Source organism: Vanellus vanellus (genome assembly GCF_965231255.1).
Source record: "Vanellus vanellus genome assembly, chromosome: 7".
Lineage (NCBI taxonomy): Eukaryota > Metazoa > Chordata > Aves > Charadriiformes > Charadriidae > Vanellus > Vanellus vanellus.
In genome coordinates, this window is record NC_138912.1 from 29,233,548 (window position 1) to 29,377,726 (window position 144,179).

Consider the following 144,179-nt stretch of genomic DNA (forward strand, 5'->3'; position numbering starts at 1 on the left):
CTATGTCCCTACAGACACTTAGTGAGCTGTGATCGCTTCCTAAGTAGAGCCTGCTGCCTGCCAACCAAGCGTGCCCCGTTTGGAGCTGAGGGGCTGACCTGAAGAGCTTGACTACTGTTTTGTAAATAAGATATATACCAATTGAATTAGACAGCACAGTCCAAGTGAGAGGATGGTGGAGCACCGAGAGCTGTTTTAGTTAACTGCAGTGTGTGTGTGTGTGTGTTTTGCCTTCTTTTTCTGCCCTTCCCCTGCGAAGTATCTCTCTACAGTGCTTGGCTTTTGGGATACTCGTTGCTTGCAAGCCTGTGTACCATCTTTTCTCAGATGAGCTCTCTCCAGGAAGCTTGACTTTTTTCTGTTTGGTTTACTTTACTAGCTTTCACTCAGAATTGTTTTAATGGTGGGTTTCATTCCCCATTTGAAAAATTATGATGAGACTTGCCAGCTCTTTGATGTATCTGGCTTTTTGTGAGTGTATTAATAGCAATAAACGTCAAGTATGTAATGTTCTAGTTTGGGTTGCATCCATGTCTATTACTACAGAGGTATTAAAATTAAAACAAGTCTAAACTTAAAGTTGACAAACTTGTATACCTCAGACCTTTGTAAAGTAGGTCAAAATTTCGAATATCTACTATCAACTTGAAGAAAAATTGGAGTGATGCTCTTTCTACCCAGCTTCCCAAATCTCTGATAAATTCTGCTGAACCATGAAGGCATTACAGTCTCCAGTGTAATCGTGTGTACAACAGCTGTAGCACAGAACACAAAGGGATAGACCTGAAGTAATCTTGCTGGGAAGGATTGCCACGCCACCAGGCAAAAATAATCACTGCTGTGACTTCTTCTGAAGGGCAAGTAATGTTGCAGGGTACAGAATTAACCTTGGGAGAGTAGAGTAATGACAGATTGCTTTATTGTCTGCATCCCTGGACTTCAAATACTACTGTCTCTGGGTTAGTGTCTGTCCCTTTTCTTTTCCTCTTGTCAGTGCTATCTATGTTTGGGATTGTTGGATTTCTGTGGGGGTCTGAGGAGTAACAGATTTGAATTTTGGGGGGGGGGGAAAAAAAGACAAAAACCCCACAGCTATCTGATGACACTCCTGCCACTGTAAATCATCATTGCACATTTAAAATCTCAAGTTGGCATCGCTTCACTTACAGCTATATTACTGACAGCGTGATAAGACATCTCTTCTCATTAATTGGTTTGTAGCTCTTCTGCTGCATTTAATTTCTTTAAGATGAAGTTTTAATCTAACTATTTCATTCCTATTTTGCTATACAGACCTCAAGTTTTTCGGTTTTTATTGTTTGTTTGTTTGTTTGTGTTTTTTTAATTATGGCAGTGCCTCGTAGAAATATGAGTCTTGAACCAGTACAGAGAAGATGACAAACACGCAAAGTCAGTCCATGCTCTAAAACACTTCATAGTCTGATTTACTGATACTACTGCTGTGTGGAAAAGGAAGGTCTGGAAAAACATATACTCATTCTTGCTCTATGTGATAGTTTGTAATGGAATAGCAGCTTCAGGGAAATGATCGTTCTGATCCAGCTGCAGATTGTGCTGTTGAGGAGCTCGATTTTAGCCCTTAGAGGGAGCCACAGACTTGACTATGGAAATGGAGGAGAAACGGGAGGTTTTGTTACATCCATCTGTGATAGAGGAGGTGGGGAGGGGAAGGTTCTCAATTGGTTTAGTTTTTTCTAGTTTTTAATTGACAGCAATGTGCAAATTAGACACAAGATGGTTTGTTATGGTGAGTGCCCTAATGTATTTGCTTTTCTAGTGACAGATTTGTGGGGTTTAGAACACCTCAAACAAATGTTAATCTTACCTTTCCCCTTTCACGTTTTCAGCTCCCACCCACGCTATTCAATTCCAGATTCCACTGTTCTCCTTTTGATGCTGACACAGCAGGTCTTGATAAATTCAGATGCTGTACACTGCTTCCACTTAGAAAATGAAAAATATGAAAAAAGGCACAAACCACAAAAAAAAATTATTAAGGCTACGGAGTTCACAGTCTGGAAAACATAAGATTGCCACATTTTCTGTTTATTGGTTTTTTTTCTCAATTGTATCCCTTTAAGGAGACAGGTGCATTACCTCCCCCTCCCCCCCCCCCCCCCCCCCCCTTCCCTGTAATATGCAGGTTGTAGGAGAATATTTTTATGTAAATGACATGGCTAAAGTAGGTTATATGGCTGTGACACAAAATCCAAATGAAAATGCTGTTCTGCTGGCTCAGCATTCATAAGCATTACCAGTGAGCTATTTGGTTCAGGGAAAGGAGGATGCACATGCTAGGAAGAAAATGGTATGAGGAGATTTGCAAGCCTTGGCCAATTAAGCATGCCCCCTTTTCTTGAAAATGAAATGAACATGTTTTTCTGTGCCTCTTCCTCTCCCTCCCTCCCCCTTGCCCAGCAGATGAATTCTAGTGGCAGAGCTGAGGACTGCTTTGCCAGAAAGGTGCTATACCAGAGATGGGACAGAGTGTGTCTAGTTCCAGAAGATACTGTTAAAGATTAAAGGAAACTCCAAATTTAAATTTTAAAGAGCTCTGAGCTCCTTGCAGAGACTGCTACTAATTAGAGCATCAAGTTGTGTGGCAGTTATTGTAAGGTAATGACTGCCAACAAAGAACTGCATTAATAGTAATCTTTTGTGAATATGCTGTTGAGTTGTAATGGCTTTCTGTAGTGATTTTAGCTTAGCTTGGACTGTTGAACTAGGGGTGACCAAGATGGAAGAGCAATGGTGAGGTCGTTGTCCTTCTAACCTATTCAGAATACTTCCCAGGAAGGCTGGGGAGATGAGGAATAGCTGCAATCAGGAAGTGGGCACCCTCACTTCAAATTTCCCTGCTCTTCTGAGTCATTAATTCATCCATATCTTAATCAAGTCTGGGAAAGGAAGGGAAGAGAGAGAATTTTTATTTTGCAACAAAAAGTTTTATTTTATGTTTTGTCTGAGTTATCTCCTGTTCCTCAGTTTTCTGATTCTGGGTTGACTGGAACTGTGAAGCTCGTCCATCATAAAATATGAGCTAATCCTAGAAGCAGCAAGAGTTTTTAAAGTAGGTTACAGGTTTCTTCAAGGTTGCCTTTTGAGTTTTGGACTTCGTAGCTTTCCAAATTTTCTGAGAAATCAGGAGAGTTCGTGCTAATTTCTTTCTGATGGTTCAGACTGTTCATTTAGAATATTTATGGAAAGGTGAACTGTAATGAGAATCGGTACTAAGTTGAAAATCCAGTCTTGGATTTGCATAGGATACCACTGGAGACATTTCATATACAGACAACAGGTTCACTGGGATAGCCCAGACAGAAGCAGCCCTTTTATCTGCTTAATAGGACCATGTCTTCAATGAAGAGAAAAATCATTTTCTAGTAGACAGACACTTCCTCTCCTTCTGACAGGATAGATTTAGAATTGTAAATTCTGTTCTCACTTACACAAGGAAATCTGTGGTCTCTCATTTTTTCACTTTAACTATGGTGAGTGTTTTCTTTGATTTTTTTTTTTTTTTTTTTTTTGACTGTCAGACATTTATCGTATCAGAATCTGTTAATTTTTACCTGAGATCATTCTAGATATTGTCATTCATAGAGGAATAGGGCGTTTAGCTTTCTCTTAGTGAAGAGGGTGAGCAGGAAGCAAAACTGCACAGATGCCTGTGTCTTGCTGGTCACCCTGACCCCCTGTGTGTTATAGGAGTGGGCTGTGAAAACGGTCTACTTTTAAAGATCACTAAAGGCCAGATATGTTTAGCCTGGAGAAAAGGAGGCTCAAGGGAGACCTTATCACTCTCTACAACTACGTGAAAGGAGGTTACCGCCTTGTTGATTGTTGGTTTAGTGGTGGTTTTGGCAGTGTTAGGTTGATGGTTGGACTTGATGATCTTAAAGGTCCCTTCCAACCTAGATGATTCTATGAGGAGGGCATTAATATCTAAAATGGAGCCTCCCACAGGAAGACAAGTGATACAGAAAGGAAATGTTTTTACACAAATATTCTTTCATTGTGCATAGTGGGTCACAGCTAGGAAGGCTCGTACGTTTGGACTGCCAGCTGAGGAAACTGGCTTCTCAAGAAGCTTCATCATGGTGGGCAGGAAAGCAAGTGGAGAGGCTTGGAAATAAACTGGACTGGAAAAAGAATGAGGGGGAGAATTTTCCTGCAGTCTGTCTTCCCCATGATGGTTATACAAAGATGCAGATGACTATATTTTGCATAGTCAGTTTTTTTGTTCTTTGCAGTGTGTTTGGGGTCATTCTGCCTGTATCAGAGAGGTCATTTAATTGTTTTCTATTTGTTCTTCGTGAGTATTTATTCAGAGAGGAGAAATGTGATTCTGAAAAGATTTGTGTCAGATGCAGAAGAGATTTGAGATACTGGAATGGTGGTTAGTGACTACATTTCTTTGCCTGAGATATTTATTGCTCCTTTGCACTTCTAGTCCAATGAGGGTATATGGAAGGTGGACCTGCTGTCAAATTCTTTCATATCCTGCAAGGTGCTTAGCATAGATGGGCTGGGTGTTGCCAGGTCCTGCTGAAGGAGCTTTAGCTCCTGATGAAGCCAACAAGCTAGGCCTAGTTTGGGTCAAATACCTCATAGGCCCAAAATATTCGAAGCTTGTATTTCTGGGATCATCCACATTAGTCTTTTCTGATAAGTGGAACATCAGATGGTTTCTCAAGCATGCCTAGCATTTACTTACATGACTGAGGTTCTCTATACGTTTGGGATCTGCAGCTAGGTAGCCATCTCTCTCCTTCCATTCACTCCATTCTCAAATTGTTATCAAATCAAATGTTAATTAGTAAAGGAAAGGAAGGGACTGGCGAAAACACTTAATTCTTCCCATTGGTCCTCTTGGATTTTCCACCCCATAAAGAAACGTAAGTCTTAAAACAAACTTAGCTACCAGTGAAAGCAGAGGGAGAGTTGATGAAAACTTTCACCCGTGTGAGAGCTCGAAGACCAAATGTTCTGAGGCAGAATGACAAGAAACTGATGGCAGACTTTATGATGTATCTTTCTACTTTTCTTGGATGTTGGCTTATGTCAGATAGAGTATTTCTTTATCTTCCTTATTTCCCCTTTGCATTTGCCTAATTTTTTGGGGGGGCTTGCTGTGATCCAAAGAAGAAAAGCTACAACAGAGGAAGTTGATCAGATTCATTGCTGTGATTAGATGATAACACTTCCACATGTGACTTTTTTTTGAAAAAAAAAAAAAAAAAAAAAAATCCCACAGATTAATTCCACTTGATCATTTTGTTACCATTCTCAACATTCTCAAATATTTTCGGTGAATAATCTTCAGGCAACGGGTTGTTTGCAAAATACTCATTTCGTCTCCATGCTCTCACTGGTTTTGTTGTGTGATTGCTCATTGAACATTACCAGTAGTTGCCTGAAAATTTGTTTGTATGCTGTCTTGTATCTCTATCCTGAGCTACTTCTACAGCTAAATGCAGTTCGGAATTGTTTTTTCTTATCATGCTTAAATGCACATAATCCTTGATGAAGAGTTTGTTCTTTGTGCTGTGATAGCTTCTGTGATCAGGATTTGATTTCTGTTCTGTGAAGTCAAGTAAAATAAAATAAGAAAGATGACAAACGTGTAGAATAGTAAAACTGCTTGCCCTGAAGCCTTTGCAAAGGCGAGTCTTTTTCAATTAGTGCCAAAATGTGGAGCCACAGCTCTAATGTAATTGAATAAAAGCAGAGAAACAAAGGCCAACCTCCCTGGCTCTCCCTCTGCTATACCTGACCAAATAAAACAGAAGAAAGCAGCAGTAACAAAGTCTTTCTTACCCTAGGTTTTTTCTTGCCAAAGTGTATTTCTTAAAAAATAATAATAATAAAAAAAGCATTTAATTTTAGGAGACAAAATCTGTACATAAGAGATCCTGAATTGCAAATTAGCATGCATGTGAACTGAATTCTGTAAAGCCCAAAGATGATGGATTCTGAAATTTTTTTCAGCTGAAGGCATCATTCGAGTATAATCTTTGGATACATGCTTCTAGGTGATGCAGTATCTTCTCTTGAATTTTAGTTTAAATCGGATGTATTTTCTGCCTAACTTAAGATGATAGTATTTTGCTTACCATAAAATAATGTTACATGAATAGATGCATTAACAGTATAGGGTTTAGAATACGAGTATCACGGCAGTCATAGAAGAGTTTGACAGATCTATAAAGCAGATTTCTTGTGAGGAAATGCAGATCTGCTTTTGCTCTTCATTCTTGTGTAAACATCATGTAGTGGGATGTGGCTCAGCCTGCAGATGTGATCTGTGTTTTGTTATGACTCAGGGTGGCCACATCTTGATTCTCCTCAGAAGGTGGCCCCCTTCCCACAAAGTGCCACCGCTCCCCAGAAGAGCTGGGTCCCTGCCCCGTGAAAGCTGGCTCAGGAATCCAGAGGGGTTGTTTTTTGGTGTGTTGGTTTGGGGTTTTTTTACATAATTAAGTGGCTGTTCACCCTGCTGCTAAAATAATATTATTTTACTAAATTGGGTAAAATTCTGTTAAATAGTGCAAAAGCCACAATTTGCTTGAAGAGCAACATTGTAACTTTCTCCAGTCATAAAGTGGGAAAGGAATTAACAGCAGGACTTGCATAGTCCTCATGAACTGCTGAGAACTTACTCTTCTTTAATTAATATTAATTTACTATTTATAAAGTGATAACAAGATGCTTCTGGCTTTTGTTACATCTGCTTTTAATTTTAAAAGCATTTTAATCAGTTTGCTGCATGACAATATTTGTCATCACCAGGTAAATAGGTCCTCTAATATGACCTACCCTGTTGAGACTAGTGAACAGGCTGGGCTGGGAAATAACATGCAAACTCGTTTCTCCTCTCTTATCGGAAGAGATCGGTTCCCAAAGTGACATAGATATTGTTGGTGTAGGTGATACCTTTAACCAGGACATCACTTTAAACCCCTGGGCAACACTTACAGCCTTGGGAATATATTGCTGCTGAACGGAACCACTTGAGCTGAAAGTCTGAGACTTTATCTGCATTGAATTTCCTTCTGCTCAGAGGACCAAAGCTGATGAGTTCAGTCAAGAATCCCTTATTTTTACTGGCTTGCAGTCAGGAGCCCTGAAGTGACTTTTTTTTTTTTCTCCTGGGCTTTTAATTTTTTTTTTCTTAATCTTTGTCTGTTCCTCCCCCTTCCTTTCACTTGACACCTGTCCCTACCTTTGGAGGATGAGATAAGCAGAGAACTCCATCCCTGTAAGCCTGTAAGAGACGTAGGAGCAGAATATGCCTGCACGAAGAGAACCAGAGCAAGAATCAAACCTCTCCTGGGCAGGCAGGCGTGGGAGAGCTCCTTTGCTGCAGGTTGCTTTCTGGAGTGCTGTCGGTGGGGTTTTGTCACTGTAGTGAGTATAAAAAACAATTTTTTGTTTTGTTGGTTGGTTTTTTCTTTTGGAGTCGTCATGCTGCAGCAAATTTTGCGTGATATGTATATTGACCCTGAGCTCCTGGCAGAGCTGAATGAAGAGCAAAAGCAGATCTTGTTCTACAAAATGAGAGAAGAACAGCTGAGGCGCTGGAAGGAGAGGGAAGAAAAAGCACGGATGGAGGAGACCCTGCTGAGAAAGACAGCGAGGCGCAAACAGAGTAAGATTTGTGACCTCCTCCTGTACTTAAGAGCTGGGGATGGTGGGCATGCAACTGGCTATGGTGAAGCATGTGTCTGGAAGATTACAAGGAAGGGCACCAGCTGTGCCCACGGGCAAAAAGATGGTCTGGGGCTGCAAAAGCACCAAGTTCCTGCTTCATGTTTCTCAAGGCTAGTTCTTTCTCCAGGGGAATAGTGTAGAGCGGGAGTAAGGGGAATTGTTTTGAAGTTCCTCTTTCAGTCAGGAGTCACTGCTCCTATTCTCTCTGTGGTAACAGATATACCATGACTAAGTTTCCCCTCCACTCCTAAGGCTTTTTTCTTCACCTACCATCCCCACCCCTTCCCCTCAGTCACGCTAAAGGCAGTCTTGCCTGTGCTGTTGAGGTTTCTTGACTTGGCATTTTAAATGGTTTGAAGTGGCTGGAGTAGGAGATAAATTAATGAATTGAACTTGTTATGAAGGGATGTTTGTGAATAAGATGTGAGATGAGAACAGCCATACCATATGAGACTACATTTCCAGCTGTTCTAGTAAACACTTTCCAAAAGATTATGTCTAGCAAATAGGAATAGTGGGGCGAGCATGTGGAAAAAAAAAACAAACAAACAACAACAAAAAAAAAAAAACCAAAAAAAACCCCAACAAACAACCAACCACCAAAGAAACAAACAACCCCTCACCGAAAACCAAAAAAAAAAAAAACCCACAAAAAAAACCCCAAACAAAAAAAAAAAAACAACAACCAAAACTAAAAAGAGAAAAAAAGAAATCAGAAATGGTTGTCATGCAATATGTAGTTAAACTGAAGCTCCTTCCACAGCTTGTTATGGTGTTCTGGATGCTAAATGTGTCTGTTGCCTTAAAAAGCAAATAAGCAAAATCATGGAAGAAAACACCAAAAAAGAACTTCTTCAAATGTCATTTCCAAGTGTCTGGTCTTGGGTCCAAGTAGTTTGGAATAAACAGAAATACTTATTTCCTTGCTCTCTTCTCTGAACCAGTGGCTTCCAACTCTTTCCCCATTCACAGGATGAAGTTGTTAGGCTGATGCAAGATAGAAAAAAATTTTGTCTTGGAAATGTAGTTGCATTGATTCCTCACTCAACAGGAAATGTCACAGAGATATGTCAAACACTCATTTCCTTGTGAAATACCAAAGATCTTATTCTGTCTTTACATCTATCAAAACTTGAATATTCAAAATTTCTAATAATTTTGGGTTGCTGATTTTGAGAAAGCACTCTAAGAGCTAAGCGACTCTGAAGTTAGTGTTAAGAATGTTGCTCTTCTTAACACACCCATGGTAGAAAGCTTTGCTTGGAGCACCTCAGTACGGATAAATTATTAGATTCAATTGTCGGACTTCTTAAAATGTTTAGAGCCTCTGAACCCTACAAAGTGCCCATTAAATAGTTAACTATTCAAAGACTATTACTAAAGAAATGTGTTTCAAAGCAAAACTAGTTTCTGAGACTCACTTCAAGCAAAGGCCTTTATGAAATGACTCTAGAGTAAGTTACAATGGTAGCCTTAAATTAAAGGGGGAATGTTCAGAACAGCCGAATCAGCTGTAATAGGAGTTTAAAAAGGCGACACTGGAAAACCTCGTTCTGTTTAATTTCTGTTTTCTTCATGTTAGTGTTACTGCGAAGGGCCCTCTCCTAAGAGGGATGGTGTCAAAATAGCTTCTCTTGTACAGCACAAAAACCTTGTTCGTTATGATTGATTTGTAGCTGAGAAAAAAATTAAAAATGCAGTTCAGCTCCACATAACAAAAAAACATTGTATCATTGAGATAATATGTATTATGCTCATTCGTTGAGGAAGACAGGTGCAGAAAAACCTAACTGCAAAAATATTTGTGATGATTTGTCACAGTGTTGACACCTAAATTTCCATATATAAATTATACATTAAACCTGCTCAGCTTCCTACTAGAGGAGACCATTTTCTGGGTAATTAATTTTCTGATTTATAAGAATAAGAGAAAGGAGAGCAGCAGAGTGACCTATAGATTATATTTGCTCTGACAAAAGTATTCGCAAATACACATGGAGTTAAGTTTCATGATAGCCCATTTCCATTTTACCTTCTTAAATTACCAGTTTAAGGTATTCCTTAGGTTTGACATGTGCCCACTGTTAGAAACTTTCTACTTCCTTCAGAACTGTACTAAAGAACTGATCTTACCGATCTTTTTGTAGAGAGAACCATTGGAATTAGATTTGCAAGTCAGGCATTTGGTTCCACTGAAAATATATATTTGGACTTCCATGAACTGATGTGGGCCAGAGTTGCAAAAGATAACTTCCATCATTCAGGCATGACGGTCATTAACTATACAGATATTTGTAACTGATTTCTGCTGTACAGCTGCATGATATGGTGGTAAATGTTCTCATAGTGGAGTTAGTTTCTTGTTTAAAAAAATAAAAAAAAAAGTGAAAAAAGTAAACCAGAAATTATGGCTGTAAGATAGGAATTGCTGTGCAATATTTTTGCCTATATGACATAATGGGTCAGAGTAGATGACTGTAATAATCATTTCTTATCTTAAAATATGTGATTTTTTTTTTTTTTTTAAAGACATTTGGCATCAACGTTTTTTGGACCTTGAAGCTGCTTAGTTTTCAGTTTCCATTGATGTATAAGGGAATTTGCAAACATTCTTCCCCTGCTACACAGCGTAAAACTGGGGGAATTTTTATTCCTGTTTAAAATTACTGGCTACCAGGAAATACAGAGCTACCACAACTACATGTTCTTTATTCCTTTGAAACTGAGGGATTTGAGCAGTTTCATCTGCAAGGTTTTGTTTTTAACTCTAATGCATGACACAGGTTTTAAGTTTATGTTATTTTGTTGAAGCCAAGAGTTACTCTGGCTTTATAGAGATCGTTGTAGCCTGACATATAGTAGAAAACAGAGGTGAGATTTTAATTGTGCTGGGTTTCTGAAATTTTCTTGTTGACAGAAAAATGTATGTGGTGTTTGTGAATACAACATAACATTTGCATAACATTTTTTACTCATTTAATCAGAATTATCTTCATAGGACTACCTTTCAAATCCTTCTGTTTTCCTCATAGTTTGAATAGCTACATGTGAAAACTTTGCCCCATCTCTTTGGGATGAGATAGGGTGAGATAGAACAAAAGGAATTAACGACAATGGGCACTTCTCTAATTAAAAATGCTCCTAATAGTGCTTGGGCTTGATCTGGAGTTGTATACCTCAATTGGTAAAATTCTCCATCAATTTAAGAGTCTACCTGCAACAGTACATATGAGCCCAGCAGCATAGCAAAAAGGGTGGATTTTTTGAAACAGGGCAGTGATAGTGAATCCAATTTTGATTCTCTACAGACTTGAGGATGAAGGGTTCTTGTGCAAGGTGTAGAAGTGTTGTTTTACAGAAACCACAAGTACAGAGTTGTCATATACGGGTCAGATTGACCTTATGCTAGAGTTAGAATCAACAGCAGGTTTAGGAAATGCTCATCAGTGTGATCATTTTTTAATTGTGTGGAAACTCACTAGTGAAGACCCAAACTCTACAGTGATTTTTATAGGAGCACCATGGAATGCAGATTGTCCATAAATGTCCTATTCAGTACTATGAAATTTACTTCCTAGAAAACAATAGCAAGGCCAAACCATGAAATAAGATGTAAGTTGTTGAGAGTGTTTAGCAAGCCAAATAGTGTAACAGTCTATGTGTAATTAGTCTTATTCTTTTCTAAAGAAAATAATATTAGTCACCTTCAGTAAATGCTAAATTATGCCTGCTTTTCCATATGAATTGTTTGGTTTCATGTGTCTTGAGGAAAGGTTAAAATTGAAATTTCTATCAGAATGAGTCAATGTTAAAGAAATTATTTCACTTTGAGTGTGAATGAAATGCTTTCAGATTATTCAACAGTTTTCATTTCCTTTCCTTTTTAAAAACACAGATCAACGTCTAAAAGGGAGCAACGTATAAACATCACTTCACAATTAAATACTTCCTTTAGAAGACATTGAATAAACTGTTCCCATGTTTTTGCTGTTTGTACCTAGCCTACATTTGCCCACAAATAGTAGTAGAATTTGAGCATCATTTGAGTCCTGCCAGAACTGCAGCGTTTAGCGAATTTATTCAAGGTAAAAAAAGTATTTCATAGCTTTAATTAAATCACGACTGCTGGCTTGTACTGAAATAGCTTCACAAGTGAGTTGAATTCTTGGAGGTCCGTATCCAGTTCACTTACAAATTACTGCTGGGCAGATCTTTCAGGAACGTATTTTCATTGTAGCAAAATGGGTTGCCTTTTCTCATTGTACTAAAACCACTAAGGGAAGTCTCCTCAAAATTTCAGGATCCCTTTGGGATTTGCTGAGAGTTGACTGACAGGCAGCTTTGCAATTTGCAAAGAAACATATTTATTTGATTAGGCAGGAACCCTTTAACCAGTATAGCCGAGTTGGGAGTAAGCAAAGGACGCTGCCAATTTGGATTTTGACTCCGGTGCGGTGTCCAGAGCTGTCAGCGTACTCAAAATGAGATCTCAAAAACTATTGAGCGTTAGGTAGCTGAAGGACAGCCATGTGGGAGGGAAGACAGTGCTGGTCTGCTGCTGCTTATTCTGATGTTTATTTATTGTGAACTGCAGCTCATGATGTTCAGACAGGAGCTATTTGTAAACACTCCTATTTACCTGTCTTTAACAAGAGTCACTGGGAGAATATTAGGTAGGCTTATCACAGCGTGGCTAGAAAATAATTTCTTTATCTAAATGGCATTTGTGTTGGAAAATCATTAGGGAATAGATGAAGCTATTTGGAAGCAAGTATTTAAAATATCAGAGGTGGATGGTTGGAAGATACATCAGTGTCACATATGAAGGCCAGTGAGTGGGTGTGTGTTCCAGTGTGTGTATGAAGGGTGAGTGGGTGTAAATGCTGTGACATTTTTTTCTATGTTTTTGAACTCGGAAATGTATTCCTCATTTATACTAAGGCCTCTACACACCCTGGTAATGCTATGCTAAGATTTTGTTGCCTACAGAGGCGTGCTCCTGGCAGTGTTCATTGTCTCTTTCTCTCTATCATTGGATATGGGGCTAGCTAGAGACATCAGACGAGTATTTCTGAAATTTCTGGCTGTGTGTGGTCTTGAATTCTGGAGAGCAGTGTCTTTTCTATCCAATTCAGATACAACTGAAAAAGTAACAGGAGAACATTAGTGAGAACGTTAGAATAATTTTTATTAGGGGACCGAGCCAACTAATTTGAAGTACTTGGAAAAGTTTTGATGCAACATTCACCACATGTATAGCAGCTTGTGATACGAATCAGTTTTCTTAGTACTGTATACCTTGGGGCCAGAATCAGCTGCTCAGAACTTGTGCTCAGTGTGGCTGTTTACCGAGGTACAGTTAAACAGCAGCTTCTAAACTGTCTGTTCACTTCTCTGAACCTGGGGCTAGAAAGAGACCCCCAACCACCATATGACCTAAATATCTTCCAGATGGAACAAATCCAGAGGGACTTCTCTGCCTTCCTAGGATTAGCCCTAAATCTGTACTTTTTAGTCTCCTATCCTGCCCTGCAGCTGACTTCTGTGTTTTGCAGAAAAGTAAGAACAGAATATTGCTGGTACCTGGGCCTTGTTACACTGGAGGTTTCTCTTGCACGCGTGTGGCCCTCAGCGTTCCTGATGGCTGCAGCATCTGGCATCAGCCGCTTTCCGAGAGAGGCTGCCGGGTTAATTGAGCCACTGGCACTGAGAGCATTCCTGCGTTTCTCTGCGGCATTGTGTTCCTCAGCCTGTCTGGACACAGTGGTGTTAGATGGGCTTTCTTGGACATACCAGTGCTCCGGTAATGATATGAGGTTGTGACCGTCTGCAAGCTCATGAATACTTGATATGGAAAGAGAGCAGTACTGTGGCCACGGGGAGAATGGGATTCGCCCAAGCTAATTCAGTATTTCCTTGTTGATTTTGCCAGTTTTTAGCATAAACGAGTAAAACATCCAAGGACAGAGGCACCAGGTTTTGATAGCAGGATTTGGAAGACATGGGAAAACTCAATGTATTCAAGCCAGCAGTGGATTTAGCCAGATGCTGATGGTGGATTATTAATCTTCAAGTTCACTTGTGTGCCGTATTGTTAGAAAAATCTCACTGTAGTGGTATAGTTCTCCCTGCTTTTGTGCTCTTGTGTGCCTGATAAAAGGAATCAGTGCAAACCTGTCACACTGCATCAAGTACGGGGCTCTGGTGGAGAAAGTGATCCGTAGTTCCTCTGCTCATTCTGTGACAGAGAGACCTTATCCTTCTGCTTTGAGTTTCCAGCAGAACCTGAAGCAGCCGTGCAGACTTGTTTTTGTTTATTCTCCAGCAATGGGAAAACCTGGACGCTTTGTAATGGCTCTGTGTGAGAAACCGAGCCCTGTATGTAGCTTTTACTCTTTACAAGAGACAGCTGGGGTCAGGAATCAGAAATTAGTGTTATGTGCTTGACCTTTTTTTTTTTTTTTATGAAGAAAAAAAAAATCAAATGAGTGATACTGGTGTGAATGATTTTACACCTTCGACTTTGATCTGATGTGTACCTTCATTTTTATACTGTTTACAGTGAAATGGTCATTAAAACGGACAGAGGAGACTACCTCTAGATTGTACACAGAGTTAGAACAGTGTCTTTAAGAATGAGTTCTGAATGTTATCTCCCAGTTGAAAGTGGGCGAATTACAAAATTGTTAGGTGTAACAGCATGCCTCGGCCTGGGAGCCAAGAAAATATCTAGGGCGTACTAAATAGAGGCCACATAAACACTACTTTGTTTCTGTGTTTCTTTTTTTGTTGTTCTTTTTTTTTTTTTACAATAGGCATACCTATATATACATATTGCATATATACATACCGTGCGATAATGCAAACCTTCCTACCTTTGAGAGTTATGTACAGTTATCTTTGCTACATTTGTTAATTACCATAGTCTTATTTGAGTATAACTCGTTCCTCCCTTAATGTTTGCTCTATTGCAGTCACTCTTCCTTTATTTGATCCTGCAGGGGTATATTGCAGCATAATTATTTCCATGGTAACAGGCTCTAATTCCATAAACAGAAGATTGAGTTTGTTATATGATCAGGAAGCAGCTGGAGAGCTATGAAGGCTGATTTTTTTTTCAGCAATGCTGAGATCCTCAACCCTTATTGATATATTAATGTAAATCAGCTGAATTTCTTTCTCCCTTTGCAAATCCTCCTTTAAAGAGAAAGGCGTGCAACACAGTGTAGAAATTGGAGACTGTGAACTGAAGTGTTGGGGGGATGCTTGAGAAGTTCAGAATTTTTCCCTATTTTCTTGTTGTTTTAAGAATTGAAGTGACTGGGTTTTTTGAATGTATTCTTGAAAGAGACTTGTACATGGTCCTATAATCATTGGCAGGAACAGACCACAGATCTTCAGGTTATTTTGGGATTATGTTATTTTCATTTCCTTCTTCATTACCACCTAATTATTCTATATGTATTTTAATGGATTTACAGCAGTTAATGTTTGGAAAAGTGTATTCTGTCCTTTGAACAGTCTCTCAGAAACATTCACAGTAATTTCCTAGGTTTTGTCCTTAGAAACAAGTGAAATTGTGTGCGGTTTTGTGTTTCTAGTTTAAAAAACAAACAAACAAACAAGAAACAAACTTGATCTGAATAAGCTCAAGAAACTAAGAACAGCCTAAAGTTTGCATTCTCATTTTCATCCTGATCAGTGTGCTTCTAAAACGTGTCCTGCAGCTAAGGAAACTCTGGATGGAACCTCATCTACCCTACAAACTATCAAGCTTCTAGTTTAAAGAAGTCATAAAAATAATTTGCTCAGAAAGCCAAGGGTAAAATCTCATGTAGAACACATTGTGCTTAGACCAAAGTATACCAGATATCTAAACTCCAAAAGAACAAAAAAAACCCAAACCCATCCCTACAAAAACACCCAACTCCACAAGCTACAATTTATCTCTGAATGACAAAAGTAGATGAGGCTGATCAGCTTGATGTCAGCAGTGAATGCTCATGCAGCCTGTTTCAAATGCAGGATAAGTTTCAGGAGCCTGAGAGAGTAAAAAGAAAAAAAAGGAATGGTTTCTAAAGAGAGAGTTAAAGGATATTTGTATTACCACAAAGCGTTCCAGCCAGTGAGGAAGGAGAGTTCATGGCTGTTGCAGAGGTCTTTAGCTTCCAAGCAGGAGAACTATGGTAGGAAGTCCAACCTCAGAGAAACAAGACTGCTCATGGAAATAGCAGACTCCTTTGAGAAAGTTTAAGCAGAATTTGAATGCCATTCCATGTTTCTGAGATTATAACTCAGTGTGTCCTGGTTTGAGATACAACAGGACCAATTTTGTTCAGGAACTTTGCTTCTTAGCTGGGCCCTTCTAACTAGTGAAATTAACAGGGTATTGTGCGGACACTGTTCACTCAGAGTGATAAGACCAATTGTTTATAGCTGATGCCCAGGCATGGTACGCAGAGAGGCTCTTGCTCATACTTACTGCTCTAACACCCAAGGCCAGTGAACTTTGTTACTTGCCCCGTTGGAGGGTCGAAAGTGGAAAAGCGTAGAGGGGTCCCATCTGTGGAGAGGAGCGGACAGAATAGGTGACCCAAAACTGACCAACAGGGTATTCCATCCCATCTGCCTCATGCTCAGTATAAAGCTGAGGGATCAAAGAAACAGCCTCTTTCTCCAATGGCTGGCGTCCGCAGAGGACTCTGTTTGTCTACCTTTGATCCCAATCCTGAACCCAGATCCGTAATCCAGTTCCTGTCTGTCACTGAGTCCAGTCTGGGACTTTCCTAGTGCCAGCCGGTGATGTGATCAACATCCTGGGAGCTTGATACGGTTTTGTATATATTTCATTATTTTCTTTTTATTTTATTATTAATATTTCATTAAAGTAGTTTAGTTCCTTCTAAACTCATTAAGTCTTTCTCTTTTTGCAGAGAGATAGGCGGGAGCATCTGTCTATCACCCAGTGGCCAGTTTGACACAAACCATGACACAGTGATCTTCTGATTTTCTGAATTTACACTTGACAGAGCCTGTAATATTCCCTATGACAGAAAAGCAGTCGGGGTTGCTTGGTGCTCTCATTTTGCTGGACTAAGCAGGCAGACTGTGGCTAAGTGGCAGCACAGCTGGGAGACTTGACACCAAATCAGGCCTCTAATGGTCCTTGGAGTAAATGGTCCCTTGTAAACACTGGAGATGGCTCACAAATGGGAATTGTCAGGGATGCTTTAACACAGTGACGAACAAGCTTGGAGGAAGCTGACTCCAATAGTATTCCATTTGTTCTGATTACTGTTATTTTTAAAGCACTTTTAATTAGAAACGTGCATGAAAATGAAGCCAGATATAACCCAAAACTGTCATTAAAAAAACAAAAACAAACCGCCAAACCCAAACAACCACCCCCCAGACCCAATCTGTGGTTCAGGTCCTCTGTGCCAATTAGCAGAAGCAACGAAAGGCCCACTTCTCCTGTGTGTAACTCCGTTTGTTTTAAGCCTGAGTCACAGTGTGGGAGCGTGAGCTGACTGGAACTGTAGCCTGATTTAGCTGGAGCATTGCGTGCAGCCAGGATTCCCCCTCCCATGCACCTTCAGGTGCTGCTTTCTCCCTCTCCCAAGGTGGCTGGCAGTTCCTGTTTTTTGGTAGTACTCAGCCGTGGCAGCAGTGATGCCGTGCCCACACCAGGGACTTCCTGAGGGTGGCACAAAGGCCAAGGGCAGCCTGTGGTGCCGAACAACCCAACTCATGGTTGCACTCCAGCGCTCTGTGTGTATGAGATTAGTAGTGCTGCTGATAAAGACTAATAAGGTGAGATTTAGGCTCTGTTGCTCTCTAGGGCATGGTTTTATACTTTCATCGCTGTTACAGAATTGAATGCATAAATACAAACAAATAGAGACCGTGATCTGGTATTATTTTTGATTGTGTGTGTTTGTATAAGCTAATTGGTGTTGCTCTTGGTTCAGGCTGTAGGTTTGCAAGAACATTTTCACTGATCCTGTTGTGCTGCAAATTTGGGATACCTGAGTTTGCATTTGTCTGGAGTAAGGAGCAATATCCAGAAACCGGTTTACTGGTCTCAAAGCAGCGTAAATACAGGTTTAGTGGAACTCCATGCGAGATACTAATTCATGGAGGAGCTACAGATGAAAAGAACTGCAAGAATTAATGTTGCCTTCTTGCGGTGCTACAGAGTACTTTTAGACAAAATGTGGTAGATTATTACAGCTGATAAGTTGTTGGTCTGAAGAGCAGAGATGGAGAAGACTAGGTAAATTATTCAGTACGTTTTCCTGATAAAGCAGTGTTTGTTTCTAAACCAATTTCATATCTACTGCCCAATCCAGACTAATTTTGATGTCCACTGCTTCCTAATAGTAATTATTTGCAGCCTGCCACAGGCTCTCCAGGGAAAGAAAAGTACTTTTGTGGTCAAGGCACAAGACTGGGACTTGGGAGATTTAATTTTTATTTCCTGACTCTGCATTAGGCTTTGTGCCTGGGCTCAGAAGCTTGCTTCTGAACAGGAAACGTGAGGTACCTTTACCTCTTTCTCACCTGGACTTCCAATTTATTTAGTCAGGACCTGTCTCTTCCTTTTAGGTTTCGTTGACTTTTTCTGGTTTTGTTTTGGGGTTTTGCTTCTGTTTCATTTAGAAATAAAGTGTGTTAACGAAATATTTTATTTTGCAGAAAAAATGTAATACTTGAGAGGTATCTTAAAGCAGAAATTATTTTATTATAATAAGCCCTCAGTAGTGGCAATTCTCTGCTTGCAAAGCAGACAAAATTGGTTTCCTAAAAATATTAACGAAAATAATTTTTTGTACTTTCAGCGCAGATCTTGCAACTGGTTCTACAGTTTAAAAGTGCAAGCCCAGTACCGTTAGTTTAGAAGAGCTGACATTGACCACTATGAACCTGATTCTGCAGGCTGCAAAGGCTTTTTGTATGTCAGGAATTCTGTTTTCACAGTGTCAGACTTTCTCCCTGAGCTGCTTATTTCTCTTCTTGCACACTCATGTTTGAATGTTATTCTGTGCTAAGGAACAACCATGTTTTATGATCAGATTGTACAGTGAAGGCCATCTCCAATTTTATGGGAGTGTAGGTTTAAGGGAAGATTTGCATGGGAGCCATTTCTTGAAGTAAAATAGAAAGGGTGGTTGGATGTGAAAAGACCTTCTCTTGTTCTAAAGAAAAAGCTGAATAAAGGCATATATGCTCAAGTTGAATTGTTTTAAAATTGCACATGTGGAGATCTGTCTGTTTAGTGCCAAAGCTTAAAATTGCCAGGTTGTTTGATATTGCTGTTATTTTTCAACTTGAACTATGGATGCATCTACAGTAGTATACTGTACTGTAGTATACAGTAGTTAGTGCTGAACCAACAATATGTTATACTGAGGTTTTCAAAAGAGTTTAAACATATACTGTGTATAACTTTAGAAGAGTGATCCATTGTTTTAAAGGGAAGAAAGAGAACAATTTCTCAAGACAGGTCTCCAAATGAACTATTTTTTTTAATGGGGCTGAGTAGTAATGGGTAAGTTGTGGTTCTGAGAAATATTAATAACTCTTTGGCACAAAAAACCTGGAAAGAAGCAAAGATAAAATTTGCCTGCTTACCTGAAAAGGTTTTTTTAAATTCTCTTTCCATCTGGTAAGCCCATCAATGAGCAGAAGTAGCGAAGTTGTCTCAGAACAGTAGAAGTACTTGTTCTCTACCAATTATGATACAAATAAATTAACACGAGGTATGTTGTTTACACTGTTTTCTTTAAAGTACTAAATAAAGGGGAATAACTAGATTATCCAGATTCCTCCCTGGAAAGAGAACATGGGCCACTTTGAAAACAAAAGCTACATTGGTAATGTGGGATCAGTACTCCTGGGAAATCATTCCATACTGCTCAAGATACTTTACCATGAAATGCAATAGGTGAAAACCTTGTGGACAAATATTGATAAGGCCAGTCAGTTCTCGGCAGACGGTGTTCAAATGCTGCATCCAAAAAATACAACATAAATGTTTTGCTGACAGGAACGCAGAAATGCACAGAATAGGAACAACAATAAAATGCATTCACATTAATAACCTGAGACATAATTTGATAGACTGTGAAAGAGCAAATGCTTTTGAGAGTTATTGAAGGAAAACATTATTAGCTTAAATTTCCACCTCCCCCCCCTTTAAGTCACTACCATTAGGCCAACACTGGGAATTCGTATAAATCACATTTTCAAATTTGATATAGAATATTAGCTTTCCTTGAGAGACCTGATCTGTTAGTTGCCTTCAGTTCAGATTGTCAACACTTGCGAGTGTGGGTTGACACTGGCACTGCCTGCTGTCAACAGCCCCGTTTCATTCCCTCCTGCGGTTTTCTCTCTTCAGTCTGGGATGTCAAAAACACTTTATTGATTGTGCATCGGGAAACTTAATCTGGTTAAATGGATACTGTCCTACTGCAGAACAACAGGTAGTTGAAGGTGAGAGTAGCTAAGCGGATGCTAGAAGAGAAAGATGTAGAAAGACAGGAAGCAAAGCCATTCAAATAGGACCCGGTTTCTTTTCACTCTTATGGGAGCATCACAGAAAAACTAAGTAGGAAAATAGCAAACTGTCCATTTCTTTACATTTTCAAATGAGACAGGATACCTTTTAGAAACTATGTGGCCACACGCAATTTACTAACCTCAGTATTTGGGTAAGAGGGTGAAATCTACTGGACTGCAGTATACAGGAAGCGAGATGAGCTGCTGAGCCTTTGTGGCCTTTCTAGTCTGCGTTCTTCAAAATAAATCCATTGTCCAGCTTGGCAACGGTCTCTGTGGTGGAATCTCCTTTTGTGAATAATAGTTTCAACAGATTTGCAAGAAATAAAACATAAAAATGGATGCGTGAGGTGTTTCTACCAATTCCTTATAATGAACCTCTAAAATGAGTAAAATATCTGAGTTATACATTTAAAAGCAGAAAGAAAAGACGAAACCGCACTAAGTCAGGTAGTGTATGTGATGATGAAAATGTATTCAGATAGGATCTAGTCTAGTGCTGTCTGTAGTCAGCAGGAATGCTATAGTTGAATCTTGGACGTGAAGGTTCACCAAAAGTAGTCTCTTTCGTGAGACGACAAGAGCACACAGGCTTTTTTAGTGGTTTTAAAATCACTCTGGCAACACAGTAACTGTAGATTTTTGCATGGTGTCTTTCATGAAAACTGAACCAGAAACTTAATCCCTTTCAACTGCCTACCTGAACAGAAAAGCTTCTGCAGTGTTGAGTGGTGTGCTTGGAGTACGCAGGCTTTCTGAAACTCCTCCTTCGCACAGTGGGAGCAGGAAAGTCCTGGATTTTTTTGCAGGGGTTCCAATGAAGTCTCTGTATGCTCGACACTTGATGCATTGCTAGTACCATAATTTCATTGGCTGCAGTTGTCACTCCATCTCTTTTTCCATCCTCTTCGTTCATCCCATGCTGAGTAAAGCAAGAAAATATAACGATTGAAAAGGGATCATAATACCTAAATTCTGGGAAATGCATGTCAGAATTAATAATTCCTTATTTTTGTGGGACCGTAAGTCTTTAAAGATTGTGTGATCTGGAATGTATAAACCCTTTTTTTCCCCAGCATGGTAGATGGATTAAATCTGAAGGTTTCATCCGACTTCTTAGTAATGTTTTATTCTGAATTGTGAATTGTAAGTGTAGTGCTTCTAAATTGCAGATTTCCCATCTTTTCATCTATCTTTACCTAAGAATTTGACCCAGTATTTATATTTTTTGTTTCTTCTTGGTGGCTCTTGCAGGTAACGGCAAACATGTGCAGTGGCTACGTGGGAAGGATGGTGAGGTCTGGGTCTGGGTGATGGGAGAAGCCCCAGGTGACAAGCCGTATGAACAGATATCAGAGGAGCTAATAGCAGAGCGAGCCAGGCAACAAGCGCAGAAGGAGGCAGAAGAACTATGGTGAGGATTTAAGAATCTGAATTCAGGGTCCACTTGACATAATGGGAGACATGGCCTTGTAGAAAGGTGGCAGGTAATGGTGGGTGAAATTGGTAAGTATGTTTTGTGAACATTTGCTTTCACTTGTTTCGGCTATTTTTCAGCACATGAAAAATGTAATTTTATTTTTATTGAGTAGTGAAAACCAAAGATGCGTTCTCACAAAAAAAAAAAAAAGTGAAGCAAATGTTTTTCTTTGGGGGAGTTTTGCTAAACCATTAACCAGTTTTTAAATAAATAAAACCGAAACAATCTGGTTTTGAGATGATTGAATTAGAAGCATTTGTTGTATCACACATATATATGCCCATAATGGAGATTTGGTGCATAAAATCCTTTTTGAAATTGTTTTTATTTGCATATTGCTTGTATTAATTCTTATCCCAGCAGTTCAGAAACTGATTATACAAGTGCCATTGCTGGTGTTTCCAGCAGGGCCTCTTCCAGCTTTGGGAGAGATTCAAAAGTGTTTTGATGCTTGATATTGCTGGGAAGCAGGCCACCTGCCTCCTGTACTTCCTTTTGTAGTGCAGCACTGAAAAGTGGCAGTTTAAATATCAGATTATTCTACGTTATTCCTTTTCATATGAGATTCTTCTTGGTTATAGTGATTGCATATTTAAGCAGGGATTAAAAGCTTCAACCTGCGCTCTGTGTTCCCTTTACATTGTCAGTACTGATAAACAACCTAGTGTGAGAATTAGGCAGACGGTTGCATTGATATTTGAGAGACAATGAATTCCCGGTCATGCTTTGCTAGACTGACAGAAAAATCTATTTTTTCAGCCCGGGAAGGAAAAATATAGGGTATGTCTCAAAGACATCTAAGAAGTACTTCTCTAATTTAGAATGTGCTATTTTAATTAGTCATTTATCAAAAATGGAAAATGTCTGCTTTCTGGATAGTTTCCTCAAATCTGATTTGTAGTAGGTCTTTTGTTAAATACATTTTAATTCTTTCCTTGTATATTTCCATGAAATCTTATGCTAATTATTTGTTGCAACCAGAGAGCAATTATTGATACTCAATTTAAAAAAAAAAAAATCAGTGTCTTAAATTATTTTTATTTTCAAATTTTTTTTATAAAGGAGACAGAAGGAGGCTGAAATTACAAAGAAATTCCGGGATGCTATGGCTCAAGAAAAAGCCAGAATAGTGGCAGAAAAATGGAAGATAGAAATAGAAGATCGGAAAGCTGCCAAATTGGAGGAGGAAAAAATTCAGGAGGAACTGAAGGTTTGCATAGAATAATCTAGCTTTTTAAATAGTGTTTTTATATAGATTCAAAGTTCTTGTCACCTTCAGTGCATGTTTATTAATAAGCTTTAAAACCCAGAGTTGTAATTTTTCATCCTGGAATATACAAATAGCTTCATGGTGTTCACCAGAACAGCTGGGTGAGCGATGTGAAAAAATTACATATCTCATTCAAAAGTGTCAGGACAATCAAACTGGTTATTCAGCTCACACATTAACAGAATTGTTCAGTCAGCTGTGCTGAGTGAATCATACTGGGGGAAAAAATGTACATTGTGAAATGTCTCATTTTAAGTTAGTTTGCTTGAACATATTTTGTGTATTTTGGATGAGTTGTTCGCATATTTAACTTGAAAATTCTGTCACTACTTTCTTTAAGATAATGAGGGGTGGATCCTTCTTCTCAACACATGGGAAAAGTCCAGTTGGCTTTGCTGGGAGAAGTTCATTTGCCTGATGTTTGACTTCATCGTGAATTTTCTCTGAGCTCAGTTATAGTATTTTAATGTTTGTTTGAAATAATGTGTTTTTTTTTTCACATTCTCTGGTTGAAAATAACAATTTGAAAACTAAACAGGAAAAGAAGGCCTCTGTCTGCTCTTTTCACATTATTTACTAAAGCCAAAAATTTGTTTAGAAATGAGAAAACAAAATATAATTGGTTTAGCGTGCAGGGAAATTATCAGTCTTCTGAGTCCGGGATGTGCAGTCTGGGACTGTAGCAAAATATGACTTGTAGGAGATCTGCATCCAGTAACTTCCATCTACATGCCTCTCCCCTGCTGACAGCTTGATATGTCATTTTTCCCTTCCTGGGATGGTGATTAAAGGTGTGGAAAGCGCAAATAGACTACCCCCATGTCCCTCTGTGATGGGAGGAATGCTGAAAATCTCAGTGTTAAATTTATGTGGTTTGGTTACAAGCTAGAGTCAGCAAGTTGTCATTCCCTAAACAGTGGGACTGGGGTTTGGGGGTGGTTATGTAGCACAAAGCAAGGGCGGTTCCTGTAGCCTTCTCTGCATAAAGTTGCTGATTTACCTTCGCACAACTAATTTGAATTCATAGGAGAGAACAGGGCCTTTGAAATTTGATGTCGATGAGTGATGAAACTATACCTTTCAAGTACATTTGTTAATGTATGAATAATGAGCAGAGCAACTAATTAAACACCGCTTTCCAGAAAGCAAAGCCCTCTTGAACAAAGACTGATACTGGCCTGTTCACTTACATCTCTGTGGTTGATTTACAGTGCCCTTGGTGGGGTAAATGTCCACAAGCTCGCTATTATTCTTCTGTTTCAAATAGACTTTTTCAAAAAGCAGAGTGAGCAACTTGTGAGACTTTTAGTGGCAAGCAGTTATTTTCTATTAAGGAAAACTAGTCTTTCAGTTGTGGATACAATTTAAAAGGAATGGCACCAAATTCTGCTCATTTTCCTGATGATGGAAAGGTAATGTCACCATGATCTGTGTTCCCACTGTTTCTCGGGAAGTGAGCAGGTATCCTCCATCCAACTGTGTGACTGGTAGGAGCAAGAATTGCACTGCTGTCAGTGGGATGAGAATTTGGTTCAGTTTCTACTTTGAATTTCAAATACTAACCTTTGGCCAGTATTTCTTTAGCCCTATTCATAAAGTTGCCAACATCTTTATTTTACCAAAGAAGAAGAAACCCTTTTTTTCCCCCTATGGTTTCCTTTAAATCACTAAAAATCCATTAAACATTTGGAGAGAATATTTGGAGAAAAAAAAAAAAAAAATTAAACAAATGGAGCAAAATTTCTAAGACAAGACTCAGCAGAAATAAACACTTTGGCTTCAAAAATGAGTTTGGAAACCCGATATTATGCAGTGGTTATTTTTTAAACACCCCTTTATTGAGTGTGCTCCTGGCATTTGCTGTATTAATGCAACATAGTGTAATTACACTTCCAGCCCTGGGTCTTCAATTAGGTCTATAATTTGAGATCTATTAGGAGGGACTTGGACTAACATCGGGTTCCAACAGCAGAGATCCAAATGATTGATCGCTGGTACTATTACACCACACCTTTGCTACTCAGAAAAGCAGCTTATCTATTACTTTGTTTTGGAAGAGCAGATCTCATACGTAGTGCTGTAGAACTACTTAAAAACAGTCAAGACATTTCAAAGACGAGTAGGTCTCACAGGCTAATATGGGGGAGTTGTTAACTTCTCTGTCCACTGGCTTATTTAAGCCCACTTGGCTTTCCTTCTCCTTCCCATTTTACTCCTTTTCTAGCTACTCATGTGCAGTGGAAGAAGTAGATGAAATATTTACAAGCTGAATGAGTGGAAAGATACCTAGACAGGAAAACAGGAAAGTTACGTTTCTGGCATCTGCCTCCAAGTACAAAAAGTGAATAGAACTAAGGTGTTGGGAAAAAGATGAATTAATGAACCTACTCTTGTATGACTACAGTCATTGAAATCACAATGAAATGTACCTTTCATGAATGATTCAAGGTGTGGAATGAGATGCAGATCAGTTAGCAAGCCCACTTTAACAGGTTTAAAATATTTAATGCATTGGTAATCATCCTTCTGTGATGATGACCAGACTGCGTTTAAAACGGTCTCCCAAACTGGGTTATGGAAGGTTCAGTCTCTACTAATTCTTCATCCTCCTGAAGCATTTTGACTTGGGAGATTGAAACTCTGTTCTTTCTGCTGATGTGTTTAATTTCTAACCATATTGTATCACAAACACTCTTAAAACGCTTTTATTCTTGACTTATCATGGGACTTTAGGGCTGTCTGCACTAGATAAATGATATCTAACATATCAAAGTGAACGATGATCCCTGTTTCCTTTCCAACACTATTAGAAAAGTATTGCTGTCCTCAGTGTTTCTTAAGCAGAAATGCCTTTAATTTATGAGGCTAGAATGTAAATGTTGACTGCTCTATTTTTGCAGTTTAAAGACAGCTATTCTTTTATGCACCTATTGCAAAGGACAAATAAGAGAGACAATTACTATCATTAATCTTTTTGCTAATTCACAAAGGCTATGAGATCATAGGCATAATTTCCTACTGTTATCAGTTGCTGTCATTAAGAGTCTTGAACAATGTGCAGAGCTAGGGCAAATGAAAGGTATGAGTGTCAGCCAGCCGGGGCGGGTGGTATCCTTCAGCTACACTTAGAAATAACAGAGAGAGACTCTCTCAGCTTGCTCTTCATGTGCTCTATGTAAAGCAAGAGAATGTTAATAGTAAAGTACTATCTGTATGACAGCATCAGATATCTGCCAAATTTAATACCATAAGCACAGTTGACAGTAAAGCTAAATTGCTTCCTAAAATTTCCTTGGGAGATGAAAGGTTTGTTAAGGAAAAGCCGCATATAAACCTTTATGCACATTGTTTTTCTTCATCAAAAAATATTTAGTAGAAGCTTTAATGAGGGTGGCACTTAAGGAGAAATAATCCTTATTCTCGTGATAGGCAACAAGACAGTAACAGTGCATTATAATTTCGTTCCACAATTTTATTTTTTTGGATGCAAGTTGATTACCTTTAATTCCAGTTGGGATTGTGGTGAGTGAAGTGAGCTTTTTTAAGATGTAGATTCAAGAGTTTCTATGTCCTGGCTGTTTCCATTATCATCAAAGACAGCAGGTTTAGAATTAAGCTTCAGAGAAGAACAGAATAATAACTGCTTCAATTCAGGAAACCTCTAATAAAGGCAACTCATGCTTAATAGAAAGAACACGCTTCAGTCCTGTTGACTTAGATGGGCTTTCAACATGTCTGAGTGCTTTACTGTGCCCAAAAGTGCTGTGGACCTGATTCTTCAGACGATTGCTGCCAGGTGTAGCGTTTAGGAATACAGTAAAATGTCACCATCGCCACTTACAGTACTGTGGGCTTCTTAGGATGTAACAGTGAGCATTCTGTCCTGATGGCAAAACCCCTCTTGTCTCCAAGTAAACATCGAGCACTTGAGTGGGCCTGTTATCTCTAAGTGCAGATAAGCTATAAGTTCAACTCTGTGCTTTGCTGTGCCAAGAAAACACTAAACTCTTTCCCAAGGACAGCATATATAGAATCCAGGAATATGACAACAGCTTCTTGATGGAATTGAACACCCAGTTCATTCTGAAAATGCCTCAGCTGGGTCCATTCAATCACAATTACAATAATTCAGTAATACTTTTTTTTTTTTTTCTCTTGTGTGACCTCAGTTCAGAAATTCTTCTTTTTCTATGTAGTTGTCTCTTTAACAATGTAGAAGTGAGGCAGCTGTTAGTTTCTGCTGGGAATCCGGTCTTTAGGGTTTTCTATCCTACTTGTGAGGAACTGTGATATTAATTTTGAAGAAAAATCTTTTCCCCAGTGACATCAGTAACGATTGTGCTGCTGGATCACTAGTACGAAGTAGCAAAGCTCTCATATTTTCCATGGCTGTAAATGGGAAAATCTGAGCCACTAATAAGGATAGTTTACATATCAGGATTCAAGCTGTGAAGAGTCCCTAAGATCCAGAGACAAACTCTTAGTAGATTGTCATTGGATGTCTATGGCAAGTTCCCCCAGCAGAGTCTGCTCCAGCATGTGCAGTAAATCTTCAGATCTCTTCCAGTCAGGAATAGTCCTTTGCTTTGCTTTCTGCCTCATCTAAAAGAGGGTCTTTGTGAACCGGAGTATGTTGTTACCTCCCTATATGAGCCATGTGTGAGTAGCACGTCCTGGAGCATATCCATCACAGAAACATAACTTCCTCTGTGTAAAGCATGACTGCATTTCGTATATTTGTCTCCATGCAAATACACGCACAGTGAAGTGCTGCAAACCCTGTGTTCCTTTTGAGACACCAGTAGTAAAGAAGAAAATAACGTGTCTCTGCAAGCACTTGCGTTTCTGAGGCAAGTGAGAGAATTTTCTCAGATAAAGGTAGGGAAGGAGTTGGACGTATTTCTGCTGATACTCACTCACAGCTCTGTTGGAAACTGTTGGGTGAGTTTGTGGAGAACACTGATCTCTGAATTCAGCCTGCTGTGTCAGCCTTGCTGAGAACAGGCTGTCCTGGAGCCGGGGACCCCGGGATTTTTGGATTCCTTTCTTTGTAGCAGGGAGTCCTAAGGGTTCAGATCTGAGGTGGAGCTGTGCTCTCAGATCTGCAGCAGGTAGCCTGAATGTCTGCCCTGGCTCCGGGGTGATTGCTGAGGGATGTCAGGAGATTCACAGCAGCTGTAATGCAGCTGACTAGCTGCAGCTCTCGGGGCCACCAGAGACGCTTCCTGCCAGCCTGAAGCATTGAGGCAATCCCAGGCATCCCATGCTTCGGAGAGGACTGTTGTAACAAATACATCTTGTAGGTTTTGCCCTGAGCAGGATGGCAGTCATTCAGCTGCCCTGCATCCCCTAAGACTCCCCAGAGAGGCCCCAGGAGCCATGGGAGCCAGAAGCTCAGTTTTCCATTGTAAAAAAAATAAATTGCTGTATTTTGGCTTTTCCCCGGTGCATCCTTTTAAATCAGTCTGCAGCAAAAATAAATGCTGACCTAGTCTCTCTCATCTGCATTGGACTGAAACATTAGAAGCTAACCATTGCTGATATTAAATATTATTTAGAGCTGGCTGTAGTAAAACTATCAAAGACTGTAAGGCACGCATTTACAGTAACAAGTAACAAGTTTGTGGTAAATGCTCAACTGCCAGAGGCTAGATAAGATCATTTAGCATGTTCAAATTCTCCAGTGGAGTTAAAGCTGGAGAGGATTACTGCTGCCTATTGAATTGCCAGTGCAGTTTGTCGCAGCAGGTCAGTATTTCTTGGCAATTTGCAACTGCGTACTGAATTGTCACCTTCCTAATTATTCTGGAAGAGCTGAAAGGGTCACGGCACACAATACAGCCTCTCTCAACTGTCAGGCAGAAGATGATGTTTGTAGATTATTATAGCTCTTCACTCTCAGCTCTGATGTGCAGGATTGGGTTCACAGGGAGAAGCAGATAAACTCGTTGCTGTATTCTTCCAGTGGAGTAAATGTGAAAAGTTCAAATGTTGGTCATTTTAAATACAAACATACCTTTTACTTGTACTTGACAAAAGGATGACTTTTCTTCCCTGTGTCATACTACCAAGGGTTATTTCTCCTCATACACCTTTAAGGAGTTGCACAATATACTTGCACATGCATTTATGTGCTGATTTGGATAAAAAGAATTTTAAATTTTGCTTCCTTTGGAAATGAAAATGATATGAAAAAGTTTTGTGAATTCAGAATCAAGTGCCACCATGGAGGTGGTGGTGGTTGTTGTTTCTTCTTTGACTTAAATCTCCTTCTCAATTTAAAAAAAAAAAAAAAAAGGAATTTTCTTTGTAGGCATTACTGCTTTCCATTGAGAACTCAAACTCTACCTGAGTTCTGATTTGTTTTTTTTTCCTGTTTCGTTCTTTTTAGACACTTTCATCTTTTTACTACAAATGCTTCAGCAATAGTTACATTAAAAAACCCAAACTTGTGACAAAACTCTCGTGTGATTCAGGGAAACTGCTGTGAGATTGATTTTTTTTTTTTTTTTTTTGATTTTTTTTTTATTTGTATTTCTCTTCCCATATTAAGTTTACTTTGTGGTTTGACATATTGAATAGAAAACATTTTGATAACCCAGGATTACCCCTGTGTCTGTCCATCTTCCTGAAAAGATAGCCTAGATGTATTGGATTTTTTTAGGTAGTGAAGCTAAGTGAATAAATATTCTCCTCAGAAGAATAAAGTATAGCTGATTGCATACTTTTTCCAAGAAGAGAATAAAGCCATTTACTAGCAACTGAAACATACAATCCCTAATTCTAAGGGGTATATAAAAAGATAATTTATATTTTAATTATTTTTTTTCCTTCTGAAGAAGCCGCTGGGCTTTGAAATCAGTGTTTCCTAAAAGCATTGACTTTTCAAAAATAATGAACTGTCCACTCCACTAATCTTTTTAGGACTCGGGGGAGAACAATGTGAGGATGATGTTAGAAATAATCAAAGATACTAGCATTAAAATATAAAAAAAAGGCTTTTCTTTCTCAGAAGTAATAAGAGCAACCTAATTTATTGTTCATCATGCGTGTTATGGAACTATTACTCTCTACACAGGTACATCACTATTAATACCCAATATTTCAGGTCTTTTGATTTGTTGTATTATCAAGAAGACAGATCCTCTGCTGGTGTAGAGTGGTGGAGCTCAGCTGTGCTAAATGTAGATATGTTGATTTATGTTACTTAGCAAAATGGAAAAGTGGTTGAATTCTTTCAAAGGGTGGAGATTTGCAGTTGTTCCCTTTTCCCACTCTGAAGATGGTGTTGCTTGTCACTGCTCAATTGCTTTCTTCTTTTCAGTCTTTTTGAATTGTCAGTGGATGAAAGCATTTAGAGCCATGTCAGTTGGCTGACTATTCCCAAGCAAACCATCCCTGTGAAACTCAAGACACCTGTCCTTGTTTATTCACACATGGATTTACACTGTTATTTCCATATTCATGCAAATATAACATGTCATTCTACCTTAAACACGCTGTTATGATCCGTAACCAGAACAAGAAACGGTCCAGACTCCTCCTGCTTCTAGCCCTCATGGAGCTTCTAGAGGTTGCAAACAGCAATGTTGTTTGCTTTGGAAAGCTGTCTTCTGAAAAGAATTAGAGTTGTCTTCCTTTAACTCCAGATTTGTGGCTAACAACAGATAGCTTTTGCAGAGCTAGAGAGGACTGGGGGTGTGGGGAGGAGGAGAGAAAAATAAGCCTTTCCTTCCCTATGGTGGACCAAAGTTTTCTTCTGTTTCCCAGACAGACGTTCCAGATACATGTTTCACCATTGGGAAAATGTGCATGAGCCCCTCTTAGGGGCATTTTTTGGACGTTCATATTGCTATATTTGGGCTGCTTTTGGTATTTGTGCCCTGGCAGGTGTTACGACAGGACAGACAGCCTTCAAATGAATATTTTTCCAATGTATTATAAAACTCAAACTATTTACTGTAGGGAAGTGTTAATCAATTAATATTTACTTGTACTAAATTAATATGGCTTTTGGATAGCTCAACCCCTTTCGGCTTAAAAAGAGGCTGAATTATAATAAATATTTATACATAGTGTGAATTTTCATGTAAGTCGCATCTTCAATCACTGAACAGGAAGAACCTACATATAAAAAAATTAAGTATGCAAGTTACTTTTTGCAGGATTATGGGAAACATCATGAAAGCTCTGGTTTGCATCTCCTGAACCCACATACTGAGTTCAGAGAATAATACTTCTGACCTTTAACAAATAAAAGTTATTTAAGGAGGACAGCAGGATCTCCCCAAACCTCCTAATGTAAAAAGCAGAGTTCCACCAGATTTTATTCAACTGGATGTCAGTTGCTTCACAATCCACTTTGGGCTTCCCTTATTTATAGTTTAGCTAATTAGGTTAGTAATTCAGGGTGATTTTGCTCAGTGACTTATAACAAAATTCTTATCCGTAAGTTTGCTACTCCAAAGCGTATAGTGTTGGTTCCATTATAAAATTAAATAAAAAACCTGTTCTTATTCTAATTAAAATTATTTCAATAATATGAATAACATTTCATGAAGTTCAGTTTTGGTTTTGGGGGGTGGGGTGTCAATTGAACAATGAATTACATCTGCTTCTTTGCTACCTAAGGAAATTGGGAAAACTTATTAGAAAACAGATACAGATTCCTATTTCTGCAGTAATCAAGCTCCTGTGTTATTGACAGTATGAAGAAGGCCAGATGCAGAGGCAGTCTTCATCACACTTCCATCTCCTTTAAGGTCTTCTTGCAAGGGAACTTTTTTGTATGTTCCTTTTAACTACATTTTGCAAAGTGACTGCTGTGTGCTGAAGGATCTGGCTCATCTTTCAGAATGTAATGATCTTGGTATTTGGAAAACATCATTCTCTGTGTTGGTTATGACGACACGTGGTGACAGTTGCTAAACTAAGAACACCAGGATATCAGTTACTGAATTCTACAGATTCTGTAGATGATGTGTATACTGCTTGAGTGACAGTGAAGTCTCCAATGGGAATACATGTGGACTTAAAATGAGCACTGCTTATGGATTGTAGGATAGCCCAGGCTTTTGGTACCATGTGATAAAACATGTTTTTCATACAGATTTCAGGTCTTAGATACTTACTTTTCTTTATTCCTGTGATACCTGTGCATCTCAAAACATACCTTCCTCAGAAATTCCTAAGAGGTAGGAAACTTCTATTAGCGGGTTGTGATAGGTGAGAAACCTGAGGTTTGAAGAGACAGTAATTTGTCCAAGGTAATGTAGCTACTCTGTGGGAGGAAGCAACTGAAGCAGTGTCCTAACTTTTGGCACATTCGTCCTCTTTGGTCACCTCTGTTTTACTTCATTTTGCCTAGAAAAGAGAAGAAGAGGAAAGACAAAAGGGTGAAGAGCAAATAAGGCAGCAGGAAGAAATCCGAGCAAAAGAGTTGTATCTGAGCCTCAAGCAAGCTCAACAGCACAGTCAACACAGTGACGATGATCAGGAGTGGGAAGAACAGTGTGAGTAAAATTACCTTCATGGGATTAATATATTTCCAGAAGCAAATAAAAGGAGACTTGTAGAATGGAAAAAGGTGTTGCCAAAAATGTCCTCTACCTAGAGCAATGCAAAATCCTGTATTATTTTGCAGGAAGTTGCCAGTTTGACAAACAGAAGTTACTGTGAGTTTACCAATTTCACGTTTCTTTCTGAATAAGAATCTGTGGCAATGCCTTACAGAAATTTTTTTGTGTACAGTGACTGGAGATCATTCATTCGTCCAGCGAAGGGCAACTAAGATGATTAAGGGCTTGGAGCATCTCCCGTATGAGGAAAGGCTGAGAGAGCTGGGACTCTTTAGCCTGGAGAAGAGAAGGCTGAGGGGAGACCTTATCATGGTGTACAAGTATCTAAAGGGTGGGTTGAAGGAGGATGGAGCCAGGCTCTTTTCAATGGTTCCCAGTGACAGGACGAGGGGCAATGGGCACAAGTTAGAACATAGGAAGTTCCGTTCAAATACACGGAAACACTTCGTTACGGTGAGGGTGACAGAGCACTGGCACAGGCTGCCCAGGGAGGTTGCGGAGTCCCCTTCTCTGGAGATTTTCAAGACCCGCCTGGATGCAGTCCTGAGTAACGTGCTCTGGGCAATCCTGCTTTAGCAGGGGAGTTGGACTAGATGATCTCTAGAGGTCCCTTCCAACTCTGAAAATTCCGTGATTCCATGATTCATTTTTGTCTAATGTAATTAACAGTTTTGGCTTAGTCATAATAATTCTGGACACAGTTATTTCGACAGCTTGTCCTCAACTATTTTACAAGAAGTAAAATCTGTCTTCATCTGTATTTTAATTACTTCCATATGGTGATGGGGTCAACCTATGACATCAGCACTGCAACTCATTTCATTTCAAAAGATTACAGTAACTAATACTTTTTGTTGCCCTGAAAAAAATCCTTATGATGATGATCTCACTCTATGGAGGTGCTGTTCCTTTTTAGCCACCCTGAAATTCTTTATTAATATAATTGTGATTAATTTAAAAATACATTAGTGATTTTTAAAAGCCTATAAGGAACAGAAAAAATGTATTATTTTATATATGTATACATACTGTTGGTAAGTAAAGGTCCACATTATGAGTAAATAAGACTTAATAGGTTGTTGTGAATAAAATGTACGTCTACTCCATCTGGACTCTATTTTGTAGTTAGCTTTAGAAGTAGGAGATTTTTTTGCATTAAGAATTGTGCATTTTTGTTTGGGGAAGAATATTTTATTTGCCACATCTATACAGATTTGATTACTCTGCAGAAAAAGGAAATGTAATGATTGGAAAGTTTTAGCTCATGTGGGGTTATTGTATTAATTATATATAGCACAAAGGTTAATCAACTAATACTGAAAATGGGGTTTTAGGGAACTGATCATCAGTATGTGTTGCATGAAATACCTCAAGAAGCAGGAAAAAAATATTGCTGTAGTGTTACTTATTTCCTGACAGAAGTAAAAGAAATGTTTCAAAATATGCGATGAGTTTATTTTATGGTTTTAGTCATCAGTTCAGGAGTTCCTGAAGACTAATTGCTGAAGCCCTATTGCCTGGGATTGATGTGATAGTGAATCATTCTGTACGACATGAATTAAATCTATATAAGATACACTGGTGCAATTTCCAAGCTCATAGCTGGCTACAGTCATTTTTGATCAATAAAACCTCTGTATAATACACTGTCAAAGAAGAGAAGGTAATTATTTCCTGAAGAATTATCTAAATCCAGGTGCACATGTTTACTATTTTTTTGTATTTGGGGTGTTTAAGAGCAGAATGAGTTGGGGGGGGGAAAAATACCCCTTTAGTTTTGTAGAAAATGAGGCATGTTCAATTAGCATCAGCTGGCAACCTAGCATAGAGCACGGTATTATGTACTTCAGCATTTCTTTGATGGTAGAGAAGGAAAGAAAATTCAATGGCAAACATGTTATAAAAAAAAATAATCCAGCTTATCTTTATACTGAAATTGTCAATAAAACAAAATACTAGAAACATTACTAAAACCGGCTATCGTTTTCTTACTATTGCATTGAAGAAGTAACTGAGGTTTTAAATTGTTGTCTCAGTTTTCTCAAGGTACGCTGGTTGTACAGGGACTGATATCAGAAACACAACAGATGAATTATGCGAGAAGGCAGAGAGGAAAGGAACAAGCTATGAAAGGTTTTGAACATGATTTTTGTAATGGCATTCTTGGTCTGTCAAAACACTTTCGACTGCATCATATGCTGATGGATTTAATCTACCACCAATATTTTTTCTTGTGTAACCTTTGGAGAACTCTGTATGCTCTGAAGGAATTCTGCCACCTTCAGCCCGTGTGCCTCGATCCCGATAGACCTGTCTGCTTGTGGTCAGAAGGGCGACCGACTGCAGCTCACGTAATTTCAAGCTATCTAGCCTGGTCATCAATAATAGTGCTGCTGTGGCAAAATTAACGCTCAGCACCTTCTAGCTGGCGGCACCACAGTTGGGTTTTGCAGCCTACTATAAATTCCGTGCTGCCAGAGTTTATGCTGTTATCAGTAATTGATTTAGCATTAAGCTAACAGCAGACTAATGAGTAGAGTGTATCACATCCTTGTTTATCCTCTTATGCTTATCTCAGTGTCTCAATTTATCCCAGTTGGTTTGAGGGCTTAGAACTGTGTTCCATTAGCAAATGGGTGTGACGACTTAAGATATGAACATGCGGTGTTTAATGCCTTATCTGAAACCAGTTCTTGGCTGGTTTAAACTATGCCATCAGACTTTGCATTGAGCTTCCTAAGGAATGGTAACACCAGAACCTCCAGCAGACAGGCAATAACAAATATTTGGAAGTGGGAACATCTGAAATTGCTACGGAATGAACTAGTACCTCAAGTTCACCAGATTTTTCGTTTTTGATTTCAGTTTCAGATTTTTTTTTTTTCCTGTTTATGGTAATCCTTTCATTTTGTCTTCAAGTATTCTTTTGGGATGCCGAGAGGAAATTCAGTCAAGTTTGGCAAAGCTATCCACTTGTCATCTTTTCCAAGCAATAAAGAAATGCATGAATGCATAAGAGAATTACAAGCAGATGTAATATTAACATCTTTTGTCTCTACACACCTGCAATGGAAACCATATTGCTCATCAGGAACAAGGCCAGGCTCCTTTGTGTCTTACCTCCTTGAAGTCAGCCCTTTATATTCAGCCGTGCTGGGGGGTCAGTACTGAAGAGGAACAGCAGCGCTAGAGCAGCTATTGTGGAGAGCAAATGTAGTAATGATATTGATGACACTACTAATTTATTTAGTAGATGGAATTTAGAATGTGATGAGGATTCATCTCTCCTCATCACATTATCCCTCAGCTGTTTATTGCCAAGGCAATAAGCGAAGTGTTGCTAATATTAGTTTCTGTTGTTCGGTTCAGTTTGCTTCTGCTGTTTGCCTGGTTGTGCCAAATATCAATAAAAGCCCATAGAACTGCTGTGTTAATTGAAATACATAATTTTAGTGCTTTTTAATATACTAAATAGCAAATGTAGAATAGCTTGAGAAATCAGTACTAAAAGGAAAAAAATGGTGGTGTTAGAGCAATTATAACTTTGATTTCGTATAATGGATATATGTTGGGATATATTAGAGGGCAGTTGTGAGTTAATATGTGGAGCCAGTATATTGTTTGGCAGATGAGAAGACGAATAGTGGAAAAGACTGATTCAAAGTGTCCACTGTTCAAAGAAAGCTCTTATTGTTTGAAACTGAGAACTAGGGCTAAGCTTGGATAGAGGAGTCTATATATTCTGATGAGTTTTGGACCTTTCCACGGGCTCTTCCATTTTGTAGGTTTCTAGTGTATTCAATAAACAATACCCTATATCATTCTCTTAAGTGTGACCTTTGTGAAAGCAGAGAAGGAATCTGCAAAGCATAATAGGAAAAACTGTAGCATAAAAGTTCATCTGACTGAATATTGCAAAAAGCATTCTGTTAGTACGCTTGCGAACCTCTGCGAACTGCATCAGGCAACGAAGTGCTCAGATACCATCTGACCAGCTGTACTCATCTTCAGACAAAAATTACTCCAGTAAAAATGTAAATAGAGTTGAGTGACTTGGTCTGTTCTTATGCCTTTCCCCAGGCACCCACCTTTGGTCTATGTTGGAAGGCTGACTCATTATAGATTATTTTATATTGTTATATTTTTATGTTCTTCTACAAACTATGTCTATGAATTTGTTTTTGTCTGAATTTTAAAGGAATTTATGTTTGTTTGGTATTTATCTTCTACAGAAATTCAAGTGAGGGAGTTTACTGGCAGGAGCATTTGATAAAATGCTGAATTTTAAAGCGAGTAGTCCCCAGTTCAGCTATGTATCAACTAAGCAAGTATTCAACCTTAAGTATGTGCTCAGAGTGCATTATTGAATAGGGATGGGATTATTCACATGCTTTCAGAAAAGAAGATTGCTGAACTGGAGCCATATTGCAGAGTATTTGTGGGAAGTTATTTTCCAATTAGGAAACGGAAAAACACTGTGTGATTTGTATGTGCACTCAGAAAATTTGAAGATTGAATTTTATCTATTAAGTAGTCATTTCGAATTGCTCATAAACAAGCTTCCAAGAATTATTAACAAGGGTAAAGCTGAAACAAAATAATTAAAAAATGAGGATGCATATTCATGGCACACGGGTTTTTTTCTGCTTTCACATAGCTCTGACTGTAACTCACAGCTCTTCAAAAGCACAAAATAGATTATACAAAAGGAAGACTTCCTAGTCATAATTCGCAAATTATGTGGTCACTTTCGGCTGCAGTACAGCATGAGTTAATCCTCATCTGTAACAAAAGATTTGGTATAGAACTTTGCCAGGACTGCTAATAGGGATTTCCCAATCCTAAGTAAAAATATAAATGGCAGTCTTGCGTTTTCACTGAAAAGCCAACTTAGGTTAGCATAGAGGAATAACAGATTCTCGTAAACTGTTCAAGGCAAACAAGGCAAACTCAAATTGAGACCTGAAGGATCTTAAGAGCTATTGCATACACAAGCTTTCTGGTTTCTTCTTTGTTGTTAGAGTATGTTCACGCTACAGGTCATGTAGACTTGTCCAAGCTGGCTTTAAACTACTTATTTCTAGTAATGATAACCATGTAATCATGACAGCATAGGCTTCAGTCTGAATATTTTTACCAGTTTTCCAGGAGGGTTGGGTAACACATTTTTGGCCTGTTTTACTGTAGATCCAATCATATTGGTACCTAACCTATATACACAGCTCAGGCATTTCTACTCAAGTTACAGTGCCATCAGGACAGAAGTGTGCTTAATTTTACAAGAGCTGAAGGAGGAGGAGGTACCTGGTGTTGGTACCACCAACACCTGAAAAGGAAACTGGTAGTGGAGCTGGACTCATGGGACCTGGCTGGACTGTTGATTTCCTGTGAGTTTGACAAATCAATCAAATTCCTCATTTACCAGTCTTGTCAGTCCTGACATTATTCCATAATATAAAAGGAAGATGAAGAAAATGTAGATTATTATTTGTAATAATTCTTAATGCTAGATAGATGGACCTATGGCGATGATTCAGAGATTTTAACGACAGAAGACCTCATTCAGATATCTAATCTCCCTACTGAAAATACTGACTATTGAATTTATTGCTTTACACAGGGGTCATGTCAGAAGTACGTTTACTGTAAAAGCCAGTCAAGAAAAGTAATCTGTTCCTACTTAAGGTAGTAGTAGAAGTACTGACAACTTTTGCTTTCTTATTGTGTGAAAGGCTATGATGTGTCCTGAAATACAACAAGGAGTGCAGAATTTGTGGCTTCTTCAGTCTTAGAATATTTGTGCTAGACTTGATCCAGATACCAATTTCTAGCATCAATTTCTAGTGAGATGGTTGAGTCAGAGAGAAATATGAATATTCACTAAATTCTATTGCAAGAAAAACCTGCTACAGAAATATGTCCAGATTTACCTTCAGACTTTGAGTGATTTTCTCAAGATATATATATTTGTGGGAGGTGTTGGTATGGGAGGACGGTTCATGTGAAACACATCATCTTGTTTAGAGCGTAGTGGAGAACTTTTTGTAGATTCCTGACTGCAATGACTGGATGAATCTTTATCCACAATACTATTTCCAGTCACCAAAACCAGTGATAGATACCAGTGACTTTGATTATTTACCCGATACAAAGTCCCTTGACCAGATCCACAGTAGGAGCTGTGCTAGACAACTCCTAAAGATAGAGGAATGTGAGGAAAGAGAGAGAGGTTTTCTGGGAATAACTATAAGGGATGGGATAGGGAGAAAATCGGGACTCCAGTAACAAAGATTAAGAGCCCCTATGTGTCCCTATGGTCATTGATACAATTCTTCAGATAAAACTTATTCAATAAAAATTCTTCATAATGTGAGATGCCTATATATGTATATATATTAAAAAAATCTATATGCATGCGTTTAGATATGTATGGCATGTGGCCTTTCCTATCCCAACATATATACAGACACATATATGGGTATGTACATATATGTAAACACATATACATATATATGTATGGATTGGGAAGGCTGCATTTCATACATACTTTCCAAAAGTTTTCTTAATGTTGATATTTGGCAGTTGCAAACTGTGCTATTTCTCCCCATTGTGTTGTGATAAGAAATACTAAAATTTAATACTGTTTGGGGAAATGTAGTCCAGCTCACTAGCTTCTGATAGTATAGATTTATTAGCTAGCAAAAATACAGTGGGAATATCTGTTGAAAAGAGTGTCTATTGCTGAGAAAGGTGGGGCATGAAGATCCCTTGCCTTTTTCATTACCAGGCAGCCTATATGTCAGTAGAAAAGAAGCCCAGAAAGCTCCAGGCAGTCTGCCCTCAATCTGTATACTGTGATTGTGACAAACAATGACTGGTTTCTAAATGTCTTGCCAAGCTGCATTGCACTCATCTTCCTTGCTGTCTCTCATGTTGTTGCAAACACAAAGTCTGCATTTAAAGCAACTGTTACTGAGTGGCTTTAGAAAGGATAAATCACAGAAATTTTGTAACTAATATATCTAAGCCATTAAAATAGCATATTTACATGACATTATCTACCCTTAAAAGTAATGACCTGTGAGATAAATAAGTGAAACCCGTTACTCATGTTTTCTGTCCTGTACAGTTGCTTGTTACTGTCTTTATCTAAAACTACAGGGTATATAGTTAAGTGAAACAGCAATCCTGCCAGTCGTATGCATATGAAGCATCTATGACTCTCTTGATGAGCTTTTAGTCCTGTATACCTCTCTACCTATGACAATGTGATATAATTCCAAGCTTAAAGGTCTTTTCTCTTTCCCCTCATTTGCCCAAGGGTTTTATTTTGTTTCATTTTGCTTTGAGTGCTTTTATTTCTTGATTCCATTAAACCTTTTCATAATTTGGACAAATCCATTTATACTTCTGCTTGCTTTAAATCAGGAGTGTAAACCAGAGGCATGCAAATAGCCTAATGAAACGCAGCTGTCTGGTATTGTCATGTATTCCTAGTCACAGGTACAATCACAGTGGAGCAAGAAAGCGTGTGCGCTTTATGAATTGGGTACGATCTAAGCCAGGATAGTCATGGCAGGATTGATAATTGCTACTGGAGGCAATGGCTTGCTTCTTTAATATGTGCTTCACTGGATGTTAAAGTTTCTTTTGTACTGGAATAATTTGCCTGCCTGAAGTTATTTGTGTCTCAAAAAAATCATCAAAATGGGGCTTGAGGCACCAGAAAAGAGCTGATAGATGACGAGTGTGTGCAGTACAATTCTCGGTGCATTTAAGTTACACCATTTTGAACACAGGATTGTTAGTACATTTGTTTTAAAATTAAGACGTTTTAGTGAAAGATACCTGTAATGGCCAGAGCAGCAGTCTCATTTCAGGTTATGGAAATATATAACTCGTGAGACAACTCCATCCATAGCATCAGCACACCCTTTCCAATGGCTATTAATTTCTCCAGTGTTACTGAAACCATTTTTTAGACTGCAGTTTTCGAGGCAGAGACTTCTGTGACTAAGTACCATAACAAAGATAGCACGTGCCTTTCAGAAAGAAAGCAACATTAACAACAAAAAGCATGTCCTACATGTTAGTTTATATAGCTGTAAATTTTGGGAGTAGCTGCTGCAATTCTAGTTATGTGCATGGATGCAAAGAATCCTGTGAAACATAGGCTTTATTTTAAGTGGTAGTTTACATTCTTTCTTGAAGCATAAAACTTGGTGCACTGCCAGTGGAAAAGATGTCCCGAAACAGAATTTCTCTTATTACAGCCAAAGCAAGTGTCAGATGTAATCGCAGCATGTAGAGGCTCAGGTATTGCCAGTAGTGATCAGATCATTGATAGCTCAAGCCTTGCCTGCTGCTTCTAGTGGTGGGCCTGTATTTGAAACATCAGGGAAGTCATTCAGTTAGCCATTGCTTTGGTAGTGCATTGTAATTTGAAGATTCTTAAAATCAGCTCATTTAAGGAATAAAGATAGTAAGTGGTTCTATAAGGAAAGGGGTAAATGGCTGTTTGTATTTCTAAAGTCTCTCCTCCCCACCTTTCCCATTCATTCTACCCAGTGCGCCGCTCCAAAGCTGCAGATGAGGAAAGGAGCCACAAAGCGCGCAGGGCCCGGGATGAATACCGACGACAATCCTTGCGTGCCATCCAGAAGGGAAGAGTGGCTGGCCTGAGTAATTTGTTCCAGGGTACAAGCCTGAATAATGATCAGGAGATAAAACTGAACAACAACAGTGCAAGTCCTTTGCTGTCTCTCTCGGCGGCATCCAGGTTGGTTTGTACAGGAGTGCCTTTGAAATAGTCTTCTGTTGAATTGTTCCCTCTCCAATCCCCACCATTTCAACAAGCTCTTCTTCTGTTGCTGGAAGTTCTCAGAGTCTTGCTCTTTCACTATGACCAGAAAAAGAATGCTTAAAGAGAAATGAAACCAGGTTGAATACTTAATATAAACTAAATGCCATTTATTTTTTCAGACAAATTTCTTAGAGTTCACGGAGAGAGAGATGGGTCCTTCAAAAGTCAGTATGAGATTAGTATGCAAGGCTGTGATACGGAGAAGTCAAATGGACAAATTTTTAGGCAAGTCTTAAGCCTCAAGCCTAAGACTGCCTGCTGCTTAACAGCTCTTTGAAACATTTTACAGAGAGCTGTCATACTCCTAATTTTCAGGGATTTAAGGTTTTTTTTCAGGTGAAATAAAGTGTCTTTGATGGTTATTAATCTTTCATCTGAATATTTAGGGAGCTCAATGAATTGCAGAAGAGTAAAAGAATCCAAACTGGTAGATGGATGCTGGGAAGTTGACTAGTCACTCTAGTCTTTTCCTGGTTATATCTTACACCATTTATTTGGCTTCATGTGGTGATAAAGGCAATGTCATCACTGGCAGGTTGATAGCATGAAATGCTAAATAAATAAATAAATAATCCCAATAACCAATATCCAAGCTCAGAAAGGAAAGAATCCCATTATGCTGTTTTTCTTTACCAGTCAGTGTAGCACCAGAGAGAATCAGTCCCTCATTGTTTGGAAGTGTGTTCTGCTTTGACATGTTCTTTGCTCTACTGTGGTGAGACACAGAAACTCTCCGGTAACAGCTGCCAAAACTCCCAGTTGGAGTAGGAATCAGAATTCTGCTGTCAGAGAGAGCAGGATCTTTAAAGTTACCATCAAATCAACTTGTCAAAGGGATTCTCATTGTTTTTCCAAACTGCTTAAAGTCTTCAAATTGAAGTTATAAAAACACTAGTAAAAATGGCAGATTTGGAAAAAGATGGTCCATAACTTTGACCTGAAGTTCTGAGCTTCTGAGGTGAGGTTATTTACTATAGAATTTGGTGGTGCTAGATGGAATCCTTTTCAAAAAGGACAGGGAAAAAAGCTGCAAAAGATTCTGATAATTATCCAGCTCATGTTCAGTACTACTTATCTGTTTCTAAGCTATGCCTATACTTCAAAAAACAGGCAGTATTTATTTTTCTTATTTCTTAAGAACAACTCCTCTTTGTTGGTGTCTGTGATACGATTGTGAAGGTATCAAGAAAAATAAAAGTTGCTTTAAACATGTGGTTTAATAGTGAATATACATAAATGTATATAATTCAACTTCTCACACCTAACAGTGTTATGGTAAATCAGGAGCAGATGTGTATCTAAAATATTACTTTGCCAGTGGGCCGGGTGGTCAAGGAGGAGATGCACAGTATGTTGTTATTTACCACTAGTGTGAGAAAGATTTTTTTTTTTGCCTCAAGGGAATGTGGGTTCAGTGTTACGTCTCTAAGTTTTTCAGCATGAAACATAGCTCCCTTAAATTTTACCTTGCCTTGCTTTTCCTTTTAAAAGTCGCATGAAAATAGTGCTCTTTTATTTTTACTATATATTTTTACTATAATTTGTATATAGTTTAGAAAGTTTCTATTCAATCTTTTTCCTACTGTGTGTCTTATTTTGCTCAGTCTTCTCTTCCTAATGAAACTCTTTTGCCCGCTTAGTCACTTTTATACTTTTGCCTACTGTGGGTTTTTTATTTTTACTTCACTGGTTGTATTTCTTTCTTCCTGACCCTACTGGACAAGCTCGACCACAGCAGTGGTATAGCAACTGCAATTTTGAGATTTGGCCCAGAGCAGAAAAAAATATGGATTTGACAAGTTTTTCAAAACTAAACTGAATTAGAGACAAATTAGTTAAGAAGCAAGAATGGACTGTACAGCCCTGGAATTCAAAGCGTTTCTTGTTTCTTTACAGGAAATATTAAAAAATAGAAATAAGCAACGCACGTAGTTTGTTTTTTTTTAATGTGTGTCTATAGCTGAATTCTCACTTTCTCCCCTCACTCATGGTTGTATCTTCAAATCTTATGGTGAATATTGGTCAGATCTACTCACACATGTTTATGTAATTTAGCAATAACTATTACATTCACCGTGGGCTTCATCACTCGATATCAACAGAATCAATCACTAGTTTTAGTAATGGTAAGACAAGCTGAAAGGAGGACTCAGTTGCATATCATCAAGCTTTAATTCCTTTTTAAAGAGCACCTTGCTGTCTTGAATTGCGGAACCTTGATTGATTTTGAGGGTTTTTGATTTTCTCGCAAATTAGTTTAACGCTGTCTGGTGACTTCTGAGCTGACGTCCTAATTTTAGACTAGAAATACATATTAACTGGCAACTCCACGGCAGGTGGAGTAGGAAAGCTAGAAGTTTGTAGCCAGCTACTGTATTGGGCACTGTGAAGTGTATGTCTTGCCAAATGAAAGTGAAATTACAGTACAATTAGACATACCCACACTAGCCTTCACCCTATTTATCTGAAGAAGAAGAGTGATGAAGATTTGGTAATTTGTGCTAACAGTTTGAGTACCCAGAAACCCATGGGATTTCAAATTGTACAGAAACCCATTGTAAATCCTCCCTTTTATTACTGTTACCAGAGTAAATGACACTAAGTGCTTAACTGGAATGTAGTCATGCTTTCATTTGATATAATAGATACCTTAGTCTTTATTTGGGGTAGCTAGGTGGATTTTCCACATATTTTACCTGATTTCTCTCCTACTAGCTCAAATAATCTAAAATGCATAGAAAGTAGTAGAAACATTAAGGGGACGCTGGCAGGTAAAGAATGCAAAGGGAACATAAGAGTTTAAACAAAACGTTCCCTCAATCGCGCTCAATGGTTTGGATACAGAACCTATTATAGCTGATTCTGGTTTGGAATTTCTTGCCAGTGAAAAGGAGTATACTCTAAGCAAAAAAAATAAACTTTGCTTCTCAATATGTACATAGGAATAAAAATGAGGTGGAAAAGGAAAGCTGACTGAAGTGTCCCTTGCATCTTTTGTGGTAAATTGTTCCTCAATTTAAGTTCTGTGCTTAAGAAAATGTTTAAGGTTCCATTGCAAATCTAAAATCAAAATGCTCTGGTTTCCATAAAAACTCAAAATAATTTAAACAAATTTTAAAAAAGGTTAAAATTGTTCAATGAGCTCTACTGAACAACAGTTGTATGGAACATTTTGTAGCTGTACTTTTTGTAAATATATACAAAATGAGATTAATATTTATATTGTCCCTTGCTTTGATACACTGCTAATTTTCTGTATGACTCTTTTCTGTAATCACTTGCCTTTCAATGCAGTAACATCTGGGAGCGTCCTTCTAGACCCTTTTCCCGAGATGTCATCATTCGCTGGTTCAAAGAAGAGCAGATCCCTCGACGTGCTGGGTTTGAGAGGAACACCAACAGGATTGCTCAATGGTTTCATGGTAATACACCGATCTTTCATTTCTTATATGTAGACGTGTAAGCATACACACAGGAAATAAATCTTGCCAGCCTTCATCACAAAAAGGAATATCTACTGACATTGTGAAACCTAGTGCCTGTTAAAACAAGATTTTTGCATCATTCCTATTACTAGTATATGATTTTCCTGTTTTTTTTTTTCTAATTAAGTAGACTAATTTGTGACTCATATCCCCAAAGCTTTTTCAGGAATATTTTGGCCAAAATATACTTGCTGTAAAATAGCAAGCCACGCAGGAGGAATGAGACCAAGATAGGGTGAGGAGGACTCCAAAATAAACTGTAAATACTGTAGTAATATGGTATGTGGATGACTGATATTCAAGTTTTTGGTTTACCTGATGTGCAAGAAGGACTTGAACTCACACCTGTTTAATCCCTGTTGTACTTTCTAAACCAGGGTAGCATTTTTTCTTTCTCGCTGCTTTCTTTTGCAAACAAAATCTATCAAAAGATCTTGGTTTTTCTTAGAAAGACTTGGGAGTGTATGATTTCAGGCAGTTTTCATGAAACGAGGAAAACCAATTCCTGTTCAGATCTGTAATTTGTTGTCGTATCTGCTGGCATTCCTACCATCTCTGAGGCTTTTGCTCTGTATAGTATTTGCTATGCAGCTGAATCTTTGATATCAAATTTACAGGTAAGATGTCTTATTTGCATAGGTATTATCAATGATCTTTATATTTGTTATCCTTAAACATGAAAAAAAAAAAAAGATTTCTGGCTTAATAGCTGACATAATTGAGGGACTGGAAAGACTTTAAAGTTAAATCTCAATATTTTTTCTTTGCTGCTTTTAGTGAGTCTGGTATTTCTTTGTTCAAAGCACTAAGCTGACCCTGATCCTATTTTCATGATTCTGTAAGCATAATATGAAGACGTGTGGGCGTTCTAAACTGAACCAGGCAAGAAAGATTTCTGAACAAGTTTAGTGTGTCATGTATTTCAGATTTCTTTTTATGATATGGAAATCCTTATGTGTTAAAAGACATCAGCAAGCTGCTATACTTATTGGCTTAATTAGTCGAAGACACTGAAGCCAGTCATAAATAGCTTGTAAATGCTACTCACTTCCATTTCTTATGAACAAAGATGCAGACAGGGCTTTTTGTTCTCCTACAAAAGACATTTGGTGTGGTTTCTTTGTGAGAGACAAACTGATTACAATTTCATCTGTGGTCATTTTTCAAAAGTATTTTCAACTGTGATCTTTCTGTGTGGTCCAATAGTAAATGTTTTCTCTGCTTGGGGGAAGGTCACATCCACATAAATTGACATGAGTAGGTATGAACATAATTCACGCCTTCAGTTAAGGCAGCATCTGAGCTTAAGCTAATACCTGTGCAGTCTTTCTACTAACTTCAGTGGCTTTTGGATTGACCTGTTAATCACTGCAAGAATTGAGAATTCATGATCTTTAGTTTCTCAGATCATGCCATTCGTATCTTAAGAAAATGTAACTATCCAATGACATTTATAAAAGTGAGCAAAGTACCTCTTTGTCCTCCTCCCTCTCAAGGAGCCTGACAAAGATAATTGAGAGAGATTCCCAGCACAAAGCTCAGTGATGTTCTTCGCAGAGATGCACATGAATGCTGCTTTGGTACCTATTTTCTGGGTTAGCTGTTTTACCTTCTGCAGCTCTGGTCAGATTTGTCGTAATCCTTAGTGAACAATTCAGCTGCCGTGTAACTCTTCTGGAGCGGTGGAAGCTAAACATCAGGTTGTTACAGATGCAGTAGTCAATGTTTTGCAGCGTTATGTAGTGTTTATGTTACATTTTGTAATGTAGACAAACTTTAAGGAAAAAGAAACAAACAAAAAGCCCAGCGCAAAATGTTAGAAAGTATTGACATACTTTGACTTCTTTTTTTCAGGGAAAAAAGAAACCCTCTTCATTGAATTGTCCTCCAATTTGGAGGCAGGGGGAGGTGGGGTGGGGAAGGCACCCAAAAAGTTTTTGATCCAGCCAAATATCTTTTTCCTATTCTTTATGAACTTCTTATTAAGCATATGGCTTCTATAAGAAACTGGCAATACAAATGAAAGCTATTCTGCAAAGCCCAGAATTATGGCTAACCACTTGAGCCAATGGGGCAATAACATCATCAGCATTTGGACAGGTGGACGTTTCTGTGGAAAGAACTGCTGCCCATTATTTAATGTTGTCCAGTATTGTGATGACAGGTTCTTAAAACCTCAAGTATCTCTCAAAACAGGTATAATCAGGTCCTTCACATCCTTGAACAACTTCTGTATTTTCTTATATTCAGGTTTTAGGCCATAAAATGGGAGGATAATATTCTGTCTCATGTTAAGGGCTTTTTGAATGCAATGCACTAAAAGATCTTTTACAGCAGTACTGAAAAAGTAGATATTAGTTTGTTACAGAATTACATGTTTTTGGTGAGGTCAACAGACCTTTGCTTACCTGCTCACTGCCAGGTTGTTCAGCATTTTAGCTAAAGTTAAGCATTAGCCGATTCACTGTCTTCAAATTGTACTATGGACATATGATTTTTTAATTATACAGAGGTGAAGGTTTGAGACAGATGTGTTTGGCTAAAAAAATGAAGTCCAAATAATAATGCAAAAATGTCTTTACCCTCATATATTTGACATATTTCCCACATTATTAAGTCATCAAACTGATCTGAATTCTGTTTTAAAATATATATTGTCTGGGGCATTTTCATGGTATGTGAAACAAGGTAACATATGGCATACTTAATATAGCTAAAGTTTTCCTTTTGTATTCATTTGAAGAATCACTACAAATTAGTGATTTAAAGATTTAGTTTAATTTGGAGTTGTAAAATCTGTAGTAAAGAAAAGTCTTTTCAAATTTGAGCATTTCATTCCTTACTCACAAAAAGTTATTTCTTAAACAAATATCAGCTTCAACTTTGTCCATCTCTATCTCTCTCTTGAAATTATCATCACTTATCTGAACTTCACTAATATGTTTTTAGCTCATTTTGAGTAGGTTTTACTGTTTTCTTGATTAAAAAAAAAACATGTTAAAGATATGTTCAGCTGAATTTTGGATTCTATTATTTTTGCTATGTTTGAATAATAGACCCTTGCCCAAAACTAGATCACTTACCCCTTCCATATAGGATGATCTTTTTTTAAGTTTCTAAAGAAAAAAAAGTTATTTTTAAATATGTATTTTGAAATGTTATTTATAACTTGAAACCATCTTTAATCCCTTCAGAAACCATAAAATTAATATGATCTTTACTTCATTTGGATTGGGAAGCAATGAATCTCGTTTTTGTGGCTTATGCTCACTTAGTGGCTACAGTGCAATGGTGCACCGCTCTCTGCCAACATAAAGGAGAATCAGCGTAAGTGATTAAAGTGTCACTGAGACTATCTTGAGTTATCAGGTAATTGGTGTCTATATCTTTTGTACAAAAACCAGCTCTTTCGTATTATTTAAAAGTTATTATTTAAAACTATGCCTTCGATTTTTTACGATGAAAACTAAGAAATTGGTCTAAATTTAGTTAAAGGTAAATTCTGATCATTTTGATAACCAGTAAGTTAATAATCATATTCTGATTTCTTACCTGCTAATTGATGAATATAGGCAGATGAATCTGACTTACAATGGCATCCTAATGTTGTATCAAGACGTATGAAACTTTTTTGTAAATCTGAACGTGCTTTGCCAAGATCTCGGTTGCTGGTACACTATGAAAGCTGGGAAGTAATTTGGTGTTTTGGATGGGAGGTCTGTCTCTCAAAAGGGCTAGAAAGGGAGACACGCTCATTGTTTTGGCCAAGTTTAGCTTTGAGCTGGAATTTTCTTTTCAAACCTCTGTGCAACCCATGCCAAGTAAAGGGAAAGTTACCAGCCTTCCCTATATGTTGAAGAGTTTTGCCAAACTCTATCACAGACATTAGCAAACTGTAGTTTCCAGTTTACTGCAGAATTCCATATGGCAACAAAACTAGAGGCCTCTTCCTCCCATAAGTATTTAAAAAAGGATGCTGGTGGCTGAAACAGATAGTATTTCCATTTGTTTGCTCTGTCTTTCATCTGTCTTTTAACCCGTCTCTTTTGCTTGAAATTTGTTTCAGCATTTTTCTTTCCATACCCACTGCTTTGCCAGCTGTTATTTTTGATATTTTTCATATTTTTTTAACTTCAGGTGTTAGACTTTTTGCTCTCACATATTCTGTTCTGCATTTGGTCATCTTCCATTCAGAACATAGGAGAGTGTTGCTGTTTGCAGAGGGGGCTGATCTCCAAATAATTCCCCAGCTTTAGCTGAGACCAACATTTTATGATTGTTGATGTTATTTATCCATGATAATAAAAGGGATCTCAGATGTACAGTAAGTATACTACAGTATAACAAAACGTGGAATTTATTCATTGCCTGTCTGTGAGGTGTCTGTATGCATGTTTGCTAAGCGTCTACTGTAGTGCTATCAGATCTCTACTTGCTTGAAAGGAAAGTTCAGAGGCTGATATCACAGATCTGGAAACATGAGGTAGTTGCCCTAAAGGTTGTACCTTTAAAAGGTAATTGCAGTAGCATGGGTCCTATTGTGGAGAACTATTTTATCAAGGGAAGTCAAGGGTGGTGGTGCAGTTGCTGGCTAAGGGAGGGGCAAGCTGTGAAGAAGCGGATCAGAGCAAGTTGATGGATGGATGGAAAAATGCTGAAAGAAGCAGAAGCTGAGTAATCCCTGAGGTCAGGGGAGCGAGGGAAGACAATTTTCAGCTTAACAGGATCGTGTTGCAAATGTTTATAGATCAAGGTTTAATTTTGGATGGCTAATATTGTTTTCAGGAAGAAACTTGTTTTCAAGAGGAAAATCTAGCAGACCTAAATAGTGACAATGGTTCTGCAAATCAGATGCTCTCAGTAAAGGATTCAAGACTTACTATTTCTGAAAGTCTACTAATTTTGAGTCCTTGAACAGCAGCGGCAACACTGGGCACATTGGTATAGATGAACTGTGGGAAAAATAGCTTATAAAATATAGCTTGTATTATAATATTTTCTAAGGGTCACAGAAAAGGCAGTGGTTTGGTTTGAAAAACATCTAACAGTGAATGCAGTTTGCTGCTTTGAACGTAAAAGTACACTTTTTCTTCTGCTGTTGCATTCATTGAATGATTGGAAGGTTCATGTGAGGAAGATGTAAAACAAGTGCTTGTAAAACCTGCAGAAGTGCAGCCTTCTTGATATTAATGATCTATTTTATAATTCACTCCTTTATTATTATCTAGCTTTTACGTCTGTTTGAGAAAGTGTACAGACAGATTCTCTGCTTAAGTAAACTGAGTCCCAGGGGTCTGGGATTTTTTTTCCCTTCTTGAATTGCTGTCGATGAGTTACTTTATTGGGAAAGAGGGTCAAGATCCTGTTAAAAATCTCCTGAATTCATTGAGAGCTTTTCCACCGTCTTCCACAGGCCTTGAAAGATGCATCCAAAAAATAGCTGTATGCAAAGCTCTGTATGTAAAACATTCTGTGATTAGGAAACGTCTAGAATGGAATCAGAGAAATCAGCACTTCAAATATCTGTAGACTTTTTAGCCTGTGACTGCTGTAGAGATACACCCAAGTCAACACAGGCTGACAGTTATTGCCACCTTGATGATTTTGTGTAAAACGAGTAATGCCACAGTCATTTAGTATTATTAGTCATCATTCCTAATCTGTGTGGATTTCTCCAAAAATGTTGTTAGGAGTGAATGCTACCTTTGCTGGGAATCTTGGCGGGAAGAACAGAAACGAACAAGTTTGGACACCAAATTACACTCTCGTCATATAACCCTACATTAGAAAATGGGTTGAGGCATACTGTTAGGCCCGAGTGGGGAGGCGTGCACTGCTGTCACCCCTGTTGTCCCTATTCTGTGGTTAAACAGAGCGCATTATTTTCCAAGGCTGCTTAGTCCTGTGCTTTTCATCACTGCTGAATTCAGGCACCGAGATGAATGATATTCATATGACAATGGTTACGTGGGAAGAATGAGAGCCTTCTGTTGTGTTATCTAAAGGGGTTAATAAACACTGTATGAGACAAGTCAGGCTGGAAAATATGTCTGGCATTTGAAGGACTGATGATGGGCTCACTCTGGTTTTGCACTACGGCATTTAAATAGTAATAATACTGTAATTTTACTTTACTTTGAAATAATTATAAAGCAGTAATGTTTATAACCTACGCATACAGGTTTTATTGGGGCACTATACAAGAACCAGTTTGTCCTTGCAGGTTTATATATATTCTCTGTATGGGTAGATTCACACATAGTTTTTAGACCCATGATAATCGGTTTACTTGCTGTGAGATAAAACACTATTTTTTATATTTCCAGAACATATTCCTATCAATCAAACATCTACTGGATGTTCTGATAGTACTTTTCAAAGCTAGTACAGTATTTGGAGTTAAGCACTTAGATCCCATGGTAGATTCTGGTACTTGATTATGGATGTCTCAAGTCAGAACCATAACTACATGACAAAACCCAAATACTTCATCAGCTCTAGTTCAGTTCTCAGCTTCTTCCTTAAGAAATGAGAGGTGTTTTGCTGTTTTCTAAGAAATAAGATGATCCTTCCTATACTGAGTCATTCCGCTTAGGTCATAATGACTGTTTCAGTCTGTTAGTTCTTTTGAAGGCTTTGGAATTGTTTTTCTAGTGCCATTACAGTTCCAAAGTGTCTACACAGACAGGTTATTAGCAAACAAAATAAATGTTTTAGACTCATGGCTCCCCTTGGAAGGGAGCAAAGTATCAAACTGAGGTAATGTGAGCTGTAACATGCTGCAAGGAGAAAGGAAGCACAAAAGAACAGCAGGGAAATTGTAGAATGAGGCAATTGAATAATTAATGTAAATAGGCTAATTGCTAATGTGAAATGAGCTTTCTTATTCTTTTACAATACATTGTCCTTCTTGACTGCTTTTTAACTGGAAGCTATATTCTAAGGATTAGGTGTGTTCTAAAGATAGAAGGCAGCAATTTTTCTGAATAGGTATTGCAGACACTAAAAATAAGAGGTAATAAAGAGCATTTAACCACAAAGGGAAAACAAGTTTGATGAAGTCTTAACGGTTTCATGGATACAAACAGGTCAGGTGCGGTGCCCATACAGGGCACTGCTAGTCAAAGATTTATTTTTTCTAGGAAAAAAAAAAAGTCCTTTCAATTCAAGTTTGTGCCAGACAATTCTTTGTATTTGTGAAGAATATGCACCAGCTTTTTCATAGAGTTTACTTCCAGGTGAATTTACTAATCCCTTAATGAAAAAAACTTCAATATTGAAAATAAAATTGCTTTACATTCTGAAGACTCCTTGCCCTCTTTATTTAAAACACTAAGATTTTTCTTCTCCATGTGCTACTATTAGAGCATTGCATAATGAGCAATTACAATTTCATTTAGTAAGCCATTGTGGTAGCTTAATGTACTTATCTGTAATTTTACATGACAGTTCTGTGTTCTGTCTCCTTATTGAACTGGGCTGTGTGTGAGGCTATTTCTCTATTACTGTGGCTCCTGCAGTCAGCCTTTATGTCATTACATAAAACAAAAAGGAGAGGTGTTCCTGAATGGAAAGCTCTGCTGTTAGTGTTTGGAAACAAAGAATCCTTTCTAAAAGCCAAGTTACAGCATGAGTTATTTGGAACAAATCTTATATAAAGACTTAAAACTAACCAATTTTAAAGAAAATAAGCAATGTTAGAGTCAAGCAAAAATCCCTGACAGCGACAAAGATTGCTTATGCTAAGACTGGAAGAAATTATGATGATTCTTTATAGTAACCAAAGCGAATGCAGAAGGCCTTGTTCATCTGTCCAGCAGCCTGAATCTGAGCTGTGGTTCCCTTTTACATATACTGTAGTCTGTTCCTTGCATGCTGGATCATGCTTTCTCCTTGCAGTGTCAATTGTATATGTGTTAATTGGTTAGTTTATCCACGCACAAGGTGCGCTTAGGTGTCAGGCGCTACTATCACAAGACATTCAGCTCCTACTGCATATCTTTAAATGCTGTATCTGCATGTTTCCTGATCACCCCCTCTAGCATACCGCAGGTGTCCTGTGTAGAACCTTGTTAGTCTTGGATGAATTGCTGATACCCTGCTTATTGTTTATCCATATCTAACTCTTTATCAGCAATGCCTCCAGCTCTTGTTCCTTTGCCTTACACTTACAATAACATGCTTTCTGCTTTACAGGCTTCCATATATTTTCTTCAGCTTCTGCTAGACTAAGTTGTATTTATTATTTTATCTGCAGTAGTTTCTGTTCAAAGTACAGCAAATACTTGCAGACCCAAGGTCAGAAAGTTTTACTGCTTTCCCAGCAGATGGCCTTCTTATGGGTCCTTCCGTCTTGCTATGCAAAGTATCAAAACCGCAGTCCTATTGATCCAGCCTCAAGGCAAAAGATTACAAGGTACTAGTTCCACAGCTCCTTTGAAACAATGCTATTTTCCTGCTAAGCAAACACAACGCTCTCAAGCAGGGTATTAGCAGCTATGGTGTGCAGTCGTGCAGGGGGAAACGCATGTGACTGCACAAAATTAGGTTGCTGGTTCAGCTTAATTTCAGTTCACCCAGGTAGGAGCAGATCGTGACACTTAAACTGCTTTTACCACAGGAGATAAACAGTAGGAGATGATACAAAACCAAAGAGATTTATGTGACTCTGTAGGCAACTCATCTGTATGTGCAACTTCACTATGTGATGCTGGCATGGAGGCAGAATGAGGTGGAGTGTGGGAAACATACGTTGGCCCTTCCCCTGAAAAAGAGAGTGACAGATCCTCTTCTTCCTTCTTGGATTTCAGAAAGGGCGGTTCTTCTGGCCGCCTTCTTCTCCTGACCTTTCAGTGAATGGGACTGTGAAATCACACACTCATGAATCTTTTTAAGAGGTAAAACTCCAAAAGAGCTATGCAGATTAGCATGCTGATTATCATGGCTCTGACTGGATCGTACCCTACTTCTCTATCCGAGATTAGCATCTGTAATATAATACACAATAGTTCTTAATCCATGATAGGGAGGACTTGGATCTAAATTATATGTAATTCCAGGGAACATTTTGCCACTGCTGTTACCACTGCCTCTCGCAATTAAACACAGCATGGATCTTTCATGAGAGCATGTGGCTATTGTAAATTCATTCCAGTATGCTTGACAAAAAGAATCTTTTGTACTTGAAGTGAGCTGCGAACATTTATAGATATTTTAGTTCAAGAGAGAAGAAAGTAATAGTTCATTAGTCGTGGGACAGCTCTCTCTCCTATTTTCTCTCTTAACCATGCCACCGTTTACAGGATGGGGATGGAAGCTTTGAGAGCGAACTGGTAACAACAAACGATTCTGCACACTTGCTGTCTGTGTCCAGTTCCTCTTATTATGTAAACTGGAATAGTTCCATTGATGAAATTAAGCATAAATGAAAGACACATCAATTCCAGACTTTGTATTTGAAATTAAGTAAAAAATTCTGCTTGCTTCTGTTTGTAACTTAAGAACCTCAGATGAAGTTGGTCCCTCCATTGAAGCCATTTCTGCTTACTGAATAGTGGCTTCAAACACCTAATTCGGATTATCCTGCTGTGAGTTTGATCTTAGCTGCTAGCTCGCTCACCTTAATTCCAGTGCTGGTAGGAAATGAGGCTATTTAGTGGCTGGTTTTTAGTGACTTAACTGAGAACTGGGTCAAACCCCAGAGGATGTCCAGAACTGGATCACTGTAAGAACAGCACGTGGTTATTATACTGCTGATCATTAGGTGCAAAGTTTTTACTATCCCAATGTTATTCTTACTTGACTTTCAACGATGCTTCAGTGTCTGGTTCACTTTATTGAGTGATTAAAGGTAACTCTTTCCCCTGAGGAACAGTACGCTAAATCAATATGCAAGAATGTTGCAAGCAGCTAGAAACCACTGTAATTAACAAAGTTAGCTTAAAGTTCCCAAATCTAGCCAAATGTGTGAGAAGAAAAGTTAATAATCAATATTATCCCTAGATTTATTTTTCTTTGAGCTGGAAAAAGAAGTGTAGTTTTTTAAGAACTTAAAGAAAATACCCCAATCAAAATGCCTTGTAGAAATCTGTCTGGTACTGCTATTTTAATTTGAATATGTGAAAATACTCCAGATATAGCAAGATTTAAATTTGTATCCCTTTTAGTGATAAAAGTTCTAACGATTACTTGATTAAAAAACATGTATAAAGCTTTCTTCTAAGCCCAGTGATGTCATCTGCAAGATTCTGACAGATGTAAATAGATTTCAGATTTGACTGCTAATGTACCTAAAAAATGTATGCATTCCTAAACTTTACACAAATGGAATATATTTAAGGCAAAAACATTTTCCTTCACCTATGAAAAAAGCATGAAAAGCAAAGAACACAGTGTATTTTCTGCTTAGTTATCTGTTGTAACAGCAGCTGTAAAATTTGAATTCCAGGGCTCCATGTTAACTGTGACTTTTATTTTTCTCGTTCTATTGAGTGAGCTCTGCTGACACTGTGATTTACTATTACGGTTGTTGTTTAGGTTTATGGAAAATGTATCTTGACAGCTTCTTCAACACCTATAAGATTATAGTGTTCTAGGTAAGCTGTAAGATACCTGTCCTTTTGAAGACCATCATGGGCTCATGCATGTATTTGTATACATGTAAACTTTTCATACTTTTTGGATCTGTTAATTTCATTGTAAAAAGGAGAAGGGTTGATTGGTTATTTTTGAGTGTGGGGTGTATTTTTGTTAATAACCAAGGGGGGGAGGGTATTATTTAAAAACAAATTGAGAATGCATTCAGCTGCTTTTTTTCTGCCTAATTTACAATCAAGAACATTATCATTAAAACCTGCTGAAAAGTTTTCATACCTTATACTCACAAATTGTTGTGGTGATTGCAGAGCCAGTTGTGCTGTATGATTGCCATTATCAGCTGATATCTACTCAGTGTGTACTCACTATGAGCCAATTTGGCTGTAAACCATGGGCCAAATTTATAACAATAGTCAAGGTTCCTCCTGAAATTTAATAGTTTCCTGCCAGGAGCACACAGCAACCCCCAGCTAAGTTATAAGGTACAAGAAAACGTAGCATGGAAAGAGAGAAGCTGGAGCTTACTGCACCCTAGTGATGATGCCTTTCAGGTCGCTACCCACCTGCATGAGCCTTGGTCTGCCTTCCTAGGGCTGACGTAGAATGCACCCCAGAATCAAAAAGTCAACTCTTATTACACATGGAGCTGGAGGTCGAACTAGAAGTTTAATGAGACTTGTTGGATGCAATGAAGAATCAAAATCTAACTTCCATATACTCAGGTAAAAAGCAAATTAAAACTAAAATAGCATGGGTACATCAATACAAATCAGTATCAATATAAAAAGGCCAGTGAAAAACATTAGCAACTCTAGCAAATTTAGCAGCTTGTCAGAGGCTGTAATGTGATATTTTGTTTACTACCATGTAACTCAATTAACTTCTAGACATTTCAGTGTCCATTCATTGGGCGAATGCTCTTACAGTGAGACGACTAAATTAATGAAGTTGTATTCATAATGCATTCCCAGTGTACTGAATGACAAATCAATACTAGCATAAAATAGAGCCATTTAAACTAGCAATGTATCAGGAAGACTCCTGAAGAAATCTCTGAACATTCCTAATGTTCAAAAACATGATCAACATAGATATCACCACTCTGTTGTTAACCAGTAGACTTATGAAACCTTTCCCACACAGCTGTGCATTTTGTATTACACTATTCAAGGTGTTTGTTCACAGAAATTTGACATTTGCATAAAACTGACTAAGTATGGATATATGTGGAGAGATTTGGTTTTCTGTTTACATATAAGCAGATTTTGAATATCTACTAGCCCTTACTCATGTCAAAATCTTACTTCTCTTTCACAGTGGTAATTGTGAAGCTTATTTGTTTTAGGTAGAACTGAAAATTAATTGTCTTTATGGAATGTAATTTAAGTATTTATTTAGTATCTTTTTCTGCTGCAGAGATGCATCATATAGAAAACTATGCAAATTCATAGAAGTGACATCTGCTAGTCTAAAGCCCATCCAGTTGTCTTCCTTTTTATGTCACTAGCATGATCATTCTTCTTCAGATGTTCTTAAAATGTGCTTTCATTCAATACATCTCATTTTTTTTTTTTTAAGCTTTATTCTAAATAGGATTAGGGTATATTTCCTAGTTGCCTGAAGCCGTAATCTATATTTTTGATTGCTTTATTGCACCCAAATAAAATATGTCAACCCACTAATAAAGACAGCAAGTTCAGTTTCTAAGTCCAAATTTGAAGTGTTGGGCTTGATGTTAATTCACCAAAATTGTGAAAAACTTACGCATGTACTGAAGATATTCTTAAACATACTTTGTCTTTGTAATGAAGAAATTATACTGCTTTTATACGAGACATACTGATGAGCTTTATGGCAATGTGGAGAAGGAAAGAATGCCCGAGAATGACCTTTTTTTTTTTTTTTTTTTTTTTTTTTTTTTTTTTTTTTCCCTGGGGATGATCTTGACCAAGTGGCACTGCTCATTTTCTCTGAGTTTTACCATTGAAAATTGTAGGGTTTTTATAATTTAGCTCATGACTGAATGTGCTGGTTTTCCCTCCTGGGTTTTTTGTGTGGTTCTTGGAGATGCTCTGATAAAGGCATAAGTACCCATAAAATGTGGTGATATGAAAATGTGGCTGCTTTGCTTTTGTTTGTCTTTTTGTAGTCAATCTCTGCATCTTGCAGCCTTCAGTGCAATTAACTCATGATTTAAGAATCTTCTTGTTCACTTTGCTGCTTCTCACTTGACTTGATGAATTTTGCCAGTAGCTTCCTATTATCTAAGTAATTTGTTCCTTTTCATTTTGTAAATCCAGTGGCTGTGCTTCATAGGTATTTATAGCTTTGGCAATAGTGGCACAGGAAAACTGCACTAGAACTTAATGTTGGTGTCTTACTTCTTTTGATATGGAAATCATAACATATTACAATTCTTAGTGATTTATTTCTATTATTATTAGAAAGCTTTTTGGCAGCTGGTTGTCTCAGTCCAGTCTGTGTGGACAAGGGCCCGATTTTTTAATTTCTCTGTATTTTCTGTACTCAGTTACATGATAGGAAAATGGGTATAATGGGTCACAAAACTTCCCCAGAATAAATGACCGCACAACATACAAGGCAAAAGCAAATCAAGCCATAATTGTTCTGCCAGAGTTTATGTTGATTTATTACATCACTTATGCAGTATAATGCCATAGTCACAGCCTAGACATTAAGAATTTCATGGGCACTGAATTAAATCCCCTGTTTTCCTCTAGAAGTGGTATATTTATGATAAGCATGCAAACGATGGGGTAACCACAGTGGGTTGTTTTAATGGACATGCATTATTATCTCTGTTCTATACATCCTTAAATGTGGCCATGTTTTTAGAAGAGGGGCTGGTAACACAAAGGATCCAGTCTGTGCTTGCAGACAGAAATGATTTGTTTGCCTAAGCATCCATGGACTCACAATTTGAAAGCATCAAAAATGATTTACATATCAATACTTTAAGTGAAACCATATATAATTGTTTTTAGCATATGGTGTTTTTCTTATGTCAAATTATTTGAGGACAGGAAAAAGCCTCTTACTCCTTAAGAAACATCAATATATTAAAAAGTGTAGTACAGAAGCAGAGCCTGGTGCTAAAATAAATATAATGTATATTTTTAGCATTTAATTTTTTAAAGACTGCTTATGGAATCACATGTTTTGTAAAGTATTCCACGCTTCAGTCAGTAATGCTTATTTCGGAGCTAGTAAAATATGCATGCTGTTTTAAAGGATTGCATAGTTTGTCCTTCTAGGTAGAAGTTTTGTGCTTGACTTGTCTGTCTTGTTGAGATTTAATACCTGTTGATTTGCAAGTACAAGTATTTGTCCAGGCATTGGTTTTAAAAGAGAATCCTGGTGGTTAAATGTACATATATAGTTGAGTGAAAGGAGAAGTGGCAAGTTGATAAAAATCCAGTTTGTGCCTAAACTGAGAAGCAATCTGAAGAAAGATGGAAACAGTAAAATAAAATGACGGAAGTTCTACTATGGAACTTAATTACTCTGGAGATGTTTTCTGACATCTTCGTGCAAAGCCTAATGAGGAAAAGACATTATTTTTACTGAGATAATAACACACTGTTAACAACAGGGCACAAATATTTTAGGTTACTTGTTGTTTTCACACTTTAAAAAAAAAAAAAAAAAGCTGTGAACTGAAGCCGTACTTTGGTGGTTTGTTTTATGTATTTCTGTGAACATATCAAAAAATAATTTTGTGGAGTATTCAAACCCCTTAATTAGTCTGATTTAGGATATCCTGAATTTATGCTCAGTGTTGAGTGTTTTGGTGTTAGTTGTGTGTTTTTGTGATGACTCTCCTGTTCTGGAAATACCATGAAAGTATTTGAAACAATTTTGTCAGTTTTGAAACAAAAAACCTTTCCTTTTGAATGGGAAACTTTTGCTTTGAAAATGTGGTTAATTTATAATTTTAAAAAGACAAAAGTATTTAAAATACTACAATGAAGCCTTCCCTCTGACTAGATCCAAAATTTATATGGATCATCAATTTGAATTTTTTTTCTATCAATGAAATTTTATATCTGTCAGGTGATGGGATGTCCATTCTTTTGTCTGTTCTAACAACTGTAAGTGTTGAAATCACATTTTAAAAGAAGAACTTAAATTGAATAGCTGGCTACTGCAGTAGTAAGCCTGGTGTCATTTATAAACACTATCTTTGCTATAAGTCATGGAAATAGAACTGAAGTATGCTTCCATAAACTCTAATAGACACTTTTTCACTATTTGGATGATGGGAGAAGTTTTTTTTCAAAAGCGTTCTCTGAGACTGACGGTAGTTTTAACGCTTATGATTTTTCATACTCATTTTCCACTTGCAGAAAGTGGGAAATGGTAACATTTACACACACTAAATGAGCGGGTGTGTAGACTTTTAAGTTCCAAATGCAGCTTGCATGGCAAATCAGAGAAGTTGCACTCAATTCTGATTCTAATGCCTTCAGCATTTAGTGTCCAGTGATTGATGGTTTTGAATTGCAAATAATTTCTACTTTTATATGAACATTTCTTTAAATTCTTTTGTAAGCCTTGGATTCAAGAAAGAATTCTCAGTTTCTGCGTGTTCAGAACTGTATCTCTCGACTTTCCTTGAGCAACTACCCATCAGCCAGTAACGGGCTCTTTGAAACCGTGTCTCTGCAGGAATGTCATCCCAGCCAAGGCTATTTAGTAGTAGTGCTATTCCATGCACTATTCTTGTCTTTTGTCAGTGTGTTCCCCCAGGAGCATAATCTGGCAGTGTTGCCTTAGAATGGGTTGTAAAAGCCAGGGAGGGGCTACAAAGAGACTACATTTAACTAATTCTTCTACTTTGTCTTTTTACTGAAATCTAAACCAGACAAAAATCTCACTGTGGACTTTATTTTGTTTTCTGAAGTTGGTTTGGTAAAAGCTCAGTCTTCCATGTTTGTTCATGTCCATGCTGCCCTCAGAAGTATATAGGAGGAACAAGGATTTATGATGGCTGGAGTTATGAGAACATGAACAGATCTGAGGAGGGCTTTTTCTCTCTCATCCTCTCCTATCACAGACCAGCTTTCTAATATTTTTCGTTGATTTAGATCTCATTTGCATATCAGAAGATTTTCTCTCTCATTTTCAAATTCAGCAAACTTTGAGGATTTAAATAAGAAGTAACAAGGTGAGTAATATAAACAAGTGAAGTGGTTAAGAAGTGCTTGCAAATGATGCTAGAATTTCCCTTTCTTTTTCCTCTGTTGCTTGCAATACCAAGACTGAACAAATGCGAATATTTTGTCTTCTTGGAGAAAGGATGGTGAATACTGGCCTCTAACCTTCTAAAAAACTGCCAGGCTTTTCAATTTTCACACAAAACACAATATCAGTGGCTATTGTACCAGAACAGATGTGTTTCTCTTTGCTGGACCAGGATCAGAGCTTAAATCAGCCTTTTTGTTCTACCGTGTTTTTGTATTACACCACTGTACTTTTTCTAGCCCTGTCAGGCTGCGCTACTGAGGTATTTCTGTGTGCTTTACTAATTAAGCAAACTTTAATGTTTCAGACGATACAGTAAGGTCTTAGTATCTACTTTGCATATGTCATATCACGTACCTATCACTAAAGTTTATTGATAGTCTGTATAGTTGGCTTTTTCATACATAATAGAAATAAAAATTCAATTCCATCGGTATTGTTAGGAGTGAACACCTCCTACAGGAATAATTTGTAATAAATTTCTCTATTTGGATTATTGTACTGATATTTTCTCAAAGCATGTTTCTTTATTACTTGGAGTTTGCAGACATCCTCATGAATACACTTATTTTCCATGCTCTATTTATAACATCATCTAGGATGCTTATATAGGAAGTATGTACTGATTTATTTATTAAAAAAAAAAAAACCAAAACCAAAAACAAACCACTTTCTTATTTTCCAGTCACCCTATCAGTAACAAAAAAAAACATCATTATCACGAATATTTGTACTGATTGTGTAACGCATCCTCTTAGGATACCTGGAACCTCCTTGATGTTGCTCGTCCATTAACTTTACTAGAACATAGAGACTTCCAACTTGAGTCAGTGAAAACAATACAAAAATAAATACTATTGCCCCTAAACACACAGAGAAGTAGTTTGAGAAACCACTGAAAATAAAATGGTTAACTCCCATTTTTTTTAAAAGAGCTTCTTTTCAGAAGCTGTTCAGATGAAAAGCGAAAACTCACAAAAATTAAATGGTAATAGCAGAGGTTTAATGCAGGAATTTCAGGTCAGAAGAGCCCTTTTCTAAAGAAAAAAAAATCCAGAAATGCATATGTGAGAGAAAACGTTAAAGGTCTTTTGTTCTACTTTTTCTTCTCTGATAGGTGACAATTAATAATGTACAAAGAGAAGAGAGTGTTTGAAATCTTTGTTTTCCTCCTGGCTAATGCATTCTATAGGCTGATCTGAAAGGAAGGAAAGAAACCAACACCATGCTTTGAGGAGACATTAACAGAAAAATTTATAGCTCTATTATACCGGTGGTGTATTCAGGCAAGTAATGCAAACGCCTATCTTTTTTATGTGCTGCACTGCTTGTTAGCGAATATGGTGTAAATATTGTGACAGTGAGTATAAAGGGTTTTTACAGTATTTGATAGTTTGGATATAGAATGAACTTTAAAGGAGACAATTAAGGGGTATATTTTCTGCAGAGCGCATAGGGAATTAACTGTGAGCCACACTGGCAACAATGGATGTAGCACATCTGACTTTCTGTAAACCTGAATAAAAATACCCATTATAACTACATTACTCGTTTAGATAAGATTTTTCGAAGATTCCCTGGGGAGCAAGGCACCCATTTTCTTCAGAATTTCAGTAGGTTTTTAATTGCTTTAAGGAATCTCAGCCTTAGGAAATTAAGAAAGCTTCTGAGGTCTGAGTTTTCTTTTTTTTTTTTTTTTTTTTTTTTTTAAAAAAAACGGTTTATCCTGACAGAACAGAGATGAATCCATGTTACTTAAAATAAAAAAAAAGAAGAAAAAACAAAAGAAAAACCTCTAAAAACCAGGCCTATATATTTTTATATAAGATACTTTTCCTTGGTGAATTTCTTCTGTGTATAGAGGCTCAAGATATTCCTATGCACCACATAAGTCTTGAAGGAGAGCTTGTTTAGGGTATGGTGCATTATCAGTATGTCTCATCCTTGCCTGAAGGGATCTCCTGCCATCAGAAAAACATTATTCCTCTGGACCTTGGTTTTCTATACATATCTGTATGTAGCCCAGTGCATACCTTCCATACTGAACAAGGCCCACTGGGGAGATAGCCAAGATTCACTGATCTATTGTTTCCAAATTCTGCATATATCTTAAATGTACCAGGATGGTTACAAAAGAGAGGAAAGGTGAAGACTGGGTAACAGAGTCCTGCTCACCTTTCAACAGCACAGATTTATCTCTATTTAGGTATGCTACTGCATGCATTGCTCCTGAGCTTGCGCAGAAGAAAAGGTGGTGAAATGTTTCTCCAGAGGCTCCCTAACAAGTGTCACTTCACTTTGCCTATGTAGCTCAGAGAGGAGGCCAGCCCCGTACTATCCACTGAGCACTCAGATAACCTGTGACATGACCAATGTATTTCAAATGTGCATTTTACCTGTTAATTTCTAAATACATCCCCACTTTGCATCCCATTGCAGTTCTATGCAGAGTTTTACTTCTACATTAGGTTTTGCTTTTTGTGACCTATTGCACGTTGTTTCTCTATTATCAGCACAGAGGCCTATAGCCTCTTACTTAGTAACATTTATGGATACTTACTGGGACTTAAATCAGATTACCAACATGCAGCACACCATGAAATATTTGCATTCTCACCAGCTGTAAGCAGGAAAAGCATTTCATAGGAACTCTGCACCCCTTGGCTCTTGGGCTCTTGCCATGACACTTGTGGCCAGGTTTTGAAAAAAAAACCCACAACAGTCCTTGTGCTGTGGTGGATTTTTTTAGTTGTTGTTTTTGTTTGTTTTTATTTAAAAAAAAACAAACAACTTTCCATTTATTTTGATGCCTAAATGGGAACAGAACTCCTTTGAAGATCTAGTCCCATGTGAGTTTATCCTGCATTAACAGCAGATGGTGAATAGCTTCAACAGCTTTGTTCCTATTACCAGCCGTCTTTGATTTACTCCCTTGCTTTGCTTTTCAGTCTTTATTGCTTCTATTCTGAAATAGCAGAGGCAGAGCTTTTGTTATCTCTCAGCCATAGCTTTTCTCACACAATACTACTGATCTCTTCTTTCACTATTTGTTTTGTTGCACTATCTAAAAAAAGTATTGTGACTAAAAGGAAGGAGAAGTCGAGGATGAAACCTTTTTAATAGAGTATCACACTGTAAGATCCTATTGCTCCAAATATTTGTGCGTGCTACTCCTGCTGTAAATGCCAGAGAAATTACAAGGTATGACCTAGATATGTTCATTTTCCTTTGGCTATTTCAGTTGCGGATCAGTCCATAAACCACTATAACTGATAACAGTGTTCTTTAAATTGTACATGACATGGGTAGTCTCAAGGATAACATAGAGAATTCAGTCTAGACATCATAGTTTTGTAGATTAATTGTGTCCTTCCCAACGAACACCCGTAAGTATGTTCAGTCAGCTTACGAGTCCACATATAGACTTGCACCTGTGGGAAAGAATTGAAAAAGTCAACCTGAGGAAACTATTGCTTTGAGCAACGTAGCGACTGTTTTTCCTTAACAGCATAAACTATAGCTGCTCTAGTTCTTGCACTGCAGGGGAGCCATCACTTCATCTTCCCTGCTCTTATGCTTTTGATCTTTCCGAGTGGTTGAAGGAGCTGGATTTTTTACTTTCTCCAAGACTAGAGTTGGTTGCTAGTGTCATGCATTCAAACATTTCTTTCAAGCCTTTAGCGTCGCATCTTATTATGGGAACTAAAATAAAAAGGTCAGATTTATTCTAAACCTTAGGTCCTCAGCTTCCGTTTTCATCTTAGCTGGTGTTTATTCTTCCTGTGTATCTTTGCTGTGGGCTCTGAAATCTATGATCCCCTCTATGAGGTTCATAGGCTAGTGTGCTTACAAGCTGCTCTAACACTTCCTGGCAGTAGTTTGTTAATGCTGGCATGCTAACGCAGGCTGTCAGCTCTTCCTAAACCACGCTGGCTGCAGCTGGATTAATGCCTTCTGAATTTCTCTTTACTTTTCTGATGATTTCTTTTAAAACTGATCACCTTTATTCATATTTCGGTACCAAGGAGGTTGGGTCTTTACTTCCAACTACGTGATTTTTATTATTATAATGATGTAGGCAGAAAAACCTATGACATATTTTCCTCTCCTCAAACCAGAACTTTTCGGTTTTGGTTAAAAATACCCAAGACCCTAAAAGCGATTCTATATAGATTTATTTTCAGGCTTTTATAACAGTTTCTTATGAAATTTGTTTCAGCATTTTTTGCAAGGTGAGGTGTAATCCAACTTTTGACTCTCAAATCAGTCTCAGAGGAAAGGAATTTTGAAATTTTTGGAAAACCTGCTTGTTTATTTGCCTTTGGGAGATCATTTTATTCCAAATGGTATAATTATAGTAGTATGTCTGTCTAGCTCAGTTTTTCAGTTCCAAAAAATGGGAGTCATTGGCTGGTGCTTAGAAAACTAATCCTTCTAACCCTTGTGCCATTTTATCACTATTCTTCAAATTACTGTTTAGATCTGCCTGTATAATTAGACAAATATAGTCCTTTGCATTATTCGGGAGTTATCTGCTAATTCCTCGTAATTCCTTGTGTTTACTCATTTATTTATTGTTTACACTTGCTCTAGGTGTAATGTATCTGTATGACCTTTAGCATGTGAATTATTCATGTAATGATAGCCAAGAATATTTGTATTCACATGGGCTCTGATCTAATCCCACTGAAAACAAAAGAGATATTGGTATTGGCTTCTCCGTGTTTTGGATCCTGCTCCTAATTTTCATTGGTGACCTAAATCATACACTTCCCTCGTTAGATGCCTTAAGTCGTATAAACAGGATGAGTCTCTTTCCTCTTCATTGATTACCTGTGAATATTCATAATTGTTCAACAAATCAATTTTGCATTAAATAGAAGGCTTTTCATAATGGTCATGAAAGCACTTGTGGCATGAATGGTCTCATTAATATTTATTCACACCAGTATTTGTGACGCTTTTGCTCCGTGAGTAAAACCTCATGCACTGGAGTGTTTGAGATCAAGCTAATGAAAAAATATGAAAAGAGAAAACATCAGCTAAGCAAATAGCTTCTGTTGCAGAAGGATAAATGAAGACTTCTGGGCTGTGTTTGTGACTGCTGTCCCTCTAATCTTAGTCAACCTCTTGACATATATAAATGCATGTATGTATATTAAAAATATATTGGCCATTAAAGACCAAATTATCTTTACATATTGACGTTGTTATTACATGTGGTATGTTAGACCATTGGTAGATTACAACAATGGACGTGATGTAACTTTATTTGTATAATAAAAGAAATAATTTTAGACTTCTAATATACAGTCTTGCCTTGTTGGCAAAGTTTGTCAGCTTTTCTACTTTGGATTCATGCTTGTTATGGCATTCTTTTAGCAAATATTTATGTATTTCATCTCCTGAGTTTCACTCAAGGATGTATGTAGGACAGTGCCAAGAGAAGAGTGGGAAGCTGAAGTGTCATTACATAATATTTCAGAATAGCATTTTCTGCTATTGAGGCTGCTGTAAACTTGGAAGGCAGCATCAAGATTTCTTAGCTGTGCCCACTAAATTCATAAAGGACTCTCCAGTTCTCATGTGAGCTTAATATACTGTAAAAGTTAGGATGTTCTCTTTCTTTTTTTGAAAGATTGATGGCAGTAAAAAGAACATAATTACAAGAAAAATGTTAAGACTTGCCTATCATTGTAATTGCCATTACAGGCACTGTATTTAAAAATGAAACTGTTAATTAGGAACATGTCAGTTGATGAAAAGTGCTATGATTTGAAATAACTGCCTTCCAAAATGTTATTCTCTTGCTGAGACACCAGTGTTAATATATATAAGCGTTGCAAAACTAGAATGTTTAAAGTGGACATGTAGATGCATGCAGTGAATTTGGGGGGACAGGGGGCTAAAACTCAAGCCAGCTGATAGGATTTCCATGCTTTCAAGAGGAGTTAGTTACACCTTTGATTCTCTCCCAGTCAAAACCCTACTGCTCTCACAGTTTTTTATAGACAACAGCAGTTTGTATACTCTGAGAGAAATTATTTGGTGTGACAGGTAGAAGGTGTGAGTTTCAGTGGGGTAGCTAACTGCTGTCCAAATACACTATTTTGTGTTTGGACACATGATGAGTTAAAATGATGATATTGATGATAGATTGATTAATTGTGAGGTATTTATTTAAATTACTGATTTGCAAAGTTGTGCTTGCATGAAAGAATTACTGCTTTTGGCATAGTGCTGCTTTACACCAAGCAAAGATGTTGCCTTTTTTCTTTTCTTTGAGAGATTAGCAAGAATTAGAGAGAGGGGGAAATTAGCTTTCAAAGCATCAGTGGTTTCTTTTCCAGAGAATTTTTCCCAATTAATATCCTAACTAACACAAATAAGAGCACTGGTGACTCTAAACCTCTTACTAGGGCCTTGGGAAACCAAAGTTTCTTGACTTCAGTTCAAACAATTTTAAATGTTCACGTAGGGGTTTCACAGATGTTGTTTATTTCTGTATAGCCGTCTCAAGAGTGAGCAGTGCCACTCTTTTTCTAGTTGTCTCGAGAACAGTATCATGTTTTTTTTTTAAAGGGTGGAGGGAGACTTTCATTGCTGCAATCACCACCCACTGAAGAATTGAACCAGTGAAAAATAAAATAACTGGGAGGCAGAGAGAGGGAGGAGGTGGTGGGGAGAGATGGTTTCTTAGCTGTTAACAGAAATCAGGAGAGAAAAAGGGAAGAAAGCAGCAGGCTGGTAATTTATTACACCATCAGAAAAGAGAATTAAAACAAAAAAGAACTTGGCCATGAGCAATGTAGCATTTCTCACCTACTCAATGATATAAAGCACCCAGAACAAAAATAAGGTCTGGCAAAGAAGATAACATCACGTGGAAGCCTGCAGTGTTTTAGCTGTACTGGTGGGAGTTGACAGCAGGTGAACGGATTGTTTAGCATTAAACTAACTGATGCTAAATTAATTTCCTATTATAATGCCTGATAGCGATGGTTATTCAAACCCTAGAAATATCCTAAGAATAATGTTTTTACAACTCTCATTTTTTACAAACCCTCTATTTTTATAGGTGCTAAATTGTCTAGGCCACCTCATTCCCTAGCAGGGCTGTATAACAGTTCTGACACTGCTTAGAGAAGGGGTAGTTGTAACAGCAATCAGTTCCTATCCCAAATGTTCCTAGCATGGTTTCAATCTAGGATTACAGTATAAATATTGATTATTGGAATTAATGTAGTATTTGCTGGAACTGTTTATCCTTTCCTGTATCCTTGAATGCTCTGAGCTTGCTAGTGTGGCTCATCTACATGCATTTCTAGCAGAGATTTGTCAAGGAAGAAAGCATCATAATCACTGATAAAAAATTTTCATTGTATGTTTAAATTAAGGCAATTTGAGAGAAGTCTGGATATTTGCCTGAACAAATAGTGTGATTTCATAATCAATTTTTGTGTAATTCTTGGCACATGGCACGTGGGATTGGGATCTATTGATACAGCTTCACATAATACGCTTTATCATATGGATTCATATTAGTACTATCTCTTCATTTGAACAGAGATCAAGAATTTTTAACAATTCATCTTGGAATTCTTCCAATAAAACCATTTTTACTTCTGCAAAGTGCAGTAATTGCCACTGTTGCCTGAACAGTTGCATGCTGTTTCTAAACAAATGCATATGTTTGCATGTTTACTGCCTGTTTTGTAAGTCTGGTGCAAAGATATCCTCCAGAAAAGAGAACTGTACGTTTTTCAGCAGAGTATATACATGTATGTTTGTTCTTAGTACTGAGAATATTTCGGTAGGGACCTCTAAGCCCCACTGATATTGGGGCTGTGTTGTGTTCATCATTGTACCAAGTAAAACTGTGAAAGAAAGTCATTGCCTCAAAGTAGACAAAAACTGAAAGGAGATACTTTTCTACCTCTCCTAACATCACGCAGTGCTTGCTTTTAGGACCCAGATCTCCTCAGTCCCCTCCTATGTCTCCCAGAGGCATAATTTTCCTTGTGGGCTTAATTAGAGCATCCCAAACTTTGGTCTTTCTGGTAGGCCCTTCCTGTAGGAATTGGTAATCTCTGGGCTATGGTTATTATTACACTAAAACAATGTGGCTTTTCAGTACTTGGACTCCATGGAACTCTCACTAGGACGTGTAGGATTCCACGATGACAAGCAGTTCCATGAAATATTATATGTATTGTTTTGAGAAAGTTTAGCTTCACAGAGAGTAACTTTGGAACGTGTACATATATTATTTATTGACATTTGTGCCATGTTCACATTCAGGATGGCCTAATTCAACATCTGTTCCTGATTAAAGTGAGCATCTGGTATTTCACAGATAATTATGAGATATGAGCTTACTGTCCTCTAGGCCTACCAGGCAAATTGGAACCAGTCTCTCTAGGTGGATAGTAAGACCTGGTTCAGTGCTGGGTGCAATTCTGATCACACCTGTTACATGGGGTGTGTTCAGAATAGGATTTATCTGTTATACCCTGTTTGCAAGCAGAAGTACCAACAACTTCAGTGTTGTGTCCTGGGATCAGAAAGAAAAAGAAAGTTGAATATTTTTCCAACGCAGAACAACAAAATGGGAAAGTTCTTGAAAGCTCTACTCCTGTTAAACTTTTTCCCTTGCTTACTCTGAAAATCTGAATTTGGGATCCTTCTTTTGCCCTGACAAATAAATTCATCATACAGCAAAGGAATAAATTCATCTCTCAAAAAACTGCCTGGTGATCAGGATATGGGGAGAGAGTTTGTTCCCTGACTGAGTTTGTCCAGAGAGGTAAGTTGGCTTATAGAGAAAATGACCACAGGACGACAGTTAAGTACTACAAGAAGCCCCAGCTAATTTTATCTTCTTGTGTCCTGGAGCAAGGTGCATAACTCATTATTGTTCATTATGAATTGTAAAGACGAGCTTACTTCTGGTCAACAAATGCAACAATCTTATCATTGTGTTGGTACTGTCTTTAGCTCATGGCTACAGTTTTTAACTAGAGCAGACTATTACTTCTTATATTAAGCCTGAAAGGTGACAGAAGGAAAGGACAGTGATCTTTGTTTCTTGTTTTCCTCTGTGACAATGTTCTCTAGAAATGCAAGCCTGTGAATAAGTTATCTAACATACCCATGTCTGTTAGCAGCTCTGTTAGTTGCAGGATTTGATTTCTTTGTGCTCCAATTTATCTATGGTTGTGCATGTGTATGGATGTGTAAAAGCGGGCAAATCCTTTTTTTCCTGGCACTTGCTTTATATTCCTCCTTCAGGATCTTTAAAACAATTGTAAGGCAACACAGTCAGAAGTACTGCAATACAATTGCAATGTATTGCAAATTCAAATTGCAATGCCAAACCATGCTGATTTGCTAAAGGATCACTTGTACAGAATTCGCTGGTCTGATAGGCCAGTTGCATTTATGCACTTCCTTTGAAAAAGCAGTAAGGATAGGAAAAAGCAATTCTTAATCAGATAAATAAAAAGCATATCCCACCAGACTCCATCAAAACTCTTATAGCTATCCTTCAGAAGCAAATAGCATAAACATAGTCTCCATAGCTCTAACTCCTCCTATAAACATTTCAATCTTGAGAAGTTACGCCATTTTAATTTCAGTTCTGCTCCGTATTTGTTGCATTTGATTTACTCTGACAGACCTGTTATCTGCATAACCATAGGGTTTTTTTCTTGCCAGGTATTATCAGCCGCCAGGAGGCAGAAGAGTTGTTGATGAATAAAGCTGAAGGAACATTCCTGGTGCGAGTCAGTGAGAAAATCTGGGGCTATGCGTTATCTTATCGCCAGCAAAGTGGGTTCAAACACTTCCTGGTTGATGCTTCAGGAGATTTCTACAGCTTCTTGGGGGTAGATCCAAACCGACACGCAACACTGACAGATCTTATTGATTTTCACAAGGTAACACTTGCTAGGTAGAGATCAATAGCTGAGTGGAATGGATTAATAATTTAAAGAGAAACCATGTAATTTGAAACCACACTGGAAAGCAGAAGTAACTGTAGTGGGGAAAAGAATATACGTATATATTCTACAGTAAGCCTAGCTGTAACATTTATAGTTTGTGTGTTTTGTTGCAGTGAATCAGAAGCTTTTTCCCATGCTTTCCAATGCTTCAGCATGTATTTGTGTCCCCTTCTAAGCAGATTCTTACACAATGCATGCTGTGCTGGGCTAAAAATGGACTAATAAGGGCTGACAGAGCTAACACCTTCTGAGCCTCTTTGCTGTGCAAAATTGGATTGGAAGTATCACAGAAAGGTCTTTCAATAAAATTTCAGCATTTTTTGACCTTTGATGTGAGGGCTCTAATGTGCAAAAGCAAAGGAGTGGAGCCCTGCAGTAAAGAAGGGAACATGGAGGGGTTCTCTTTTAGGGATGTGCTAAGGGTCATTCCTTATTATCCAAAACAAACTTACAGGAGTAATTTACTACTTGTCTGTGACTTTAGATGGGTTTGAACTTGTGTTTCTTGTTGCCAGACTGACTAAACAGTAGCACTATTTCTGATAGCGTAGTTATTTTCGTCACCTTGGATCTCTCCTCATCTTCATCAGTTTTAATTCTGCTTTCTTCTTAGCCACCCTTACAATTTCTCTTCATCTTCTTTTCTAGTTCCTTTTCCTTTTTTATCCTTTTCTCACTCTTGTCTCAAACTAATTATATTATTTTTTTCCTCCTCCTTTTCTTCACAGCTTGTAATTTTTCAGTATTCAATCTCACAGACACTAAGCAGAGATAATTTTTCTTCTAATTTCCCTTCTTTTTTAAATCTTTCTTTTATTTCAGCTAGTTTGCAACATCTCTTCAATCTAACCTGCACACTATTTCTTCCAGCTGTAATCCTTACGTTTCAATTGTTATTAGCAGTATAGTAGAAGTCAATTATTTTGGATTTTATTGGCTTAACAAAAAGAAGTTGAGTTTCTCAGAATCTACATTACAAGAAGGAACAGCGATTAGAATGTGATATCCTTCATAAAAACATAGAAGTTCACTTCCTAAATAGGATTTTTAAGTCCCCAAACAAACAAAAAAAAATCAAAGGCAGGAAATCCCAAACTCATTCAGGTTCACTGAAAATGATTAATTTGTTCTGAACGTTAGATTTTGGTTGGCCTTCTCTTCCTCACCTTCCTTCTCCTATCTTAGCTACTGGTGTGTGTGCACACAGAGGTGTCTTTATTTTAAGTTCAAATAAAAATTAAGATAAATGAGGCTTGCCATAGTGTCACAGATCACTATGACATATTTCCACATGGGAGGATAGTGTCACATTTGACCAAAAAATACATCCTCTCCTAATTTGATGAAATTCTCACTCAAAGGCCACCTTGGAAGCCAAAACCGCCCACATCGTTCTTCCCCTATCCCAGTTTTTATTGCTGAGCATGACATTATACAGTACGGAATATCCTTTTAGCCAGTTTGGGTCAACCAACTGGGCTTTGTCCCCTCCCAACTTCTCGCTAATCCTCAGCCTACTCATTGCCAGCAGGGGCTGAGTGGAAAAAAGAGACAGCCTTGATACTGTGCAAGCACTGATGAGCAATAGCCAAAACATGTTTGTTATCAACATTGTTTTAGACACAAATTTAAAACACACCACCATACAGACTGCTGTGAAGAAAATTAACTCCATCCCAGCCAGACCCAGTACAACTGGAAAGAATCTAACCAGGGCCTCATCACAGAAAGAAAAGCACACATACAGCACCTCAAATGCAGATTATCAGGCATTGGTTGTAGGAGCTCTGGCTAACATAGTATCCGCTGTGCTCCTGGAGAGGGTTGATGGTGATAACCAATTCCAACTATCTCTGCTCCAGCTATGTTCCTATATTTTCATCACGGCTCATGCTAGGCAATCACTGTACTGGAAACGCATCTATTTACAGACAGCTGTAGGGCACTTGTCAGAAACAGAATGGCTTTTAGTTCCTGACAATAAAAAAAAAAGTTTTCTTAGCTGTCCCCTGATAATAGTTAATAGCTCCCCCTGTAGTAAGCCTATCAGAGAAACTGGTTCACCTTTAACTTCACCATACAATTCTCTTTCAACTGTCTAGTTTAATAGCTATATTTAAACTGGTCTCTTAGGCAATCACTTCAGAAGGCATCTTATCCTGTCTCTCACGTGGTTTTCATTGAAGCTTTTCTGCCTGCCTTTTCTGTACATTGTACATTGTCAAGTGTGCCAAAGCCTTCTGGTAACCATCTATGCAATCGTTATGTAAATGGTTGTGCTGCAGGCGCACTTTCTCTTGTGGCTATTGCTATATTGTTTGGAAAAGTTGCTGCTTCCTCAGGACTATTTTTGGGAAGAGTATACTTCCCCACCCCAAAAGTTGCACGGACTTCTCTTTCAAGGTCCTTTTCACTTTCAGTCAAAATGGGCAGGGCTGGCATAACTACTTTTTAATTGCTTATATTTATTCATCTAAAACTGCTTCATATTGATTTATAAATATTAAGAAGAGGTCACTCAAGCAGCCCAGCTGATAGATACCAGGGGGTGGTGACCATTAGCTGGAAAACCAAACTTCTTACAGGAGAAGGTGTGAGTGTGCATTTTTCTCTTATTACTATTTGCGTTTAAATACTGTGTGGAAAGCAGCCATAACATATCCAAGAAAATTGCTAAATCTTTGTATTTACTTCCTTATAACCTTCTCAAAAGCATTTAATTTGAGTAGTACCTTCCTGAACTTAGTCTGATGTAGGGATTGGGAAGGAACCACAGCTGGGAGCCTGTGTGTGTTTTGAGGAAATTGGGCACCAAATTTCCACTGAATTTCAATAGGAACTAGATAAGTTTTGAAAATGTTAGGCCCATATAGAGATTGATAACTTTGATCTAAACTTTCACATGAAGGATTGCTATTTTAGTCAATATAATTCTGGATTCTGGCTCATTTTGGTGCATCTATATATCTTAAACTTCTACAAAAATAAAAATTACTCTAGAAATAAGTGCAAAGACCAAATTCTCTACTTTTCCAGTAATTTTTTTTTATTCATCTCGGTAATCAATTACTGGAATGACAGACTTGGCATGTGGGTATTTAATTAAGGAGAATAGGTGCTATTTGTAAAGACTGTCTTTACCCTAGCAAGGTTAATATCATTCACCTCTCTGTAATCAGTCAGAAGGCTGTTGCTGTTGTGTGTGAGCACTCAACATTGAGCTCTTGCTCAGTCAGCCTGGGGAAGCTGCTTTCATCCCAATAACTATGGAAGTAGCATAGTAGGACTGGCATATGCCTGTTAAATTAACCCTTGAGAACAACTTTTAGAGGCATCTGTAGCTGTTTTTCTTAAGTAGCATAGCAACTTACAGGTAGTACAAATCACAGCCTTTTTTGTACACCAACTGTTTGATTTCACTGTTTGATACTAGCACAAGTTACTACTAGCGTAAGTATGAGATAAAGAAAGGATGAAGAAAATGAATAGTTGGTAGGATCCCTTTGCTGGTCTGTACTCATTTTATCAAGCATTTATTCATAATTGATTACCAGTTACAGTGGAGCGATGGTCTTTATTGCTATCACTTGCTTTTCTTAGAAGACAGAAAAAGGCTTAGACATCTATGAATGATACTTTAATTGTTTTTTTCTTTCTAGGAAGAAATCATCACATCATCAGGCGGGGAGCTACTACTGGAGCCATGTGGGCAGCAGAAGAATCCACCAGACTACAGGCCTTTATTTGAATAACTGATCCAGGACTAACAGGAATGCATTCTGGATAGCTTTAGTAATAGATAGCTACAAAAGTAAACACTGAAAAGTAGTTAACAAACTTTCAAAGCCACTGGTCTTGTGGCCAAAAAGCATCCTTATTAGAAGGCCCCAAATATTTCTATTTTGCATCTGAATTATCATCATTATTTATATTGCTAATATTTTAAAGGTGAGAAATTACTGGCAAATTGCAAATGAGGACTATTCCCAGAAATATTTCAAGGGGTTGTGGCCAATTGCACTGAATACTAAATTCCTATCTTAATTTCCTTAATGTCTGAGATTGAAAATGCAAAATGCAGCAAGAAGGGAACTATTCATAGAGTATTGTATGAAGTACCAATATTGGTGAACAGATTCTTTTTTCCAAAGCAAGGTTTGTCAGTTTCTGTTGACAATCTCATTACTCAGTGGTGCACTTTTGATAACAAGAGAAGCAGTCTTAAAATGTCCTTTTGCAGTTCGCAGTTGCTTAAATAGTTAGGTGCAGCTGGAAACTTGCCATTGTGCTCTTGAATTCAGGCCTACAAAGTTCACCACCGCAGAGACAGAATAAGGTAGTTCACACTGTATTTACAATTTGATGCAGTCCAACAGCCTTGAAAAGAATTTTATTTCTGTACAGGAGGTGGTTGGTTTATTCTAAACTAGTTACTTTAATGAAAGCAGTTTGATTTGCAGCAACAACAACTCCTCTCACTGGCCTTGTTGTGTTTTCTGCTTTCTGATGTGCAAGATACATGCTGGAGATACCTAGCTTTACTTAGCTATAGGACAAGATGTTTTCCTTAGCTGAGCTATGAGTGAAGGTGGAGGTGGTATATTTATTGATAGAAAAGGTGCAACTGATTTCATTATCATCATGCTATTTCATGTTTAAAAAAAAATATGCACACAATGTGTTCTTGATTCATTTGTTATCCATACTAAGCCCCGTGAAAATAGACCTGTAGCCTAGATCTATGGAGCAGTTGCTTAGTGTTTGGACTATAAAAAAAAAAAAAGAAAAAAAAAAATCTCATCACAATAGTTAATTTGCCCTCCTGAAATTTGTGCCTTAGCAGTCCTTGCACTCTGGGCTGTCACACTGTATGGATGTAGTCCCACATCCTTTCGCTGGTAAGCTAGATACTACCGAGGCAGCCAATTCAGGAAATGGAGTGAAAGAGTTGCAGACCTGTTATTATTACTGTCCTGTGCTTCTTGCTCTATTCCCATGAATGGCCAGATAGAAACTGCTGGGTATAGAATTGTTCTTTTCAGCTCCAAACATTCATTTTGCAGGGCAATATTTCGCATAAGAGGGTTGTGACAGTTTTGTATGCAACTGATTCGATTCGAGTGAAGTGGGACATTAGTAAAGTAGTTGTGTACCTATTGATTAGTCTCATAGTCATGTCTTTAATAGGCATTCTCAGTACTTTTTTAAAATGTGATGTGTATTTTGAGATGTAAAATGGACAAATCCGTATGTGTTAATGTACCTCCATGGTTATTTTTTTCCTGAGAATCTCTGAAAATACAAGAAAGGCACACTGAGTGTATTTCTATATGCTACTGCTTTGGGCAGTCTCTGATTTCCTATGTGTTTCTCTCCCAAATCCCAGTGTAGGCTTCCCTCCTGAACCCCGTGTCAATCCATCTCTCCTCAAGTCATTTCTCTTGACTCACTGTCACCTTCCGTACCTCGTCTGACCTAGATGGTAAACTCATCTAGGAGAAGAAACTTGTCTTGTCCAAGCTTATAAATCACACTATACATTTAAGGTGCTATAATAATAGTAATAAATACTTTTGGTAATAATAGCAATATTTTTTTCATAATTAGGTCTACAGTTAGCCCATATTAAAGTACCGATTTTTGCACACAAACTTCATTGTTGTTCAGGAAAGTTTGCTTTTTTTAACGTAGCTTTTTGTGTGATTTAATCCATCAATGTTTGTGACCCATGAAAAGAAAATTCTAATGAACTTCCCATGGAGACTTAGCTGGACAGTTTCCATATTAATCACTTGGGACACTGGCTCAGAAGGTTTTAAATAGTTCCTGTTAGCACCTCCATAACAAAGCAAATCAGGACATAGCAAATAAGCAATACTTATTAGCTGGAGCAGCTGTTCCTAGTGCACAGTGCTCAGGTAAGATAACACCTGGGTTTTTCACAGCAAGTAGGCTTACAGAGGTAGGACATTCTTTAGCTATGTGTCTGATACCTTGAGAAACAAAGTGACTTGGCAGCTAGATAAAAGGTCAAGATACCCGAATGGTCTTGGAATTTTGTTAAAGTGTGGCCCTCTGCAGGTCACCAGGGGCTGGATTCTCAAAATCAAAACTGTTCTGCAATTCTGAACATAGTAACATTTATGTAGGATCTATAGTCTCCATTAAATGAGAAGCCTGTTATGTGTGATCCAGGATCAGAGTACGCTTGGTACAGGTGTATACAGACACTGAATACAGCTACCAGAATGTGGAGCTCAGCACAAAGTAATTCACTGTGTTTCAAATATGGACTCTGTAAAATAATCACAGAGTATGTTGCTTTTGTCCAATAGAACATTCACGAAGTGCAATCTACCTCCTCCAAACAGCCTCAGCATCTACCAGCTGCTTCCTCTGAGAAACTGGCTCTGCACTTGTTCTTGCTATATAGGCATCCCAAGAACCACCTCAGCCTCAGGTTATTCATAGCTGCACGTGTTCTATCACAGAACAACTGGACCCCTACTTTAAAGGAGAATGGAAAGGGACCTTTTAAAGTTAAATCCGTAGGTATCCCTAGATTTACCTCTGAGGCCAGAGAGCAGCAGCTGGCTGATAGGACTGAGAGTCTGAAGGTAGTACTGAGTAATTAAGGTGCTACTTAGACACCTACACATCTTTGCAGACTGGTGTTTTGCCTTTATGAACTGAAAAAAAAAAAAAAAAGGAATAAAATGCTACCTTCTCTTTGGAAAAGATGCTAGGCATGCTAGAAAAGAAGACACGCAATTTAATTTCCAAAGTTTTCAGAAGATTACTCAACCCATTGTATACAATTTTGGGAATGTTTATAGACAGAATATTGAAGAACTTGTTCCATAAGGAATTCATATTCAGAGACTGATAATAATACAACTATTTATTTCTAGTGACACACTTCCCAGCAACTGCTTGCATTTTGTTTAGTCAATAAGAAGGCTTGGAAATATTAGCTTTTTAGCTTATGTGTCCTCTTGTGATGTAATTAACATCGTAACAGCATCATCATTTTAACTTTGGAGCACATTTCCTACTATTCATTTTCTAGATTTTTCTGCCTGTGTTCCATCCATTTCTCATTCTAGGTTTTACCTGGCTTTAAAATAAATCCCTTGTAAGTTCCCCTGCAAATGAAATTACTTGGAAAACTGCAATTTCATCTGAGAGTTTTATTATGCTAATAAATGTCAGAATTCTCAAGTAAAGGCATCGCTTTTTTTTTTTTTTTTCCATAGCCCCACAGAAATAATGAAAAATAGCCAGCCAATTCATAGAGTTACCAGGACAGAAAAACTCAACAATACATAACCAGAAGCAGCAGCAATAAAATACAGTGCAGCTTAACTGAAGATGAATTTTGAAGGAAACATAAGGAGAGCATAGCAAGCAGAAATTAAGAACAGAAGCTTTCCTTGGTGGAGATGTGCAGCTGCTGCCAATACACTTGAGGGCTGTGGGCAAGGTACAAGCATGGAGGTGTTTTCTAAGCTAACAAATGCTTCTTGTTGCCTTCCAGAAGATAAATGGACTGTGAATAGGTAACTAATTAGTAGGAAGAATAGAAGAGAAAGCAGTGAAGGAGTAAATATGGAAAATGAAGAAAATAAGAAAGCAGAAAATGTTCTTATCCCGTTGCTTTGAGAGCATTTTAGAATTTTACTGCTCTGGGAGGAAGACTGGGCACTGCTACCTCTCTTTTGCTCTGCAAGTCTCCAAGAGTTCAGCTTTGAGCTAAATCTACCTTGGAGCTAGAGTTTATACTCTCAGTCTGTAAGAATTGAGCTGGTCCATACTGCATCCTTGGGTGCTGCATCTGCTTCACGCTTTCTGCCTCTACATTTAGTGCTGTCTGAAGCTGTTCATCACTGTATACAAAATCTTTTTAGTGCTGCAGTTTCATTGTCTGGAATGGCTAGCTTTATTCTATTACACAGTAACCTTCAAGTCTTGCTTTCTGATCTGTTTTTCTAGTGGTAGCTATTGTTGCATTGTAAGAGGTACATATTATGGATTTTCATTATAAGATTTCCTGTCAATATTTCTTGTCAATGAGACCACTGGGAATACACTGAGAGACCTATTATGGTAATTCTGTTTCAAAAGGGAAAATGCTACAGCAATCAGGAAAACTTTTAAACTTTTAAATTAATTGAATTTTTCTTCATGTCTGTTTCACAGCAATAAAATACGGCACACAAGGTCCCAAGCTTGTTTGCATGTATCTTTGAAAAAGCAGCTCTTGAGGATTTATTCTTTATTCTTTCTGGATCCCCAGATGCATCCATTCTTTCTAATCTTGTTTTCATCTGTTATGGTATATACACACCTTCAATTTAATGCTGCTCTCTTCTCTTAAAGAGAACAAAAACAAAGCAAAGAAATTGACAGCAATCATGGATGAGATTTTCAAGGCTACTAAGAATGCCAGTCTATTACCTCTTATAATAACTGTAATGAAATAATTATGTAGTATGAGTATTTATGTATTAGTTCTATAAAATAATAATCCAGGGCAACTATTAAGTACTAAATCCCTGTTGTGCTGAGCAAGTACTGAGCAAAAGAAGATACCTCTGTCTTGAGGCAGGAGCTATCTAAAAATTTTAGTTGTAACAGACATTCTTTTCAGACTTGCTGAGTAGAAACTGTTTCCAAAGACTAAATTTAGAGTGAGAATTTCCACTAGATTTCAATGACTTTGAATCAAATTAATAAACCTCTTTCTTTGCTGAGGTGAGCCAAGATTAATACACTTCCTACAGTAAAACAATTTAGGTTTGTATGAACTAGGGATCCACTTCTGCTCTTTCTTCCCCCAAGTTCCCACAGACCTGAATATAAAGCATTAATGGAGCTACACCACGTTTCCGTGCAGTCTAAATTCTTCTCTTTACATAATGCTACAACACAAACCTGGTCCCAGGTGAAATGTGGTAGTTCACAGTGGGAGAAATTTCTCTCTTCCTGTGTATGAGTAAATTTGTTTGCATAATTTACAGGTTGGAGTTTATTTCTCAATGATTTTCAAGGACTGACTTTCTTTTCTGTTTTTTTATGCCTTTGCTTTAAGATTCCTTTTTCCCCTTCCCAAGAAGATAGGGTTAGTGACCTCTGTGAAGTAATAATGTGTCCCTGGCTGTCAATTGCAGAATGAGGTGTTTGCAATTGACCAGATGTTTGATTTGTGTTTCCTGAGATGAATCTTCTGGATACATACTGTCTGATGATAATGATGCGTAATTGATTTTTATAGCTAATTTCTTGCCAGGCAAGTGCTGTGTGAAACCTTCTCTTCAAATATTTGTTTACTGCTAGTGATTAGTCCTATAGCTTGTATATTTACATTATGACCCGTAGCTAATGGAAATTTTCTACTAGGCTGGAGCCTTCAATGAGTTTGATTTCTTCTCTCTTGGAATTTCTTCCGGTAGTTTTAAATGAAGGTAACATCATTCTATGGTATCTTTATTAAGCATCAATAAGTGATTTTTCTTATGGAGGAGAAATAACTTCAAAAGCGATTGGACATTTAATTTGGTCCTAATTGTGTTCGTTTCATGTATGTGCAAAGAAAACACTTAGGATGTTAATGTCTCCTTTAAGGTTTAGCTGCAATTTCTACCCTGTTCTCAGTTTTAATGAGAACTATATGTGGGAGAAGGTCATACGCTCACGAGCAATGAAGAGAGGAGGTAGAACTGTCTTCTTTAATATAATTTTAGATATAACAGCAGGCAAAGTCTTGTTTTCCTGCTTAGCATTCAGAGGATCTAGGCCGAGACCTATCGTCACTATTTTTCCCTTACACAACAGCAACAGGAAGGTATTCGTACTGGATGTGAAAAGGGCCCAAATGGAGTTGAATGAGTAATATTACAGTGCCCCAGGAACGGTACGGTAGTGTAAGTCAAGAACATGGTAAAGACATATTTTGTATATAGGTGTGTAGAGCTAGGAGTGACTGCAAATCCTTGTTTGGTAGAGGTTAGTTCTTTTAATTATACGATTGTCATTAATGGTCAATGCATGTGAAGACATGGCTAATCGTAATCCACTTCCTATTTCAACGATTAATAGAACATAGGTTGCCGGAAAGGAAAATCAGAAATACTTGTCTTAGACAAGCGTTAATATGCATGATTGTATGATATTTGGGGCAGATAATTTTAAAATATATTATGCATCACTATCAGGATATGAGAATGTAGAAGGTAAACACTGCTTACTACGTAAAGCATAATGAACTTCTCAATGTAATTTTTATAGCACTTAAAAAGTCAACAAAGAATAAAACTATCCCTGGTTATACTCTTCTCCTGTACAAAATGCTGCCAATGTTGTAAACAAGAAAATGTCTTCTCATCTAGGAGTTTAAGCTTAATAATGGACTTAAACAGTACAGCAAATCATTTCAGATCTGTACACTGAACACCGCTCTCCAATTACTAAGATAGCCTGTTGCACTTATATTCGCCTTTGGTTCTCAAGCTTGTCTTGCTTGTGATAGCGTGATGCTAATGAGAAATATGATTTTAGTAAGTCACTCAAATTCAACTTTATGGAAGATGTGTTAAGGTATATGTTTCATTATCATTTTTACCATTAACACTTTCTCTCAGGGAATCCCAGAAAAAATAAAAATTTCTAAGAGCAATGACTAAATGCATACAGTTCTGGTCTGGCTGCTAGACAGTATTTTGTTACCTTTTATGTGCTGTAGTCACAGCACACTGGTTCATTCATTTCAAATTTCAGTATGCTATGTGCTATATTGGAACCTATCTATGTTTTTTAACAACAAAACAGTAAAGACCTGCGTGTGTGAGCAAGTTGTTCTATGGGATGAAAATGTTCACCCAATACCAATGCTGAGCCCCCACAAAATCCACTGGAGTTCATGTGGCAATCCTTAGTTGATAAATATAAGAATTATTTATAAGGACTGCCCACCAGAATCACTTTTCACTTCCCCCAGAAAGAAATTGAGCTACTCTAAAATCTTCCATTGACACTTTTTAATGGAGAAATGTCCTGTTTTCAAAATGCACAGCTTCATTGAATTGTTTCAATTCTTTAGAGTAAAAAAGATTAAAAGTATCTAAGGACATTTTTAACTGCAGAAAATATGAAAAATATGCACAAATTTAACACTTTTTTTTTTTATTCAGTACTAAATGGCAATGTGCTGCATTAGGCTCCAAAGTCAATACAGACATTCAGTGTTTTTGACATTTCATTAGGTATCCATTCTCTCCCTTAATGCCAGTTTCCTTTTTAGACAGAAATACCCAGGGGACAGTTATTCAAAATGTCAAGCCCATTAAATATCTGATTTGACAACTGATATAAATTTATGAAGGTTTAAATAAGACCCCAGATAATGTTTTCTCCAGAAAAAAAAAACCCAAGCTACCAAGATGGGTGAGTTCAGAAAAAAGAACTGATGTCTATTGTCCACAGTTTTGAATTTTTTGTGTTACATGCTTGGGTCCTTACACTGTGATTTCCATTTATAGACAATAAAAAAAAAAGTGTGAGCACTGAAAAATAATTAATTTAAATGGAATAATAAATAATATAATGGAAATTAAGTCTGCTATTCCAGTTTCTCTGAAAAAGGATAATTCTATCAACCCTATGGTTATGTGAAAGACTACGCCTATTCATGAACTTTTGCAGGAAAAAGGATCTAATTTTCCAGGTTGTCATTGTGACTAGTCACAACAGAAATCTCCTCCTGGATGAAGGTCTCTGATTAAGAAATACAACTACACATATTTGACTACACATTCAAATACTAAATGGAAACATTTGCCATGAATCAGTTGCATGCAAATGAGAAACATTCCACAGAATAGCCATTGTCATGTGGCAAAAATGAATAGCTTGGACTCCAGTTGTTCACCTTAACCTGCACTAGAAATGTTGCCTTCATCCAGTTCCAGGTCAATGTGATAACAGCTCCTCTGTCAAAGATCACTGTTTATTTGAGGATATGCGTGGTCAGGAGAGAGTGTGAAAACTTTTGAAACCTTGAAATATTTCCATGATAGGAAAAAAAACTACCATCTTAGATGAGAGTCAGTTTGCAAAGGAATAAAAGGAGGCTTTCTGAAACTGTTGCAGACATCTTTTTCATATTGGTGAGTAGACATTTAGACAATTCGGTGAAGTCAATGAGAGGTAAGTGGGGAATAAGGATTTCACAGCCAGGTCATTTTTTATTCATTTTGTTCTACGGCACTGCCCATACAGTCATGAAGTGCTAACCCATCTGTTCTCGGAAGTTGTTCAAAATCCAATGGACTAAAAATATTCTGTCTGCCAAGGAGACAGTCAAGGTGATTTGAAAAGGCTTGGATGCTTTTACTTTGGGCCACAGTCTCCAGATAAATTAAGAGGCATCATGGCTTTTCTTTTTTTTTTTTCCTCTCCTCCTTCCCCAGACCTATTAATAATGAACCAAATTCACAACAGCCAAGGAGAAACCTGCCTCCTGGCTAATATCCTGTTTGTAATACTGTGTCTGCAACTGCCCACGGTGCTAAAATTCATTTCAAGTTACACTTTAGTAATTGATGATCACTTGCCATATCCCTTTATAAAGCTTTTTTATCAATGTCTTTGGTGGTTCATTTTGTATCAGTGGCAAATCAATGAAATTTTAATGGAACAGAGTGCTCTACTTGAGACTGAATTCGTGTTGCTTTACCTGTTTCAGTATCGAGTGAAGTTTTCGAAGTCTAGAAGGATAAGGGTTTTTCAGATTTTTTTCTTTGATAACTTTGTTTCTGCATAATGGTGGCATCCTTGTGATCAGCTGTAATAAAGGATTAAATGTGTTAATGAACTAAGTTTAACATTAGCAATGTGCTGTGAGAGGCAATGGAAAAACGTGGAGTTTGAAGCTCCTTGTAAACGTCACTGCCAGGGAGATGTTAACTCCTAGAATACCAGCTGGGGAGTCAGGATCTGAAATGGTTTAAAAATCTCCAAGGGAACGCAGTAATTAACCACGCGCAGGGAAGCACAACAAGGTCGTGAATTGAGTTCCTGCCTTTAGAAGTGCAGGAGCAGCTGGTGGTGGTGTCAGAATCACCCCACAGCACCCACTGCCCCAGTACCCCCACAGCCAGGGCACCCGCTGCCCCAGTACCCCCACAGCCAGGGCACCCACTGCCCCAGTAACCCCACAGCCAGGGCACCAACTGCCCCAGTAACCCCACAGCCAGGGCACCCACCTCAGAACCGCCGGTGAGGGGACAGGGCCCCGGCCCGCCGACCCGGCCCGCAGCCTGGGGCTTTCAGCACAGAAGTCCTACCAGCCCACCCCTATCCCAAATTAAGAAACTTAAAGATCTTGAGAAGCTATAACAGTTTGCTCCCGCGCATTTTTTTCTTTTTGTTTGTTTGTTTTTTCAGAACAATTAGGTTTCAGGTGCTAAAGCTTCTCCAGGTGTGCTGAGCGGCCCGGCCCGGCCCGGCCCCACCTCGCCCCGCCCCGCCGGCGCGCGGCTGCCGCCCCCCCTCAGCGGCAAAGCGCGGGCCGGCGCCTCAGGGAGCGGGGCAGGCGGCGACGGTCTGTGGTAAAACGCCACTGGGTTTTTGGCCTTTCCAAAATGAGACTGCTAGGCTTTAGGCTTCGCATCTGGCAATTTTTGGCCATTCTAAAAGCAAGCAGAAAAAAAAACCCAAACCAAACAGCTTTTGGAGACGAGAGGAAAAACTGAGTTAAGTACCACATGTACAACACTCCTTGTTTTGCATGAGGTAAAATTCACTGGATCGATCTAAATTCACCTGAACTGATCAGGGTTCGTTGCCCGGCTTTGCTTTTGTCACCAGTTTTGACAGACAGACGTCTTTTCTTTTTTCCCCCCCCTCCTGCTCCCCTGGCCCCGGTCTGGAGGAACCGTCCCGTGGCTGTGCCCCGTCACTGCGGGGGCTGTGGGCTGAGAGGTGCAGTGGGCCGCACTGCTGGGGCGGCTGCAGCAGCTGTGGAGGAGGCCGCGGGGTGGAGGTGGCATGGCACAGTTTGCTCATCAGTGCTCCAAAGTGACGGCCCAGAGGTTGAGGGCTTGATCTTGCAGCTTTACCGGAGGAAACCTTCCATAGCCGTTTGCATCTGCCAAAAGCCTCCTGTTTGCTGAGTCCTATCCAAACCAGGGCCCAGAATGCAGGCCTGATAAAAGCTTCTTCCATGGGTTGATTCTCCTCTGGCTGGATGTAGCAGATTGACAGATCAATCAATTACAGATTGACAAGATAAAACTGGCAGTATGAAATACATGGGGGAACACCAAACTAGCCTGGTCTAAAGACTTCATCTGCTGAAGAGGACGTACTCAGTTCTGCTACTGGTGGCTGGACAATAGAAATGGGAAGACCGTAAGGAAGGAAGCTGCCATATTGCCTCTAAAGACAAGAGCCCTCTTCTCCAGTAATATTCACCTGATGGAGGCAGACTGGTATGTAAGGTGTGTTTTTGTTGTTGTTTGGCTTAGCTTCTAAGAATTGCCAGGGTAGCAGTGCTGTAATGCAGGAAAGATACTGGCTGTTTTTTGAAATAGGAAAGCCCACAGTGATTGCGAAGGAGGTTAGCATTCACTGGCCCAATTTGTTAACCAAGTCCAAAGTTCAAGTCTGATCTAGAAAGAATCTAAAGGAAAAAAAAATGTCCAACATGTTTATATCTCTTTGAATCACTAGAAGAAAAGCAAATATTAGTTCAGTATCGGGGATATTTACAAAAAAGGTAATTGTTTCTAATGCTTTCAATGGGTGTCAGATCAAGCCTTGAATGCAAAAGAAGATAAGTCCGCCTTCTCACCTTCACAGTCACAGCTGGAACACATTATAAGGGCAGCTTGTGTTTCCCTTAGTGGAACTGTTTCTATTCAATGAAATAAAATGTGTCGGTCTCTGAAATTGTAAATTTGAATCTTACCACTTACACTTTTCTCCATACAGCACTAAACACTCAATTTCAGATAGAGGAGAGGGAAACTGCCTGAAGACTTAGAAATGGCTAAATAAGAAACGTCTAAAATAGAATCATTGTGGTAGAGAAAGTAGAGTGGCAAACAGCTATGTTCTGGTTGATTTGATGTGCTTTGATACAGTCTATAAACTTTCCAAAACTGGGACTATTGAATACATACTGAAATAATGCTCAGTACTGTAATGCAATAAAGCTTTTGCATAATAAGGAATGTTGTAGATAGCTACCAAGGATACAATGATGCCTTGTGTTCACAATGAAGTTATTCTGTTTTGATTTCAGAAGTAATCTCAATATGCATCCTTTCACTACAGAAGAACAAACTAGAGAATATCTAAACAAAGTTAACGTTTTCTTAAATAGTTCAGATGAAATGTTTATGCTTATTTAATATTTCATGGGTATTTTCCATGGTAATTTAATTCTCAAAAAAACAAGCAACCCAACCGAGAAAATAAAATATAGATATAGGAGACTAATTTTAATTGATTAGGAGAAAGATGAAGAATATCCTGCCCTCATTCTGCACAACACAACACTGGTTATAGAGCCACTTTATGACATCAAAGAAAGGAAGCTGCTTTTAGCTCAGAATGAAAGAATTGTAGAATCATAAAATAATTTGAGGTTTTAGGGGGTCTTTGGAAGTCATGTTTGTACTAAAATTTTAGGATGGCTTCCCCTGGACTTGTGTGGAGATTGCTCAATTTTCTTTAATCTTTCAGCATCTGGGATTTTTTTTGTTTTTCCATACACATTTTTTTTTCTTTTTAAAAAATAATCTTAGATTATAGCAGAGGTGGTGGAATTCATTATGTGTGAATATGGGCAGAAGTTCTACTGAAAGAGGCTGAAAAGTATTTTACAGAAGCCAACAAGGAATTCTTGCCCATGTTTCATTTTTGCAGTATTAAAGTTCTTAATATGTATGTAATAGAGCTATAGAGGTATTTTTGTTGTTGGTGTGGGTTTTTTTGCTGTTTGTTTGTTTGTTTAAAAAACTATTTGATGGGATACCAGGGGATTTGTTGAAGGCTTCATTTTAGCCTAGACAGATGGAGTTTCTTCTTTAAGCTTGATATTTTACAGTGACCACTGTTGTTGCATGTCTGATAAAACACTGTTGCTATGAGTTCTGTAACAGATACAGATATAACTGAGAAAGTGTCTGGGGTGTTGGGAGGTATGTAAGAAAAAAAAAAAGCAGCAGCCCATTTCTAACTAAAGAATGCAAGGAAACAATTCATCACTTTTGACAGCAGGAAAATGAATAAATATTGCAATAGATATATGTCTAACCAATGAATTTGTAGTAGCATCTGAGTGATGTCCTGTCTCAGGAAGGCTAGTAGACCAGTGTTATTAACTTCCTTGATGGAGATCTTTCCTTTCAGGCAGTGAATTTGTGGTGTGAAATCAACATATTGTTTATTGCTTTTCTTGTATTCTTTTACTTCGTAAAGAACTATGCATATCATTACATTATACTATGTTTTAACAAAAATAAATAAAAAAGCTCTTAGTTGCATGTCCAGAGCTAGGCTCCAAAATTCACATTTTGGCACCGCAATAGAAGTGGCCATTCTGAAAAGTCTCAGATATTCTACATAACTTTATATGTACAATGTACGTTCATCATATTGGAAAAATTATGATTCAATATAGATGCGAAATAATAAATTTGGAGCCTATGTTGGGGCACAGAAAGTTCTGACAGCTCTTGTCAATCTAATTAGACACAAATTATGAGTCCCTTGTCAATAGTAATTATAAGACTATAAAAGGAGCCAATGGATCATGTTTTCTGGGACAATAAACTGCTAATTGCAGCTCCGCTCAACCTATGAACTGGTTGAGTGTTTCTGTTTGATTCTTTTTGTTGTTCAGTTTTCCAGGACCAGGATCTTCTGCGACTTTTCAGAGATACAGATTCCTTCCCATTCTTGATTCCTCCCTCCCGCTTTTTTTTGTTTCTTTCTTTCTTCCAGTGTAGTGTTTGATGGTAAGTTGTAGTCACTTGAGTGCACCATTAAAGTGTGCTTGAAACGTTCCTTTGGCAGCCATGCTAGAATAGTTATTGTAGAAAAGTTATTGTAGAAAAAGTAGAGAAGAAAAGCTCAGATAAACAGTTAAGTTAAACAAAGGCAAACAATTTCAGGAAAACTGAATTCATTCTGGTTTTATACATAACAATACCAGAACTTTTTTGAGGTTTAAGAGAAGCTCAGTGCCTCCCCTTCCAGTCTTGCCTTAGACTCTCCTAAGTTCCTGATTCTTACTAGTTTTGAACTGAGTGCTAAAAGTGTGCTCTTTTAGTGCCTGCCTGATCCAAAACTCCTGGAAATCAATGCAAGTCTGCATTTATCTTCATTTTCCATCTTGTTAAACACCTGATACAGGAAGATTTATAAAGAATGGGAAGTCTCAAAAGAAGACCTTTCTAGGAATAAATCCGGTGGACCCCAAAGACCCAAATTCCATGAAACAATTTCAGATGAGTGTCTGAACTCTTCTGTTTCATATGAAAACATCTGAACTTTTTGAGAACAGCCAATCTCTAATGAAAATGTCCTTATGTATTTTTTAATCTAGCCTGCTATTTTGGATGTAAGTCCTTTAATAACTCTTCAGAATACATCAAAATGTCATGCTGTGCAGAACGCCTACTTTTTTCCCCCTGGATCCTAGCTTAAAAATGAATGCTGTACAGTGGGAGATCATTTTGGATTACCAAACAACTTCTCAAAATGTCAGTGGTAAATAGTCAGCAAATCCCTCGTTATCAATAAAATGGCACTGATATTCAGTAAAAAGTCATTTGTAATACTTTCAAATCCATATCCTCACAAACCTTTTATCTTGTAGCAATCCCACCAGCACCAAGCAAAATACAGTTTAATGCAAGAGGGATCTTTGTGTTATTTGCATGCCTAATGAACTTGAGTAAAGGTTTTATAAACTCCTGCTGGACAAAGGACTTTGATTTTAATAGTGTTTTAAACGAAACCATTTAAAGACATTTTTAATTCTCCATCTTTCATCATCGTAATAGATATAAAATCCTTTAGTATGTGTTCAGATACCATTCATTTTCTAAGTAAGAGTCTATTATTGTTTATGAAACTGCTTTGCTCTGAATACTAGCTTAAATTAATCTCGTTCGGGGTTTTGGTCTCTAACTTGTGTTTAGTTACCTTATTCATTTACACATATTCCTTAAAAGCTCTCTATCTTGTGTGAAGTGAAAAAACACCTCTCTAGTGTTACTTGTGTGGAAATTGTAACTCAATAGGCCTAAACCCAGGATTTCTTCAGTATCGGTCAACTGTAAAATACCCATTGACCTCATTGGCAGAGGAGTTGAGAGAGCATATGAGAGGCAGAGAAAGAAAACAAGTCAGTGGAAAAAATACTATGAAAATTTTATACCTTCAGACGAAATGTGATGATGTTCAAGACAAAAAGTGTGAGCACAGTGATAGGCATTAGTGTTGGATTGAAAAATGCAAGCTTGTTTATCTGTAGTGCTGGGCTTTCAGCACCACGTTACTGTACAGTTCAACTTGGTTCTGCAAATTTTAAGACTGGGAGGGTGAATTTGACTCTATGCTTTTGGCTTACCTGCTGAGGTTTCTGACTAGCAATTAGGTAGCTGTTTACTGGGAATCCCATTAATGTAAGACAGCTCATCTTACATTAACTGCTGTAAGTCATCAGCCTGAACTGAGCTGTCATTGAATAAATGACTCACAAGGGCAAGTCTAGATATTTGGTTGCAAGCTGCTAGCCAGTCAATCATATGTGAAGTATTAGGACAGCTCGTAAAATAAAACTTGTAAAAAAAAACCAAAAAACAAAGTTTGCCAGGAGATGTGGATCTGTAAAATTTTAGCCAAAAGAATAACGATGAAAATGATCGTGTAAAATGCATCTGCTACACCTTAGGTATTATTGCTTACAAGTAAACATTCTTTCAGTAACATGCAGTACTAGGTCTTCAAACATAGATGTTTTTGAAAGGAAAAACCTCTCAAATTTTTGAATCAAAATTGGCTAGATTTGACTTCCAGAAATGATCTAGTCTGATTAAAACAGTGCCACAAATGGGTGTCAAAGTCAGTCTCAAAGATCAAACCATTTCAAAATCAGATTAATGCATAGTAGCTAACTTTCAAACATATATGTTTCTTTTTTATAACATACTAGTGATGCTCATGACAAAAGTTTGGAGACCTCTGGCTAACTTCACTAAAGCCTGGACTGCCTGCATAGCTTTTCATTGTCAAACTTGTGGTTCCTAAAAGTATTTTATGATTCTTTCTCCAGCTTCTTTTTCCTTCTAAACTGCCAATGGTGGTCAATAATTGAGCAGTCAGCAATGTTGACAGTTAGTGGATTGCATAGTTGAATCTCAAAGCACTTCTTGCTGGGAGTACAGATTAGGCTACTGCAGTGGTATGCCTCATTTAACACTTGAGAAGAGCTGGAAACAGCTAGGGCTGAACTTGAATAACTCCATCCAAAAGGGAGAGAAAGCATGCAAGCTCCAGAGGATAATCTAGACACACTTTAGGATGTAGAAAGCAGAGCTTTAAGATGTAAAAATGGGACTCTGAGGTTTGGTGATCATGATAACAGCCCCTCTAAGGTAAAAGCAAGTAAATGCACATCAAGTTGTTTCCATGGTCTATGCCTTGGGTATAATGACTCTAAAGAACATAATCCTCACCTTCAGTTCATCCCAAACATGGGGATTCAGATGATTTTCTTCCCTTGATATTGTCTAGTCCTCTTGTCCTACCCGAGAAAAATTCAGCCCTATTCAGAAGACCAGCACACAGCCAACATGAGCCTTAAGTAGTGTTTTGCAGCTCCTGAGCAGCTGTGCAGGGGGAGTTGGTAAATTGGGAAAACTGTAATGGTGCCGTGCCATGAAAACTGTGTTTCCACAAGCTGTAGAACAAGACAGTTGGACGTAGGCTGGAGACAGAATTGAAAAGAGTGTTTGCTACATGATGGGCCGCATTTCTGTGAAGGTCCACCGCAGCTGTAAGTTAATGATGGAACAACTTCAAGCCAAACAAGTATTTATACTTCAATACAAAATGTTTGCTTTGCTAAGAGGGTTTTTTAAATGAGTACATTGAGTTTGTGAAAAGGTATGTACTACCCAAGGAAGAGAAAGGTAATTAAAACGTTGTTAAAACTGATTTAAAGAGAAGGGCCTTGAAAGACTGACTGTCTCAGAAGTTCAGCTTAGATAACTTCTTTCCTTTTGAGTCTAGTGTACAGAATCTGAAAATAAGAATATAGTCTAAATAGTCTTATTCACACAGATATGAGTGAATTCTTCTGCTTTGCATATTCCTGCTGCAAGCAGATGTCAATGTATTCCTCCTGTGCTCAGAGATCTGAAGTCACTGAGCACAGTGCAGTCAAACTGATAAACCCTGAACCGAGCGAGTATATATTGACTCAGCTCTGACACTGTGCAAATCTTTAAGCCTACCTCATAATTTTTGGTGCTCAACTTGATAGTCATCTATCACTTGCAATGCTGGAGTTGGGAAACTCCTGATGGGCCAAAGCTGAAGAAGGAAGAAAGGGGAAGAGGTCTTGCTAGAGTTGTTGCACTTTACTTTCTCTTCCTTTTTTTAAAAGTGCATCAACATGCTACTTGATTTAGTTCAACTTGCATAATTCAACAGTAATAATTATTCTCAACTCTCTGTTACCATATTTCTTGTAAACTTTAGCCTTCTTCTAAAAAACATTTTTGTGTATGATAGTATTTATACAAATGTTCAAGAGGTTTAGTAACTGGGACAAGCCTGCTGAATTGGGATTGTCCTGCTCACATGATCCCAATACCGTGGCTAGTTGTCACATCTTTTAAAGCAGTATTTTACTGAACCAGGCTACCAGATCAATTTTTTTTCCCATCTGTTCTTGGTATAGTAGGAGATCTTAAAGTGACTGTAGCATCCCCTTGTAGCTGGCTTAGTTTTGTGAAATATATATATCTTGGAATAGAGCCTTTCTTCTTATAAGATAGGGAACCCCCTGCTGCAATATTCTGCCAAGATTTGACAAGGGTGCATAACATCATAAATATATAATGAGAGTAGTTTTGACAGGCATGGAGTCAAGTAGGTTGCGTCCTGGTTTTGTCTGGCCATTCACAATTAAACCCTTCTCAGGGTTTGGCAGACACAGCAAACTTAAAATGTTTCAGATCACACTAAAATTGGAAGGGGCATAAAATCTTGCTTAGCTAGTGTGTCCCTGTCACTGCAGAAAGCCTGAGTACTGAAATGTCAGTGAAATCACTTTCTCATCACCCTTCTACTTGGGAGACAAGCAGACAGCACACTCTTAAAATAAATATTTTAATAGTATTTGGTACTTTGGCTTGCATGTGGTGTTCTGTATTTGAAATGAAAGCCAGAGAACAAGACAAAAATTGACTTGTTTTGGAGAAACAGTAGCCATTTATGAACTAGGAAGATTATAAGGTCTTCCAAGAAATATAATAGATAGGGCTCATCATCTTGGCAGACAGTACTCTGCAGTTCATATATTTGTATCTCAGTGTATATTTCAAGCACAGTCTTGGTTGGGAACATGCTACAGTCCAACTTTTCAAACGTGATGAGTAGTTTTGCATTGTCTTGTTTTGTTCGTTAGAGACATTTTATAAGGTTTTATATTTGCTAGTGCTTTTCAGAACAAATCCTTTCAAAGGAACTCAGGCGAAAAATTGAGGCATCCAAAATCATTAGTCATTTTTGAACAATCTTTCTTTCCTTGTTATTTGATAAAACGCGTCTCAACAGTTCTTGATTAGAGCTTCTAAGGGAAATTAAGGGTCCGGAATATGGTTATCAGCAAGAATGCTCAACTGATAGTCTCCATTTTGATGGATGCTTTTTATGTATGTTAAATATAGTACACAGATGCAATGCTGTAAGCCAGACTTATCAAGAGAGAGAGTCTAGCTCCTGTCTGGCCCACCAGCATCTTTCTGAGAAGTTATGGAGATGCGTTGCCAAAACTGTAAATGCTGCTTTTGATTCAATGATGTGTAGAGAAGAGGCTGTTTGTGCAGAAACATTTGCCTACAAAGGAGAGGGATGCTAAGAAATATATCAGCCCTTTTGGCTGACTCACCCTCAGGTGGATGTGGAGCAATTGGTGGATAACAGCTTCTAGAGCCCTGATACTCAGGGGAGAGGGATGATGAATGCTGTTTTGCCCCACAAGTCCATTGGTATCTCCATTGCCTAATGCACAGTTAGGACCTGTACTTATTCTCTCTTTCTCCTTTGATGGTAATGCACGGGAAACTTCAGTGCAAGGTAGAAAGCCTCACAGACTGAAAAGAAGTGGAAAAAAAGTCAATGCCTGCTAGTGAGTCCCTAGGCAGTAATTCATCTAAGAGTCAGGCTAAAGTTCTTGTCCCTTTTTCATGATTTGTTGCTATTGCTTCTTCTCTTCTCCATTGTTACTGCAAAGAGTTGTCCTTTCAACTGAGTAAGCTTTCAAGGTCTCCAAGTGAGTGTTATTAGGAAAACTGTTTCTTTTCTTCGTGAAGACTATGATGAACTAAAAATATGATTGTTCTTTTAGTATCTCAAATTCATTTAATTATTTGAAAGTTTCACTTGTGGGTAAGGATTAAGGGGCAGGGTGGTATGAGAGACACTGTTGTGGGTGTCTGTTACAGGCCACCTGATCAGGATGGGGAAGTTGATGAGGCCTTCTACAGACAGGTGAGAATCACTTCACAATCTCAGGCCTTGATTCTCATGGGGGACTTCATCTACCCTGATATCTGCTGGGAAGGCCACACAGCTGGGCATGTACAGTCCAGGAGGTTCCTCCAATGTGTTGATGATAACTTTTTGACTCAGGTGGTGGAGGAGCCCACCAGGAGAGGCGTACTACTGGACCTAGTGCTGACTAACAAAGAAGGACTGGTGGAGGATGTTAAGGTTGGGGGCAGACTGGGCTGCAGTGATCATGAGAAGATTGAGTTCAGGATTAAGTGTGGTATACACAAAATGACAAGTGGGGTTGAAACCTTAAACTTCAGGAGGGCTAACTTTGATCGCTTCAAGGAATTGCTTGGACAAATCTCATGGGAGAGTGCTCTAGAGGGTATGGGGGCTCAAGAGAGCTGGCTGCTATTGAAGCATCAGTTCCTCCAAGCTCAGGATTGGTGCATCCTGAAGAGTAAGAAATCAGGCAAGGGAAGAAGGAGACCTGCATGGCTGAGTAGGAACCTTTTGAAAAAGCTCAGGTGGAAGAAGGGAATTGACAATAGGTGGAAGAAGGGGCTGGACACTTGGGAAGAGTATAAGAATGCTGTCAGGGTATGCAGGGAGGAAACAAGGAAAGCCAAGGCAGCCTTGGAATTGAATGTGGCAAAGGATGTCAAGGCCAATAGGAAGGGTTACTTTAAGTATATAGAAGACAAAAGGAAAACTAGGGAAAATGTGGGCCCACTGTTGAACAAGACAGGTGCCATGGTGTCCGAGCTGGGGGAAGTCATTGCCGGGCCGCTCTCCATCATCTTTGAAAGGTCCTGGAGAACAGGTGAGGTGCCTGAGGACTGGAGAAAAGCTCGTGTCACTCCAGTCTTCAAAAAGGGCAAGAAGGATGACCCGGGAAACTACAGGCCGGTCAGCCTCGCCTCCATCCCTGGAAAGATGATGGAACAGCTTGTTCTGGGTGTCATCTCAAAGCACCTGGAAGAAAAGAAGGTTATCAGAAGTAGCCAACACGGATTCACCAAGGGGAAGTCATGTCTGACTAATCTGATAGCCTTCTATGATGGGGTGACTGGATGGGTGGATGAAGGGAGGGCAGTGGATGTTGTCTACCTTGACTTCAGCAAGGCTTTTGGCCCTGTCTCCCAGATCATCCTCATAGGCAAGCTTAGGAAGTGTGGGTTAGATGAATGGACAGTGAGGTGGATTGAGAACTGGCTGACAGATAGAGCTCAGAGGTTTGCAGTTAGTAGTGCAGAGTGTAGTTGGAGGTCAGTAACGAGTGGTGTCCCTCAGGGGTCAGTACTGGGTCCAGTCCTGGTCATTATATTTATCAATGACAAGGATGAGGGGATGGAGTGTACCATCAGCAAGTTTGCTGATGACACAAAACTGGGAGGAGTGGCTGACATGCCAGAAGGCTGTGCCGCCTTACAGCGTGACCTGGACAGGCTGGAGAGTTGGGCAGAGAGAAACCTTATGAAATTCAACAAGGGCAAGTGTAGGGTACTGCACCTTGGGATGAATAACCCCATGCATCAGTACAAGTTGGGGGCTGACGTCCTGGAGAGCAGCTCTGTGGAAAGGGACCTGGGAGTCCTGGTGGACAACAGGATGACCATGAGCCAGCAATGCGCCCTGGTGGCCAAGAAGGCGAATGGCATCCTGGGTTGCATCAAGAAGAGCGTGGCCAGCAGGTGGAGGGAGGTCATCCTCCGCCTCTACTCTGCCCTGGTGAGGCCGCATCTGGAGTACTGTGTCCAGTTCTGGGCTCCCCAGTTCAAGACAGACAGGGATCTGCTGGAGAGAGTCCAGCAAAGGACTACGAACATGATTAGGGGATTAGAACATCTCTCTTGTGAGGAAAGGCTGAGGGACTTGGGTCTTTTTAGTCTAGAGAAAATAAGATTGAGGGGGGATCTTATTAATGCCTATAAATACTTAAAGGGAGAGTGCCAGGGGGATGGGAGGAGTCTTTTTTCAGTGGTGCCCAGTGATAGGACAAGAGGTAACGGGCACAAACACAGGTAGTTCCATCTCAAAATGAGGAGGAACTTCTTTCCTTTGAGGGTGGCAGAGCACTGGAACAGGCTGTCCAGAGAGGTTGTGGAGTCTCCCACTCTGGAGACATTCAAAACCCGCCTGGACGCTGTCCTGTGCAACTTGCTCTAGGTGACCCTGCTCTGGTGGGGTTTTGGACTAGATGATCTCCAGAGGTCCCTTCCAACCCTAACCATTCTGTGATTCTGTATTCATAGAAACTGAATTTGTCTAATATCTTTCTAATATACCTTTTAGTCTTCTGGCTATGCTATCAACACTGGATGAAGGCTTCAGAAATAAATTTGTTGTTTGCGTGGGGGGGATGTGTGTGTATTTGGTTTTGGTATGTTCTCCTGACTTACTTTCTCCCACAACTTGAACAAGAGCTTAGTAAATGAAAAGCTGGGCTAATCAAGTTAATCAAGGGAGTAACTGGAAGATAACTGGCAATGAAGGGTGATGAAAGTGATTCATCATGTGATCAGGAGAAGGCAGGTATATATGTTTGTTTGCTTATTTGCATATCTTAAGTGAATACTTTCAGAGACAGTAAGATTGTTAAGTAGTCCTGAATTTTGGGATTATGTTTGTAATACACTACAGCACTGCCAAGGCTAAATTACAGGCATAATGGCTTGAATAGTGTAGCATTATTAACCATATTTACTAATTAAGAAAATTGCACTGTTCCCCCCAAATACCAGTAGAGAGAAATTATACAGTATTGATGTTTCCATGAGAAAACAATATTAAAAACTTTTTTTCCTCATAATACAAGTAGTTAAATAGGGAAAAAAACAGCATCAGTGATAGATTCTGTGGGTTTCAGATATATGATAGCAATGGACATGTCTACTGTGAATAGTTTGTGTCTTTTTTACAAGATTCACCTACAAAACACCAGGCAGATTTAAACTATTTGTTTTGAATAGCAGAAAATGGCTTAGCTGTTACTCAAACACTTTCAATGACTGAAAAACAAGATTTTAAAAAGCAAGCAAATAAGCTTATGGTCAAAATTGCTATTCAGGAGCGGCATATGCATTAACCTGTCAAAGATTACTATTACCCCTCATTCTCACTGTAAAGCTGCATGGATGTGTACAGTGTGCACAGTTTAAATGTGCAAAAGAGTGTAGTCTGTATGCAGAACAGGTGATGATCAATACAATTGAGGCACTTCATGGACCATCTGGGCTTTCGATTATGTTAGGATGGAGAAACAACTGCTTGACATGCTGACTGCAAAACTCCAAATACCAGTATTGTACAGTATTTTTCAGTATTTAGTTTTTTCTCTTTTAGTGAAAGAATGCATACAAATCATAGAAATGTAACATTAGAAAGAGACCTTTTTATCTGGCTCATCTCCTTTCAGTGGAGATAGGATTAATAACATGTTTTGTCCTCCATTGCCTTAGCAGTGACAGAACTTCACTGGCCACTCTAATGATAAACACAGGGACACTCTTAATTAGAAAATTTCTTCCAATATCTGCCTGAAATCTCTGCTGCAACCAAAGTTTGTTTCTCTTTTTCCTTCTCCCAGTGAGACTGGAGAACAATTTATCACTATAGCATTTTACCAACCTTCACATAAGAGAACTGTTGTCATGTTACCTGTAAGATTTCTCTTCTCTAGTCTAACCCTACTGAATTCCTGCAGCTTTTTCTTTTAGGTCACATTTTTAAAACCTGTTATTACTCTTAATGTTCTCTTCAGGACTCAGTAATTTGCTTTTGTCTGCTTTAAGCAGACTAGCCAAACTGCAGTCAATGTTCTAGGTGAGCTCTCACCAGGATGACAAAAAACAGAGCAATCTGCTCCATTTCAGATTTACAGTGTTCCTGTTAGTACAGTTCAGAATAAGTACCCTGTATGGTTTACCGTTATTCAGGTTTAATCTTAACAACAGAGTCTTTCCTGTCATAATCTGATTGCTTGTTTCCCTTCTTTGTATTTATGCTCTTGATTTTTCATTCCTATGGACAGTGCTTTGCACTGTTCCTAACTTAATTAATTATACTGACTAAACCATTTTTCTGATTTACCGGCATAATTTCAAATTCTGATCATCTCATCCAAAATGCTTGTAAATTCCCCCAGTAAGATGCCATGTGTGAATTGTGTGTGTTTATTTCATTACTCAAATAATTTAGAGATATTACAACTTGAATAGCTTTAATTAATAAAAATCTCAGGACAGACCTCTGAAAGACCTCACTTAAAGTCTCTTAGTCTGAAAATGAGTCATAAACTATTAGTTTTTGAGATTATTATTTTGCTTGTCATTCTGCAAATATTTCCATTTTGTTATAATGTCACAGTGTTGTGTACCTCACTAAAGCCGAGGTGTGGCACATTTATTCCTTCACCATGTTCATTAAGCTAGCTAGAAGGAAATTAATTTGCTCTAGTAAGATGTTTTTGATAAGTCTCTACATCATGCAGAGAGGTATTTTATTTACTTACCACTATTCTCAGAATGCTTAGCGATTCTTTCAGAATATTCCTGGGTATCAGATAAGGCTGGGTGATCTTTGATTCTCAGGTACCCCTTTACTCTTTTAAAAATAGATATTATTTTTCCCTTCTGCTTTTGCAATCTCAGTCATACTTTTCCCTAAAAATCGGGACTGATTTCTGATCTTGAGGCACAAGCGTATGCACCTGTGTTTCTGGGGGACCTCCTTCCAGCTGTAATTTTATTCATTTTGCAGGCCCATTGCATTTCTCTCTTAGCTGTCACTAGCTAGGTAGGCATGCATGCATGTATTCAGGCAGTCCCAGAAATTTTTATCTGAAAGAACTGACTTCAGAAAAAGCAGGATAGAGGCCACTGAACAATATAGTATTTTCTAAAACTGTCTCACAATATTGGTGTTATTAGAGATGGAAATTTGCTTGTACCCTGTAAAATGGATGAGTTACTTGTTAAGCTACCACATTATACGTAGATGTAAGTGAATATGCAAGGTACAGAATGTTGTATAATTATTTTCTTCATTTCCACTCCCGAAACTTATGAAGGAAATGAACAGAAGTATCCCAGAAAAATGTGAGCTATGACTGTGACTACCAGATAGTCAGAGCTTTTCCTCAGGATAAGAGGATGCAGAAAATATTGGAAACTGTTAGCACAGGAAAGCTGTAGTCCCAGCATGAAATATCTAATTACAGTAATAGAAAGATTTTTACTATTAAGAAAAACTAAAACAGTTTGTAGAGTTTGTATAAATTAATTTGGAACTGTAAACACACCCCACAACCCCCCCCAACAATCTATGAACTATTTGTCTGTTCCATAATTTGGGACATGCAGGGGTGTCTGTATTTTTATTAGATATCATGCATTTGATACAGTGTGATTATAAGTCACAATGTAGTGGGTGAATTAAGGTGTTTTTAGTGAAATACATGTTACAGGAAGTCCTCAATTTAATGAGATGGTAGAAAATGATGTCATCATTATAAAGCATGAGTTAAGAAAGTTGCACAAGCTAACTTTGCTCTGTAGATTTTATTTTAAATTAACAAAGCGTCAACATCATTGCATGGGTAGTTATTTGTTAGTATTTATTTAAGAATTGAAACAAGAATGCCTGTTTTGTTATAGCCCAGCTATTGTCACTGGGTTTGTGCAATGAAATAAAGTGATAGCAAAGGCATAAGAAAATGTTCAGTTATTTTAATCTGCTGCAATTATTTGGTGAAAATGATTCAGAGTATATCTAAGTCCTCAGGGGTGGTCAGAGGAAAACTGTTAAGTGTATGATCTCGATATATAAAGCATATCTCTGAATTCCATGCAAGGACAATTACAAATAGAGGTCTTGCATAAGACCTTGAAGAAGCACTACAGTAGGTTGACACCATTCAGCCAGGATTACCATCTCAAAGCACTATTCCTGATACTTTCATGTTCTAACACAGGTCAACTCAAAGACCAGTTTAATATAGGAGATTTTTTTTAACATGCTGAAATTATTAATAACGCTAGTTAGTATTATGTCAGAACGGCAAGAAAGTATGCCCCTAAGAAGCTCTGGGAAGACCCCTGTGGCTTGATTATTGCAGGACAAATGTATCAGTTGCAAGGGAATGGAGCAGACCTTTGTAAAAGTATTTTTCTTCTGAGATATTTCTGAGCGCTGCCTTACTTTCAGTGAGAATCTTTGTGGGAGGTTGACTGCTACAAGGTTAGACAAAAGACTCTAAAAGCTGGATTTATTTTGAAGTAATATGAATGACTAATTAGGCGATCGATACACAGCTTGGAGCAAGGCGTCTAGAAGTAGCCAATAGTCTATTCCAAACTGTGAACTCAGTTGGAGTTTCACAACAGAACAGCATTTTGCAAATTCTCATACTGAAATGTCAGAACTTCAGTGCAAGTTGCCCAGCTTCTGTAGAATCAGTTGAATTGTATCAGTGTACACCAGCTGAGGATTTCTCCAATGGACTTGTATCAACAGAAGCATGGACAGTAAGATAAAAAAAATTGGTGTGCCAGGTTTCCTTTTCGGCAGCTACAGTTTATCTGGGAATTAAACTTTAGCATTATAGGGGAGAAAAATCCTTTTAAACATGAAAATAATTAATGAACATTACGCAGCAATTAAAACAAATTTAAAAGTGGATAATCATGCCTTTCACTAGTAGTTCAGATATAATGTGTTGTTATTTTTCTTTCAGAATGCTCAGTCAAAAGGATTGAATTAAGAAAGGAAAGCAAGATAATAATAGCCTTCTACTTAATTGTAAATACTGATTTCTAACATCAAAGGCTTCATTTCTGCTTTTAATACTAAGAAGAGAATGTTTTGAGGATTTTTTTCCCAAGCCTATGTTTTTCAACTTCAGCATTCCAAAATTGATTCTACTCTCCCAATATGTGGTCTTTCATCACACTGTTAAATTTGAGAAAAGTCTTACCAACATTTCAGAAATTTTGTAATAGAATAAATGGCTACACTTATAATAACTAGTTCTTCTAGCCCATGGGTGCTCATGTTTCTGAGAGCTGAGGAAACATTATATGTTGAAAGAGAAGAATGACACATTCAAGCTGAGATAAGTTTTATTGCCTGGGACTTCATCATGTTCATTAGGCCTTGAAATTAAAGTTTCTTATAAAACTGAATGTGCTGCTACTAAGATTTGCCTGGATTGATGCAAGAGCATAGTTATACTGAAGAGAAAACACACTTTTTTTTTTTTTAGTAACATTGAAGGTTACAAGCCACATATGCTTAATTTTGAGGTTAAATCAAAAGCTACTGTTCTCTGAAACATTAACATGGCTTTAGGGATGTTAGATCAATATGATAATTAATTTTCATATGTTCACTAGAGGACCTTCTTCATGCTGGAGATGTGGGACAAAAAGCCTTGTTATATGCATTCTTCATAGCTCCTAGTAGAAACCTCATGACTACGATTTTACAGCATGACTTATTTCTTCTTCATCTCCATTCTCATGGAGAATGAGAGCTGAAAAGGTCTGATGCCATTTTTTCTGCAATATCTACGTCTGAATTGACCAAAGTCTCAAAAGTCCTTCCATTAATTTCAGGGATTTGCTATCAGTGCACTTTACAGGCTGATTTGATGGCCTTGCACTGTAAAAGGACTTAAAAAATTCTCCATGCTATTGCTGCAATTACTGTTATTATTAAGATTTTTTTTTATTTATCCACTTTTTTCCTAACTATGAATCTAACTATCCCTAAGTGGATATTAGTGCCATGCCTCGTTAACGTTACTTGGTGCTTCCAACAAAAACCTTGATTTTTTGGGAAAAAAAATAATCAATTTTTTTGAAAAATATAAAAAAAATTACTTTTCTAAGTATGTGGGATGAAGAAGAAGAAAAAAAGGAGAGGTAAAAAAAAAAAAAAATCAAACTTTCCATCTTGTAGCAAGTTGTATACAAATTTTCCATGACTGCAAAGTAACTTCTTCTTCTTGCTGTAGTTTTGAATTGTTTAAAACCACAAATCGTAGCTTAAAAAGGAATAGCATTATGACAGAGAGGACCATATTGAGTATAATTAGCTAAACTCTCTAATCCCCAGTGATTTGATGGAACACCAAGATTTTCTGTTACTACCATTTTGAGTTTAGAATATACCACCCTCACTTTCTTTTTTTACTTGTGGATTTATACACACACATACTTGCACAACATGTATGCAAATATGTGTAATCTGCATTGACAACTCTGGCATGCATTGGAGACATGCAAGTGGTCTTATTCTGTTGTTCTCAGTTTGAAATCTCTATTATTCTGTAAGAGGAAGGTACATTATCTAAGCTTCAAAATGAAACTAGTGTCTCATTCATAAAATCAGGTAGGGGAAAATAATCAACTTAGAGAGTGGTGTTAGTAGCGAATACAGAAAGGAAACGGACAACAGTCTCAGTAGTCATAAAAATAGGAGTTCCATGCTTTAGACTAGATTTTTTTTTCTTACTTACACTTTGCTAAACATTCATTCAGTGTGAGCCAAATGAGTAATCATTCAGAATGGTACCTATAGACTAATAACATTCAAGATCCCTTTGGTTAATTATTTGGTTAGTGAGTTGGGAAATTGTAGAGGTGCACCATGAAAATACTGAAAAGAATTAAATTGTGCTGGCTCAGTTGATGTTAAAGCACTGGAATGAAATTGTATGTTATTTAGTAGGGTACCTTAAGGACCTCAGCGTATTTTTCTTATATACTAAAGTTATTATGGGTGGTAACTTCCGAGGAAGTTCCTAGTGCCATGCAGCTGTTGATACTTGAATTAGTTGAACCTGGATATTTGCATTCCCGTATTGTTGGAGCACATGCTTGCAAGCAACTATTAGAAAGTTCATACTACAGTGCATAGTTGCTATATAGAGACATAGTTTCATGCTGCTTCTGCTGGGACTAGAACTTGAGTAATCAAGCTATTTTTGTCTATTTCATGTGGCTCTAATACCCATGGTTAAGGGTCAAGACCCCTAATCAATTCTCTGGGAGTCCTGTGTATCTGATTTCAGGCTGTCCTGAGACCTTTCATAGAGAATTCTTGCAGTCTCTCGTCTACTGCTATGGCCATCAAGAATTTCTGTTGGCACCCAGCAACATGAGGTCAACAGAACTGAAAGCAAATCAGGAGAAATCTTGTGCATTTTAGGGAATCACTGTTGCACTTCAGTGGACACCTTGCAGGCACACAAAAAAAACAGTCTGAATAGCAGTTAGACAATGCTGTTTATTTTAGCAGCTCACCAAGAACAAAGTTACAATCTTGAAAAAAAGATATAGAAACAATTAACATATGTCTGTTACCAATACAGGGGAAAAAATCTAAACCTTCATGGTAGTTTGACTTAAGACGTAGGAAAAAAAAAAAATCTTCCCAAAGAAACTTGGGAAACTGACAAAGGTCTATGATGAGATCAAGAATGGGGAAACTCAAAACAAAGAAGTCCCAAATGCAGAGTCAATAACAGCTTGCAAAATGAAACCTGTGACTGTATGAGATGTCCCTGATATATTGCAGCTTTCTCTTACATCCGATTATGTGAAGTATAGTCCATTTTGTAACGTTAACTTTTGATCATTGCATACCGCCCTTCATAGGCATCACTATTTGTAATTGTGATTTCATACTGTTTCTAGTTCCTTTCTAGTATTTGCAGGAGTTCCATGATTTTCTGTCTTGGTATGGCATAGCATAATACTGGTAAGGTAAATGTCTCCTTTACACAATGCCAAAGCAGTTGTACTGTGAAGGTGTTGCATGATGACCCCTGTTTGCAGATTTAGGCAGACTACGGGTCCGTCAAAAGAGTAGATTGTATAGCTGTGGAAATAGCAGAAGCAGTGTTGATGATTAATTGTATTAGAACAGAAGCATGTTGACGGGTGTGCTGGGGGAATGTTTTGTGTTAAATGTATGTGAAATTCCTGGTGGGTGCGTGTTTCTGTTCAAGTTCCTCAGGGGACCCTGATTTAGAAAGATATATGAACTAGGAAGTGGGTTATTGCTGTTCTGTCCCCTTAGTGTGAGTGGGTAAGTAGGAGCACTGAGTCTTTGTGACTACATATCATGGTGCTCTTATCCTGGCTCATCCAATCTCCACATCTAATAATACTCTTAAGTACTATTATTCGTGCCTCTTTGCTAGCACACAGTGTGTAAGGGAGACGCATCCTTCTTAATGAGTTCTTCTGAGAACATTCTGGCTTCTTCTAATCAAGTATTCATTTCATTTATCCAGCACAGTTTTAAAATCTATATTATAGTCTAATATTATTCAGGACATTTTAGTGTGAGGGAGTTTTGTGGCATTCATTGTGATGGAACAAAAATGGCTGTAAAATTGTTGATAAAATTTAGCGTAAATCTGTCCTTACTGAAGCCAATGACAAAATCCCAAACACAGGAGTAAAGCCAGCGCTTGTGGTCTTAGACAAAACTTATTAGGATGTTTTAAAATCATATAGAATTTTATAACAAGGATTAAATGTTTCAGTTGAAATCCCGAGGACAGGTCAAGCAATGTTTAGATAGAATCCTGTTCTCTATTAATGTTCTACAGAGAAACCTCACATTTGAAATGCTCTTGTTACTAAAAAAAATGAATATTCTTACTATCTTTAAAGGTCTGTTCACTTTTCTTTGCACAGGGTGACTTTGCTGAACAATGGATATTTAGTGTGTATGTGCTTTTCAGCCTTGAAGAATACTACAAGAAATAGAACTTTAATGAGTTTCCCTCCTGTAAAGAGTTTTGGGTTGGATCTGGATTTGTTTTGGTAAAGAGTATACCTGGCTTTACATGTGTATCGAAAAGAGGTCAACTTGCTGTTGTTTTCCAGAACTTTTGAAAGTTTTGGTCCCTTCATCCCTTATTATTTAAATATTACAGTGTTTTGTTGTTGTTGTTGCTGCATGTGAAATTACTATCTAATCAGAAACAGATCAAAGTGTTATAGGTGGATATTAAAGAAGACTCTATTTGAAAGTGGGTTAGCCCTTATAACTATGATTTATATCATCTTGGCCTGTTTTGGAATAATAATGAAGGACTGCAGGCCAAAATAATCTTTTGGGAACACTTTATCTCATAACTCCATTGGGCCAAGAACGTGAAGGGGGGATTAGGCATTCCCTGATAGGTGGTAGGGGCAGCTTTCTGAAAAGTAGGCCCAGAATTTTGTCAAAAGGTGCATATTTGCCTGTATCCAACTGAAAAGTGTAAGACCCAAGGTGATGAAAACTAACTGTAATCTAATTTAGTAAGCTCAGGCTTACTAAATAAGAGTTCTAATCAAAGTTTTGATTCCTCTGGCAAATTACTTGGGTTCTATGGCTTGGTTGTTTGTAGAGTGGGAATACCACTAATAGGTAGCAGCACGTACTGTGAAAGGACATGGAAGCTGATACTGAGTGCCTCTGTGGAAGCCCACCTATGCATGGTCCTTCTGGCTGTTTGTATGATGGGTACTGCTGTTCTGCATCAGAACATCCATCTGCATTTCACAGCAATGTTGTTATATAAATAGCCTTGGCATCCCTTGACTATGTTTTTGTGTTCTCTTGGAAATCTATGTTAAAGTTGTTAATAAGAACAGACACTTCCATGACTCTGTTCATCAGGCTACTCACATGCCTCATCAGCACGGAGAGCTAAAATTCCATGGAGAGAAGCTTTTTATTCCTTCTGCCAGCACCATCCAGAGGCAGAAAAAAGTTATCTTGAAAAATGAGTGAGGCTTTTCTTTGCAAAATTTCACATAAATTTCTATCAGCAGAAAAATCTTTCCAAACCCAAAAAGCTTAAAACATTCACTCTGCCATTGTTTTGGCAATTGATGAAGTCCAAAGTTTAAATTAAGTTGAATTAAAAAAAAAAAATCTTATTGTCCTCTTTAGATGTATAAGGAAAAAGAAAATCATAAGAGATGATTGAGGAATTATTTTATATGATTATCTGTTCGAGATTATTCTGTTTGTCCTCATTTTTTTGGATATGATTCCCCTTTTCCTCTCCTCCATTTCTGGCTGAATAGTACTATGCAGCTCTAACAAAGTGAATAAGAAAGCAAGTTCAGGTAAACTGATGAGGCCACAATTCCACTGTTTTAGCTATGCAGCTGACGTACAGAAGAATCCGAAGCAGCCTGAAGAAAAATAACACTGACCTGAAGCGTAAGCCAAAATTTGAGCTTAATTTTGTTTTAGATAGGAACTATATCAGGTAACGTTAACACATACCAGCCCACTTACAAGATGTATTAAATTTCAGGGAAATGTAGCTCTCTGGGTTCTACCTTTACGTCTCCACCGGGCAATTTATAGGGTATAGAATTCAACAGTTTGCTCTAGCTGCCTCTGCTGTGGAACTGAATAGATATGTTGGTTTATTAGTTAAGATAACATCTTACAGAAATTAGTCCACAGAAATTAGTGGTTACCTGCCTAGCTGGTTAATTCAATGCATATATTCCTTATTTACTTGTACGTTCACATTTGCATGAGCAAAATTGAAGTCAGCTGACACTGTCATTCTGGTGATAATTACAATAAAATTTCCTCATCATACGAAACTAAAGGGGAAATTATATTTTGACATTAGAGTCATCAGGATAGAATTAGTACAGATTGAAACATGTCTGGGAAAATTAAGTACATGCACCTGAAAAATAGATTAATCTTTCTCCAAAATCGCATTGCATTTGCTTGCATATGGTGAAAGAAATCAGGAAACTCATGGCGAGACTCAAGGAGACCTTTTTGTCCTTTGGAAGAATTTGGTTGTAGAACAGGATATCTTGTATGGTATACTAGAGATAATAAAATTCAAAATACTTATGAAAATAGTTCTGCATGTCACACTTAAGCTTTCACACACCGTGTGTTCCTGTGGAAAGTTCATGTCACAGTTACACAAAGGAGATGAATTGGAAGGAAGACTAGGATAATACTGTGAAGTTCAATGATAGTCTGCCTGTGAGCTGATATAAATAGTTAGCGCAGCATTGGCATCTGCCATTCAGACTGTAATTCATTCTTCATCATAGGAAAAAAAGAGAAGTGAAGGGACGGCCAAGTCTAGCGCACCCTCCTGCAGATAAGTCACTTAGGAACTCATAGACATCATCAATGTACATGATTACCTCTTAAGAATGTGAATATTTGTGGGAAAATACATTTTTTTCTCTCTAAATGGTGTAATAAGGTATGTCAATTTAAAAGTGCCATGGTGGGAGAGGAGACCAAGCAGTTTTGGTGATGAATTTTAGAACACAGCATTTGAAAGCAAAAATACCCCACAGAAATGCCTTTATTAGAAAGCTTGATGTAGTGTTGTGTTTTCATTTATTCAGAGATCATGGGGATTAGAACAGAAAATTCAGATAAACCCAAATAGGGTGGATCAAAGCACGTGTGGCTACTTAATTTTGTAACTTGATTATTTAAAATTATGGCATCTTTCTTGCGTGGAGCCCAAATAATACCTTTTGTAATGAAATGTGAATGGTAAAGTAAACCTAGCAACCTGGGCTTTTATTGCTCAGAGTTTTCCCTCTCTTCTCCCTCCCTCCCCCCCCCCCCCTCCCCCCCCGAGTACCCACAAAGACTTCAAGAAGAATCCTTATATCTGATTTACTGGGTTCAGTGCAGTGGAAACTGGGTGCTTTCTGCTGGTTTGTATTACATGATAGTTCTTGGCAGCTGACTGAGTTTACCAGATTCATTTTAAAATGTGTGGGTCAAGATGTCAAGATGTCCTTCCTTGTTGTACTTCTAGAGGCTGTGTACTGCAAACTGTTAGAGCTGCACTTCAGAACATTTCTTGAATTAGACTTGCTAACAGGTTATTCATGTAGGCTTCATTTCCATGCTAGGAAGCACAGTTTACAAACTATGAAATAGGTTACCCTGTCTGTAGCCTTGTCTTTCCTCTTTATGGTTCCATTACTTTGAAAGGAGATGTGTGGATTGTGGTTTTTTCCCTTCTTGTTTTACTCTTTACCATGAAAAGATGTTGCGGGGAAGAAAAAGCAAAGTTTATTTGCTTCAGTCTCCTGAACTATCCCTCTGTTCCGGGCAGTGTATATCAAGGGTAGGGCTAAGTATATGCATATAGGGACAGCAAGCTATGTCCTACAAACTGTAGTTCATGTCTTCTGGAGGTATGCAAAATTTCTGATGCTTGGACGCCTTTCAGGTGGTTGAAAACATCTTCCCCTGTTTCTGAGTGGCCGTGGCAATATGGTGACATAAGTCCAGCCCCAAAGAGGATTTAGATCTTCAGTGCTGTATTTGCCCTTTGCTGGTGTGTGGCCTTGACTGTAAGAATTTTGTTTTGAGGTTTAACAGGAAGGCTGTCTTAACTGGTGTGGAAGCTGAGCAGTGTTGGCATAGATTGAGATCTTTTGATATGAAAACACAGTAATTCACTTACAGAACATCTGTAGTCTTTTCAATTTTATGAGCTTAGCAGTGGAAACTACGTTTTGTGTCTGCTTCCCTTCCATTCCTTACCTTCATGTGCCCTGTGGTTGTATGTCTCTGAAATAACTTGTCTCTTAGCTGTAACAAAGCAAAAGCGTGCCTATTGCTTGAGCTGCTAGCATTTACTAATACAGGATGACAAGAGCCTGATTAAGCTAAGAGGGGAGGCCGTATTAAGAAAAATAAAGAATGATTTGAAGATAGATCCTGTAAACTGGCTGTTGTAACATGAGGAAGAGTCAGGTGGATAACATGTCACCTTCTAAATCCACAGTTCATTTGCACCTCAGCTGAGGCTGATTTCTAGGCAGCTGCCAGAAAGATGCTGTCTGCAGTTGTGTTTGGACCTCTTAAAAAGGATAAAACCCGACCAGGGAAGGGAGCCTTACTGGGGTATGTTAAGCAAAGCATGACCGTAAAAAGGTCTGATCATGGGCAGTGCAGACGTTGTGAAATGGGGCTGTCTGAACGAGCCACTGGCCTCGGAGGCACAAATGCTTTAAACTTTTTCTCAGCAGGTGGCACTATTGAGCTTATCATGTTAGCGGTGCTGGTTCCTCACTAGATTTCTCCCTCCCCCCGCTTTTTTTTATTTTTAATTATTTTATTTTAATATCGTGGTGATGCATTCTGCATGTGTCTCAAACTGCAAGTCATGACAGGGTGTTTTTGTACCCCATTAAGTGCCGAGGGCAGCAAAACCACAACAGGAACAAGGTTTCTCGCATTGTTTGTGCTGGAAGTCCATTTCTTTCTGCTACCAGAATAAAATCCATTCTGATTCCGAGTAGAGCCTATTTGTATTATATTTTTAATGACTAATTCTATTGCTTAGTTGAAAGAAATTGCATGCATTTGATAGAATACATAAGGGCACAGCAAACAGGGTTATGGACAGAGTTTAAGATGTTCTCTCGACATCTTGCCCTGTGCTCCAGATGTAAAATACATCCTACAGGGGGGACCTACATAGTCTTTATGAATGTTGGCCCCAGCCTTGTAAGTAGTTACCTCCCAAGCAACTTATTGCTAACACTTTCAGTGTCATTCTGCAGAAGTACTCAAGTATGAAATACTTTTAAGTCTAGGAACATTGTGTTTACTGTAGTTACATTTTTTTAATTTCCCTGCACCTGTCAAACCATTTTCCAATGGTTAAATGCCCACATTTCACCCCTGCTGGTGCACAAGCTTTGAGATCTTAGGGTTGTCATTGATGTAAAACTGAACATAATGAAAGTCTAATCTGCTAAAGTTGATTTGTATTACGGCAAGGTTTGGGTTTAAAGGAGCTAACCATTCCTGTATCATTCTTGTGTGGCTACTGTCTGAATTAGCTTCTTCCATTTAAAAGAAGTGTAAAGTAATTCAGATCTGTGTACTCTTTTTACTTGAAAAGAGCAGGGCCAATGACAGATGATGAATAAGAAGAATCAGGAATAACAACTAAGAATAATTACCCCTGCAAACAGTTCCTCAGTGTAATTTGTAGGAGATTTTCTACATTAAGACTCAAGAGGAAAAAGAAAATCACTTGAAAATGCTTACAACTAGAATGTTAGTATTCTTAGCAGGTAAATAATAACATCCTTCATACATCCTTATTTACGTGCATAACACTTCACAAGTAAAATATAGGTTCCACAAGGTAATTAAATGTGTCTATGTTCAGCATTTCCATCTAGGGGTTAGCTCCACTGTTTTTTATGTAGATCGTATCCACTCTGGGGTAGACTGTGCCCATGACACAGTACAATGCAGATGTGTTATTCCCGGACAAATATTGTGATGTCTTACTCATTATTTCCAACACCTTTTTTCTGCAAATGTCCACATACTCCTGTACTCGGTAACATGAAGCAAGAGCACATTGCGTATTATGTGTTCAGGTTTACTTAACTTTGTATGGGCAGGTAAGAATTGAAAAGTGACTAAGAGGTACATGCAATTCTGATCTGTCCTTAGCTGCTTGAAAACATGGGTGTGGTCATGATATATTAAAAATGTATTATGGAGAGCTGAAATAATAGTGACCACTTTTAGCAAGGATCTTGATACTTTGTTCAGAAACTGTCTGTTAACCTATCAGTTACTGCCTAGGTTTTTCACTTCATGAAAAAGAGAGTATGTTTCTTTACTCATCAATTTTGAGACACTAGCAGCTTTTCAGGCAGGTATTCCATCTAACTGGAGATTCAAAAGATGTAGGTGTGTTAGAGCAAATGTTTCAGCAACATCTGATATGACTAATCATGGGTGATTGCTTCAGCAACTAAGAGATGCTACTGCAATATCAGAACTTACCCTCTCTTAAGACCAGTAAGAAATAATCAAACTGCAGAGATGGTGCCCAGAGGTATGAAACATGACGTGTTTCAAGGATTTGTCTCCAAACCTTTGCTGCTGAAAGAACATGTGAACCCTCTAGACAAAATTGTTTCCAAACACAGCACAGAATAACATCAGCACTCTCATAATGCACAGCTGTGTATCTTGTACCCTGTGGAGTTTAGTCTCTGCTCTGGAGAATTGCTTACATGACATTGCCATCTGGATGCATACAAATTATTTTGTTCTTAGTTTTATAAAAACAGTAGCCTGGCTGCAGAGGGGAGGTCATTCAGGGTGTCTTTATCAAGATCTACATAAACACATGTTCCGTGCCCAGACAAGCTTACAATGTATTGTTGCAAGGACACAAGAATTGCTTGATGGAAATGACTGTGATGCCATAAGTATGTAAAGAATGTAGTAGTTTGCCTACTTTATTTTATTAGTGAAGACTGTCATTGCAGCAAGCCTCTTCTATTTGTCTGTTAATTGTTGCAAACTACATCTGTCCTATGATAAGACCAGGTTGCTGGACATGGTATGAAAATGTCTCAAACTCTACATTTTGGTCATCCTGTGCTGTTATTTGTCCCATGCTGACCCTGCAACTGCAAGACATCCTCCTCATAAGCATAGTGCTTGATTTATTGCAACTCTCCTTCAGTCGAGCTTCCAGCAGAGTAGCTGCTCTGCTTCTGCTTCTTCAGAGTTCAGGAACATATTTGCTCTCTGGTTTTGAACAATTCTAAGCAGATTACACCTCCTTTGTCTTCTTTATATTGGCTGCCTATAAATTAGCAAACAGACTGTAATGAGTATAAATAAGGGGTAATGCAAAACAAATGATGTTGTCCCATTTTTGTTGGTTTGGTTTGCTTTGTGGTTTGGTTTTATTTTGTGGGGGAGGGTGACTTATTTGGCTTCTTTTAAGAAAAGTCTTTAATACAAAAATGTGCTAGTACATGTTTGTATGTGCAATGCATGCCTCCGGATTTCAGCAGGTTGTGTGGGTATGCTGAGATGTTTGCCAACTTCAGAAAAAGTAATTGCGTTTTCCTGTATTACGGATGGTCAGTGAGGAGAGGGTGTTTGCCACCTTCAAATCCTTTTGTTCATGGGATATTTTTTTCCCCTGAACAATTAAAATGTGATGATGATAGCAGTGCTGTGACATACGTGGGTTGAGAATTGAAATTCCTTTTGGAAAAAAGTCTCAAAACTTCAAAACACTTCACCTTCTTTAGCTGTCTGATCCTAACAGCTGCTCTTGGGCAATATATTAATCCCAATTTACACATAGAGAAACTGAGGAACAAATTGGTAGATTAAATATACAAAGTCTGTGTTTTACCAGAAAACTACAGCTTCACTACAGCTGCCTGAGCCAAGATTTGGGAATGTGCCAAAGGAGGAATTTCTGTTGGACCTGTGGTTTGCCAGCAATTACACAGGATCATAGAAATTCTGGCTGGGAGGGATCATTAGTGATCATGAAGTCAAAGTTTCTGCTCAAAATAGGACTTTGGCCAACATTAGATCAGGCTAGTTGAGGCTTTGTCTAGTTGAGTCTCAAAAAACCTCTAAAGCTGGAGATTCTTCAACCTCACTGGTCACATGTTCTGGTGCTGTGCCATCCTCCTATGAAAATATTTTTCTCTTATGTCCAGCCTGCAATTGCTGATGTGCAATTTGCAACTGTATTCAAAGAACTGAGAAAAGAGTGATACCTGGCAGATATATCTGTTGGCCCTCCTACCACAGAGGAAGAAGTTACTTAAAAACTGCCTCTCCTTTGTCTGCTGAAAAGGACACTTGAAGATCCATGAGTGCTTAAGCTTAGATAGTTCTTTTATTCTTCCCTGTCTGATGCAAAAGCAAGCAGACATTTAGGCTGTTTGGAGACTAAAAAATGAAAAGAAATATCAGGTGAAAATGTAGAAAAACTGTTTCTCCTTTATCCGGTCACAAACATGAGTCTGCCAGAACAATTAAGTTGTTTGGTAGTGTCAGAATAATAAAAGGGCTATCCTGCTTGATCATCCCTCATTCGTAAATAAGATTAATATTAGTATCGTTGCTATTTTTTTTTATGACTACATAACTTGTTAAACATCAAAGGGTGAGTGCACTCTAGGCCCTATTTGTTGTACCATCAACCATCTAAAGAACTCGGTAGGACTAAAAAGTTGATAGGTTCAAACATGACACTACTTATTTATGTATTCAGCAGCTCAGTGAAGAAAGCTGTATTGATCTTAGTACAGCAGCTGCAAAACCATCTGACTGAAAAACAGCAGGTAAGATTATGTGGAAATGACCCTCATACATGCTACATACATCACAGACTGTCCATGCTACTGAAGAAGTGGAAGAGTAGCAGATGTGAACAATTAGCTGCAGCAGTAGAATTAATATAACTGGCTAGGAAGTTTCAGAAAGAGGTCTTCTTAGAATAATTATTCTTAGAAAAAGAGAGAATGAAGAAGAATATTTCTCAGGTTGCTGTCATGCTTCAGTCATTTTAACCTCTAACAGCAACTCAACAGCACTGTGTATGAAGTATATTTCCCTACTGGTTCCCCTGGTTCATAGTAAGTAACTGTTGAGGTCTACTTAAGCACTAAATTATTCCACCCTAAACTCAAATTAAGGCTTAAATTCTTGAAATTTTGACACCAACGTGTGACAGGTTATGAAATAGAGCTAACCTATGCTTCTTTATTTAGGGAGGTGATTGATTTTGGGGACCCATGTGACCTTTTAGAAGCAGGAATACTGAAACCTTGCTATTCTAATTTTGTAAGAAGAATACAGAACAAGAGAAATACATACAAAAAGACGGCTGACGTTTCTTCATCTCTTAGTAATTTTCTGGATGATTTGAACAGGCTGTATCGATCTAGGAAGTGCTGATATTGTCTCTTATTTAAATAAACCACTATCACTGAAAGTATTCAAGACTCACTCTTACTCTTGGTCTCTCCAAGTTATACTATGTATACTACCCATTTTTCTCATTGTTCTACAGGGAAATAAGATATCCAAGCTGTTTTCTTAACCCATGTGAGTTTCTCTCTTTACTGGCACAGCTTTTCTGCCCAGTGCAAACCAGTCTCAGTTCTCTTTGTAGAAACTCACTAAATTCTCTTTTGGTCAGAGACTGTGAAAAAAAAAAAAATGCCTAAGCAGATGTTTAAGTAGCAAAGCTTTCTTTTGGTAGCCTCGTGACAGAGCATTTCCTTCATTCCTCCCTTCCTCCTCCTTCCCTGGCTTGTTAACATATTGATTTTTGCAAGACATAGCTGTGAAGAGTATTTTATGGTGCTAAAGAGAAATTACTGAAGGATACTAAGTATCAACTTCTGCCCTTTTGATCAGTAATTACCTAAACTACATTGGATTATTCTGTCCCTGATTGGAAAAATCATTTGATCAGTTTATTAGATGTGGATGGTGAATATTAACTCCACATGATTCTTTCTATTTTCTGTAAAAACCTGAGACTGTATAAGAAACATAGATGTCAGGGTGGATAGACAGAAATGAGCTTTCAAGACAAAGCTATGGAAAGAGGTTTGAGGGAGTCGTTGGCTGTTTACAGTGGAGATTGGTGAGAAGGGAAGGACTTTCATCTCTTTTTGCCACAGGTAAGACTGATATTGAAATTCTGTGTGAAGTTCCAGTACTCATGTTCTTCAAAAGAATGTTGAAAATCTTCTGACAGTGCAAAAAAGAAACAAAGCCCCTGTATATATGAATTGGAGATTATTATTTATAGAGACACAAAAGAGGTCAGCCTGATTAGTTGACCACCAGGGAAGACTGAGAGATAGCATTCATTACAATGTATGAGTATTTTCAAAATAAAAATGTACTTTGTAGGAAAGGGCTGTTCAGTGGAGAATGACTTAATGAAATTGGATGTCAGGAAACTGAAACCCAAATGAAAGTAAAATAACTCTAAAATGCAAACTTCTGACTTTGAGATTATATTTTGCTGACTTTGTATTAGGACCCAATATATTTTGCCAACCAGTTACTAACCCAGAGCAGAGGGAAATATAGCGTAGTCACCTTGGAAAAAGAGGTGGGTATGCAAGAAGATATGTCAGGGTTTTCTATATTCAGCTGTATAATTTATGCGTTGCATAATTGTAGGTGCTTGTCATGGGGCATCTACACTTTCCATCAGTTAATTTCATAGTTGACTTTATGTAATTGAGAAAATTGTATTTTTCCTTCTGACCTTAATGAGCAGTGACTTTGCATAGCTGTTCTTATTTCAGCCTACATTGTAATTCAATAAAGTTAAAATACTGGTGGGTTGAGATTTGGAGGGAATTATTACTGACTTCCTGGCTTGTTTGTCCATGGAAACTGAAGCAAGTTTTCTGGGTCTAAACCAGAGGTCAATGAAGGACACCCTTTATCAGTCTGAAGACAATATGGAGTCATCAGACCCTACCATGGCACCAGATATGAAAATGTGAAGAACAAGAATGCACACTTACTTAGCATTTTAACACTATAAAATAATTCTGTTTACGTGACTGTCTTCTCCAGTGACTACCAACTGTGCATAATGAATCACCTGAATTATATCTAGGGAGTCTTACTATTCTGTAATTGCTGCAATAGGGTGTTTTGTATGCTGTGGTTGCTTTCTACTATGCTCATTTCACTTGGAAAACCTTGAACCTCTTACCCAAATGAATTTTCACCCTGTATGGTGTTTCCTAGGCTGCACAGTAGACAATACTTTTAAGAGTGGGGGTCAGGAGAAGGAAGCAGAGTGAAAAAGTGAATACTGAGAAGCATCTAAATATGTTGTCTCATCAAGAATAAAGCAGTAACAATTTGAACAACAGCTAGGGCTTCTTATGATGATTTCTTTCCTGTTCCTTCTATGAATTCTAGACCAGCATGCAAGGTGAAAGCTTAACTACAGTACTTCACTTCAGAGATGCTGATAGGCAGCAGAGCGTGCCAGGCTTTATTGGAATTTGAAACTGCAGTCAATGGCATTTTCTGCCATTCTGATGCTCATCCTATTCAAACAGTAAATTTGCTATCTAATCACAAGTTGCCTTGTCAGTCTAAACAGGGTAATGCAGGGCTTCAATGCATAAGATATTCCAACAAGAATGACAGCCAGCAACATTACTCTTGTGTTTGCTTTTTTGTTATGGAGGGGAGCCTTTGTTCTTTCAGAATTAGTGGCCTTATATCCTTTGGGTCTTCCTAGATGCCCGAATCCAAGTTATACGCAATCAGAAAGGTGGTCAGCTACCACTTTCCAAGGCTAAATAGTGGAATCAGACATTGACAGGAAGCAAAAGAAAACGTTGTGATCACTCTGCAATTGCTTCATCACAGGCAATAGGCCTCATTCTTTGCTCCCTTTCACTTTGGGTAGTCACATGCAAAGACACTTGGGCAAAGAGTTCATGGTCCATGACTGAGCAAGTGTTCTCTACTCTCTGATGCCCATTGCAACATTTTGTATTCCCTTGGCAGAAATTTAAGCAAACGTAGAAGATTAACAGCCCTGGAGAATCAGGCCGATGGTATGCTGGACGTCATTATCAATCTTTTAATTTTGTGCGTTATACACACATGGTATATGATAATGGTATTTTAAAATGACATCAATATTTTGACATGAAAAACTAACAAGGACAGTGATAGAAACTTAAATCAGAGGTGTTACATACAATTCTTGTACAGCCAAGTGCAGAAGGGGTATCTCAGTCCTGGAGGCCACATACCTTTCTCTTGTGCATATTATTCCTTTTGGAGGTTGGCCTCCAATTTAACGTTATTGAAGTAATTTGTAAAGTGCACTTCTAATGATTTACATAAATATTTAGAGGGAACAGTAGACATGATAGGTAAGAATGAATTCTGCTGAGAAATGTGACTTTGAACTTGTCCATTCCTTCCTTATACGTGCTATCTGGATATCTGATATCTGTTCCTCTGGATAAGATGTGCTTATCTAGATGTTGTATAAGGTAGCCTAGCATACTGGAGACCTGAATTTATAGTAATCTGTAAGTCTGTTCAGTTAACTGGGAATCAGGAACATTGACATCATTTTCCTATTGCTGACACAGCCTTGCCAGGTGACTTGACTTGAGTCACTTAATCTTGTATGGCATTTTTGTATTACAGATATAAGACTTTCAGCAGCAAGAATAGGAAGGACCAGAGATAATTTTTTTCCTTACGTTTTGTACATTTGTCACGATTTTTTTTGACGTATACCCTAAATAAGTACATTTATAGAGGATCATAGGTCTCCTGGCACACATCCCCCTGCAGAATGCCGTGCAGGAGTAGCTATGTGAAGAACTCAGGGGAACCCAGCCTTTTCTCTCCCTTCCTTAGTCCCTCATCTCTGTGGTAGTTAAATTCAGTGTCGTCTTCAAGTTTCCTTTTAACTATTCATTGTTGTTTAATTTAAGCTCGTTTGAAAAGTACTGCATTTACCTGAGAAACGTATGAAATTAGGATTTGAATTAATGGAGAACATAATTATACATATATTTAAAGATGGTAATGCAATACAGAGTAGGATGATTTGGGCCCTCATTGACCCAAATTTCAGAAAATTGGATAGTAAACTAAAGAGATTTTTTTAAGAGCCCATTAACTTTTAACACAATGACAAGTTACTCGCTTGTATGAAATAAATCAAGGCTGTAAGAAAGGCTGACGTATACTACAAAACTAATATTTGCATGACAAGAATCGGGAACAATGACAAAAATAAACATCACTGGAAAACTGATTTATGAGACCTGTTTTTAAATCTATCCAAATTGTATTAGCCCAAACCTTTTACTCAAAAACTATTACCCGAGTATGTTACCCTAAAAATAACTGGAGAGAAGGATAAATGTTTCAGTACCAGTCTATAGCCATTTATAGTGATGTGCTTAAGTACAGCAGCAGGGTTTTGATTTTGTGACAAAACGGGAAAAAGGACTTCACTGTGAGGTTCAAATTAACAATTTACTTGGACTTCACTCACAGGTCCAATATGTCACTATTGCAAGTTCTATGTGTACAATGGTGATTACACTATTGCAGTTTAAAAGAAATTAGCAGGATACACTATTGCAAGCTACAAATAATCCTGACAAGTAACAACACAAACCACAAGCCTGCTAGATATTAATACCTTAAAAGAGTGCACCAATCACAAACTTAATAGCATGCCATATACCATACGTATGTTTCTTAGTCACTTACTCTCTCTCTCTCAGGTAAGGTCACTCAATCCCTGGGAAGTTACCCTGTACAGCGTCCTGGACAAGGAGGGGATGGATCTCCTACAGGTCAACTGTATCGTAGGAAGATTCCCCATTTTTCTCCCCAAACCTTGTGGTTTACATTCCCTGATTCTGTGAGGGTGCAGGATTATGCCTAAATGGATTACACTGTCTGGGATATTTACCTCAGGTGATGTGATAGCTAAGTCTCTGTTGCCAATTTGTGATGTCTAGCACTCAAAGTCATGAGAATAGTGGCGGGATGGGACTCGGAGCATTTTGTTTGTTAAGGGCCATTTGGTTTCGGTTCTTATATGGAATCTTGAGATAACCCCAGGCTGAGCTGTTTTGTAGCTCCCCCCAAGTTATCTCTGCATAGACAAGGCAAGGTGGAGATGAAGCTGAGTCGGATGACAACTCCTGCATCTCACCTATTGTGCTCTGAAACCGGTTTGGCTTGGTGCTCCCATACAGATTTATTTGACAGAAAAATAAACTCATCATCTAGAAAGAGAGGTCCAGTGGTTAAGACCTAAGGTAAGAACTTTATACTATTCATAATTGGGCTCTAAAGAAATAGTCTATCTTAAAGGTAAATGACATGAAAAATCTAACTTTAATCCAAAAAAGCCAAGCAATCTACATTTAACTTATGTCATTATGAGAAAAGTAACATCTAACAGTATAAGTCACTTTACACTTCTATTCTTGTCTCTGAATTTCTCTTCATTTTTAAAATTAAATGTGGGTTGAAATAATTGTTTTTTGTGCCATTAATGCTTAAAAAAATAAAACATCAAAGAACACATGAAAGAGTCTATTTTGTAGCCTAGAAGAACTGGCATAGTTGAATGAACAACCTTGTTTAGGTCCATTATCATCTGTTTTGCAAATAATTAATTATGGACTTTTAAAAACTCATTATTTATGTGTGACTTTTCTACCGAGGAACAGAATTACAGGGTTATTTAAGCCACATGCTATTCAGTAGCTGGACAGAGCCTTGAAGGAGTCATTGGACTTCACCACTGTGTAATCAATAAGTTGTGCAGAACAGGTATTTTTTACTCCAACATCCATTATGGTCTTTTTAGGGTGAACACGCTCTGCTGGATGAAGGTCTAACATATTCTGGCAATTTTTGCTTTTTAGACTAGCAACCTCACAGTCCACACGATCTTTCGTATTTCTTCTCTGCACTAATTTATTAAGTACGAGGCATGACTCTTTCTGTAAGTGGCATATATAATGGATAATGACAAGGTATGGGTTCACATTCAGGCAAAACCCCAATAAACTTCATTGAGCAAAGTGCATTAAAAAATTGTAAATATTGTTCTTCATTTTTTTTGCGAAGTATCTATTGATCCTATGCTGAATCTATATTTCCATTGGTCCACATGTGGAGAGAGCCATCTACCCTTGTGTAATTTGCTGATTTGTAAGAAAGCTACTTACGGTGGAGAGATGAGAACCTTGTATGTGTGACGAATTCTAAGCCTAGGCTTGGTCTGAACAGTTCGGAGTTGGAGCACATGATTATATGGGGCTTCAACAACTTTGCATCCAGAAGAGGGCTAATACTTGGCAAATTTACTATTATAATGCTTTGAACATCTCTTGTTCAAGATTTTTGAAGAGCTTGTATTGACCAAACCAGCTATACTGTGCATACCTTGGGAGCAAAGTTCATAGAGTTAAAATACGTCATATGAATTTCAGCGATGACTAAAGCTACAAAATATAAGCTATTATCGCTTTTAACATTTTTTCTCCCTGAAAAGGTAAAGAATACTATAAAAAATCATATTTTCTACAAGGTGGTGTAAGGTTTATTGCATGCAGTATTGTTGCATTGTAAGAATTGTGGTTGGGAAAACAGACACCTTGATAATGTTTGCTATTCTAGATGACCTGTGTCTCCGATAATAAACTGCAGCTTCTCCTTAGACTTAAATGGAAGGATATTTTGCAAGAGTCATGGATTTATCTCAAATTTATGACTTGACTTACTTATTCATGTGACAAAAGTGTAGCTTTTTTGGAGCACAAATTGAGGTGCAGAGTTTTAAATGATTACACAAAGGTGTTCTAGTCCTAATAATCTACTGGCACAGATGTGAAGTGCAGAATATGTTTTCGTAACAGACAATGTTGAGTGACAGCTGAAGTAATTTATAAGAAATACACAAGTATTAAGTTCCTCCATTAGAATCACTGTAACAGGATCCAGTCAAATTGTCTACTTGACATATTAAATAATTCAATTTTTTGTTGTGTTTTTTATTAATCTAATAACACCAATTACATGGGTGAAAAAACTACCTTGAGTATGTGTGGGAAGCCTGCTTCTCAAAAGTTCCTGTTTGATTTGTTGTCATTGATCCAATTTTATGGGATATTCAATATAGGAGAAGCAAAGAAACCATGCAGTTTTTCAGTGTGGAATGAGTGACGTTATTAAAGGCTGGCTTCTACTTGCTAGCCACTGTTTAGGTTTTCTGTCACTGTCTGTTAAATTCATATAGATTGGCACAGCACGATCCTTTTCACATACTCCAGCTTCTTATGGGTCAAAATAATTCCTTTAACTAATCACAGAACATTAAAATGTCTCACTATAATTCAGTGCACCTAAATATCCTGCCCTGTGTGCTTTACAATTTATCTAAGTGGTTAAAACTCTAATGCATGACAAACTGACCACCTGCCAGCTTCTCTTTGCTTCGTAACATAGTACATAATGTCTAATACTGCCAGACTTTAATGCCTCTTTCCAAACATTTTTGCCCTTTTTATTGCAGCAAGAAGGGACATGCTTTGAAGGCTTATTCCTTCTCTGAGTGGACTTGGTAGGAATGGAAGTTCAGCAAGACCAGACTCTAAATGGGGTGATAACGCATGTTAATTATTTATAGATTAATTGTGTGGAAAAGAAGGTGATATCACTGGTAAAAAGCAGTATATCACAACCTCCCATTCTACTCAGACTAAATAGTAGTAACATTTGCAAACAGAGCCAGTGGGCTAAATGGTATAAAAATTTGGGACTTACCATTATTTAGTGTTCAGAAATGCTCAAACCACTTCACTGAATGAGGGCAGCCTAGACGATCTCTCTTCATCATCAGTATTTTTTACTGTCAAGGGTACAGAAAAGTCCAGGAGTGAGAGCTAGACTGAAAAAAAAAGAAAAAAGTTTAAAAAAGGTGAAGGAACGTAAGAGTATTGTGACAACTGGTAAAAGTTTAAGAGTTAATAATGTGTTTTCACCTCCCTAGATGCTGTCTGATTCCCCTTCACTTTACTGGTGTAAATCAGCTTGAGATACTTATCAGACCACTGTTTTTTATGGAATCACTGTAGTCATTTCAATAGTAGCAAACTCTTCAGGTATTCAAGTAAATACCATGCATAGTTCCACTGCAATTACATGATAATCTGTTACAAATCATAAATTTCCACCTATACAGCATCAAGGTGTCATCTAGGGCTTCTCTTAATCTTTGAGAAAGACAAAAACTCTATATTTGCATGAGAGTGTTAAGTACCTCTAGAAGATCATGAACACCTGTATTTAATTCATGTGGTATAATTAGAAGAAAGTATTTATTTATACTGGATAACTGTGAAATTATTTGTTTGTTTGCTCCGAATGCATGAACAATGATTTCTACCCTGTATCCTTAGTGAAAGCAAATATTTCACAGTATGAAAAGAAAAAACCTGAACCTCACTCAGCTTAATGTTTTTCAGTTTCAAGAACACAAAGTGCTATATTAACTTCCCTGGAGCCAGAGTGTGTAGCCTATATAATGTGCCTTTGTTAAGGGATTGAGGAGAAATAAGCAACCTTCTTATTTCCCTGTGACAGCTAGTAGTATTTATGATATATCTGCAGAGCTGCTGCTATTTGTCTAGATAAATCATAGTAGGCCCAAACATTTGAAATATTTTTCAGACAAAAAATAAATACGGAATTCTTTTTATTTCTTTCATATTTTTTAAAGCCTTTAGTGTTTTAAAGATTTCTCCATCACCTTGAAACCTAAATTTACTTTTTTTAATTGACATTATCTCAGAATGACAGGCTTCAAAGACCAGGTACTTTCAAGGAAAAGAAACCTAGCATTGCAGGATCTGGATAAGAGGGATGACACACTGTCATGCAAAAAGGCAAGGACTGAATGGACAAAACCAGGCACTTCTCTCTGACATGCCAGGCAAAGTGGGCACTATAGAAAGTCATGTTGCATTAGGTCTGTACAGTATATTCCTTCAAGAATAAGGAGGCAGGCCAGTACTGTCACTGTTTCTCAGTTTCCTCTCAAAATGCTGAATCCATGCTTAGGATTTGTAGGAAATCAAACAGCAGTTCAGTCTGTTCTGTCATAGCTTCAGAAAGCTATGAAAATCTTTTTACTTGAAAAGAAACTGTTTTGTTGAGGAAGGAGAAAAAGAGGTGGTATGCTTGTGTGTGTGAGAAAGTGAGCAAAAAAAACCCCTAGACTTTGGCAGAATCTTTAAAACTTCTCATTAAAGTTTGAAAGAATTCCAGTGCTCTGTGGCATGGCTGGGGATGTTTGTTAGACAAGAAATGACAGAAACTTACAGAACGGGCCCAGATTTGATTACTTGCCTTTTTAATGTCTGGGTGTTTATATAAGCTTCTTTTGTTGGGGGAAAAAAAAACAAACAAACCAGTAGAAAAGAACATTTCCTTTAACCTGTCAGTACTGGTTTTAAGAAAAGTATTCTTATCAACTTCCCTCACCCCTCCCCTCCCCAGGACTGACATAAAACAAGTCTCTCAGGCCCAGACCCTGCTGTTTTTTCTGTCTCTGTCTTTTTGGAGATGCACTTATGTCACTGGGTGGGGATATACCTATGGAAAACCTTCTGGGATTCAGATTTTTCACTTGATCAAGGATTTTATTTTCTTTGTGTGATAGATTTAAAAAATTATTATTGATATGTTGTTCCTATTTGTTCAGCCTTAGTTTTCCAGGGTATTCAGATTTTAAGGTTACTTTCTATCCCCCCTCAGCCTCCTAAGAATATCACTTTGTGAAGTAAATTAGCCAGAAAAACCCTAGTCATTTGCTGCTGTGGACTGACTTGTGGCAAACAATGAGGGGTTAATTTCATATTACATGCCAAGATATCCTTACTTGGGAGATTAATTAATCTATTGTATCTTCTGTGTATCATCTCCTAAATAGCCAGTCCTGTGAGTAGTTTATTTCTATTATTACTTCCCACTGAATATGAAGCATCTCACTCATTAATGGATATTATCGTAGGGATTTAAAGACTGCTTGTCTTCATAGCATGTTGTGGAGCTTCTGCCTGTGTCACGTTATTGGAGTAAAGTGCTTGCTGTGGTACACCTGGGTTACTAGGGTAGTGAAGCATGCTGTTACTTGATTTGATGTGGAGGAGGCAGGTGTGAAGTCGATCAGAGTTGAGAGGTGGGTGTGAGTGGCTGTGATTGTAGTAGGCTGGAATGAGAGCACTGGGGTGTAGGGGTAGGGAGAATGAAATTAGTGCCTTTGAATTGCTCTGAAACTGCTTGACTAATAACCAGCTCAATTTATAAGGCTGATAAGTGACTTTCTACCTTCTGTCAGACTATTATGAGTGAATAGAAACCATTTCGGTCGCATGGGAGAGAGAGCTTTCTATTGTCCTCAATACATTTGGAGATCTTGTGTTGCTTATTTATGTTTATAGTGTAAATATACACACATACATATAATTATATGCGAATATCTTCAATGTTTGCCTGTAATAAATTAAATCCTTTTCTAAGAATCCTCTGAAATATTGGGACCACGCTAAAAGACTTCGAGCTTCTGACAATGAAGCTATTGACAATATTCTAAATGAAATTCTCTAATCTCCCAAAACATTCTAAACGAAATCTTCTAATCTCCCTTTCAGTTGGCACATTTTTTCCCATCTTGAAAGGCAAGTACCATAGCATTAGGACTAAAGGCTTACACAGTACAAAATAAATAACCATGAGAGTAAAAATAAAAATGTTTCATATGAGATGAATAAATATCCCAAGCCTAATTTTAGCTTTAGCACTACTTATGCACCTGCTAACAACCTCATGCCAAATAAGGACTAGTGCTGTGTGTAACTTTATCATACCAGTTCTGCAGTGGTGTTGTATCTGACATGCATTTAGGCACTTTGTCTAGTAGCAATAGCAGCCTATAGAGAACCATGACATAAGAATCATATACTGTGACAAAAACTAAGGTAAAAAAGGTAACAAGCATAGCTTCCATGTGATTTAAAGTACTGAGCATTTCAGAAATGTATTGTCTGTGAAATGTTCAAAGGGTTGACTTGAGATCTGTAAAGCTAGAGAGAAAAAGGAATTCTCATTCTTCCCTTGGCGTCAGTGCTTTCATCTCACACTTCAAGCTTTCATTCATACATTATAATTAAAAATGAATTATCATTACTAAAACCTAATTTAATTTAACCAGATAAAATCCTGGCCTTGCATGATTTAAAATCAGAACAGAACACCAGAATCAGAACAGAAGCAGAACACCAGGCCTGCTGGCAGCAGATGGGAAAAGCCTGTCTCGCAGGGGGAAAAGGGTTCTTGGAGCAGAGTTAGCAGGGCTCATTGACAGAGCTTTAAACTAGATTCAAAGGGGGATGGGCAAGTAACTGGGCTCGATAGAGAGGCGCCTGGGGGTAGTAGCTCAGCATTTGTGGGGCAGAGTGCTAGTATTTTTGAGGATTGGAAGGCCCACCACCCCTCAAGGGCAAAAACTATGCACTCATTGGCCTTTCTGAAATGCCTATACACTAATGCACGCAGTATGGGGAATAAACAAAAGGAGTTAGAGATCGTCGTGCAGTCACAGGACCACGATCTCATTGCAGTTACTGAGACGTGGTGGGATAGCTCACAGGACTGGAACACTGTCATGGAGGGCTATGTTCTCTTTAGGAAAGATAGGCCAGCGAGGCAAGGTGGTGGTGTAGCTCTTTATGTGAGAGAGCAACTGGAATATATTGAGCTCTCCCTGGGAGCTGACGAAGAACAAGTTGAGAGCTTGTGGGTAAGGATTAAGGGGCAGGATGGTATGAGAGACACTGTTGTGGGTGTCTGTTACAGGCCACCTGATCAGGATGGGGAAGTTGATGAGGCCTTCTACAGACAGGTGAGAATCGCTTCACAATCTCAGGCCTTGATTCTCATGGGGGACTTCATCTACCCTGATATCTGCTGGGAAGGCCACACAGCTGGGCATGTACAGTGCAGGAGGTTCCTCCAATGTCTTGATGATAACTTTTTGACTCAGGTGGTGGAGGAGCCCACCAGGAGAGGTGTACTACTGGACCTAGTGCTGACTAACAAAGAAGGGGTTGGACACTTGGGAAGAGTATAAGAATGCTGTCAGGGTATGCAGGGAGGAAACAAGGAAAGCCAAGGCAGCCTTGGAATTGAATGTGGCAAAGGATGTCAAGGCCAATAGGAAGGGTTACTTTAAGTATATAGGAGACAAAAGGAAAACTAGGGAAAATGTGGGCCCACTGTTGAACGAGACAGGTGCCATGGTGTCCGATGATGCAGAGAAGGCGGAGTTGCTGAATGCCTTCTTTGCTTCTGTCTTTACTGCTCAGGCCAGTCCTTGGGAGACCCAGAGTTTGTGGGTAAGAGAGAAAGTCTGGAGGAAGCAAGACTTTCCCTTGGTTGACAGGGAACAAGTTAGAGATCTGTTAGATAAACTGGATATCCACAAGTCCATGGGGCCCAGTGGGATGCGCCCTTGAGTGCTGAGGGAGCTGTTGGAAGTCATTGCCGGGCCGCTCTCCATCATCTTTGAAAGGTCCTGGAGAACAGGTGAGGTGCCTGAGGACTGGAGGAAAGCCCGTGTCACTCCAGTCTTCAAAAAGGGCAAGAAGGATGACCCGGGAAACTACAGGCCGGTCAGCCTCGCCTCCATCCCTGGAAAGATGATGGAACAGCTTGTTCTGGGTGTCATCTCAAAGCACCTGGAAGAAAAGAAGGTTATCAGAAGTAGCCAACACGGATTCACCAAGGGGAAATCACGTCTGACTAATCTGATAGCCTTCTATGATGGGGTGACTGGATGGGTGGATGAAGGGAGGGCAGTGGATGTTGTCTACCTTGACTTCGGCAAGGCTTTTGGCCCTGTCTCCCAGATCATCCTCATAGGCAAGCTTAGGAAGTGTGGGTTAGATGAATGGACAGTGAGGTGGATTAAGAACTAGCTGACAGATAGAGCTTAGAGGGTTGCGGTTAGTGGTGCAGAGTGTAATTGGAGGTCAGTAACGAGTGGTGTCCCTCAGGGGTCAGTACTGGGTCCAGTCCTGGTCATTATATTTATCAATGACAAGGATGAGGGGATAGAGTGTACCATCAGCAAGTTTGGTGATGACACAAAACTGGGAGGAGTGGCTGACATGCCAGAAGGCTGTGCTGCCTTACAGCGTGACCTGGACAGGCTGGAGAGTGCCAGGGGGATGGTAACAATCTTTTTTTCAGTGGTGCCCAGTGATAGGACAAGAGGTAACAGGCACAAACTTGAACATAGGAAGTTCCATCTCAATGTGAGGAGGAACTTACTTACTTTGAGGGTGGCAGAGCACTGGCACAGGCTGCCCAGAGGGGATGTGGGGTCTCCCACTCTGGAGACATTCAAAACCCTACTGGACGCCGTCCTGTGCAACTTGCTGTAGGTGACCGTGCTCTGGCAAGGGGGTTGGACTAGATGATCTCCAGAGGTCCCTTCCAAGCCTGTCCATTCTGTGATTCTGTGAAAATATTTTTACTTGGAAAGGAGAAATCAATGATTGCATCACACGCTGGGAGACCAGTGGGTAGTCTGCTTTTTTCTGTGGCACAGTTTAATTGGAAATACCTTTCTTATCTTGGAACCATTTTTTCACCATTGGAGAAATCAGATAAAACCTCTTACTGTGTTGTGCTGTCTCACTTATGCCCATGTAATGGGAAAATGCGGAGCTATACAAAAGCGTTACTATTTATTTTTGTATCAATTTTTCAAGTTTAAACATGGAAGCGTGAAGGAGGGCGAAGTACTTCAAATCCTTAGCAAGAATGTAGTCTTTCTTAACTTACTTACGGGTGATCAAGAGGAACAAGATTTAATTTATAATGATGATGATCCATATAAATTTTGGATCTAGTCAGAGGGAAGGCCTCATTTCAAAAGTAGCACAGAATTAACATTTTTCTTGTTTCACAGTAATATTATTACAGTGGCACTATTTTTGTTTTTTTTCTCATTGTCTCCTCTTATCTTGGGACAAATTAGATTCACTTGTGTTATTTCTCATCCGCTTTCAGGTACTTGTACTCAAAGTAATGCCATTCAGAATTTGCCATGTGTTTAGCCCATGAAAGATATCACAAAATTTGAAATTCTCTTGCATTCTATAATTTCGTTTCCTGTCCTTTTCCTCCTGTATAAAATTCTAGTATAACTAACTTGTGAAGAATTAGTAGAGTGAGCACCCAGTAAAATTATTTATTTCAGAAATTCTATATCTATTTCAAAAAATCTTGGTTTTGACTTAATTCATTGATGTAGAAATTGCATTTCAGGGAATGAAAAACAGGTGCAGTGAAGACAGCTAATAACACAGTCTTTATACATCCATGTAAAAATCTGCTTCCCCCCCCTTATGTTAGATTCCATGTTTTGCTCCTACTTCTTCATGTCAGGAACTTTTTATCCATTCTCATGACTCAGTTTTGAGAATTTGGCAATTGTACACCAGAGAATCTGAAGTATTGGAAGATCCAAAATGGTCTCTGAAACGAGCTTCAGAAATATTACCTTGTGTTTGCATGAGTGCATACTTCATTTTTTTTTTTTTTGTATCACTCTGAACTTTATAGCCAAGCATGTTTCCCACTTTGACTGTCCTAGCCTGTGCTGTAATCTATTTCACTCTTGAACAGTGCCACACAACTTTCATTTCATGTAACATGAATGACTTTCCCTTGAATGTACAAAAAATATACTGAACTTGTTTTATTTGATGACATCACGGAATCAGGCATTTTAACTCAAGGCCCAAGAGGATAAAAGTTTTCCTAATTATTCACTGTGCCCCTTACTGAAACACTGACTAGAAAATGTCTGCTGATCAACCTGCTAAATGGTAACAAACGGTATTTATATGTGCAATTAGTATGTAACCTTTTAACTGCTTCCCTGTGCCTTACATTCCTGTTGTCTTTTTCAGATGTCATTCAGAAAATGTCATAGATTAAATCCTTCAGTAAAGATGTAATATGGAACAAAGCTGACTTGTTATGACTTTAAGATTGATTTTGTTGAGCTGCAACTCTTTTTCTGTTTCTGGAATATGGCTTCCTAATCTGCATAAGGTGATTTTTTGTTTTGGTTTGTTTTTTTTTTGCTTTGCTTCATTATGTTTGAACCAAGCATAAATATGCTTCTAGCTAGTAGAAAGAACACTCCTTGCATAATGATCAACATACTTCCTTAAATAAGGGATGAGTGGCAAGTATGGTTCTGCATTATACTTTCAGGGAAATACCTTCCTATATTCCCTGTAGTTAAATCTACACTAATAAAGATTCACAGGAAGGAAAAAAGTTTGTAACTCTGGTTTATGTTTATTCATATTTTGCCAATTGCTCTGGCAGGCCATTGAAAATGTTTCCTCTCAGAATCCTGTTTTCAAATCAGCCAAACTGAATTTCAAACAAGCCCTTTTACAAAATGCGTCAATAACAGATTAAGGGTAGCAGCTGTTAGCTAACATGATTATTCCTATCAGTGGAATAAACAGTACCACTGTCACTTGTGTTATTTTGATACTGGAGTCTTGACTGTAGATCCTAGGAGGAAAGCTTGGATACACAGGGAAAGCTGCATTTGGTTTGAGGAATTGCAGATGATATAGCATCAATTAATCTATGGGATAATGCTTGTGTAGATATTATTGTTTTCATTGATTTATTTTTTTTTTACTGTTGTAGCTCAATAATTATAAAGCGCCTTCTACATATTGTCATCAGTTGTAATAATTGTCACTTCCCCAGAGAAAAGTGCCATTGTAAACACAAAACATCCATATTGAAGCCAAATGCAAAAAAAAAAAAAAAAGCGTTGTGTGTTATATTGTACAGTATCTGTGAAAAGCAACAATTTTTTTTACATTATTAATTTGTTTAGAAAGTGCAGGTGGTCTACTTCTATTTACAAGTCCTCTGACACTTGATTTAGAATGTCAGACTCGGACTCCAATGTAGTAACCCTTGTTGTGAATTTAATTCTCATCTGCTTACCTGTGCAGACACTTGGAAAGATGGTGACAAAAATGCTTCTCACCAAGCACAAATTACAAGGGAATGCCTTTGAGTCAGTCCTTTTGCAGAACCAAGGCATCACAAGGTTTTGCTTCTGAAAATTTTCAAGTACGCCATGGTGGTTGTCTTCCAGCCTGAACCCAGGCTGTACACCATAATCTGCTTCCTGGTCCTGGTTCTGGGAAAACACTGTTTTAATGATGTGTCAGCTTCTGGCAGTTAAGACTTCTACTGTGAAATTACAGTAGCCAATAATCCAGATTAACTCTTTCCTTAGGAGTCAGAAAAATCTGTGCAAGATGTGGTATAAATGCAAAACCAAACCAGGACAGCAACCCATGGCTGCTCGCTAACTCCTCTACCACACTACCAAAGCAGAAGGGTGTTGTGGCATCATCCTGGGAGTGAGTGGTGTCATCTCTGCCCCAGGAGAAAATGAACTGGGGGCCCTAATGCTTTTCTCTGTCTGAAGCTGTGCACTTGTGTTTTTTCCTACCACCTGGCCATTATGTGATTTGAGAGGGGTGTCCATCATGACCTCTGTGCATTTGCGGATGAGATGTTGCAGAGTGTTACTTTGAAACCTCCCTTGGTTCATGGTCTGTAGCTGCCAAATTAACCAAATTTGCCCTGGTTTTTAACTATGGCTTAATTAGAATATTGGATGATATAAAGAAACCTGTTAGTTTAATTCTTTGCATTTCAGTCTGCCTTTTTAAAACCCTTTCTCTGGGAAGAGTTATGAATTTTTAGTTTGAGACAGCCGAGGGAATGCAGCAGATCCCCTCCCACCCCTCCCAGCAAATTGCATTCTGCTGGTGTTTATATGGACATAATTAATTTGGATTTAGTCACAGTAAAGTTTTGCCTATGCAGCTATAAGCAGTATGGCAGCTAATTACAGAAACACTCAAATAATTGTTACAGAAGGAGTATAATACGGAGGAAGAGTATTAACCTAGCAAGCCAAAATTAAATGAGCCAGCAGGAAGAAAAATAAACCAAAACCCCTCTCCAAAAACCCTCTTTCACTTTTTCAAGAATTTATTCTTTCCATTCTCACTCTTCATGAAGTACTGTGAAAAAGTTGGCTGGAAAACATTTTTATCCAGAAGAAAAGGGCATCTCATTTGCAGATGAATTATGTCACTGAATACATTAGTAAAATATACAGCAGCCAAATCACCAAAGGAACATGTATAATGAAGAGATCGTGAGCAAGTTCTAGAGTGGTATCTGTTTGTAAATTCATGTGCTGCAAGCTTCAAACAATGAACAAATTTCCATCTCAGTCAAACCCACGTTTGACTTCAAATGTATTCTTGAGGCCCACTGAGGCCAAAAAGATTTTACCACATTGCTAGTAATTTCCCAGCCAGGGTAAAAAAGACATATTGTTCACAAAGGTGACAAAGGGTTGAACGTGTTGACATAATTTTTCATTATGCAAAATTTAGAAATTAAAGGACTTTGGTATTGTTCAAAAAATACCAATACCAAACTTCTTTTTTTTCCTGATATTCTCATCAGATCACTGAAACTTGTAAGAAATAAAAGAGTTTAATTTTTCTACTATTCTGAAACATGTCCACTTCTACATGGATATTGATTTTAAAAGTAGGAATGAATGTTTTAAAATGACAGATTCAGAGCTATGTGCAACTATCAAATTTAATGCAATTTTTGCCTATACAAATCTAACAGTTTTGTGATTTATTTTTTTTTTAGAAATTTTACAACTTTGCCATTTAAGCAGAGTAAAAACAACTCTTAAAGGTTTCCCTAGCCAAACTCATCTTTTCTTTTTAGCAGTAAACAGTAAAAATTACCCAATGAAAACAGAATTGCCTTTGTGCTGGCTTGCCCATCAAAGTGAATTTTTTTTGACAGTGCTCATGAAATGTACCACTTAATGGTTCCGTGATATGAAGATACAACTTAATTTCAATGCCAGTTAACAAAGAATGCTTAATTAGATTAACAATAGATATACAACTTTATTCTCTTTCTTGCCTGATCCAGGGTACAGCATTATTTTAAAGCCTTATTTAAAACACACTGAACATCCTGTACTGCTGCAGTGCCATAGCTTGCCTGGTTTTTAAGCCATGGTATGACGCATATGTATAGATTTTTCATACCACTGTACACCCGTTTTGAAACTCTGATACACAGGGCTATGATAAGAGGGACTGTTAGATTGTGCTCTTATGTATAGCCTTTCATTTATTGATTTGTGTCTGGGAAAATATTGAGTTTTGGGAGAACAATCTGTGCTGATCTTAATTTTTGTAATACTCTGTGCTGAGTAGATGATGTATTTGGTAGAAGGAATTAACAAAAGAATTTAATCACCCGTTGGAACATTAATTCAAGTGAACTCTTAGCGGAGAGTCATGTCATAGAAAAGGTTGCTGTCTTTGGTGGAATCTCCCCAGAAATGTTGGCCTAGAATTACATTTGTTCTTTTCCCTGCCTGGTGTACATGTGCAATTTAGTCACATTACACATTATTCAGACTTCCTCCAGAGCTGAACTGAAAGGTCTCAACTACAGGTTATGAGAGGAAATGGAATGCTAGATGAGAAGACGACACTTAGTATCTGAAAAGAGATGACAAGAGAGGAGAATGGGCATACCAACTGTAGCTGTTTCAGGTGACCGTCTCAGGCCTCAATGTGATGGTGAGGATTGCAATATTCAGCACCATCAGCCAGAGTCAATTTCAAAGACCAAAAACCAGTATGCAACATATTGCTTTCCCTTCCTCAAAGGAAAATTTCCAACAGATCCTAAAACATGAGTGCAAACCTTATGGCATCTCTACATTTCTTAGAATATTCATAGTAATTATTAATGGTATTCATTGATTTGGGAATCTGGATGCTTACTCTGTGTGCTTAAATTAAGTTGACGAACTTAAGTGACGTTGTTGACGAACTTAAGTTGACGAAATTAAGTGACAAACTATTATTTAAAGCGTGATCTTTGTTTCTCATCCACAATTACATTCCTTGGCCATACAGAAAGTCAGAGAAGTCATAAATAATATGAATACACTGACTGTTGCCAACTTAACTTTGAGACCCCCCCAAAAAAAAAAGCAAGCCACTTTTAGTGTAAGCTGTATACAGTAGCACAAAGGCAACCCAACAGATTGAGGACCAGTGAAGGATATTGCTGTGACGCTGCAAAATACCTTTATAGCCAACAGGAAACATGCTTTATTACTGTAAGATTAATATTAATAATGATAGCATTGATTTTTTTCTTTTTATAACTTTGGCCAAAAATTCAAATAATAAAATGTAAATTGCAATCCAATTAGAAAGGAAAACACAACATGATTCACTGGTATTTCAGCTCCCATAGAGAGTGAGCAGAGAAAATCAAGATCCCGGTCAGTGATAAGTAATGTATTGCTTACACAAGATATTAGAAGTTTAATGAACACTAACAGAAACTCCCCTTATATCTTTTAAGGAATTCATTTAAGTTGTGAAATAATGCACATTACTTGGGTCACAGTGGAAAAAGAATTCTAGCAACTTCAAAAATAATGCCAGCACCAGAAGGCTAAAGAAAGGTAATGAAGGTTAAACAGGACAAAGCCACAACAGACCAGTAAAATCCGTCTCCAGAGCCACAAACAAACCACTAACCTCATTGGTTACCCACATTTACACTAATTTCGGTGTAAATTTAATCTCAGAGAAGAATGTACCAAGGGATGCAAATTGATGTATCATCTCAGATTATTGGGCTAAAATCCTGTAATCTCAGAGGGGTTTGAAGTACAGTATGAAGGAACAACATTTGCCTCTCAAAAAACTGCCAGTAGATACTAGAGCTCCACCATTGTTCCTCCAGCCTTTATCTTGTCAACTTTCTCATTCATCAGTGGTGGAGTTAGAACTACCGTTAAATATAAATAAGGAAGGATGAGTGGTTTGCAACTTGGTCTCGTCTCCTCATTCACATGGGATTACAGCTGTTGCATTATGTTGGAGATAACATGCACAAAATAACTCTGTCCCATCTTCCGTGGAAAAGTCTTTATTTCATGAAGATAAGATTTAGCTTATGTGAATAGTGAATAAGTGGGCTTGGTAGCGACAAATTTCAAATACTTCCACGGAGTCTGACTGTTGGTTTTGTACTTACAAATAAGGATTTTTTGGTAAAACTTTGAGGATAAGTTACATGAATATTCTGCAAAGCTGCAAAAAAATGCAAAATATGTTAGCGTTTAAAGAGATTGTTGCTATAGCTGTACAGAAAGGTGACAAAACGAACAGATAATTGATTCAAAACTGCTTTTAATTAGGTGTTATCCATATTTATTTTCCCTTTTAGTGATGAATATGTTTCAAATATTACGTTCACCTTTTAATTTCAAAATTTCTATCTTTGTCTTTTTCATATTGCTTGCCAACATGTATCATTTTTCTGAGATACCATAAAACAGTGAAGAAAAATACTGTCATTAACACTGCTGCAGTTCATTGTGTGAGAATTAAATATTTCACAAATGTAATAACTATTTTGTTGACAGTTTTTGTTCTCCATGAAACAATCGAAACATCTTTCTATAAAAACAAACAACAAACCAAGGAATAATATAGTCGTTTCGGTTCAGATTCAAAGCTAAGTGAAGTCAAGAAGAATATCTCCATTTTTTTTCCATTGATGGCCATGTTCAGTTTGAGTCATGCTTGAGCATGTGACTTATTTGAATTTTTGATTAAAATAACTGCATTATTTGCACTGCTTTATTGTAATAACTGTATGATATGTTTTTATTGGCCCATCATTCTTAAATAACTCTCTTAATGCATAGCTATGGATTACAGATAATTATGCCTAAAGAAATAGGTGGTTATATTACATGAATTTATATACCCAATTATGACATTCAGATGTGCTTATATATACATAGAAATGTAATAATGGAGGCTCATTTGGTTAAAATGACATCTTTAGAATAGAACACCTGTTGCCTTGCTATCAGTATTAGCAAGAAAGAAGAGCAAAAGATTTGTGTTCTTTCTTCTTCTGTGTACGTTTTGCTTCAAATCTCCGCCTACCCATTTTATAATGGGTTATGTCTGACTTGGGTTATATTATAAGCAGATGGAAGTATTTCCTTTTAGAACATATTAAAATAAATTGTCAGATTCATGTCTTATCAAAACGCACTGTTTCCTCTGGGTTTACATGTTAGAATATGAGATGAATAGTGTTTCTTTGTTCGCATTGGAGTTGTTCTAAGAAGTCTGGGAAGAGGAATGGGAGATTGCTTCTTACTTGACAACTTCTGAGCCTGCTCAAGGCAGGAGAGGCTCCAGACCTACATGTGAAAATATGGAGTTATACCAGGGAGCTGAGAGCCTGCAGCTCCAGCAGATGGTGTCAGACCTGAGTGAGGAGCAGAGGCAAGACAACCAAGCCTAATTGGTGACAGAAGGTGCAACTTTCTTGGAAAGAGGAGATGGTGATTTCACTATTATTTCAGTAAGACTGGGATTTCATATCAAGTTTTGTCCCATCAGAGTATCCTAAAGCGTGGATATGGATGCATGAATATACCAAAGTTAACTGATCCTTCTAACTAACTAATCCTTCAGAGGCTTTTTTATCTAAATGGAAAAGAAAAATTATATGCTTTGAACTCAAAGAAAAAAACAGGGTATAGACATAAAATGAAAGGGCATAATTCTCTTAATTTCATTTTAAGGAATAGCTTTCATTGCCGAGAAAGAGAAGAAGAAACATTGCTAGGATAATTTAGTGTTAAGTAAAAGAATACCACAAATGGCATAAAGGAAAATGATATTTTTCTTTGTGTACAGTATAACATGCAAAAGAAAGCACTTACTCTGATTCTAATTTATCACACCATTTAAGAAGGGGCATTTTTCAGCTCAAAGTTCGTAATTTTTAGGTAACTATCTAGTCACAACTCTGTCCTACACTGGCAACATGTGCTTACTTGTGGGGAAATAACTTCTGCTCACTTCTCAAAGGACAGGTGCTGACACTGACTCTCACTAGCACAGCTGCCCTGCTAACCTCCTTCATGTTTTCAGCAGCAGCCAAGGTCAAGCACAGACCTAGTTTTGCTGCTTTTGGGTTGATGTAGCTACATTAGTAGCATTGTTACAGGCTGACAGGTACTGCCTCCTACCACATTTTTATCCATGTTGTGGATGAATAAAGAGCTTTGATCATTGGAGCAGGGTGCCTGAAATGACAGCAGTCAGGCTGCTTAGAGTGTATGAGACGTCCTAGTACTTCACAGGAATGAGTGTCATTAATGGACTGTAACTAATTTAATTTAAATTACCATTTAATTTAATATCTTGAGTTGGAAGGGACCCACAAGGATCATCAAGTCCAACTCCTGACTCCACACAGGGCAACCTAAAAGTTAAAGCATATATCAAAGAATGTTGTCCAAACACTTCTTGAACGCTGACAGGCTTGGGGCCATGACCACTTCCCTGAGGCACTTGTTCCAGCACTTGACCACCATCTCAGTGAAGAACTTTTTTCAAATATCCAGTCTGAACTTCCCCTGCTGCAGCTATAAGCCACTCCCTTGCGTTCCTATCTCCGGACAGCAGGGAGAAGAGATCATCACTTCTTTCTCCATTCCCCTTCATGAGGAAGTTGTAGAGAGCAATGAGGTCACCCCTCAGTCTCCTCTTCGCTATACTGAACAAACCTACTACCCTCAGCTGCTCCTCATGAGTCATACCTTCTAGTCCTTTCATCATTGTTGCTTTTAATAATTTTGTGTACAGCATTGGAGGGGGGGATAAGGAATTACCACTGTGTATTCATATGACGTTTAATAACGAAGTAATGGCTTCCTTACATCAACTTAGGCCTTGCTTTCCACATGTATAATGTGATATATGGGTTTCAGTGATAAAGGTATTGGTAACAAAAGTCTTTTTTTTTTTCAGATTAACTATATGTAGAAAAAAACAAAAGCTTCATACTTTTAAAAATCCCAGTATGATTAAAACAATTTATTGTTTATTGTCCCAGACTAAACCAGATTATTTCTTAAATCAGGTGAAAAATATACAAGAAACGCATTTTGTGAGAAGGAAATGTTTATGTTTATGTGGAGGAGGAAAGCCATTAAAATAATTTCTGACTGAATATTTGTAGCTGCAAAGAAACTAATGCACAGTGGAAATTCTCAGGGTACTGTGTTTCTTTTTTTTAAGCCATAATGATCTTCAGGTCAGGAAGAGAGAGGAATTTTTAAAAGTCTGTGGTATTCAGTAGTCCTTTTGGTAGTCCTTTGGAAAAAGCGTGAAGTGAATACATGTTTTTTACAAATGGAATTTATGTTCGAAGGATCAATATATTACCTACGTGTGACAAAATCTTATTCCTCTCTTTCCTTTTACCTTGGTGTGCATTGATAGAGCCCCAAGGTAGCAGAAGCATATTTCAAATTTGGGTGGCTATGGCTGACAATGCAGTGAACTGGTGCAAAGTGTCAGGATGATGAAGCAGCACTCCACAGTGCTTCATTTGCAGAGTAGGAAGAAAGGAGGAGAGTTGGAATGAGCTATAAGTAGGGGCAAAGGATCCCTATAGTCATAGATCATCTGTCGAATGCAATGCCATAGGATGAATACTACCTTGAGTCATTAGCAGTATCTCTCATGTGCTTAAAGCTGTCCTTTGTGATCTGTGGAAACATTCCACTACCTTCAGTAACCTTGTAAAAATCCTAGTTAACTGGAATTTGCAGAAGGGAACACTAGAACACTAAGTTAATATATGTCTAAAATATATATAGTATAGTAACTATGATGCTATCCAGCCTCTGTGCACTGTTTAGGGTGCTGCTCAGTATCATAATGTCTTTCATTGCCATAATTGTCACGTATATAATGGGAAGAAAGAAAGGTTTCATTTTTCTTTTCTTTCTCTGCCAATAAGGAAATAAATTACGGGTCTTATCAGATTAGGTATAAACCAGTTATTATCCTTTTTATAGTGGAGACACTGAATGAGTCAATAGTTGATAATATGGAGTGACCAGAGCAGAATCTATTGTTTCTTCTCTGAAACATACTTTGCCAAAGTGCTGGATGCTGAATTGAAAATAGACTTACCCCTTTCTGTGTTATTTACATACTATTTTAAAATCTGCATTTATTGAGTAGCTTTAGGAAACCAGTGTGACGAGATATTAATTTCCTTCCTTCCAATTTTCCACCACAGATTACTCTGCTTTGCAAAGCTAATCATAATCAGTCCAATAAAAGAGTTCTTTTCATTCAAGCTTATTTTTACATTACTTTATGATATTTTAATATAGGACATTTTTTTTCACCCGATTCTTAATTTTCTTCTGCAAAGATAGTAGATTTTGGAAAAGATTGAGTTTTCAGATGCATAATATGCACTGCGTTTCACTTGTTGGTTTGAATGGTGAAGCAGCAGCTGTAGCTGATGCTATTGAGTTATGACATAAACTACAATACATAGAGTGGATTAGAATTAGGACCAGTGATGTTTGAAACTCACTGTGGCTGCTTTTAGATATTAGATATTTTAGATCTAAAATTACATTCTGCGCGAATACTGAGTAATCAGACAAGTGGGATTTACAAGGTGGTGCTATAAACCTCAACAGAGTTCCTATCACTTCCTCTGTCAAAAAAAAAAAAAAAAAAGTTACTAATTTGGAACTTCCTGTTTTGTTTCCAGCAAGGAATACTGAAAAATTCAGGTCTTAACAACCTTGCTCATTCTCTCTACTGCAGTCTTGGTAAAACCCAGAAGTATCAGCTCTCAGAATTTAGAACTTTGACTGAAAATTGTTCTGTTGAAGATTACACTAGGATGTACTAGAGCCAGAGAAAAGGAAGTTGGAGCCTTTGTTTTCAAAACTTGCTTGGATGAGTTTGACTACGCATATTGCATGCTATTTAAGCCTGTTGGTATACTGTCAATATAGCTCTCAAACTGAGAGACAATGTTTTCTTTTGAGAAGCACTGCATCGCAGAGATAAGAGAATAAATACTTGTGGATAGTGATTTGCAGGTGCTATTAAATAGATCTGTTCTACACTTCACTGTTTTTATCTTTGCCATGGTCTTCTAAACTAGCTTAGCTTCGTAATACCCATTCTGTTAATTTTATACTCATCTTGGAAACACTGCCTTCTTAAAGTTCTTCTGTTAGAATGGTGTCAATGTAAACCAGACCCTACTAATAGCTGTGATATTGAGTAATTAGCACATACTGCATTCAGGTTTCCAGGCCTCTCCTGCTTTGTTTAAAGGAATTAAGCGTGAAGGATAACCATGTGATCTGTTTTGGCCTTCATCTGCCAATTGTGTGAAAGTTCCAGCAGTGTGAGATACAATTCATTAAGAACACACTAGGCTTACCAAATCTGTTCTAATTAAGCCTGTTCTGTCTTCTAGAGTTCAGTAATCAAATGTGCTATTTTGTATTGTAATTGTAATATCAGAAGTAGGGTTCTGAATGTGTGGAAGAATTCCAATAGTAAATAGCATTTCATGGGAATGGTGTGAAAAGATGCAGTATGAGAAGCACTTGTAACTGACAACTTGGCATATATGAAATAATTTTCACCGTTGAAAATACATTGTTTTATTAGCTTCTGTTAAATATAGTATATAACTGCAACTAAAACAATTATCTCAGGAAATGTTAGATATGTAGTGTATAAAACAAAGGTCTGCATTAGACAAGTTTGGGGGAGTGGTGAATAAATAATCTGACGAAAACTGGAAATAAATTATATTTTTTATTTTTTCTTATACACTATAGTCATTAAATAACAGGTTATGGACAACTTGGCATATATGAAATAATTTTCACCGTTGAAAATACATTGTTTTATTAGCTTCTGTTAAATATAGTATATAACTGCAACTAAAACAATTATCTCAGGAAATGTTAGATATGTAGTGTATAAAACAAAGGTCTGCATTAGACAAGTTTGGGGGAGTGGTGAATAAATAATCTGACGAAAACTGGAAATAAATTATATTTTTTATTTTTTCTTATACACTATAGTCATTAAATAACAGGTTATGGAATGTTGTGGAGAACTGGTGTTGCAGAGAGAAATATCTTGTTTTGCTAGCACTTTACACTGGCAAAATCCAAATTATAGCTGACTTTTTAAATGTCATACTTTTAGTCACCTTTTTATGGTGTTTTTTTCCTCATGTAATGTGTCATTTAAATATTACTATTTAGAAAGAATCAGCTCTAGAAATATTTGGAATTTTCAAGCATTTAAATTGTTACCGCAAGAGCAAGTCACTTAATAGAAGATGGATGTAGTAGCTCCTACCCCATGGCTCGCCCCCTGTCCCAGAATCAGAATGCACTCAGCTGTTTTGTTAGATCAACAGGAGCAGAAGCTGAAATATCAGTATTTCAGAGCACGATGTATTGAGGGAAACCAAACCTGCCTTTTGGTTTTCTATAATACATAAGGCTGTAATTTGTGGTTATTCAGTAGCTGCCACGCAAGTAGCTGTGCTTTCCCTATAGTCAGCTGGAGCAGGATTGCATGATTGCCACCTTAATGCAAGCCATCCCTGGTCATGAATCAGAGCCCTAAATATTTTCAAAAATGAGGATTTAGCAAATTATTCCCATCACTCTTCAATCCTGACTAGTTGTAACACGTTCTGTGAACTAATTAATCAACACAGTCACCGAATGCAGGAACCAGCAAACTAGCAGTTTCGGATTAAAGAAAGCAGGTAAAGAGTGCTGACTTTTGTGCTGTAGGTAATCAAGTATTACTCTGTCTTTCTCAGTGGTAGGAAAACTGAAATCAAGGAAGTTAAATTAGTTCATAAAAGTCCCTAAAATTAAACAGGGATAGATTGCATGAAGCTGCACTATTCTTCACTGAACTTCTCTGAATTATCTACTGCAAATAGAGTTACTAATGATATTTAACTTTCCCTGGACATGTTTTGAGCAATAGCTAAATAATTTTCATGGAATTGTAAAATGTGTAAAGTTATTTAGTCATTGTCTGGATGGACACTTAGGGATTGCTGGCGCCCAGTATTCCTGTGAAGTGTGCACACAAATAAATGCCACCAGCTGAAATTTTCCAAGGTGAATAATTTTATTCTTTTTTTTTTTTTTTGACTGTTAGAAATTCACGTATATAAACTTTATCCAGATGAAATGTTAGGGAGAAAAAAAGTAAGATGTTGAGATATGTGCAACTATGCTTCACAGAGAACCACTGCTGAGAGCACATAGTTTAAACCAAAGCAGGATCAAAACACTTTATATAGAGTAATTAACCACATTGTCGTGGTTTAGGCCACTGTAATTAACAGTCAGTCCCGTCCACCCCCCCGCCCCCCAATCTCCTCACCCTCCCCGAGCGATGTACACGCACTCCAGGGGTGGGTCCCTACTTGGTGTACCCCGACGTCTCACTCTCCTTGCTGGAATGTGGCTGCTCATTGTGTCTGATGAAAAAGATGCTCTGTCAGTCCTTGACAGAGGATGTGCTGCCTGTGGGACAACTTATGGCAGGTTTTGACTACCTCTGTGTCAACAAGGTCTACTCTCTTACAAATATTCATGCTTCTATAGTTTTTTCAGGCTGACTTCTCCTTTGTTTCAGAAGTCTCTGTAATTTCTTGGTTGTTATTTAATCCAGTTGATGGTTCTCTTACGCTTTAATGTGAACAATTTGGGGCAAATGTCCTCCCAGATAGTTTTGTGTAATTTGATTCACTGATGCTGTTTACACTTGCATTCCTATCTTTACAAGTATTGTTACCCAGGCCATTTGTCAAAGGTGGAGCATGGGAGCACTCTCATAATATGCAGCTGAAAAGAAATATTTACAGTAAGTGTTTTGAAAGCTTTTGGTTAGTTTGCAGCTGTGGGCAGATGGAAACATTGGTGTTGAAAATGTTGATTCAGATCTTAAAAGGTGAATGTGAATACTTTGGAAATTTTCACCCTGTCATAGCTTTGTCATGGACTTGCCCATGCTTGTCTGTCTGTTGGCACAGTTCGTTTTTCTGCCCTTAATAGAACAGAACCATATTGAAAAATCAAGGATACACGTAAGTGTTTTCCTGTGTCCTTGATAACAGCTACATATATATGGCTCCTATACTAACCAATTATACTAACTCCTACATAACATACTTCCCAATTTGGTCTATATTTTCATTTGTATTTTACAGTGCATTAGGGTACTTCAAGTCTTGCATTATGTTTACATAATAAGCTGTTGATAAGATGAATTATGCTGCATTCTTTGGCTTATGTGAATTAATTAACATTGTATTTTCCACTGGAAAGGACATTTGCTGTCTGTTCTATTATACCTTTACTGCATCTGCTTTCTAGTCATATTTTGTAAAAGCTTCAAAATTGAATCCTACCTGTGTGTTCAGACATACGTGTTATGGTGATATCAAAATCTTTTTTCACCTCCTAGTAGGATGCCTCTAAAATCACCTTCTGCTTAACAAAGGCAGATAAAAGGATATTTAAATGCTTGGTCAAGTTGACTTTGCACCTTCTTCTGTTTTACAAGTTTGTTTATTTGTAAAAGCTAAATGGTGACTAGGAAAGAGCAAGTAGAACTCATGAGAGCATTGCTTTCTTCCTAGCTTACCTGCAGTGGACATATTAAAGGATATATAAAGGTGAACAGAGACTCCATTTCTGTATTTTATTTATCTCCAGGCCTTTTAGTGCGTTACCTAGAGGAGAATTTAGGTATTATTTGCAGTGCCAGTAGTCTGTAGGAGTGAATGAACTTCTCATGTTTAGCACAAGGCTGAGTACATTCAACACTCGTGACAAGGTTATAGCTAGAAAATATTACAGCTCATCTCATGGGCTTCATGAGAGTCATTTGCAGTTTTTCAGTCGAAGACTGAAAAATTGTGCCTGCAAAGATGTGGGGTCCAAATTCATGTGGAGAGCAAAACAAAGTCATGGTCTATACAATCCAGAACAGTGATCCTTTCTTCTCTCTGTAGCCAAAGTAGCAGAAAATAAGAGGAATACGTTTGTGGTGCAGAAGCAGTTGAAGTACCTTGGAACTAAAGAAATCTGCTCTCACCAGTCCTGTCAGAAGAGGGAATAATGAACGCTGCTACAACAAGGTAAGTACTTTTTCCTTTTCCTTTGTGGTTGACAGTTTGCAACAGTGTATATCATTGATAGAGACTTGATTATGGTACCAAAGAAGATTCATACATTCTAGCAGGAATGATAACTTTTTGGCTTCTGGTGGCTTCTGAAGTATTTTTCAATCACTAATATTGCCATGTATTTCTCGTTTGACTTTAGGTAAAGCAACTGATAGATTTGTACCTCCTTCTTAGTCTGTAAAATGGATTTTATAGTATTTCCTTTGCCTTTTTCTATTGTGAACTCTTATGCACATACAAGAGGGCTCTTGGGTTTGGTTTTTGATCTTATTTTAGTATAAATTACAAAAAAATTCCAGGCGGAAAAGAATGAATCTTTATTACTTTACTGTTGTATAGAGCAAATCTGACTGAACCAAAGGTCGTCATCATCAACTTCCAGAAAATTCAGTGCAAGGCATCTCTATGCATCGCTGCCCAACACTGGGCTCATTATAAAGTCTTTCTCTATGTAAAATAGATTATCTTTAACAAAGAAGTCCACTAGAGTTCACAGACTGTATTCACGATTGCAGCAATATTTGCAGTCGTTATTAAAAGGCAACGTAGATAATATATCTGAAAATGGTAATACAAAAGACATAGCCTTGAAACACTATTCCAACTCTCATACTGCAATTGCTCTTGATGAAGGAAGATCTTATCTGTAGTCACAGGAACAAACACCGTAAAGATGTCTTTGTCAAATTTTCTTCCTTTTAAAAATGTGATCAATGACAGCTACTTATTAAAGACAGAGAAGTTTCCATGATCTAAAGTGAATCAAAAATATCTCCTCACAAATTATGGAGAAGAATAAATACTGTAAATAATAATTCAAACAGGACATAGGTAACTGAGAAAAGCGTTCTTAAAGCATTGAGTGCGCCAAAGGGATGTTACATGTTTTTCAGTACTGTATATGCACCTGCAGTCCAATTTTGTGTTTTGTATGTTTCAAGTTCTTGGGCAGAATTCTTATGATATTTGGTATCATACCAGTTCCACAATGAAAAAAGGGTTACACTTTGTATCAGGAGCCTTACTAAGTGTTTTCTGGATCTACCAATTCATTAATAAAATGCCTATAGATTTATGCCACAGGATAGATCGTCTTTCATCTTGCCAATCCAATGGATGGCTAGGATTGGGCTGAGCTTCAGGAAAACAACAAGAACTGAGATGACAGTGAAGGACTGGCAGATGGCATGGACAGGAAGAACTCCAAGTGAGGGGAGATGTGGACTAAATAGCCAACAGAATAGAGAAAATATCTCCTAAAGTTGTTTGGCAAAGGAGGGGGCAGGGATGGAAGTATTAAGGAAAATAAACATTGATGCCTTCATCCCCCTCTGTCACAAAGCACCTCTGACACCCTGTTGGTGTTGCACTCATCTTAAAGTTGTAATTTCCTAACTTTTTGCTTTTACAACAATGGCCTTTTCAATGGGATATCTTTGTATTTGATTTATCATTTGTCTAAAGAAGCAACCTTGCTTTGTGTATGTTTTTTGATTTGACAGTCTTAGGACACCCAAACTTAGTTTAATTTGTGGACCCAGTAGACATTAAAATAGCTTTTTAGGAAACAAGTAGCACTTATTAGTATAACTAAGATGAAGAACATTGGTGATAATTTTTATGCTATTATATTCTTAATTATATTTTTCCATGCATCTGTTTTGTGTGTTGGTTGTTTTTTTTTTTTTTTACTTCAGCAATCCATGATGTTGATGAATTCTTAATGTGTTCTAATGCAGTCAAGGCTCATGAAAAGCACAGAAAGCTGCGATGATAATACGCTTTGTCTATTC

The 144,179-nt window shown here is 37.9% G+C and overlaps 1 protein-coding gene across 1 annotated transcript; it reads left to right on the top strand.

Annotated features, from left to right (window-relative positions):
- Positions 1 to 7,488: 7,488 nt before the first annotated feature.
- SH2D4B (SH2 domain containing 4B) lies at positions 7,489 to 74,591 on the top strand (the record flags this gene model as incomplete). Its single annotated transcript, XM_082486752.1, has 8 exons — positions 7,489 to 7,672; positions 21,553 to 21,712; positions 22,841 to 22,988; positions 32,416 to 32,560; positions 41,195 to 41,405; positions 44,784 to 44,911; positions 70,553 to 70,773; positions 74,499 to 74,591. 8 exons carry the CDS (start codon positions 7,489 to 7,491, stop codon positions 74,589 to 74,591), a joined length of 1,290 nt encoding a protein of 429 aa, XP_082342878.1.
- Between the last annotated feature and the right edge of the window lie 69,588 nt (positions 74,592 to 144,179).